This window comes from Pyrus communis, chromosome 15, assembly GCF_041283825.1.
Source record: "Pyrus communis isolate YQ-2024b chromosome 15, ASM4128382v1, whole genome shotgun sequence".
Classification (NCBI taxonomy): domain Eukaryota; kingdom Viridiplantae; phylum Streptophyta; class Magnoliopsida; order Rosales; family Rosaceae; genus Pyrus; species Pyrus communis.
In genome coordinates this window covers 15,491,542-15,622,344 of record NC_142579.1, presented here as the reverse complement: position 1 = coordinate 15,622,344, position 130,803 = coordinate 15,491,542, and the positions used below count along the sequence as shown (strand labels likewise).

The 130,803-nt window shown below is 40.1% G+C and overlaps 7 protein-coding genes and 4 pseudogenes across 17 annotated transcripts; 7 read left to right on the top strand and 4 right to left on the bottom strand.

The window, feature by feature from the left end:
* Positions 1–1,765: 1,765 nt before the first annotated feature.
* On the bottom strand, positions 1,766–2,520 carry LOC148690570 (uncharacterized; annotated as a pseudogene).
* Positions 2,521–12,400: 9,880 nt separating this feature from the next.
* LOC148690569 (uncharacterized) lies at positions 12,401–13,317 on the bottom strand (annotated as a pseudogene).
* An 8,773-nt stretch (positions 13,318–22,090) lies between these two features.
* LOC137741345 (smr (Small MutS Related) domain-containing protein) lies at positions 22,091–26,152 on the top strand. Of its 4 annotated transcripts, XM_088686302.1 has the most exons (6): positions 22,091–22,533; positions 22,905–23,648; positions 24,006–24,415; positions 25,456–25,525; positions 25,672–25,731; positions 26,050–26,152. In XM_088686302.1, exons 2-6 carry the CDS (start codon positions 22,909–22,911, stop codon positions 26,075–26,077), a joined length of 1,308 nt encoding a protein of 435 aa, XP_088542428.1. In that variant the 5' UTR covers positions 22,091–22,533; positions 22,905–22,908; the 3' UTR covers positions 26,078–26,152. The 4 variants fall into 4 exon arrangements, with proteins under 4 accessions (XP_088542428.1, XP_068337173.2, XP_088542430.1 ...); XM_068481072.2 differs by lacking the exon at positions 26,050–26,152 and having other exon boundaries at positions 25,672–25,971; XM_088686304.1 differs by lacking the exon at positions 25,456–25,525 and having other exon boundaries at positions 22,158–22,533.
* A 510-nt stretch (positions 26,153–26,662) lies between these two features.
* LOC137739604 (protein ACTIVITY OF BC1 COMPLEX KINASE 8, chloroplastic) lies at positions 26,663–38,284 on the top strand. Of its 2 annotated transcripts, XR_011069098.2 has the most exons (22): positions 26,751–27,394; positions 28,683–28,818; positions 30,106–30,272; positions 30,426–30,546; positions 30,704–30,804; positions 31,537–31,635; positions 32,591–32,701; positions 32,785–32,864; positions 32,965–33,034; positions 33,541–33,614; positions 33,714–33,783; positions 33,947–34,035; positions 34,518–34,642; positions 35,504–35,584; positions 35,747–35,807; positions 35,923–35,977; positions 36,067–36,165; positions 36,249–36,338; positions 36,963–37,022; positions 37,125–37,248; positions 37,780–37,913; positions 38,087–38,284. XR_011069098.2 is itself a non-coding variant. In XM_068479234.2 (21 exons), the coding sequence occupies exons 1-20, from the start codon at positions 26,927–26,929 to the stop codon at positions 37,239–37,241; spliced, it is 2,274 nt and encodes a 757-aa protein (XP_068335335.2). In that variant the 5' UTR covers positions 26,663–26,926; the 3' UTR covers positions 37,242–37,248; positions 37,780–38,284. The 2 variants fall into 2 exon arrangements, 1 of the variants encoding a protein (XP_068335335.2); XM_068479234.2 differs by having other exon boundaries at positions 26,663–27,394; positions 37,780–38,284.
* Positions 38,285–45,516: 7,232 nt separating this feature from the next.
* LOC148690568 (uncharacterized) lies at positions 45,517–61,566 on the top strand. Its single transcript, XM_088684954.1, has 3 exons — positions 45,517–45,644; positions 45,798–49,990; positions 61,468–61,566. The coding sequence occupies exons 2-3, from the start codon at positions 46,886–46,888 to the stop codon at positions 61,564–61,566; spliced, it is 3,204 nt and encodes a 1,067-aa protein (XP_088541080.1). The 5' UTR covers positions 45,517–45,644; positions 45,798–46,885.
* Positions 61,075–64,789, top strand: LOC137716079 (Tetratricopeptide repeat (TPR)-like superfamily protein). Of its 4 annotated transcripts, XM_088686299.1 has the most exons (4): positions 61,075–61,148; positions 61,244–61,382; positions 61,468–61,557; positions 62,729–64,789. In XM_088686299.1, the coding sequence occupies exon 4, from the start codon at positions 62,800–62,802 to the stop codon at positions 64,735–64,737; it is 1,938 nt and encodes a 645-aa protein (XP_088542425.1). In that variant the 5' UTR covers positions 61,075–61,148; positions 61,244–61,382; positions 61,468–61,557; positions 62,729–62,799; the 3' UTR covers positions 64,738–64,789. The 4 variants fall into 4 exon arrangements, with proteins under 4 accessions (XP_088542425.1, XP_088542427.1, XP_068311585.1 ...); XM_088686301.1 differs by lacking the exons at positions 61,075–61,148; positions 61,244–61,382; positions 61,468–61,557 and adding an exon at positions 62,361–62,504 and having other exon boundaries at positions 62,773–64,789; XM_068455484.2 differs by lacking the exons at positions 61,075–61,148; positions 61,244–61,382; positions 61,468–61,557 and adding an exon at positions 62,427–62,553 and having other exon boundaries at positions 62,725–64,789.
* A 4,021-nt stretch (positions 64,790–68,810) lies between these two features.
* Positions 68,811–69,971, top strand: LOC148690567 (uncharacterized; annotated as a pseudogene).
* A 4,593-nt stretch (positions 69,972–74,564) lies between these two features.
* Positions 74,565–76,950, top strand: LOC148690566 (uncharacterized). Of its 2 annotated transcripts, XM_088685350.1 has the most exons (3): positions 74,565–74,952; positions 75,025–75,735; positions 76,085–76,950. In XM_088685350.1, exons 2-3 carry the CDS (start codon positions 75,646–75,648, stop codon positions 76,724–76,726), a joined length of 732 nt encoding a protein of 243 aa, XP_088541476.1. In that variant the 5' UTR covers positions 74,565–74,952; positions 75,025–75,645; the 3' UTR covers positions 76,727–76,950. The 2 variants fall into 2 exon arrangements, with proteins under 2 accessions (XP_088541476.1, XP_088541475.1); XM_088685349.1 differs by having other exon boundaries at positions 74,565–75,735.
* A 34,719-nt stretch (positions 76,951–111,669) lies between these two features.
* On the top strand, positions 111,670–115,006 carry LOC137725383 (transcription factor MYB90-like). Its single transcript, XM_068464048.1, has 3 exons — positions 111,670–111,796; positions 111,965–112,094; positions 114,421–115,006. Exons 1-3 carry the CDS (start codon positions 111,670–111,672, stop codon positions 115,004–115,006), a joined length of 843 nt encoding a protein of 280 aa, XP_068320149.1.
* A 3,841-nt stretch (positions 115,007–118,847) lies between these two features.
* LOC137725392 (cytochrome P450 71AU50 pseudogene) lies at positions 118,848–120,207 on the bottom strand (annotated as a pseudogene).
* A 676-nt stretch (positions 120,208–120,883) lies between these two features.
* Positions 120,884–123,415, bottom strand: LOC137730056 (uncharacterized). 3 transcript variants are annotated; one of them, XM_088686496.1, is made up of 8 exons: positions 123,283–123,415; positions 122,937–123,120; positions 122,629–122,795; positions 122,463–122,598; positions 122,301–122,347; positions 122,037–122,099; positions 121,388–121,520; positions 120,884–121,178 (listed from the first exon to the last, which is right to left on the bottom strand). In XM_088686496.1, the coding sequence occupies exons 2-8, from the start codon at positions 123,061–123,063 to the stop codon at positions 121,162–121,164; spliced, it is 690 nt and encodes a 229-aa protein (XP_088542622.1). In that variant the 5' UTR covers positions 123,064–123,120; positions 123,283–123,415; the 3' UTR covers positions 120,884–121,161. The 3 variants fall into 3 exon arrangements, with proteins under 3 accessions (XP_088542622.1, XP_068325226.2, XP_088542621.1); XM_068469125.2 differs by having other exon boundaries at positions 122,463–122,795; XM_088686495.1 differs by having other exon boundaries at positions 122,463–122,795; positions 122,937–123,095.
* Positions 123,416–130,803: the final 7,388 nt, after the last annotated feature.

Below are 130,803 nucleotides of genomic sequence, written 5' to 3'. Positions count from 1 at the left end.
AAAAAACTCTTTAACCAGATCGGCATATTGTTGTACTATAAAATATATCATTGTTGTATAAAATATGTCATTGTACAAAAAACACTCTTAACGATCTCCAACAGTAGAGAATTTATTAAATGATACAATACAACCACGTGTCATTGACAGCTGATAGTACTCACCAATAAATAAATGACACGTGACATAATAATTATTAAATAAAAAATAGTAGCTGGACTTTCAAACGTTAGAACATGAATCTGCGAGTTGAACGATGCCATTGGAACCCAGGCTTCCCATCTCAACCAAGACTTCGACTCCTGAGACAACTAATTGTTGTTAGCGCATGTGGTGGAGAAACATCATATTTCATACATATGATGTTTCTCCAATGGAAATAATACTACCTTTGACACATCAAGGTTTGGGAGTGGTTTTTAAAGTGGGCTACGACATTTTATTTCTAGCAATTTACAACGTATAATTTTAGAATTGCGTCAATTTAACCTTTAGTCTGATTGGCCATTACATTACCTGTTATATTGATGATGTGGCACTTGTGGTATCCATTTTTGTGTTAATGCGTGGAAGAAAAAAAATAATAAAAGAACATAAATAGGTAAAAACTAATAAGATTAAATAATTAGAAAAATAAAGCAAGCTGGAATCTGGAATTCAAGGTTGGAAACTGGAGCTTTTATAAAGCAAGCTGGGGGAATGTTGATGTGGTTAAGGAGTGCTGGGCCCAACTTAATTGTGCCTTTTGTTTTTCTTAACAAGGATCTAAGCTTAAGAGCTAAGAAATTGAAGAGATTCAAAGAAAATTTGATGAGAATCGAAGAAAATTAGTAGAAGAAAGATGTTTGAAAGATGAGAAAGTGTTAAGAAAATGCAAGAAAAGGAGAGAGAAGAATGGTCGTTAAACTTCCTAGAGAGATAGCATATTCAGTTTAAGAAATAGTTAGTGCATGCCAATTTGTATTCAGTTTTAGAAATAGTGATTACGTTTAGTTTTAGAAATAATGTAATATCGTGTTCTGTTCCAAAATAGTGTAGTTCTCGGGTGTAATTTAAAAAAAAAAAATTAGTGTTTACTTTTTAGAAATTGTGTTTAGTTTTTAGAAATAATGTTCAGTTTCAGAAATAGTATAGTATCGTTCAGTTTTAAAAATAGTGTAGTAACGTTCAGTTTCAGAAGTAGTGTAGTATCCTTCAGTTTCAGAAATAGTGTGTGCAAATGACGTGCACGTGTGTCAGGTTTTTACTACTTTTCATGTTTTATTTTTTATTATATTAAGTTTTTTTTTTCTTTTTCATTAGAATTTAAGTCATTTTCATTAAAATTTAAGTCATTTTCATTAAAATTTAAGTCTTTTTCACTAAATAAAGTTATAGAATGGTTTTTAGTTAACATAAACTTAGTCTAAGTCATTTTCATTAAAGCTCCCTTAAATATAACATGACTAAACAAATTCTTAAATTCTGAAGATTTAACAAGCTATATAGAAAAACCCTAAAATTGTAGCTTTAAAAGATGGGTTTTTATTGCAAATGATCCCTGCAATTCACACAACTACTCATTTTGGCCATTGAGTTTCAAAATCAATTGATTTTGGGGTCAGATTAACTGCAGCACATCAATGTGATCATTCCGTTAGAAGTCTGTCAGTAATTATGTTAGTGTGTTGGTGTGACACGTATATAAGACCCACAACAATATAATGTCACATGGAGTATACAAAAGAATTAATACTTTTAAAATCAAAATTATAAAATTCATCTTTCATCTCGTTCTTTTCCCTTTTCCACCATCACTGTCATTGGAGTCTGAATCGCTATTGTCATACCTGGACGAATCATCATCTATCGCTGGTGGAACTGACACGGTCAATCCATGTCTGTGATAGCGCAAATTCCACAACTTCGATACAGTCAACAGGACATAGTGGCTACAGCAGAGGTTTCTGTTCCTACTAATCTTGAACAATTGCAATCCACTTATGAACAACTCATTGAATGGCAGAACACCATAGAACTCGATTGCGAGATTCAAGTCCTTCAAGCTCTTTATTTCTATAAGGAACCTTAGGATTGTTCCATTCAGATTGATTCAAGCTGAGATCGAGATGAACTAAATCTGAGATTGATTGCTGCCAGATAAAGAATTCGAGGACAAAGATATATTATTTAGTGAATTAGGTCCTCGAATGAATAGGCCATTTAGCCATTGATGGAATTGGAAGAAAGATTTAAGATTTCGAGGCTTTTCGAGGAGTGATAGGAAAATGGATAATCTTCCCTTGAAGCTTATTGCTAGAAAAATCGAAGTGGGTAAGAGTCAAATCAAGTGTTTTGGAATGACGCTTATTAAATTGGCGTGAGTTCGGAGGCATTGACTTGGACATAGGAGATGGTGAGGTTTTGGAGCCAAGCGAGCCAAACACCGGCGAGCCTATGTAGGTTGTTGATGCAGGTGAAGGAGTGGAAGAAGGCGATGGGGCAAGGGCAATGAAATTGCCTATGTACAAGTCCATCCATTTGTGAAGGGCAAGGGTAAGGGCACTATACACAAATATATATTTTTAATTTTATATGCCTTGTAAGTTTGCTCCAAGGAAATGAAAAGATTGTCTAATTTCAATAATTTATTTCAAATACAAGGAAAAAGCATAGCATTACAACACACCAAAGATATTAAAATAAATATTGAGTTATGTGTGGAGAATGAAGGAGGTGGTTGGTATTTATAGAAGAAAATTTTTTGAGTATTTTTAAAATTGTTTTTGGTATTTTTTTATTTTTTACTGCTAAAATAATCATGATTGTTGATTTTAAAAAAGTATTTCTGTTGGATGCCTCAGATTTCACCACATGGTAGCTGCAAAAAAGTTACAATTTGTTTTACCATTGCATTTCCCAAGGTCCAGATCAACTGACTGTTGGAAATCCAAAAGCTCAAAACGAGCCCTTTGGCATTAGGTTGCGCACATGAGGGGGCCCCACTGAGTCGATTCCAATTGCCAATGTGTGCAAGCTTAGGTGCCAATTGCAAGGGCAGTCCAATGGGCACAAGCCCTTGGTCCAATTGCTTTCCCCTTTTAGGACCACTGAAGCCAGATTTTTTGGTCCAAAGACAGTTTAACCCAATTGCAAGGGGAACTTTGGGATTGCTGGACTTGCTCTAATTGTACTTGCCTTTGTGCAACTCCACGCCTTTAGAAAAGGCAAGTAATTTGCAATTTTTTTTTATTCTTTGAAAATTTGTTCTATGAAAATAAAATGATTATCTAATTTCAATAATTTACTTCAAATACAAGGCAAAAACATAGCATTACAACCTAGTACGATAGTAAACAATATTATTCTCACGCGTGTGTTACACGTGCCTAACAAAAAAAAAAAAAAAAAGAAAGTTGACTGGTGTCAACTTGCCTGTTGGCTATTGCTGCTCTGCAACGGCGATGCCTCGTTTCTATTATTTTTAAACACCCATGCCAAAATGATGTTGTTTTGGACTTGGAAAAAAAAATCATACACATGTAAACGAAGGAATACATCTAGATAGACAGACTACAGTAGACAAAAACATTAAGGAGACACTACCATTAGAACTTGGAAGCAGCAGTCAACCACACCCATTGCAGCCCACCGCCGCCCCAACCACATGTCGTCGCCCTCCATGGCTTTATGCCATCATTAGCCACCAGGCCTACCATCGGCCACCATCATTTTGAGGTAAATCTCTAATTTTTCAAATTTAAATCCCTAATTGATAATTCAACATAAAATTTTGGTTAATTGCTATATTTTAATATGGTTATTGATTGATTAATTGTTGTTTAATATATATATATATATATATATATATATATATATATATATATATGATTATTGATTAATTGAATTATTGTTTAATATATATGATAATTGATTATTGGTTAATTGAATTGATTATTGATTAATTGAATTGTTGTTTGATTAATTAATAGTTATTAGTCATAGAAGACCCATTTTTCTTTCTCATTTTACAATTACGTAATGGAATGATCCTATAAGAAACAATGCTTAGATCCTCCTTCAAATGAGGAAGGTGTTGGAAGTCTTCATAGTAAAACTTCACAACAAATTAGAGATTTGATGACATAAAAGCAACATATTGAAACCTTTGTGATCAAGCAAACCGATGAAGTTCGCATTATTTATCATATTTTTTGAGTGTCACACTTGATTGAACTAGATGGTTGTTGTGACAGGGTCTTTTTGTTCGTGGTCACGATTAATCATTGAAATCAAACAATAGGGGTAGTTATGTGGAGCTTATGCAATTTTTTGCCGATCATGATGAGAAAGTTAGGATTGTTATATTTGACAACGCTCCAAAAAATCTCAAGTATATTTCTTCTGATATTCAAAGAGATCTTGTCCATGCTTGTGTTGTTGAAACTAAAGATACGGAAGCTGTACTTTTTTCTCTTTTGGTTAATGAATCACGAGATGTTTCAAGTGCAAATGGTGGTGATACTGCGTTAAAGAGGAGAAGTGATTCAAAGGTTTTTGGGTGTTCAACATGTCTCCTCTACAAATAGTAGCAAATTTGAAGAGGTAATTGAGAGATTGTTTATTACCACAAATTTGAGTATGTCCAAGTTACAAGGACAAGGCCATGATGGAGCTAGTATTACGAGATGTGAGCTAAGTGGTCTTTTGAGAAAAAAAAAAAAGATTTTGAACAAACATCCTCAAACATTTAATGTTTCATTATTTTGCACACCAACTTTAACTAGCTCTTGTAGCCATAACAAAGCATATGAGGATGTTGCCATTCTTGATGAATGCTAGTAGTTTGGTTAATATTGTTGGATCATCATATAAGTGTCGTGATGCATTTAGAGAGAAACAACATGAACAAATTAACAAAGCTCTTGATATGGTGCTCTTAAAATATGGAAAAGTTAAATCAAAAGAATAGTCTCATACATCCTTGTGATACACATTGGAACTCACATTATATGGCAATATAATTAGTTTATTGTTATATTTCAACCCGTAATGGATGTGCTTGAATGGATTAAAGGTGATTGCAATCAAGATAATCTAGGTGAACCAAAGAGGTTATTCAAAGAAATACAAACTTTTAACTGTGTTTCACCTTTTTTTTATGAGACTTAAATTGGTAATTACAAATGAGTTATCACGAGTATTACAAAAGAACGATCAAGATATTGTGAATGTGATGACATTAGTGGAAGTATGCAAGCAAAGACTACAATACTTGAGAGATGATGACTTTGAGGATTTGTTTCATGGTGTACAAAAGTTTTGTGAGGAAAATGATATTATTGTTCTTTACATGGAGGATTTTGCATTTCGTACTCGGAAAATCAAAGCATAAAGCTCCAAGACTCACAAACTTCCACTACTATCGTGTAAACCTCTATTTTCAAGTCCTTGATATGCAACTAAAAAAATTGAATGATCACTTCAATAAGGAAAAACACCATTGCGTAACAAAATGGATGATCAATGCATATGGTTGAGTGATAACATGGTTGTTTACATTGAGGGAGATGTAATTCCTTTTATTGATAATGAGCCTATTATGTGACGTTTTGAAGACATGAAACCTCATCGGCAACAATTGTAACTTGTTTGTAATGATGAATTATGAACGTAATTAATACTGTCAACTATCTAAAAGGATTTAGTTGTCTAAGTTTTTTTGAACCTTGCACCCTTTTTAAATTCATTTCCTCGACAATTTATGGTTTGGATCAAGGTTGTTCATCCGTTGGATAGGCCTTCGAGTTGTTTTCCTCATTCATTTTTTTATTATAAAGCTTTTGAGAATTCTATAGGATATCTAGGAGTAGATATTGCATCCTCTCAAGTGTTGGATTACTTGCGGCACACGTTGTGGAGCCAAAAATAATCAAGAAAAATATGGAGGCGACACATGCAAGCAACGGAAAATAATGGGTCAATCAAGGTCAGATGTGATTAAATAGGTATTTATTCAAAACCTATTTCATCAATCCTTATCAAATTCTCCCCACAACGTAACCCTCAATAATTCTTTCAAATTAGGATTGATTACCTAAATTAATTGATTAATTTTCTAATTAATTTCCTAATTGATTGCAAGATATTATTTTGACATAATATCTTGCTATTAGAGCCAAAAAACACCATAAGTGGTCGGATCCCTTTTCTCCAAAAGGGGGCCCGCCACACCCCTATAAATACCACCTTATTTCTCCGAAAACCTAATTCCAACTTTCTTGCAAAATTCTCCAAAATTCTCTAAACACTTTTCCCTCAAATTCTAACTTTGGCATTGGAGGTTCTTCGGCCAAAGCCCCCTCCCCTATTGATCGTGGGCGCGTGAGGCTATTGGCCTTGACCTAAGGTACTAATTGTTTTGTAGGTGCAATTTTGTCCAAGAAGAAGAAGGCAGAAATTTGCATCCACAAATTGGTGCTTTCATTGAGAGCTTGAGTCACATAGGGTTGGGCAAATGGGTCCTGGACCCGCGTGTTGAGGCAGATCTTTGTGGTTTGGGGTAGGGTACAGGGCGAGTAAATTACAAATACAAAACGGGACGGGGCGGGCCTGTTCCTGATAAATAATAGGGCGGGCCGGTTCTAAAGATTGGGAAAAACGGGTTCTCAGTCTGGATCATTTATTGCCTACAATGATTACCCTTTATTGTCTATTAGATTATTACCCTCTCTCCCTTAATTCTCAAACCTAATTCGACCCTCACCATCTATCGTCTCCTCCCTTGGTCTCTCCACTCTCTTGATCTTTCTCGATCTCCTCCCTCTCGATCTCTCTCTCTCTCTCCCTCTCCCACATTCTATCTTTCTCTTTCTCTTTCTCTCTCTCTCCCATGTCACCTGCCCTAAACCTTCACAAAGCATAACCAGCTTACCCGCCGTAAACCATCTGTGCCACAAGTCGCAGTCCACAAAGCATCACCAATTGCACCATAAGCGGTCGTCCACTTCCTTCTCTCTTTCCTCCAATCTCGCGTTTGAGCTACAGTGACTCTCACTCTCTCTGGACACCTCTGTCTTCGATTTGTGCAGCACCGAGGGGAATCGATCGAGAGGTTTCAGACGCGGTGGAATGAGCAAAAGATCTGGGTCGGGTCGAGCTTGGTCGAGACGATGTCTTGGAGCGATTTGAGTCTGTGTGGGGGACGAGGCTCGACGAGCAAGTTGAATCGCTTAGAAACGGGCAGCGGATGAGGGTCTTGATGTCAGACAATCGGAGACCGAGTAGAAGATACGGAGGATGAGCGAGTCTAAGAGGCGACCATAATCGGAAAAAAAGAAAAAAGAAAAAAAAGACCCATGGACCCGTCCTGAATCGGCCTGTTTCAAACGGGCTGGGTTAGGTCCGGTTCCAGTGATCAAATTTGCAATGCCCCGCCCGGCCAGTCTTATTTCCTTTTTAAGCGGGTCCTGTCCGGTCCCTTCAAATTTGGGCCCGGCCCCATCCGTGCCCACCCCTAGAGTCACACGCTCATAGAAAACTCTTAGATTCAAGGTTTTTCGTTTTCTTGTTCATTTGTAGATTTTTTGTACATTCTTACTCTTGGAATTTTTATTTATAAAAATTCTTAGATAAAACGTAAAAAAGAAGTACAATGACAAGAGATTTGGAAATCTCGACTAACGAAAATTCCAACGTTTAATAAATAGGACCACGACGATCCATGAGGCTAAATGCGACAACAAGTGGAGCGGTACCACCACCACGAGGCCCTACCGTGGCAGCCACCACGGAAGCAATCGTAGCAACCACCTTTAGCAAGGCTCATGGCGCCAAAGCCTTGGTCAAAGCCATGTCATTCAAGCCTATACAGGCCCAAGCCCAAGGCGAGCCGGCCCAAGCCATCCAAGCCTAACGCGAGCCTAACGAGTTATCGAGCCGAACCCTAGCCTGACACCCGTGTGCGCCGCATGCAATCCAACCTACTCCTGTGGTGTCCCAATTTGCCAACTCAAATTTCGCGCCCGGAGTCTATCACACTTCCACTACCTAAAGAGATACACTCCGTCCAAGCTCTTCCAACCCAAATGGAGAACAATACTTATCTTGACAAGTCATAGAGTTGACGAACGCCGTCGCACAATAAACAACCTTGGTGAATCAGCTCTTGCAGTTCACCGAGATTCATTGTGCCTTAGACGAGATGTCCCGAAGTAGGACAAGGGCATACAAAGAACTTTTCCAATAGCGTCCCGGTAAGCAGCCACTCGACCAACCACGAACTGAGCGTTTTGGTAGTGTACACTCTCGACTGGGCCCTCGAGATAGCGTATACTCTCGTCCTAGCCTGCGGAGGAGCGTGCACTCTCGATTAGGCCCACGGAAAATCATACACTCATGGTTGGGACCACACTCCGATAATCTACATGAGCAACCTTTCAAGCAAAATGTTCATTCACTGCTAGGCCCGCAAGGAGCATCATCCACCTTACATCGGAATAGGCAGCACGACGGACGGAGAGAAGCAGTCACTCAATCCGGCAGCCTGCGAAGAACTCGAGCCTACTAGGAACATACCATATGCATCGCAGTCGTGACACAGATGAGCTGAACACATGGAAGAACAGCCTAGACCAGTAGGTCACTACTAGGGGTAGCTGAGAGCTCCGCTATAACGATCTTTTATCGGAACAACGACGCTCTCATGTGCAAGATAGTCACCACCACTTTACAAGGCGAGACACAAGATTGGTTCCACATCCTGCTGCCACTGTAACAACCCAAAATTTCTAATTCAGAAGCTAATTACTAAGATAGGCCCCAAATTCATTTTCTTAGCAAATTTCACTAAAAGATTAATCTCAGGTATTTTATTATGGTTGCATCTAACCTTCTCGTTAGACTGCCTACGTACCCTACTAAGGGATCAAGCCATTTGTAGTTCACATTATGCTTCCAGAACAATATACTAAATTTTCATCATGATCCAATGGTTGGATCTCTACCAATCAAGAATTCAAGTGGCGGTCGACGTTTTATTTTTCGAATTTACAAATCCAATTTGGGAAGATCCGTATATCGGATTCCTGATTCATAAGTTCTGAAGGTCCTCAAATATTATGTATTATAATGTCTCAAAGTTTGATGACAATCCAATGATCGGATCGTCGATTCCTAAATTGACCAAGTAATGTATAGTAATGAACTTAGGTTCAAATGATCAACCATACGAATATTGAAACTGAATTCAAGACATCTAATTTAGCCTAAAAATAGCATCGACGACCCTCTGGCCATAAGCTGCCGCACTGGTCGCCTTGGATGGTGGTCGGCCGCCCCGACTTACTGGAAAATTTCAACTATTCTTAAAAATTCTCAAAAATTATAGAAATAAAGATCTCAAAGAGTAGAACAAACTTTATACCTGCGACCAAGTCTAATTTGACTTGGAAAAGCTCAAAATCGACTCGAACCTGCCGGAAACCCTAAGATGGGTGTTCTTCGATTCGACCTCCTCGGTGTTCCAACGCCCCAACAACCAGTTGGGTCTTGTTCCTGGATCTAAGCGGAGTTGATTAAGGGTGGTGGTGGGTGGTGAAACTCGTTGGATTGGAGGAATCACAGTCAAACCCCCATGACGCTGTGCGTCTTCCTTCACAAATTTGGGCCCTAAACCCCTCAATCTAAGGTTGAAATGATAAAGGAGAGGTTAAGGAAGAGATTGCAGGTGAAAGTGGGGTGAGAATCATCTGAAAAACGGCTGAGAATCCCCCGAAATTTCACCGGTTCAAAACCAGGTTGTTGTGGGTGCACAGGTCGACGGCATGGGGGTTTTTTCCCTCCTCCCCCATTATTTTTGATTTTTTTGTCCCCTTTCCCATTAACTGATTGGGACAAAAACCAAGCCCTTCCTTTGTTTGCCTTTCCACCTCGTTGGAGTTTAATTTATTTGATGACTTTAGTTTAGTAATACGACTTCAAATGTCTGTAACTATACTGTTATAATCTGGACTCGTAAACGGTTTTCGCCTATGAGCTCGTAGGGTTGAGCTCTATCCAAATATGCCAAGAAATACGATAACACATATGAGGATAAAATACGTCCTCATAAACTTACGTTTCATCAATGAGGGACATTTTCGTCATTTTACTTCCCAAAAAAAATTCCACATAATCATATATTTTAAAGTTTCAAGGTATTACAACCATAATCCATTTAGAGTTTTGACGAACTTTCTTTGGTTTTCACCAAAGAATATTCATCCTATCACTCGATCAAGAAGAAGTTCGACCACTTGTTCAACGTTAAGAAGAACCCAAAGGAATCGCTTCACGACTATATGAAGAAGTTCAAAGCTGAGAGGGCAAAGATAGTTGGATACAACAACCCAATAGCTAGTGCAGCCTTCTCAAAAGGACTCTCAGCAGACCACCCCCTGTTTGGAGAATTGATCATGAAAGAATATTTAACTCTGGCAGACTTTTTCGCTCTGCAGAGAAGCATGCACTTTGGGATGAGCCCCACCGATGCACATTTAAGGCAAATTCTAGCGATCTTGAATATGAAGTCCCCAATTACTTTAAAGGAGATTCAAGGTCTGACTAGGCGAGCAGCTGTATTTGAAGCAGTAATAAGCTATATCCTCATACGAGAAAAGCTGGGGGCCCAATTACCTATATTCCATAGTTCAAAAGCTATCTTCTATGCGGAAACCAGCTACCAGAAATTCAAAAGCTAACTTTGGCGACATTTGTTGCAACCCAGAAGCTCAAGTTATACCTTCAGATGCACGTAATCATCCTCATGATGCACTATTCCACCCAATCCAGACGTGCAATGGTAAAGGCACAGACATCGCCATTGCAAAGTTTTTTGACGAACGTAACAACTTAGCCCAAAAGGCACGCCAAAGGCAGACAAACACTAGAAAGATGCTTGGAAGCAAGTATCCTCGTCGCCCCAGAAGATTCTACGTAGGAACAACATGTATCGGCAGTTAAGCACCACCTCCTGCTGCATGTCACATGGCCCCAGCCGACCCTTGCTCCATAATCAAAGCTTAAAGACTCAAGCAGCTCGACGGGTACCACCTCGCTAGCCGAGGATTATCAGTTGTTATGTAGTTCCTACTTTACAGCTAAGTTCTCGTTCGTTTCACTTGTTTTTCAATGAAGAATTCAAAAGTAATATACAACTTGCCTCGATTGCATGGTTACAACAATTAATCACTCATGCACTTCAAAAGAAGATCGCGTCATACTTAGGGACTCATCACAGATTGCTCCCCCCCGAGGAACCAACCATGCTCTCCAGTGCAAAATGGTAAACCAATTCCCCGACACCCATTTGGATTTGCTTTCTAGTGCGAGAAGATAAACTAATTGCTCTCCAGTGCGATAGGGTAAACCAATTCCCCAACACCCACATGGGTCTGTTCTCCAAGGTGGGAGGATAAACTTACACTCTGAATATCCAGACGTGGATGAGCCGGGCTGCCCTGGTCTTTTTCAAGGCTTAGCTAACTGAAGGATTCTGGGTTTCTTGGCCTAATTCATGGAGAACCAGGCCTCAGAGATGGAAGAGGCATATTATGCAGTACGCTCCATGGATGGCTACCCTGGAACCCTAAAGCTGCTACTGAGTGCATTAAGGTAGCCTACGATTTTTGGAAGACTACTTACGGCTTGCTCTTTGAGCAGTAAAGCCACGGTAGACTTATACAAACGCACATTCTTGTGAAAGGTTAAACAAACTAGCGTGCATATACGAAGCTTTATCCACTACTGACATGTTACGCAGTTAATAAGCTTCACCTCTGCCAAGCGCGGAATGATCAATTAGATCTACACTAATTCCTAAAGTTTTGTGATACTTACTACGCAACCCACGAAATTGGTTGCATAAAGAACAAAGAGTTCTCTTGAACCTTTACTTACGAAATTTCATACAACCACGTACTTTTGATACGAAAGGTTAGCGAATTTAATGATCCAAAAATCTTCAGTATGTTGTGATGCATGCCACACAGCTCAAAGGATTGAAGAAAGCCGAGGTTAAAAACCAAGTGGTCACGCAGACTCGTCTGCTTCTGTAAGTGAGGCGTTTAGCTGCCGACCCTATGGTTAACAACCTTGCAAAAGTTCTACACCAATATATATAGCTACATAGGCTACGCGAGCCTATTTGCTTATAGAAAAGCAGCACGCCTGTCACTGGTCTAAAAGTTAAAGGTTTGGCATAAACAAAAGAAGCGAAGATGAAGAAAAGCGAAGAAAGCAAGTTTATTGAATTTTCTAGCAAAATTGATAAACAACTAGCAAAGGTTGAAGAAGTTCAAGAAAAACAAGAGCAATAAGGAAAACAAAGAAAATCCTAAAGGTTACCTAGAAGACTATCTTCAGCAGCTTGGATATCCCACGACTACTCAGCCACCACACCTTCAGCAGCCGTAACGTTCCCAGCAGCGGCATTATCCGGCACTTCACCCTCGGCTGTTCCAGCTGGGACATCAACCTCTCCTACTACTTCACCAATGGAGGCCTCAAAAGTAAAGGCAATCAAGTCTTCGGGAGAAATAGAGAATGTTTCAAAGTTTCTCCCAGCAAACTCGAAGTCAGACGACCTACCAAAGAGATGATTTACATAACCCAGCTTGACGAAATCGGCCTAACTCTGAACAAACAAAGCCTCAAACCCAGCCTTCTTACCTTTTAGCTACTCGTTCTCCTCGAGCAAACCAACATGGAGGCGCTGCAGCTCATCCACTTCTTTCTTCAAACTTTCGTTGATCTTCAGCGCACCTTGGAGTTCCAATACTTAGGGTTCAAGCCTATCAATAGCCTTCTTGAAGTGGATCACTTGGTTATAAGCAGCAATCAACTCTTCATCATTTGCATAAGCAGTAGAACGAAGCTCAGAAACGGCACGCTCAAGATCTTGAATATGAGGTATGTGACATTCGATCTCATTTTCTGCACTTTCATACTTAACTTGGATCGCGTCAAGCCTAGTCTTCAAGTCAACAATCTCTTGGAAAACGGTCTCAAGCTACAGAAAATGGGGGTAGAGATATTATACCCCTTCAAAGCGATGAGCTCAGATTCCAACCTCTTATTATTCTTGGCAAAAAAATAAGCTTTGGCTGCCACACCTTTTGCCACCTCCTTGGCAGCCTTGGTATCTTCTTGGTTAAGGAGCATATACTCAGCTAATAGAATAGTCGTTTTCTGCATCATTGCAAGTAGAACAGTTTTCCTATACTCGGCCATATGATTCACAAAGGAACTTGGGCAAACAACCTTTCTAAAGCCATCGACAAACTTGGCACAAACGTTCATATCTACAAGCAGATTTGGTTTCAAAAGTGCACAGATCTTAGCAACTTCCCCAGAAGCAGGCTTAATGAATTTCTCACAGCTGCCCATGTGAGCAATCTTCTTCTTCCCAATAGGCGAATTAGTCTCAGCAGTAGAAGGAGTAGGCCTTGGTGCCACTTTAGCAGCAGAGTCCACGTTATCACTCTTCATAGTAGCAAGTTTCTTCAAAGGTGAACCAGACTTAGCCCCCGATGGACATTTAGGCATAAATTTCGGCATTGGGGGCATGCCATAACTTCTACATTGAGTAATCCTATTAATAAATGTACTAGCCACCTTTGGCACTGCAGGGGTCACTGGCTCAGATCTAGCAGCCTCATCTTCTTCCTTTTGGAAGAAGTCAAGTCATCACAAGCTTATTAGCAGTAGGCAGATCCTCACGAGCAGCGGAGTAAGTCTTCGGCTTTTCTTGACCAGGTGAGGAGGATTTTTTTTTTCCACCTTCATTCGTCCACGACGATGATCAAATAAGCTAATGCATCCGCCTTAATCATCTTCATCTCTTCTCTCGAGAACAACCCACATTTCTCTTAGCAAAAAGGACTAAGCAGCCAATGCCATTCATGATACTTGGTAGGGAAGCTCAACCCATGATGGCTTTTTTTTTTTTTTTTCCTTTTTCTCTCAGACCAGCAGGCAGAAGGCCTACAAGCCTAACATTCCAGTAGCCCATGAAGCCTGCGACCTCTTCATTGATCTCAATCGTCGGCCTGGCCACCGTTAGGTCCAAAACCCCAAAAGACATGAGCCATGCGGCTCACCTAGCACTGCACCCTAGCACCTTAATCCGCGGTCCCAGCCGCACAACTACCCTTGGCTTTAGCCAAGGCGAGCAACCTAAGTAGTGATCCCTGCCACAACACTTATTCGGCCCATGTCGAGCCAGTTCCTGGCTCCTGCCAGCCAACATGCCGTACCACCTCGACGGCTGCCCCGTGACAGCACTATCCAAGAAGAAGACACGGAAAATTAATTTTTTTTCTTATCTTGGTGTGGCGCAGAGAAGACAAAGAAAGCAACGAAAGACGATCATTTACACGAGCAAGTATAGAAGATTGTTAGGGGAGGGGGAACAAATATCCTCTAGCTTTCTCTCTCTTGTAGGGTAGAATAAATTGCTCTCTGAAGTTGATTTAATCATCTACTTAAGGTAGACTTAACTAGACTTTGGAAGTGATTTATTTCTCTTTCCTAGAAGGATCTAATTTCCAATTAAAGAGGGAATCTATGTCAAAACAGGAAATAAACCTATGTTTCCTAAAGTAAGCAGATCTTTATACATGCTGCCCTTTTCTGTGAGCAACCTAACAGGTGTGGGGGCATTTGTGGGGCCAAAAATAATCAAGAAAAATATGGAGACGACATATGGATTCTTGGGTGAAAAAGACAAAATTACCCTTGAGGTACACCGGGACTCCCACGCGTAAGCAGTGGACAATAATGGCTCAATCAAGGTCAAATGTGATTAAATAGGTATTTATTCAAAACCTATTTCATCAATCCTCATCAAATCCTCCTCACAAGGTAACCCTCAATAATTTTTTCAAATTAGGATTGATTACCTAAATTAATTGATTAATTTCCTAATTAATTGATTAATTTTCTAATTAATTTCCTAATTGATTGCAAGGTATTATTTTGACATAATATCTTGCAATTAGAGCCAAAAAACACCATAAGTGGCCGAATCCCTTTTCTCCAAAAGGGGCCGGCCACACCCCTATAAATACCACCTTATTTCTCCAAAAACCTAATGCCAATTCTCTTGCAAAATTCTCCAAAATTCTCTAAACACTTTTCCCTCAAATTCTAACTTTGGCATCAGAGGTTCTTCGGCCAAAGCCTCCTCCCCCATTCATCATGGGCGCGTGAGGTTATCAGCATTGACCTAAGGTGTTAATTGTTTTGTAAGTGCGATTTCATCCAAGAAGAAGAAGGCAAAAATTTGCATCCACACACGCCAATCCCTAAATTGTTGGAACTCCAAGAATATAGGAAACTTGGCTGATTCCATACAGGATCGAGGTTCCTTTTCTTGCAGAGTAAGCATGGTCAATCTCAATGATGCCTCGGAATAGGATGATGGATGCATCAATGATTAGTTTGCGTTCCGAGTTGGAAGCTGTTTAGTTCATGATCGAACTACAAAGGCATGCATACTCCGATCTTCCTTACTCTGAATAGCTTCAGAGTAATCCAGAGTAATATGCTGTTCAGACTTCTTCATGTATGGCAATCCAGATCCATAACCGCCATAAGGTGTACGAGTCATTGAAATTCGTTAAGTTTTTCTTCTTACACCATACAGTATGACCTTGTCTTTTTTCCATTACAAGCTAATAGTGAATGAGGAAAAATGTTAAGTTGTCATGTAGTGCTTTGCGAGTGACTTTAGTTTTTAGTTGGTTGAAGGGGACTTGCATTCATTAGATAGTTTAATAGTTAACTTGATCATGACTGTGTGTGTCCTAAACTCATAGGTCATTACAGTACATTGTATGCCGTTTGATATAAGTTCGGAGGAAGAACTTGAGGAATTCCGTAGAGAATTCGAATCTCCATTGTGAAGGATTATTTTGGAAGATGACATGTTCATTTAAGCAACATCATTAGCATGCAATTAACAAATTAAAGGCGGAATCATGCTAGCATGCACTTAAAAACAAAACATTACCCATGAATGTTCAAAGCCTAGTATATGGTGAACCAATAATCAACTCAAAACAAAGTGAGTTGAAATATATACCTTTGTAGATTCCTCTTTGTATTTAAACAAAGGCTAATCACCCAAAGAGAGGGCCTTCATTCCTTGCATCTTAGATCTATGGATTTGGATGGATGAAAAAGGTTTCTCCAAAGTTCCCAAAATTGAGAACCTCTAATGATTCATCACCAAGGAATAATGAAGAAGAAATGAGTGACCTTGGAGGAGTTTGATTGCTAGATGATCCCTCCAAGGTGGCCGAAATTTTAGAGAGAAAGGAGAGCTTGTGTTCTCATCCTTTCCCCAAAAACAACCCTTAATGAATTTTAGGCTATAAAGTCCTTTATATAGTCCCTTCAAATAAGTGACCTAATGGACCAAAAGCCCTATTCTTCTAACATGGCCGGCCTATAGGGTTTATTGGGCTTTCAAGCCCTTTGTTTATTCAAGTTGTCATACAACTTGAGTTAATGGGCTTGACATTCAAATCCCATTGGGCCTTGTGGCCCAAAACTAACCCGAGGTCTTTAACGAACTTATTCGTTTGATTAATTAACATATTAATTAATCCTAGCCTTAGATAAATAATTAAACCATTTAATTATTCTTACTCATCTCCGTTGTTTCTTCAAACTCTACCTTACTCGGTGAACGATCCATTAGGTTCCTTTTAGCGAGGCAGTGGGCGATTAAAACTCTTTCTAATCGATTGTGAATTGAAACTTACTTTCAATTCTCCCGTTAGTGATAATACACTTTTAGGGCTTCCACAAACCATGGTTGACGCCTAGCAGCATGTCATGGTTACCCAAGCTAATCAGAAGAGGTGGAGAACCTATTTAGTTTTAGGATTACAAATGCAATACGGTCTTTCTCTAATACAATACTCTTGACCACATTGTTTGGTTTGATAGTTTATTCATGTCTACTATCCAATGTGAGTCTTGTGCTTATATGATTACCTTGAATGTGATTTGGAACACATTCCTAAATCTCATTCATACTTTGGCCAAAGATTCTTAATCATATCATAGAGTATTCTCCCTCAAACAGTTTGAAGGTTAGAGATCCCTTGTTGCGCATTCACTTGCCTCCATGGCTAAGTGGCTTAACCCCAACGATGCCGTGGACACCCTCCTGATGGAGTGACTTTGACATAATCAAAGATTAAGGACCTAACCACAAGACAACTGTGATGCCTCAGGTCAAAAGACTAATTTGCATTATCCCAACCATGAGTTTTCATGTGACATGAATATGAGAACTCTTCGTTGATCGTGTTCAGTGAACTCATTCTTTATTGAGCACCTACGTACTTGTCTTGATGTCACACACACCAATGACTCGAGACTAGTCACTCTCCCTGAGAGAAGACATAGCACGTACTGATCTTAACGGACTGTCAATGCCCAATTGACAATCCTATGATCAGGAACATTTAGGATGTGTCAACGAAAGAATGGTCTCATGAATCTAACTTCTTTAGATCGCATTCTTTCAATCACATATTCCTTGGACTTATCGTTTAAGCATATAACATTTATATGAGACGGCTCAAACAATAATCTTTGCCCTTTACATTTAAACTACATTAGTTTAACTTTGTGAAATGTCCGTAAAGTATCATCATATGATTGGTTTTAGGGCACATTTCCAACACATTGTGAGTGGTAAAACCGAAGTAACGTTTTTCACGTTGCTCCGAATTAAGTTCTGCAAAATTCTATAGAAATTTGACATCCGAGTAGAATTATTTTTCATCTAATCTACACATTATTCAACCAAAACACTATGAAATTACTATTACAACCCTTTAAACAAAATTTTACTATTTTTCACATAAGACTCACAAATTTACCCTTACCTTTTTCATTGCCGACGTCACAGATTTTGGGCAATGTTAGGTGGGGATGAGGCATATGGTTCAACACAAGACAAAGAGATCGGATTTTGTGGCTGGGCAAATTTTTCATGAGAATGAGAAAGATCGGAAGAGAGATGTGATGGTGGTTGATGGTGGTGATGAGTTGAGGACGTTGTACAGTTTTCGTCGATTACGATGGATGCTGAGTTGTATTTTTCAATCATTGGAGGAGTTTGTGATGTTTTGGTCCACCAATGTTGAGTTTTGTTTATTATAAAGTTGGTACATACAACCTGTCTCTCTCTTATCAACTCTCATACCATTGCAACCCCATTCTTGGTTTCCCCCAGTGCGAAGCTACATAGGAGCAAGGAAGGGCAGTTGCCCCTCCCCTTGCTGGAAGTTAAGCTCAAGAGCGACGGTCTACCCTACCGGTCCCGTCGAAAAACTTGCAGCACCATAGGGGACAAAGTTCCAAAAATCTTAGAAGAGGAGGAAGAAGAATTTCAGCCATCAGAATCCAAACTCGCGACCCATTCTCCCCTCCTTATTTGAACCCCTGCACCTCGCAGATCTCATACGCAGATGAGGTTTGAAGCTTGAAGGAAAATTGGCGGCGTTGGTGTGTGAGGGCATGAGCAAATGGGAGAGGCATTGGACTATCGTAATTTTGGGCTAGAAGCTTTTAGGCTTTTTAGCCAAAATGGTCCCTAAGATTTGCATAACACATCACTTTAGTCCCTGAGATTGAAAATCAATAGAAATGGTCCCTAAAATTGTCCACCATCCATTATTTTGGTCCTTCCATTAGAAACTCTATTACGTGGTTCTGCAGCTCATACCGAAAACTGAGATTTTTGGCTGGAAGTTTGGGCAATGTTCAAAGCTTCGTAACTCAATCGTTTCTCAACCAAATTCGACTTATAATATATCAAAATGAAGATATGAAAGTGTTGAACAAGATTATACCTATTTGGAAGCCCAATGGTTGCCAAAGATGGCCGGAAAATAGCCTGAAAGGTGACTGGTCCGTGGGAAAATTGGAAAACTCACCGAAAATTAGGTAAACTTTAAATGTTCATAACTTCTTCAATACTCAATGAAAATTGAGTGATTCAAAAACGAAACTCATACTTCTCGACGAGACAAAGAGAATGGTACCTTTTCGATGGCTAACACATCGTGGTTTGGCCGGAAAACATCCTGAAAGGTGATTGGTCTGTGGAAAAGCTGGAAAACTTGCAAAAACTGGGTAAATTTTAACCGCTCATAGCGTCTTCAATAATCAACAAAATTATGTGATTCAAAATTGAAAATTATACTTCTCGACGAGACAAGGAGAATGGTATCTTTCTCGATGGCTAACTTGCTGTGGTTTGGTCGGAAAACCGTTCAAAAGTGCTTGTCTTAGTCTCATCGAGTTAGCCATTTTCGAGCCATTTTCTGGCCAAACCACGACAAGTTAGTCATCGAAAAAGGTACCATTCTCTTTGTCTCGTCAAGGAGTATGTTTTTTGTTTTTGAATCACTTGATTTTGTTGAGTATTGAAGAAGTTATGAACGTTTAAAGTTTACCCAGTTTCTAGCCTGTTTTCAGTTTTCCCGCGGACCAGTCACCTTTCAGGCTATTTTCCGGCCATCTCTGGCAACCATTGGGCTTCCAAATAGGTATAATCTTGTTCAACACTTTCCTATTTTCATTTAAACTTTCCTATTTTCATTTTGATATATTATGGGCCGAATTTGATTAAGAAACGATTGAATTACGAAGCTTTGAACTTCCGGCCAAAAATCTCATTTTCTGGTATGAGCTTCGGGACCACTTAACGAAGTTTGTAACGGAATGACCAAAATAATGGATGGTGGACAATCTTAGGGACCACTTCTATTGATTTTCGATCTCAGAAATCAAAGTGATGTGTTATGCAAATCTCATGGATCATTTTGGTTAAAAAGCCAAGCTTTAAAAAAAAAAAAAAAAAAAAAAGAGGTCCTGAGCTGCTGCAGTCGTGGCGTTGTTTTCAACAAAGAGAGAATATTGTGTAGGATTTCTATTTCAGCACATTTACTCAGTGTTCAGTCCCTAATTTTTGGGATTTTTTTTTTTTTTTTTTTCTCTGTGAGGTTGAAGTGTTGGATGGGTGTGAATTTTCGTGTGAGAATCGTGGGTCGTTATTCATTGTTACCATAATGAACGAATACCCAATTGTAGGGGTGGGCACGGGCCGAGCTGGGCCCAATTTTGAAAGGATTGGACCGGACCTGGGTTTAAAGAAAACGGGCCGGGAATTACAATTTCTAATATAGGAACCGGACCTTACCCAACCCGGTTGAAACGGGCTGGTTCCGGCGGGGTCCACTGGTCCCTTTTTTTTTTTTTTTTTTTGGGAAAATAAAATAAAATTTGCATTGCAAACTGCACAGATTGCAAATTGATTGCAAACTGCACAGATTTGCACAGATTGCAACGACAAACTTCTGTGCCTTCTTGTTCTAGAACCAACATTCTAGGTACTCAATTTAAGGTAGTATTACAGTGGGATTTCCTTTTACAATCTGCAAAAGCGACTTTAACATTGGGTACAAGTAGACATTTTCATTTAATTATAGAAATAAAAATTGCATTAACTCTCTCCTATATACTTCTCTCTAGTGAACTCCTAAATCTCACTTGTGTATTTATATACAGATAATCAAAACAATATTTCAAAGCAAAGTGAGATTTGGCAGGCATTCATGTAAATACTAAATACATGCATATATGAGATTCCTATGTGTTGAGAATAATCAATTGTATGTTGAACCAGTCCAACCAATATGAACTTCAATGACAATTGGTAATTAGCCAAATACATAAGTAATTTCTTAAACTATTAGGCAACGCTTAATATGCAAAGCTAAAAAAGAACCCAAACTTTGTTATCAGTATTACAGTGGAAAAAAATTGGTAGATGCGAAGAGAAGAACCGTAAATGGTGGCAACATATCAATCATCACTCTACAAATTTTAAGAAAACTGTAAATGGTGGCAACAGGATTCAATCATCAATCTACAAATTCTAACCTAAAACCCCTAAAATCCCTACCCCAAAATCCCAGATATTCACAATATCACATTAATAATAAACCCTAATGCAAAATTACCTAAATTTTAGAGGGATGATGGTTGGTAGTGGTATTGGACCACTGGTGGTAGCAGTGTCCTCAACGGTGGTGATGGGTTGATGGTGGTCACGACGGCAGAGGTGGTGTCGTTGTGTTGTTCGCGACGGCGCTATGAGAGTCTGAGAGTTGGAGCTCGATGGGGTGATGGTGGTCATGATGGCGGAGGTGGTGTTGTCTTGTGTTGGTCCCGATGGCGATGAGCACTGTGAGTGAGAGTCTGAGTTAGAGTTAAGGGGAGGGATAAAGAGGGACGAGGGAGGGAGAGTTTGAGAGTCTGAGAGACACTGAGGGTGAATTCTGGAACTCGGGAGGTGGGAATTGGCTAAGGTTGAAACTAATGGTTGAGATTGGATGGAGAAATGACATCTTAAATCTCGTCCGTCCATTGTAATAATAAACGGGCCGGTCCGGGTACCCGCGGTTCCTATACTTTTGGAACCGGCCCGAACTGCAAACTTCAAAGGCCCGCCTCGCCCCGCCCCACCCCGTTTTGTTTTTACAAAATTAGGAATCGACCCTTACTCACCCCGAACCAAAATTTACAATAATTTATGATCGCACGATATACGATGAACGGATGTGATTAGAAAATTCTTGAGATCCTCACAAAGAGGGTCTAAAGAAAATCCTCATTCCTTACTCATTAAGTAAGAGTAAAATAAAAAACAAATTTAGTTGAACACGTAGATCGTGTGTGCTGATTGCTAGTTTTTTTCTTAACAAAACTCGCATAAAAACACATTAAACTCAACAATTTTTAATATAAATCATCACGGAGTGGCTCAATGGTTGGAGATGAACTTTAAACTCGTATTTTACATCATACGTCCTGGGTTTGATTCTTGCAGTTGATGAATCGCACATGGTGGTTAGAAGAGGTTAAAATACCTTTGAGTCTTTTCGGTTTCTGAAAGAGTCCTCTTATTTTATTTATTTATTTTTTTAATTTTAAAAAAACAATTTTTAATATAAAATCATGACTAAATATTAGGTAAAAAAATACAAAATATACGTGAAGTATCAACCAAACAATACTCTTTAACCAAAAGGCTTTCAAGTTCAATTTTTACAGCAATATGTTCTCTTTTTGATGACCTCCTCCCATCCTCTGAAGCATATACCACAGTTGCTGGCATTCCTGGTAAACAAAAAAAGAAACTTTCTTTGTGCCTTTCGTAGTTCTTCGGCCGCTTTCTGCTCTCTCTCTCTGATAGCTTTGAGAGAAGAAGAATTAGAAAGCTTTTTCAGCTTGAAGAATCTCTCTCTGTCCTTGTGGGATTGTATTTCTGCAAATCTCAGGTGGATTTATGGATACGTGATACGAAATTGGACCGCGGGAATCCGCCAAGAAAGTCGTCGTATTTCCTGCAATCCCTTCCAAGTATCAGTCGTCGGATCGATTATCGCCTCAATTCTCGGATTTCGTATTTATATATAAAGGAAGGTACTTTTTAGATGCTCTGTTCATTCCAATCCATGGGTTTCATCTCTCTGTTCATTTTTTTTAGCTTTCTTTTGCGCATGAAATTCTTATTTTCTATATATAACTTTTGGAAACCTTTCGTATTATATATATATATATATATATATATAAGACAACCATTCGCGGCTTTTTCATACAAGTATTCAGAATTTTGATTGTGTAGCGAGATGAACATGAATTTGAGTTGTTAAATTTCGAGCTGCATAATCACTTTCATGCTAGTTTTTCGATATAATACTCTCCAGTTTCTTTGTATGTTGGGTGCAAGTTACGGACTGGTGTTGGTAGCAAAGTAACCTGTAGTCTTAAATTCTATATATATGTTCATGTAGGCGGATGTCAAGGGCTCGCGATGAGTCTGGTGGTTGGGCTGCCTTTGACCTCAAGCAGCGCCAGAAACAAGGCCTCGAGCCTCAAGTTTACAAGGATCCTTTCCTAACTATACCGAACACTATAACTTCTCTACATCCTCGTGTAAACGTACCGAGGAATAATGACCTTCCGGGCAGGCCTTTTTCAACTCTACTCCTCCCATCTGTAGATTGTTCAACTTCGGCAGAGAATAGGGTTGGGAAAAGACCTTTATTAGATGGCGATTCCAGTGGGAAACGGTACGCTTCCGTGGAAGATAATACATCTTCCATGAAGAACATCATGGATCTTTACCCTTGGGCTGACGATTTCTTGATTGAGGATATTATGGTTGCAATGGATAATGATATGGATAAGGCCTCGATTTTATTGAAACAATGGTTTCCTCCGGCAGCTGTGGAGAGAATAACCAAACTAGCATTTCAAAAAAACAACTCCAGCTCAAATGTCTCTTTAAGTGATAGAGAATCTGTTCCTCAATCTCCTTCTGGCATTTCTAACTGTAACTCTACGATTCAAAACTGTCTCAAAGAGAATAAGATAGAATTGTTAACTGGTGATGATTGCGGTGTGCAAAAGCTTGCTATTGATGCAGCAAATAGGAAGCTAGTTCTGGGGAGTTTGGAGTCTGTACCCATCGAACCTGAGTGGGAAGAGGATGATGTTTACTTGAAGCATCGAAAAGATGCATTAAGGATGATGAGGTATGCTTTCTGTTCATGAACTTGCAGGATATGACTATTAAGCACTGGCAACTGTGTTTTTCTCTCCGTGTTTGGCATAATTTTTTGTTCTTATGCTGCCTTCTTTTTGTGTTGCCATTCTCGTTGTTTAGTCATCCACCCAAAGTAAAGGTATACAGCTTGTGCTTGTTGCCACTTCTCATATGAACATTTCTTAGGTTTCACAACAGAATTTTGTACTTTATCTTGCTGTTTTCGTCAGCTTTTTTAAACTATGTCATAGCATAGGTTCTGCAGGATATGTCGTGCTTCTTGAAAAACCTATGTTTTTGCATACTATGTCCTAGCATTGAAATTTTTCTTATCTTAAATAAACAGGTCAGCATCACAGCACTCTAAGGCAGCCACTCATGCCTTTGCAAGAGGTGACCATTTTTCCGCCCAACAACACTCAAAGAAGGCTCGAGAGGAACGGTTGGCTGCTGAAAGCCTCAATAAGAAGGCAGCCAAAGAAATTTTAAGGATCAAGAATAGCAAAAATGATTTATGGAAATTGGATTTACATGGCCTTCATGCATCTGAAGCAATTCAAGCCTTGCACGAACACCTGCAGCAAATTGAAACAAAGGAGCTATCTAATCGCTCTGTGTCACCAAACAGAGTTAAGATGGAAAAGATGATTATACGTTCTTCATCACATGAGTCGTTTAGTTGTACTGACAGAAAGAAATTGGATCAACAGAAGGCATCATCAACACAAAGATCGGCATCCTTAGAGATCATCACAGGTATAATGTTTCATTCATTGAATTTATAATTTCAGATGACATAAGTAAATAATGTCGGAATTTAATTTTATCTTCATGCATCAAAATTCTAGAATCTCTACTTTATGTTGACATAGGATAATTTGGGACATACTTATTTGTTTGCCTTATTTTTTTCTGCTAGGGAAAATATTATCATTAAATTGAAGCAAACCAGTTAAACTTAATATCATTTAGGACAATCTTTATAAACATATGCTGTATGTTGGGGGTTAGGGATTTGGAAAATCATGGATGTACAATGATAGGTTTTAAACTTAAAGGGCAAAAATAGGGGCTGACAGAAAAGATGGTTGGAATATAACTAGGCATCAGCTTTTCAACGGTTTCAGGTTGATTTGAAGGGCCAAGATAAATGCTTCAGGTTATTTGAATTTTGGGTTAAGGACTGTAGAGAATAAGTGCGATTTTAAAGTCATTTCAAATCCCTCTATCTAATGTTTGTAGTTCATTTCGAACTAATTATTCTAAATCCCTTTGGTACCTGCAAATTTCCTTATCCAAACACCGTGTGTGTGAAAGTTCCTTGTGCAGGGCGAAAAAGCTAGTGAATAACCAAAACCACTTTAAGTAATGTTTGACTAGAAATATAAGTTACAGAAAACATAAGTTAGAGAATCATTTTCAGTTCTTTCGTCAGGAAGCACTCTGTGACGATGCTGGATTGGGTTGTGTTTTATTCAAAATTTATGTGCTTTTAACAAAAGTGTAACCAACAAAAACCGCTTCCTACCAAAACAATCCCAAAGAGGACTGAACGTTGCTTGCCCTAAATTCATCTACTCATGAATGATATGTTTGCTGGAACTTGGTCATTACTTGGCAAGATGGGAAAACAGTCTTTCTGGAATCAATACAATGCTTGTTAGAGGACTAAATGAAAAAATGTGGCACTACATTGTTTTTTTTTTCCTTCTCGGTGCGTGTGTGTCTTGTGGGGGGTGGGGTGGGGGAAGGATAGTTACAGGATGCAACCCTGATTTCTGTGTTTATACGTGTAGGTAGAGGTAATCATAGCCGAGGACAGGCTGCACTTCCAACAGCTGTGAGAAGTTTCCTTAATGAGAATGGGTGATGCCTCTTTCCTTTGTGCAAGTGCTTATAAATTCACAGAATTGATACCTACTTTTCTTTAGTTTCTTGATCTTTTCAGGTCTAATAAGCTGGCATTGGTACTGTTTAGTTTGTTGTGTAAACGATGAAATGTTATATTGCAGGTATCGTTTCGAGGAGTTGAGGCCAGGTGTAATCACAGTGCGGCCCAAGTTCCGTCACAGGTGATTGCTTCATCAAGTAACCAAATCAGTGATGATGCATGATATGTTGTTGCAAAACGCTCTTCTGCACTTGCTTTCTATGCCCAGAATATAAATCAGGCAGTTTCCTTCTTGATATCGGAGTCTCATATTTGTATGATTAGGAGTAAGGATTTAGTTTTGGACGATTAATAAGCGAGAGATTTGTATTAGTAGCCTAACTCGTGTGCTAATTTAAAATAAATGTATCTCATTTCTAGACGTGTAAGACTTATTTAATTGCCGAGAACCAACTGTGAACTTGATTGATTTGCAACTAATGTGAATCGGTGTCTTTAGGGTTTTCCGGAAGAGAAATGCTGGATGAACAGTTACGTGAGGTTGCACCAAGTCCATGGACTCATTTTGGCAAATATATTTGAAAGTTCTTTTGCTTCTTAAGTAACGGAGAAGACTGTCATCGCATTAATTATCGCTAGATGAGCGTGGTTTAATCTGTTTTCCTCCAGAAATGTCGTAACTCATCCAACGCGACGATGGTAAAGCCTTTGCCTTGTGGGTTGAAATTCGACGGAAAAAAAATAACCTTGAACTTGAACTGCAGAACGAAATCTTTAGCATAATAGCATCTTCAAATAAATTGTCATGCTACATGCACTGCCAAGACCAAAGTAACCATATATTCATCTAAACTACAGAGAAAAGAATTTGAACTTGAATGCAAAGTAGAACACTACAACGATCTAAATTATGAAAAAAAGAAATTGAACTTGAATGCAAAAGTAAAGCAGTACTATGAAACTAGCTAAACCCACGTCCGCACAAACTCCATCAAATCCAATATTGTTGTTTTAAGGCCCGAACCTTTGCAGTCACAAATTTCTCGGACAGATACGTCAGCCACAAACCGTCCATGACAATAATCTCTCGGTCCCGCGAGAGCCTTTCAACCAATGAGAAGCCTCCTTCTTGAAAACACTCATCCGAGTACTTGCCACGTGTCCTCCCCACCTCCACCCTTTCCCTCCCTTTTCTTCTTCGTTCGTTTCTCTCACTTTCATCTCCTTCCTCGCTCCAAAACAGACTGTCTGTCTGTGTCTGTCTGTCTGTCTGTCTGTCTTCTTCTTCTGCTGCTTCACTCTCTCTCCCTCTCTCTCTTGCGGGCATGAAAATTGGGGATTAGGGTTTTGATCAAATTCTCGATTCTTTCACCCCAATGGCTGCTTGTTCTCTACCTGTACTGGAACTGACCTTTCTCTCACCACAAACCACTCCTAAACGCCGCCTTTCTACCTCTGGAGTTTCTCTCTCTAGATTCTCTCTTATTGGATACCCTAGAGGAGGTGTTCGATCCCGAATCAGAGCGACTAAAGAGGATGGCCTTGTAGTTGAAGAGACGATCAACAAAGTCAATGGTGTCGAGTTGGGTGGTAATGGCGCTGCCGCTAGTACTAGTGGTAGCAATTATGGGTCCAATGGCTCGGTCAACAGCTACTCCAATGGCAGTGCTAATGGGGCGAGTAACGGGAGCTTGGTGAAGTTCGTGAATGGCAATGGAGTGGCAGCGGAAGTGGTGGAAGGAGTTCAAGTGTTGGAGACGAAGGAGGAAGGAAGGAGGAAGAATATTGAGGAAATTGGAAAGGAAGATGCGTGGTTTAAGCAAAGCGGGCTACCAAAAGTCGAGGTATGATTGCGTGATGTTGATTTGTTATTCAATTGTCTTTAAAGGAGTGGTGTGTGTTTATGCTAAGTTATGTTGAGAGTATGAATTCCAAATTGAGGAATTAAAGTCTTATGTAATAGTTTAAATAATCTTGGGCGGACCTCTCCACACATTTCCAATTGGTTTAGGGTTGGATGCTCACACTATAACAGGTAACAAGTTGGTATTGTTGAGAATGAATCCCACTTTGATGAGAGGAGGGACCTTGCATGGGCGTATAAGTAAGTTGGGCTACTCTCTATATTGCCAATTGGTTTTATGGTGGAACCTCAACTTTTGAATTCGAGTATGCATATCGGTGCAGTTTGTCACAAGACATTGATTTGGAATGTAGATGGTAGAGGTAGGTTTTCTGGAATTTTAGTTGAAATCTTAATTGGTTTGCATGCACAAACAGAAATTTTTTTGATCTTCATTTCGACTTGAGGACTAGAATTCTAATTCACAGAGAGGTTTTGAACATGCTGTTACCTCAGGAAAATTGAGGCGGTTTTGTCATAGTGAAGAAAGTACTATTAGCAGTCTAATGGATCATGTTATTGATGTGGTTGGTAGGCTACGCTAAGTGGTCAAAAGTTGTTTTTTTCCTCGTCTACTACAACACCAGAAAAAGTATACATGAAATACAGATGTGTGGCTTGGTTGTAGTATTAAGAGATGCAGCAAGTATAATGTGCAGATTGTTGGAGAAAAATAAAACTGAGCAACCTATTGTGGTAGTGGGGCCAATGACAGAGATATATTTTCTTTTTAATAATGTTGGAGATTGTATTTTTTACATGATGTATGTGTGTGTGTTCACTAGGTTTACCAATATTACCATTTTCTATAGCAACTGTTTTGCGGTTATTTCAAGCCTTAGTTTTTATGGTTTAATAGCTTTTATGGTTTAGGTAACTCTGAAGCTGGCCTAGTTTTATGGGACGAGGATAGGATGAAAGATGTTTAACAAGTGAATATAGAAAGAAAATAAAAAATGGTTCATGCAAATCTTAAAAGGGGATCATTTATCTCTTTTAGTGTTCTAATTCACGCATTAGTGACAAATAGATTCATCTAGTACTTTATTGCTAACATTGTCTTGTATGTGGAGCCAGAATCTACTCTATATAGCTGTGTTTCTTTGAGTTGGCTGTATAATATTGAAATCGCTTCTTTTTATAAATTTGTTGGTTGCTTCATTTGTATTTTGAGTTTGAATATGTGCACACATGTGCCAAAGTAATATGGTACTTTTTGGTTTTTGCAGGTCTCTGTTGCACCTGGTGGTCGTTGGAGTAGATTTAAAACTTACTCGACAATCCAGAGGACCTTGGAAATATGGGGATTTGTTCTAAAATTCATTATAAAGGCTTGGTTAGACAATCAAAAATTTACTTATCAAGGTTAGTCACTTCCTGTATAATGAAATTTCCAAAGTCAAGTACATGAGTTTTTCATTTTGGCTTTCCATGTGAGTAAACCAAAAAATGGAAGAAATATTAGGAAGCCCTTGCAAAGCCCATGTAATAATAGTGTAGAGCTTGATTCCCACTTCCCATGGAAATTCCTTCTAATTTTACAATCTATTAGGAACAAGCATTCTTCTTCAGAACTTCTTCCTCTGTTGTCAGGTTTAAAGATACTCAGCACAATTTTAAAAACTTAATCATGACGTGCCTTGTAATGTACCAATCTAATCAAGTGGTGGAAGCCAATCCTTTCTCCTTGAATTTTGAAAACAGATAGAGATTGTTTGGTTTTGGTACCAGGTCCCAATATACAGTATATTGGTACCTGGTACCAGACATTCTATATCCCTTTTCAATAGTTAAGAACAAATGCTTGGCTTCCATCATCATCTCACTTGATTTTGAAGGCTAGAGTACTGTACAAGGTACAAGTTTATGATCTGGATTATAGCTCCAGTAAATCCTTGTAGCATTATAATTAAAGTAGGGGGGCTAAAAATGTTATTCAATGGTACTAGTAATAGTCATGTTTATGTGCAAAATGGGAGGTTGAAATTGCTCTCTTTCTTAAGCTTTGCGACAAGTTGTTATTGGAAGCTAATTTTGATAGCGTTACTTCGAAGTGAGTGTGATGGCTCTGTTGTTGGTTATATGTATGAACAAAAATATGAGGTACATATTTTATATCTTATTTTCAGCAGTGAGGAAACAGGAGGGGTTGCGGGATATAGTTTACATTTGGTAATCTGTGATTTCCTCTTTCTCTGAATTTTGGGATGTACCTTCCTTTTTTACAAAGGCAGATTGACGGTGTCCACCCCAACTCTCTTAGATATAATTTTGTGAAAGTATGTAAAAGACATTTATAAAAACTGAGGGTGGCGGTGCCACAGTAGCATCCATGTCATCTGGGAATTTCCATAGGAAAACTCTTAAGCAAAAGAATATAAAAAAATTGGATGCAATGCTGCCCCCATGGCAGTGCCTTGAATCAACCATACAATACTAAGTGAGAGAAAAATGGTGGATGAGCTTGAGCAGTTCGGGCATTGTATGCACACTGCCTAATATTTATTGGCCTTTCTCATAAATAAATGGTTCAAAGGAATTAATTCTTCGCGGAATATTTTGAATTTTATTTAGAATCTAGAATTCTCTTCGTAAGGCAGGCGGACTGTGTATTTTTAAGTGCTTGTATCTAATTTAAAAGGATATGTGCAGGGGGAATGACAGAGGAGAAGAAAACCTTGAGGCGTAAGGCACTTGCCAAGTGGCTTAAGGAGAATATTTTGAGATTAGGTCCAACATTCATTAAAATTGGCCAGCAGTTCTCCACAAGGGTGGACATTCTTGCTCAAGAATATGTTGATCAATTGTCAGAACTTCAGGTTGGAAATTCTTTAATTTAAGGTCAACAAGATTGCACATTCATACTGTATACTGTTTTATACAATCAGCTACTGAAAGTAGAGCCAATTTTGTCTTTCGTATCCGTTTCTCAATCACTTGCAGTTGCTTATCTTTTCTTAATCTAATTTCAGGATCAAGTTCCTCCTTTCCCTTCAGATACAGCTATTTCTATTGTTGAAGAAGAGCTTGGTGCTCCTGTGGGAGATATCTTTGATCGGTTTGATTATGAACCAATAGCTGCTGCTAGTCTTGGTACTCCTGATTGCATTTGTCAAGTTTCTGATAGCAAAATTTGTGCAAAAAGAATGAGAAATCAGAAAATGAATCTAGCATAATTGTGTTTTTTTTGGGTTATAGTACAGTTTGATAAGAGATGAAATGTGAGAATATGGTATCTTCCTTTATGCAGGTCAGGTTCACCGTGCAAGATTGAAAGGACAGGAAGTTGTTGTTAAAGTACAGAGGCCTGGACTTAAGGATCTTTTCAATATTGATCTTAAGAACCTGAGGGTCAGTTTCTCATATTGGCTTACAGTTCTTGATTAGTATTCAAATTGGCTTACAGTTCTTGATTAATACTATCAATTTTGGGATCTTTGGTATTATTGTAAAATGTATATTATAAATATTTTTAACGAATTAAGAACGAATCGAACTAAATATCGTACTATCTATGTGTACTCTCTAACGAATGATACTTTAGGTTACCATTGAATTCCGTACCTGAACCGAATCACGAACTCAAACCGTATCCGTATCTGGCAACTATGATTTGAACGTCCATTTACCCTCACCCTATGAATCCATGCCACTTGAGCTGAGGTCATGGATAATGTTTGGGCTAGTTTAGGATATCATGGTTTTGTCTGATCATGGTTGAATTCTTTTTTGGTGTTTCTTCTTTTCTTTTCTTTTTTCTTGCTTCCCTTGGCCTGCCAAAGTTGTGAATTTCCGCTCGATGTTCTCCGCTTTTGGTCAAATCATTCAAAAGGGACTCAAGAAAAGCGATATTGTCACTGAGATTGAATTTAAGTGGGATCTTCAAAAGTGGTACTGAATGTTAATTCACTTAATATGCTAACTGTGTCATTAGATCTCATAATATTCTTTCTATTCAGTTTGGTTGTTTCTTGTGTATTATTACTTTGTTATAGATGAAAATACATGTGAAAGGTTCCTCTTGGTCTTGTGAGGGCAGTGGAAATTCTGATGAGCATCGTCGTATTGTCATTTTCTTTTCAGGTAATTGCAGAATATCTTCAAAAAATTGACCCGAAGTCAGATGGTGCGAAGAGGGATTGGGTTGCTATCTATGATGAGTGTGCAAATGTCTTATATGAGGTATTGAGATCCCCCTTCATTATTTTAACCGTTTTGGCACCAAATAGTGAGCCAAAAGGCACATAACTCGTGCTTTTTTTGTTTAGTGTAGGTAAAGGTCTCATTCTCCACAGTGGCTTATGTTTTCTTACTACGTAATAAGTTGAACCATGCTTCAAGGAATAAGATGTCATCCATGTCGAGTCAAAGGATATTGACATGGATGAGTAACGATGTAGGAAGTCATGGAGTAATAATGATGAAGTCATGTGAGGGAACTTAGGTGATACATATGCAGGAAAAGAGGTCAATAATATAGATGGTTCAGTCCAACAAAGACAAAGAAAGGCAGTTGAATGCTGACTTTTTTTTCTTGAAAAGAAAGCAATTTTATTGTTCACAGCTTGACAGTATTCTTAGACTTTTTAAACATAGATTTTTGTTTTCTATTAAATGGTAAAGATAATAATAATAATAACAGATAGTTTTTTGGAACATTTGGTTGGAGCGTAACAAAAGAATTTTTGAGGATTATACTGGTGTGGGGGTCGCAGATCTATGGGGAAGAGTCAGATATTGGGCAGCCCTCTGGGCTTCAGTTTCGAATGATTTTAAGAATTACTCTCTTTCTTACATACTGTGGGATATGTTAGCAGCTGTAAAGTGATTTTGGTTGAGGTTTTGCTACTTGTAATCAGATCCTCTTGAGAGATTTTCTTGTTTTGTTCTTGGTGGATTTCTTATCCACTTCTGTGTAATTCCACTTTTCTATTTTAATAAAATGTTATAGTTTCTTCTCAAAAAAATAATAATAACAGATAGTTTATGCTCATCTTTCACGTGCAGCATTCTGTGCTTAGTAAATTGTTGATAACTTATTTTCAAAACATTTTAATCTTAAAAACTGCCTTCTTTTATACATTTTTTTTTTTGTACTATTCTGTAAATCATAGCTAATTATTATAAAGTTTTCCAGGAGATTGATTATACCAAGGAAGCTGCTAATGCTGAACTATTTGCAAGTAACTTCAAAAACATGGATTACGTCAAAGTCCCAATGATAATATGGGAATACACTACACCACAGGTTTTGAGCTTTCACAACTAATGACTTTTGATCTCCTAGATGTTATTGTTCATTAAATCCAACTTCCGTTATATTATTATTAGGTTCTGACAATGGAGTATGTCCCGGGGATCAAGATTAACAAGATACAAGCTATAGATCAATTGGGCCTTGATCGGCAAAGGTCAGTACAGTTTCTGTCTCTTAGCCTGGGTAAATACTTGTTAACTTTTGACCTCTTCTTATCACTCCTGATGCTTCGACTATCCATTCGACTTCCTCAGGCTGGGCCGGTATGCTGTTGAATCGTACTTGGAACAAATTCTGTCTCATGGATTTTTTCATGCTGATCCTGTGAGTTTTTGTTGTTTAATTCAATTTGTGGTTCTAAAGCATGATTTGGGTGTCAAAACTTAGAAAACTGGGAAAATCTCAGAACTGTGGGTGTACATGAGAAAATACCTACTCCTCATTCATGGTCATCACATTTGACAGTATGGCCTCCTTGTTTAGTTCTTTTACATGTCCTGGAGTAAAATACTAAACATCGCTGCGTCTGTAGTCCAAAGGCAATTTCGGAAACCATAATTGAAAAAAGAAACATGTCCTGCGCAGATTCATAAGCAATCCCTCATTGCTATCAGATTGGGACTTCTACTTATATATGTGCTGTAATCAAATAGCTATAAGATGGCCCATCGTGAGCTTTTCGATGCCCCCCTTCCCAAGGTTATAGGGATCAGTATTCCTGTTGCACATAAGAAAGCTGTAGTCCTCGTGTTTTTTTATTACATATTTCTGGATTCCTGGCATTTAATATCCCCTGCCAATTTGTATCCACAATTTTCCTCTTAATGCAGCATCCCGGAAATATTGCTGTGGATGATGTCAATGGTGGAAGGTTGATTTTTTATGATTTTGGAATGATGGGGAGGTATTTCCTTGATTCTGTTTGCTAATCTACAATCTACCAATCACTGCTCTCCAAGTTTTTCTGTATTTTTAAATGTGTCTTCATATTTATACTTTGCAGTATCAGCCCAAATATTAGAGAAGGTTTGCTGGAAACATTTTATGGAGTTTATGAAAAGGATCCAGATAAGGTTTTTTCATCTTTTTTTTCCTTTCTTTTTAGTTTTCTAAGTACAGTTCATTTTAATATGTTGATCAGGCAATTGGAATTACAGTTAGCTTACATTAATTATACCATGGCTCAAATGCCTGGTTGTGATCTTTAAATGATGGAAATTAATTATACCGGTGCAGGTCCTTCAGGCAATGATTCAGATGGGTGTTCTTGTGCCTACTGGAGATATGACAGCTGTCAGACGAACAGCACTATTTTTTCTTAACAGGTGCTTCTGAATCTTCTGATACTGAAAATTTAAATAGAATTTTCCAGAATTTTCCATTGTTCGTTTCTTAATTAATTTGTTCGGTCTTTCTTTCTTTTTTTGTACAAAATTTAAATTCCCTGGTATTGAGGAATTTCCGAGCTACTTGGGGAATAATGCCTCTGTGGCAAATCAGAATTATATACACTTCTACTAGTAATATGTAACTTGCAAGGTGCTAGATAAGGCACTGTATCAGCTATGGTTCCAATGGAGTTTTTTGTTCTAGTTGGAATGATGGAAACTATTTATGGTTGGAATGGAGCTATTCGTATAGTTGTCAATTGTATTACGGGCTGGGGTGTAATTTAGAATGACTGACAGCCTGCTCTTCTTGGTTTTGTAAGCAAGGTCTTATGTTAAGCATATCATGTTAACTTTGATTAGTAGTTCCAAAATTTTTATTCTGCCTTGGGTTCTTTTCTAATGCTCAAATTTTGCAGTTTTGAAGAGCGACTTGCTGCACAGAGAAAGGAGAAAGAATTGGCGACAGCAGAGCTTGGGTTTAAAAAGCCATTGAGCAAGGAGGAAAGGATAATGAAAAAGAAAGAAAGGCTGGCTGCTATTGGTAATTCACCTTGTTCAAATCCTCTATCTATGTTAAGGTTCTTACCTTACATAGTTTTAGATTCTTACAACTCAGTATTTAATGGAAGAGTTGGAGGCTGACCTTTTTCAGTTTGCCAGACCTATGTCAGGCATTAGAGCTTAAGTCAAGTCCTGCACAAATTTTGATGCTAAATGAGTAAATTGAAAGCCATTTTTGTGGGATAGAAATGATTTGTACTCCTTTACAGTCTCCAGCTTCTTGTTTAATTTAGAGAATAAGAACTGGTGAGCTTTCTCTTGGCTGCATTTATACTGGGACCAATTTATGCCATGTCAAGCTTAGACAGGATCAACTCAAAATTTAAATTCTCAGTCCATAGGGATGTATAAGTTAGTATGTGGTGTTACCCTCATGCTTTATTTGGTTTACACTTGAACAAGTAAATCATCGACACCAGGTCCACTATTCATATCTGATGTATTTTCTAATCTGGTTAAACATGTTTCTTATTATCATTTATTCAATAATGGCCAAATAATATTTTGGGTTTTTCTTGTGGCTACCTTACACATGAAATTGTTTTTAAGTCTTTGGTGTAAGCTCAGCCACCTGAGCTATTTAAATTTGATGTCTGATTAAGGGTATCTTAAATTAAACATGTTTATGCACCAAGTTTGATTATGCTAAAATTTCCATTTTTAAACGATGTAAAATTTGAGTCTGGGCTCCAACTGTAATCAAGGGTTAACTGGTTTCTGTCCAGTGGCTGGATTTCCCGGATTGTTGTCAATACTAAATTGATGCAACCCATAGGCTATTTTTGCATTTTTCCACTGCGCATTGATGTTTGATACTCCGTACCTTGCATTCTTTTAACAGGGGAAGATTTATTAGCCATTGCAGCAGATCAACCCTTCAGATTTCCTGCGACATTCACATTTGTTGTTAGAGCATTTTCAGGTAACGTAATAGAAACATGGTGGACATGTTTTTGTTGGAAATATGTTTGCATTTTACATTGCTTATGTAATGTGTTTATTTGTAGTTAAACAAAGAGACATATATTTATACGTGTATATCGGTATCCTTCTAAATGGACTTCTTTATTTTCTCTTTTTTCAGTATTAGATGGCATTGGGAAGGGTCTTGATCCTCGATTTGACATTACTGAGATAGCCAAACCGTGAGTGTAATTTAGCTTTAAAACCATCCCAAAGTTGTAAAATAAATACCTTCTAAGATTTGGTAACTGTTACTTCCCCTTGTTTTTGACAAGTCATGGACACTCTGCCCTGTAGCTATGCACTGGAATTGCTAAAATTTCGTGAAGCTGGAGTTGAAGTCATTATAAAGGTAAACTCTTAGCATCCATATTAAATTTCATATTGTACAATCTTTCTAGTACAAACCCCATTCTTACACTAAACTTATAAATGTTCCAGGACCTCAGAAATAGATGGGAGAGGCAGTCTCGTGCGTTCTATAACTTATTTAGACAGGCTGACAGAGTTGAAAAGCTTGCTGAAATTATACAAAGATTGGTACCAACTGTTTTTTATTTGTGAATACTTTGAATAGCTTCCTATAATTTTCTCAGTTGTGGATGCCACTTTTTTATTTATAGGAGCAAGGTGATCTGAAGCTTAGAGTTCGGGCTTTGGAATCTGAGAGGGCATTCCAGCGGGTTGCAACTGTCCAGAAGACTGTTGGAAATGTGAGTTGAACTTACTCATGACCTAATGGCATACACACATGATACTTATCTTTGTTGGAATTTGTTTCAGTATATAATAATCTGACAAGAAAGTTCTGATTTGAATTTTCTTTTCTTTATGAGGTTCCATTAGTTATAATACAAATTATGTTAAAGCCATACTGAGGTTTGGTTCTGTCCTACTCACATCCGCAAGCATGGAAGGGGTCTATTTTAATGATTTATATGCATATTCTCATAAGTGTGTGACACTGACATTAACTCTTCTTCGCCAACAACGGGGTACCATATCTAGATATCAAATAAATCAGTTTTAACTGTAGCATTATTGAATGGCATTCAATAAAGTTCTTACCGAACAAAAGAATAAAAAAGCAGAAGACACACATTGACAGTTTGGGAAGTAGAGTAGAGGTTTTGATTACTTTTCTGAGTCATCTTCAGTTCTGAACTAGGTGTACATGCATGGTTCTGTATCTCTCGTCTGCTAAAGCTTATATGAAAATCCTACTTTACTGATATGTACTATTTACAGGTCAACTAGTTGAACGTCTCTCTTGTCTGCTAAATCTTATAATGGCATGATGTCTGCTTGGCTTGATCTTTTGTTTGACTAATTTGCAGGCAGTTGCTGCTGGAAGCCTAATAAATCTCGCAACAATCTTGTATATTAATTCCATTCGAGTAAGCTATCAAATTACTTTTGGTACCTATGGCATTGTGTTTGAATCCCTGTTGTCTGATTTTCTTCAAAGCTCAATTCTGATGCTACCTATTTATTCTCAGGTTCCTGCCATTGTAGCATATGTCTTTTGTGCATTTTTTGGTCTTCAGGTTCTCATTGGCCTCATAAAGGTGAAAAAGTTCGATGAGCGGGAGAGATTAATAACAGGAACTGCTTAAACAATTGGTGAGTGAAGCTTATTCTATTTATACAATCTATTATGTTAGTTCTTCATCCATGAGAGTTGAGATAGAGAAACAAGGTTTCAAATGAAAAGAGGGCTGAGTGTTGAGCGTCCTTAAAGGGTCATAGCTCCAAAATGCCTTTTCTGCTCAAGTAAATAAGTAGTTTTATGTCTTCGTGTTTTGTAATGGATGGGAATTTTGGCAACAAGTTGAATGACTTTAACAGGGAGAACTTAAATCAAAGCTTGTCCAGGATGATTACTTGGTCAAACCCACCAACCTTGTCTCTGAAATTGTTAACGGATCTTACCACATCATTAACAGGAAAAAGATATGATCCATATGATATAGTTGGGTCTTAGAGAAACTAAATGGGTGAGTACAGCTGCCTGTTAACTGTTTGAAATTTTTTGTAGTCGCTCGATTAATGTACAAGAATAGAATAGAATACCATTTGTGATTGCTGTTTGCAACTACAAATACACTTGCACTCCGCTTTTTCTTATAAACATATTATGTTGCATTTTTCAAGTGGAGGAAAATCCAGCTCATGGTTTTACAAGTCAACTTTCTGATCCTTGAAGAGAATTAGGGTCGATCTGGGGAATGCAGACTATATCACGGTTCTTATAGCAACAAATATGATCCTGAACTTCCATTTCACAGGTTTGTGATGGTTTTTTTAGAAGCTGAGCACTGGGTCTTATTCAACCAAAGTTTAATAAGAGTTAGATTTGTAACTCTATTCGGTTAGGTTGGCTATTGCGACTTTGTTTCAAGCAGTCCTAAAATTACATTCCCGAATGTAGTTATATTGAAGATGTGTCGTCATTTTTCAGGACGATGACTGTATAAGGCAGCTTGCAGTCATAACATTGTAATTTGTTTTGTAACTATCTTATAGCTAAGAGCCTGACATGGCATTCTGTGGTCTCCCATCAAAATTTGGGCTGATGGGATGTGCATAATTGTTGTATAATGTTGTATCAGACAGATTTTCGAATTTTCGAGCTGATATGTAACTATATATTTAACTAGTTTTGCACTTTAAAGGTGGCCAAATTGGGATATAAATAATAGCTGGTAGATTATTTAACAAGTTTTGCACTTTAGATATCAGTTGCTTTTGTAAAGCTTAGAACAACTTTGCTATGCTTGCCTTTCCCTTCAGGAACAAAATAGTGTCTCTGTACTCTTTTTCTTCTCATACATTTTCAGTTGGGCATTTTAATTTGATTGAAGAGAAATGGGTAAGAAGTTACCTTTTGAAAGGGTGACGCCATGGATAATGGACTGTCTGCACACATGGCAATCATCTACTGCACCGGTGATACCACTTGGACAATATTTGTTACAATAGTGTCATGAACAATTTACATGGCAAAAGTACATCTATGCTGACACACATCTTCATTTCATAGGCACATGACACTAGTGTACCAGTGTATCCGTGCTAGTAGTAATTGTTGGCGTGAGTTGAATATTCTGTTACAAAAGTGGCTTGAGCCATCTTTCACAAAAAGTTGTTGAAGCGACTGTGGTATGTTAATCAGGTTTATTGAACAATTGGGTTCATTGAATCTTATACATAGGTTTATTAACTCTTGTACTTTTTGTTCAGTGTGAGGAGTAACTAAGGTGTATTTGTATTTTCTATAGATTTTACACATTTGAGGTTGAATACTATTAGAAAATTAAACTCCAAAATTAGCCCAAATTAGTATGGTATCAGAGCAGAGATCTTAAGCTCCTACCATGAACCCGACAAGTTGTCACACAAATCGTCCATCACGATTCATCTACGGCAACAATTGGCATCGAGCTTAACGGTGCCAATTATGGAGTTTGGTCTCAAATTGTTGAGGTGTTTGTTGCTGGCGAAGATAAGTTGGGATACTTGTTTTGAAAATAATCCTCAACCTCTTATCGATAATCCGGTTTTCACCATATGGTGCACAGAGAATGCCATCATGAAAGGTTGGTTGATTAATTCTATGGAACCCAATTTAATTGGGTATCTTCTTTGACTACCTATAGTGAAGGAAGTTTGGGATGCAGTTGCCAATCTCGCAACTTCGATGTTTGAATTATCTTTAATTTCTCAAGATGATCCTCTTGTTGTCTTTAGTTCAACTAACCTATCTTTAAAGTCTTCAGGTAACTGTGGTTATGCTTTACATGTGAACAGTGATAATACTCGATCATAGACTCCAGTGTTACGGACCATATGAATTATGACCCCTCTGATCTAGCATGTGACACCAACTCAGTACGATGTAATATCACCAATGTTGTTTGTACCATACTTGACCAATCCTGAAACTACAAAGTACAGATCAACGTCATACCTTCAAGGACCTATTGAGGGGTTCATGCTGAGGCACCCTTGCCGAAACACAAGAGTTTTCATCCAACCAGGAGGCCAATTACAGTATGACACATGTCAACGTCAGAATAAAACTCACAGAGTCCCACATCGACCGTGGACAAAAACTGGAAACTCTCCTCAATTGTAAAAGAAGACCATTCTCTTACAATTAATCCCTAATGTCATTATTGTACTTAAACTAGTTATTAGAACTCACTAATGATGATTATGCTTGAACCTATGTATTTGTGTGAACCTTCACTAGTAATGAGAACTCCTTTACTTAGTGGACGTAGCCAAACTTAGGGTGAACCACATACATCTTGCGTTTGTTTCTCTATCTCTATCTCTTTACATATTATCCTCGCTAGGTGACCAGAGCAATCGAGCGAAGGTCACAAACTTGACACTTTATGTTGTTCCAAAGTCTTCATTGATTTTGTGCATCAACATTTGGCGTCGTCTGTGGGAGGAGACACTTATTCCTACTCTCTCCAGCTTTTTCAAGTTGGCTTCCATTATTCGTACACTTTCATTCAATTAGGCATCCCTCTCCAACATAGGGAGCGAAGGAAGCCACAACACACAAAACGACACTCCCATTATGCTTAGTGTGAGGCAGCGAAAGAATGAACGAAATAAGTTTTCTCTCTAAGCTAAAGTCGAAGAGCTGGAGGCTCATAATAACAAGATAGCAACGAAGAATGAAATGCTCTAGGAGCAGTATGATAAGATCTTCAAAATGCTCCATGCGGCTAGGCATACTCAGTCACACAAGCCCATTGCGTCTATAGACGTCAACCATCACCTAGGTACCCCCAACATGGGGGATCATCGGTATTCAACATGGATATTCCTAATGAGGAGCGAGCTACTCATCAATGTGTTGATCAACATGAGACTTCTCCTCAACTTGCTGTTTTGACCAGAAGCAGGAGAAGTGGAGGGAGACGCCTTATTGCAGAAGGAGTGGAAATATCAAAAGCTGTTTATTGCGATTGTCGAGACTTCTTGAGGCAGCGTCGAGAAAACCCCATCCACATAAGATCAATGATCAAATACCTAAAGGTCATCAAAGGACTCAGTCCCCTACCACAACGTAGGCCAGCTCCCAATCCAAGAAAGGAACGACAAGCCTTTGAAGGACAAGAAGGTGTAGGAGACTCGAGGGACTTTCAACAAACACGTCCCGGAAACGAGTACGGTGAATCTAGGGAAAGGCCAAATGCCTTTGACCAAACTTCTATACTTCCAAAGAATGAGAGAAACTAACGAAAAAAAGTTCTAATGGTGCCTAACTCCACTCAGGAGCCCCTTATCTTGCAGCTCTTCGAAGAAGTGAACATGCTGAAGGTTGAGCGTTAGACCAAAATACTTAATTGGAATCAACTAAGGCCAGACTCTCTAACAAGAAGGATAATTTGCACCCTTCTACAAGGAAAAACTAAACAAAAGCTTGGCTTACAATCATATGCTGGGAGGGAAAATCCAATTGAGCATATCTATGTCTTCGAATTTACCATGGCATACCAAAGACACAATGATGAGGAATGGTGTCTCATATTTCCCTCAACTCTCTCTGGTGGAGCTCTCAATTGGTATTGTCGTCTTCAAACTAATACTGTGGATTCGCTAAGCTAAGAAGACTTTTCGTGGCTCAACACATCTTCCAAGCTGATCGCTTACACTTCGCTGATGAGTTATACACCATTCATCAGAAATCGGACGAGTCATTGATTGAATAAGCATGTCACTTCAGCCACGAGTACTCTTATTGTGGTGAGGCAGATGATAAAACAGCACTCAGGGTCTTCACAATAGGTATGTGTGAATGCTTCTTCAAGTACATGATCAATGTTAACACTTGGAAAACTTACTCTGAGGTGATGATGCAAGCTTACAATCATGCCTTTGCCGAGGCAAGGACATACCAACGGAACCCTCATATGGTTAACCCCTATCAACACGTGCGGAGTGGAAGTCAAGTTCTACCAAGTAAAGAGGTTTTGGCTATTTAGACACCCATTGCACCTCTCCTGCCTCACTTAGCTACTCGCTAAGTCACCAAACGTATTCTTTTCTTGGTAAGAGGAAATATCTTTACTCTCAGCAAGCTTATTACAACAAGAGGGTTAAAGATTCATATCAAGACAACTAGGGGTGAACGTACCTTCAACTATTATAACCATGGGGTAAAGCCTCATTCTTTCAAAGTGGGGGTACTAGGTGCTGAAGGAAATGCTATTATAAAAAGGCGTACACATTACAAATGTTTTGACCCTCAACCGTTTGAGATCTTTTGTAACACAAGCCATTTGGTAAATATTTAATGAAGAGGGAATCAGATAACTTCGCCTGAGTCTTTTACATTCCTATCACTGGAACACTTAGTCTATGCTGACCTGCCTTTATACTCTAACTTAGAGCTTCAACATGCATACTTTGACACAAAGTAAGTGAAACTAAGTGTTACAACCAACATAGTTCACATATCCAAAGCATGGAACTTTATGCATAGCAAAACTTTCATAAGCATCACTTATATCAATCAACATAAACATCATACATTTCAACACATTCATACATAAGCCAACTGAACTTTGAAGGGTGTGTCAACATACCTTTTATCATTTGGCACTTTCTATAATGTGCCTCGGTACCACCCTTATTCTCACCAACCAGGTAATGAAGGAACTCACCTTTGTATCACCAACCAGGTGATGAAAGGTACAACCCGTACTCTAATATCATTCAACAACTTGCCACTCTGATCATTTACTACGTAATGAGGGAACTCACCTTCGTATCACCAATCAGGCGATGAAGAGTACAACTAGTACTATTAATAAATAGTTTTGCCTCGGCAACTCATCATTCTTTCCACCAACTAGGTGAGGAGTGGTACAACTTGTACATGTGAACTCTTAGCATTCACAAATAATAAAACCCTCAAGCCTTACAACTCAAAAGGGGGATAAACAAGCTTAACTTAACCCAACTGGGGGAGCACTATGCCCAACAAGGGTTATAGTCACCAACAAAGTCTTCTTACAAGCCAACAAGGGCTTCAGTGCATGGTATACAAAGATCAAGCTCTTCAAGCCTCTTGCATTTGCTCCAGACATTTCCTTTTTGTAACAATGCAAACAATACAACTCATAGAAAGCTTCGCACACTCTTGATCAAGACTGTGCGAAGCAAAATCAATTTATATGGTTCCTCCGAACCTTCATCTACTACAATATGTGGTTTGCCTCACACACTCTTGCACAAAATCTATATATGTGGTCTCTCCCACATTTTCTTGTCCCCTAAAAAAAATCCGAAATTAACTAATTCATAATTATCAAAATAATTAATAATTATTTAATTAATTATTAATTAAGCAATTATTATTAATTATGACATGTGGAGAAGGCCCACAAAACTTCAACACATAGAATGCAACTACAACATGTAAAAGCTTCACACACTCTTGATCAAGATAGTGTGAAGCAAAATCAATTTATGGTGTGCAACAAAAGCTTCAACAAATAAGATGCAAACACAGCAAGTAAAAGCTTCACACACTCTTGATCAAGATAATGTGAAGCAAAATCAATTTATGGTGCCCAACAAAAGCTTCAACCTAAAAGCTTCACCTACAGAGGTTCAACATATAAGTTTCACCTACAAAACTTCAACCTAAAAGCTTCACCTACAAAGCTTCAACATATAAGCTTCACCTACTAAGCTTTAACCAAAAAGCTTCACCGATAAAGCTAAGTTTCAACATAAAAGCTTCACCTACAAAGTTTTAACATATAAGCTTCACCTACAAAGCTTCAACAAAAAAACTTCACCTATAAAGCTTCAACATATCAGCTTCACCTACAAAGCTTCACCAATAAAGCTTCAACCAAAAACCTTCACTTGCAACCTAAAAAGCTTCACCCATAAAGCTTCAACCTAAAAGCTTCACCTAGAAAACTTCAACCTAAAGGCTTCACCTAGAAAACTTCAACCAAAAGGCTTCAATCTAAAGGCTTCACCCACAAAGTTTCACCTATAAAGCTTTAACAAAAAAGCTTCACATACCCTTGATCAAGATAGTATGAAGTAAAATTAATTTATAGTCTCCTAGAAATAGCTTCAACTACACAAACTTTGTGCCCAAACAAAAAACTACAACCAAAAACCTACAATCAATAAACTCACCCACCCATTAGTAAAAATAAAAATTAAAAATTAAAAAATTAAAAAATTAAAAAAATTAAAAAAAATAAAAAAATAAAAAGAGATATTTAATGAGGTAGCGAGCCACCCCTCCCTTGGGCCTCACAATTTTTTCTTTAGAAATCATAATAATTTGGACTGAAGCAAGGGAAAAGTGTTTTGGGCTTTCTAAACTTGGGCCTTATTTTTATTTTATTCTTTCCCTACTTCTCAACATGAAGCAAGAAATAATTGGGCTTCTAAAATATAAAAATGTTGGGCCTTTGTGAAGTTCAAACTAGTTTGAAATATTTTCAGGTTGAGACATATATGAAGATATGTGATATCACAAAGAAAGCTTCGTTATTTTGACAAATTGACAAAAAGTAAGGCACCTATTTCCGCAACTCTCCTCACCTGGAGACTTGGGGGACTCCCACTATATGCTACTATACTCCGATACTTAGAAGTTTCGTGATTACTCAGTGACTTGGATTTTTTCAGTCCCCAACGAAGAAGCTTTCCTCACTCGGGAACTCAGGGGAGCACTGTTTGTACTATACTTGACCAATCTCGAAACTATCAAGCACCGGTCGACGTCATACCTTCAAGGACCCACTAAGGGGTTCATGCTGAGGTACCCCTGCTGAAGCATAAGAGTTTCCCTCCATCCAGGAGGCCAATCATAGCACGACACATGTCAACGTCAGAATAAAGCTCACAGAGTCCCACATCGACCGCGGACAAAAGCTGGAGACTCTCCTCAACTATAAAAGAACAACATTCTCCTACAAGTAATCCCTAATGTCATTATTGTACATAAACTAGTCATTAGAACTCACTAATGATGATAGGAGCATATTTATGCGACTTAATTGGCTTGTTCTCGTGCATTTATGTTGTGTTTCCTTAGTTATTTTAGTGTTTAAAGTCACTTTTGTGTGTTTTCAGATTATAAAGCCAAAGTGTGCAAGAATATGCAAATTGGAGTCTTTTGGAGCAAAAGAGGAATGAATGAGTTGAAGACTTGAAGAAATATGAATTCCTAATTGAAGAAGGATTCCTACTCCAACAAGGATTCCTACTTGAAGTAGGAAAGTTAAGCCAAGGTTTCCCATTTTGGTAACCTTTCCTAATCTTAAAAGTCCTTATTTTCCAGCCACTTTGAAGGCCTCGTATGCACTTTAGGACACAAAACAAAGGCCCTGGACCCCTTAGGGACCTTTGCCGCACCATTCCCTTTCTCCCCATCCCTTGCCGTGCAAGGGATCCCTTTTCCCTTCAGTTTTAGGACACTTCACCTTTCCTAAAGCATTAAGCCGCACCTCTTAACCTTTCCTTTTCCCTTGCCGTGCAAAGGGGGTCCTTATTTCCTATTTTTTGCACTTAAACACATTCCCCTTTCAAATAAAACCCTAGCCGCATATTTTAGCCAATTTCCTTTTAGTTTCTGATTTGATTTTCTAATTCTAGAAGCCTTTGACTTAATTTTAGTTAACCAAAATAAGTTAGGGTTTTAATTTCTGAAAAACCTTTTTAATACTTGGACTTAAGCCGCACCCTAGGATCATTCTTTCATCATTCCATACATTGCCGCAGCCACCATCATTCTTCCACCTTCAATCCGCAACCTTCCATCCATTCCAGCCACCATTCTACACCTCCATACACTTACACACCATTGCAGCCACCTTCCACCTCTCTGCCGCAACCCTTTACCATCCTAAATCCCTTCCTAAACCAAAATCACATCCAAAATCACCCTAAGACCTTTGTGCTGCAGCAAGGAGAAGAAGAAAGAGGAGCTTGAACGTGCAGAAATTCAAAGTGGAATCGTTGGGCGTTCTAGGTGTAATCAATCTTTTGTTCTCTATGTTTAATTTCAATTTTGTTTCTCTTTCTGTGAACATGAGAGGCTAAACCCCTAGTTAGCTAGGGGGTGATTCAAAACCATGTATATGCTTGCAATATAAATTGATTACCTTCAGTTGGAATTTCATGAGTTGTGGATTCAATTTGTTTAACTGCTTGATTGATAACTTATTCGTGTATGTTTATTGAGAGTGCACGCTTAGTTTTCATGCATGAATATGATGCTAGAATATAAAGGAGGTTCACCTAATAGTTACAAACTTATATTCACAAGTAGTGGAGGTCGCTTATAAACGATCGCGTTAAATGAATTCTTGGCACTAGTTTCATGCTCATCATAGTAACGAATGCCTCGTCAACACTTATAGTTTTCATGTTGCTTAATGATCTTTGATTGTATCTTTATTGTGCTTTTCACGTAAAGGACTTTTGGAGAATGTTTTGAATTGTTGTATGCGCTTTCCCATCCAATTCATTAACTTAAGGAGAACTTGAAGGTTAATTTAAGCGAACCTAATTAACCCGGGGTGTTGAGTTTCATGATTCATCGAAAGACCAACTGAAAATCATCTTGTATGCAAGTGTGACATGTGTGGAGAAGAACCTTCTAGCTAGCATTCCATCCATATTTTCATCAAATTCGTTTTTACAATCTGTTTTCATTACAATCTGTTTTTTTTGTTTCAAGTTCGTCAAAACTAAATCCCCCTTTACTTTAGTGTTTCAATTTAGTTAGAAAGTGTCTTAGTTTGTGTTTCTAAGTGTTTTGATTCAAGTTATAACCCAAATTCGTCCAAATTAGTGTTAGGTGTTCAAAACTGCCCAAATTGTGTTTTTAAGGCAGTTTTGAGTGTTTTGTTGCTGTTTTGAGTCTTTTGGTTTGTTTTAGTGTTTTAGTGTTTAGTTTTGCATTCTTTGAGTCTAGTTTAGTGTTTTAACCTTTGTTTTACGTTTTTGAGTCAGTTTTCAAGTGATTTAGCAATCCCTCCTAATCCCCGGTTTAGAACGATCCCTACTTATACATATACTACAATTGTCAAAAGAGGGTTTTAATTTGTGTGCTTATATATTTCGCATCAAATTTTTGGCGCCGTTGCCGGGGATTAGCAACTTTGCTAATCCCTTGGATTGTTTACTTTCTGTTTATTTTATTTTGTTAAAGTTTCTGACCTTGTTTTGTTTTTCTTGTTTTAGGTACTAGTTTATGACTCGGAGTTCTCAACCGATTCGTGAGCATATCTTGGACTTTGACGGCGATTTCGAGAGGACTTTGAGACGAAAGAGGAATCAACACGAATCAAATCCACCAAGCCCAGAACCTGACCTTGAAGAACAAGTCCTAGAAGAGGAAGAAGAGGCTACGGATCAGATTTTTGAAGAAACACAAGGCATGGCCGTGGACAACCGGACACTCAAGGAGCTTTCTGCTTCGGGATTGGATAATGCCGCACCTTTGTGTATCCAATATCCCACGCCTGCCCAAGGTAAGACCGAAGAGTTCGAGTTGAAGTCGAGTTTGCTCCACCACATTCCAAAATACCATGGGTTGTCCATGGAGGATCCGAACAAGCATCTGAAAGAATTCGAAGTGGTGTGTTCAAGCATGACTCCTGTCAACGTCGATGGAAGTATTTTGAAGATGAAGGCTTTTCCATTCTCTTTAATGGACAAAGCCAAAGATTGGTTGTATGAATTGGCTCCCGGAACCGTCACATCATGGGAGAGTATGAAGAGGGCATTTCTGGAGAAGTTTTTCCCAACTTCTCGAATCATCCTTCTACGTAAAAGGATAAGTGGAATTCAACAAGATGAAGGTGAGTCTTTCCCTACATATTATGAACGTTTTAAATCACTTGTTGCTTCTTGTCCACAGCATCAGATGAAGGAGGAGTTACTTCTACAATACTTCTATGAGGGGCTCCTACCAATTGAACGTCAAATGCTCGATGCCTCGGCGGGTGGAGCATTGGTGGACAAGACATCCATGGCTGCCCAGATCTTAATTGCTAATCGAGCGTTGAACGCTCAACAATACGAAGGAGTAGGCCAAAGAGGACCCCCACGGCAGCAAGTTCATGAGGTAAGTTCCACACCCGACATTCATTCACAATTAGCTAATCTTACTTCCATTGTGTCTCAGATGGCCGAAGGAATGAGGATGCAAAGACCAATTGTATGCGGAGTGTGTTCTATCCAAGGACATGCTTCTGAGAAATGCCCACAACTAATTGAAAATGGTGGATGGGAAAGCGCAAATGCAATTGGATTTCAAGGCCAAAACCAACCAAGGAACGATCCATATTCTAACACATATAATCCAGGTTGGAGAGACCACCCAAACTTCAAGTGGAGGGAGCCCCAACAACCACCACAACAAGGAGGCTTTAGACAACAACCCCCGAGTTTCTTCACTAAGCCATACGCACCCACACATGCTCCACAACAATCTGCCCCAAATGCTTCAGGTACATCCCTAGACAATGATACATTTCTTAAGTTACTAACTAATTTGTCTCAGGGGCAAGAGAATCAAGCCAAAACCATGCAAAACCAAGACAAGAGGGTGGATCAATTGGAGAAACAAATTGGGCAGATTGCAGATTTTGTAGGGAAGTTTCGTGACCAAGGCCAACTTCCTAGTTCTACCATTCCAAACCCAAAGGGAGGCTTCGAAAGTGCAAAGGCCATACTCTTGAGAAGTGGAAAAGAAGTTGGGGCAGGTCATACACCATCACCATCAGGTCCCAAAGAGGATGAAAAACTGAAAATTGAAGAGGAGGAAGCAAGCCAACCCACGGAAAAGGTGGAAACACCTTTGCCGCAAGTTTCTAGTGATCCCAAACTGTCCAATTTGTCCAAAAAGCGTAAGAATGTGTCAAATTCGGTTCCTACTAATGTTTTTCCTTCGAATGTGCCTTTTCTTAGTAGGTTCATGCAAACAAAGAAAGAAGAAGCCGAGAAGGACATCCTTGAGACATTTAGGAAAGTTCAAGTTAACATACCCCTCTTAGATGCAATCAAGCAAGTCCCGAGATACGCCAAGTTTTTAAAGGAGCTTTGCACCACTAAGAAGAGGATTTCGACCAAAGAGGTGGTAAATGTAGGTGAAAATGTCTCCACCATCTTGCAATGCAAACTACCCCCCAAATGCAAAGATCCGGGTAGTTTTACCATTCCTTGTGTCATAGGTAACACTCGTTTTGAATCTGCCATGCTAGACCTAGGTGCCTCTATAAATGTCATGCCATATTCAATTTATGCATCTATGAACCTAGGAGTATTGAAAAATGATGGTGTGATCATACAATTGGCCGATAGATCTAATGCCTATCCAAAGGGAGTTTTGGAAGATGTGTTAGTGCAGGTCAATCATTTAATCTTTCCGGCGGATTTCTATGTGCTCGAGATGGATGAATCTGACCATGCCCCTTCGTTGCCAATCCTCCTTGGACGGCCATTTATGAAGACGGCTCAGACGAAGATTGATGTGTTTAATGGAACTTTGTCCATGGAATTTGATGGGGAAGTTGTTAATTTTAATCTCTCTGATTCTATTAAGTATCCTAGTGAGGATCATTCATGTTTCTCCATTGATATAGTTGACTCTTTGGCGCATGGATACCTTGAAGAGTTGAACGCCGATGCACTTGAAAATGTCATTACAAGAAGCATGGAACTCAAAACCAAGGGAGGGGAACTTTTGCTAACCCACGGCACACATGCTCTATCCCATGCCGCGCCTCCTAGTGAGGAATTCATTGAGTTGGTTGCTGCCCTTGAGTCATTGCCTAAGCACGATGGTAAGTCTTCTAACTTTGATTCAATTCCCATTTCGACTAACAAGTTGCTTCCATCCATAATTCAGGCACCTATCCTTGATCTCAAACCACTACCTAGCCATTTGAAGTACATTTTCTTGGGGGAAAAGGAGACCTTACCTGCCATTATTTCTTCATCACTCACGGCACAAGAAGAAGAGAAACTAGTGCGTGTTTTGAAGGAGTTCAAATCTGCCCTAGGTTGGACCTTGGCCGATATCAAAGGTATTAGTCCCACAACATGTATGCATCACATATTTCTTGAGGAAGGGGCCAAACCAACTAGAGAGGCTCAACGCCGTCTCAACCCTCCGATGATGGAAGTGGTGAAAAAGGAGATAATCAAACTCCTTGATTGTGGAGTGATTTACCCCATCTCCGATAGCCGTTGGGTTTCACCTATCCAATGTGTTCCCAAGAAATCTGGAGTGACAGTTGTGGAGAATGTGGAGAATAAGCTTGTGCCCACCCGAATCCAAACCGGTTGGCGTGTATGCATTGATTATAGGAAGATAAACGCCACCACAAGGAAGGACCACTTCCCATTGCCGTTCCTAGATCAAATGCTTGAGAGGTTAGCGGGTCATTCCTTTTATTGTTTTCTTGACGGATATTCTGGTTATAATCAAATTGTTATTGCCCCGGATGATCAAGAAAAGACCACTTTTACTTGTCCCTTTGGAACGTTTGCATATCGACGCATGCCATTCGGTTTGTGCAATGCTCCTGCCACGTTTCAAAGGTGTATGGTTAGCATATTTTCTGATTATGTTGAGAGGATTATTGAGATATTCATGGATGACTTTAGTGTGTTTGGTGATTCCTTTGATAATTGTTTGGCTAATCTCACTTTAATCTTGAAACGTTGTGTTGAAACAAACCTTGTGTTAAATTGGGAGAAATGCCACTTTATGGTTAAACAAGGTATTGTTTTGGGTCATATAATTTCTGAAAAAGGAATTGAAGTTGATAAGTCTAAAATAGATCTTGTACGCTACTTACCCTCTCCTACTTCGGTGAGAGAGGTTCGTTCTTTTCTTGGTCATGTAGGATTCTATCGACGATTTATCAAGGACTTTTCCAAGATTGCACAACCCCTATGTCGTCTCCTACAAAAGGAAGTATCTTTCAAGTTCAACGAGGCGTGTGAGAAAGCATTCAGCCATCTCAAGGACCTCCTCACCACAGCACCAATCATCACTCTACCAGATTGGTCCATTCCCTTTGAATTGATGTGTGATGCATCGGATTATGCCCTTGGAGCTGTTTTGGGCCAAAGGAAAAACAAACAGCCACATGTTATTTATTATGCTTCACGCACCTTAAATGATGCTCAATTGAATTATTCTACAACTGAAAAAGAACTTTTGGCGGTTGTATTTGCATTAGATAAGTTTAGATCATATCTAATTGGTACTAAAGTAATTGTTTTCACTGACCATGCAGCCTTGAAGTATCTTCTCACCAAAAAGGAGGCCAAACCAAGGCCCATTCGTTGGATGCTCCTACTTCAAGAATTCGACATTGAAATTAGGGACAAGAAGGGATGTGAAAACATGGTGGCTGACCACCTAAGTCGAATGGTGCGTGAAGAAGAGGCCCTTCCCATTTCAGAAACGTTTCCAGATGAACAACTTCTGTCCGTTGAGGTAAGTACCCCTTGGTATGCCGATTTGGTCAATTTTTTGGTGTCTAAGCAAGTTCCTAACACCTTAAGCAAGGCTCAACGTGATAAACTAAAAAAGGATGCACGTTTTTATGTTTGGGACGACCCTTATTTGTGGAAAATCTGCCCGGATCAGATTGTGCGTCGTTGTGTTCATGAATCTGAGTTTAATTCCATTTTGAGTTTTTGCCATACATATGCATGTGGTGGACACTTTGGCACACAACGCACAGCGTTTAAGGTTCTTGAAAGTGGTTTTTATTGGCCTACATTGTTTAGAAATGCTAGGGCTTTTTGCTTAACATGTGATCGTTGTCAAAGGACAAGAAGTTTAGGCCAAAGAGACCAAATGCCGCAAACCCCAATCCTTGTTGTTGAAATCTTTGATGTTTGGGGTATTGATTTTATGGGTCCTTTCCCTATCTCTTTTGGTTTTACTTACATTTTACTTGCGGTTGATTATGTGTCAAAGTGGGTGGAAGCTAAAGCCACCCGAACTAACGATTCTAGAGTTGTTGCAAATTTTGTCAAATCTAACATTTTCTCTAGATTTGGGATGCCTAGAGTGCTCATAAGCGATGGTGGGTCTCATTTTTGCAACCGCACCATTGAGGCGATGCTCAAGAAGTACAACGTGATGCATAAGGTTTCCACACCTTATCACCCCCAAACCAGTGGCCAAGCCGAAGTTTCAAATCGAGAAATAAAGCAAATCTTGGAAAAGACCGTTGGGCCAAATAGAAAAGATTGGAGCTTGCGTTTGGAGGATGCATTATGGGCGTATCGAACGGCTTACAAAATGCCCATTGGTATGTCCCCATTTCGGCTAGTCTATGGCAAGCCATGCCATCTACCCGTGGACCTTGAACACAAGGCACATTGGGCGGTCAAGACCTTCAATATGGATATGGACACGGCTGGAAACCATAGGAAGCTACAATTGAACGAGCTTGAAGAGATTAGGCATGAGGCTTATGAGAATGCCCGGATTTACAAAGAGAAGACCAAGGCATTCCATGACAAGATGATTAGAGGCAAAACCTTCTCAATCGGGCAAAAAGTGTTGTTATTTAATTCCCGTCTTCGGTTATTCCCCGGTAAGTTACGTTCTAAGTGGGTTGGTCCATTTGTTATCACTAATGTTTTTGTGCATGGTGCAGTCCAAATACAAAGTTTGAAAACTGGACAAGAATTCAAGGTGAATGGCCATAGGTTGAAACCCTACTATGAGAACTTTGTTGAGCATGTTGTGGAGGAGATCCCATTGCATGCCGTGGGCTCCAATGGGGAATGAGCATACCATCGTCCGGCTGCAAGACGTTAAAGCAAGCGCTTCGTGGGAGGCAACCCATGCAATCACCAAGGAGAGGATGGCATTTACACTCCATAACCAGATTTGCGTCCATAGCCTCTTCTCTTTGTTATTTACATTCTGCCATGCTTAGTGTGTTTAGTTGCTGTTTGTGTGTTTACTTTTGTTTGGTGTGATTTTAGGCTTGAAACATTGAGGACAATGTTTGATTTAAGTGTGGGGGGGTAATAAGTGTTGTTGATGCAAATTCGTGGGATTTTATCACCCATAACTCTAATGTTGTTCCTTGCTGTTTTTAAGTGTTTTTAAGCTATTTTAAAGTGTTTTAGTGTGTGTTGACTTAAAAATCCGAAAATCCCATAAAAATTTGAAAAATTGTTTTGAAAAACCCAAAAAGAGTTGTTTTTGTGTGTTTGTTTGTGTCGTAGGTTACCTTCCAACACAATGATGAGGATTTGGTTTTTAATTGCATGATGGTTAAAGAAAGTTACAAACATGGATGGATGTTTGATATACTCTTTGGTTTATGCTTGGTTGTAGTTATAGTTTACGAATTCACATGTAATCACAAAGGAAAATTAGTTTTTGTAACATGCTTAAAGGAATGAACTCAAACTAACGCTACATCCCTGTGAGACTTGAGCCTAAACGTTTATTTGGAGAGTAATAATCTGTGCATCATTGTTTTCTAAAGTCGTTGCATGATCTCATTATTCTTTGCTTGGTTACTACTTAGAAGGCGTTTCATCACTTAGTTCCAAATGCTAGAACTCATGCCCATTTCATTCAAAGCATGTTATTGATTTGCATAACACATATTCAAGATGAAGTTGTGTAGTGACCACCATCAAAGCCAAATAGCCCTGTGCCCTTAATTCATTATGTGTTTAAGTTTAACCCCATTGAGCCGTGTTAGCCCATGTTCTTTGTTAACCCATATTATCCTCACCTAGCCTAGATTAGGACCATCCATACCCTTGTTCTTGAAGCATAGTAAGCATGACTAAAAATGAATTCCTTTTGATTAATGTGTTGCAGAAAATAAGTGTGGGGGAAGGATTATTGATGTGAGTTTATGTGCCATAGGCATGGCTAGCAAAAAAAGTTGTGAAAAAAAAAAAAAAAGTGAAAAAGAGTTGAAAAGAAGTGAAAAGAGTTCCAAAGTATTGTTTGTTGAAGTAAGGGTCCAAAACAATGAATTAGGCCCTAAGAGTTGTTTGAATCTTCCCTGTATGTCTAAAAGTTGATTTATGCATTCTAAGTGAATTCTAAGTCTTAATTTCATTACTGTGCTTGCTATTGCTTAAAGAACTTTTGTTTATCCCTATCTTTCCTTGTTAGCCAATACCCCAAGCCCCGTTACAACCCTTGACTTCTATCTTGAGTGTTGTGTATTTCAATTTGTGGAGTTTGAATTTGGTATGAGCATATGGTGTCACTGGTTCTCGCATCTAAGTAGTAGCATTCCATTCATGAGATCATATCTAAACATGTTTAATTACTCCAGAAATTGCTTTCTTTGTTATAACATATGTGAGTACTAGTCTTTCATGTTTACATCAATCTTCTCACATATAACTATTGTAGGGTGTGTAGTCAGAAAATCTGAGTGAAAATTGAGTGCATAACTAGTGAGGAATTGAGGGAATTCTCTAAGGCATGTTACTACATTCAAAATGTTGTTTTAATTGATTAAATGCGAGCTAGTGAATGGTGACTATGATTAAGTATGTGCTCGAGGGGAAGGAAGACTAAAAGCTATGTGAGTAATGATCTTTGACATGTCATGTTTCATTGGAAATCCCTGAGGCAAACGTTGGAAGGTTTAGGTTATGTTTTGTTTGTTTTGTTTCGTCTTGTTTTCTTTAGTTGTTTTGTTTTGCTCGAGGACTAGCAAAAGCTAAGTGTGGGGGAATTTGATAGGAGCATATTTATGCGACTTAATTGGCTTGTTCTCGTGCATTTATGTTGTGTTTCCTTAGTTATTTTAGTGTTTAAAGTCACTTTTGTGTGTTTTCAGATTATAAAGCCAAAGTGTGCAAGAAGATGCAAATTGGAGTCTTTTGGAGCAAAAGATGAATGAATGAGTTGAAGACTTGAAGAAATATGAATTCCTAATTGAAGAAGGATTCCTACTCCAACAAGGATTCCTACTTGAAGTAGGAAAGTTAAGCCAAGGTTTCCCATTTTGGTAACCTTTCCTAATCTTAAAAGTCCTTATTTTCCAACCACTTGGAAGGCCTCGTATGCACTTTAGGACACAAAACAAAGGCCCTAGACCCCTTAGGATGCCGCACCTTTCCCTTTCTCCCCATCCCTTGCCGTGCAAGGGACCCCTTTTCCCTTTAGTTTTAGGACACTTCACCTTTCCTAAAGCATTAAGCCGCACCTCTTAACCTTTCCTTTTCCCTTGCCGTGCAAAGGGGGTCCTTATTTCCTATTTTCTGCACTTAAACACATTCCCCTTTCAAATAAAACCCTAGCCGCATATTTTAGCCAATTTCCTTTTAGTTTCTGATTTGATTTTCTAATTCTAGAAGCCTTTGACTTAATTTTAGTTAACCAAAATAAGTTAGGGTTTTAATTTTTGAAAAACCCTTTTAATACTTGGACTTAAGCCGCACCCTAGGATCATTCTTTCATCATTCCATACATTGCCGCAGCCACCATCATTCTTCCACCTTCAATCCGCAACCTTCCATCCATTCCAGCCACCATTCTACACCTCCATACACTTACACACCATTGCAGCCACCTTCCACCTCTCTGCCGCAACCCTTTACCATCCTAAATCCCTTCCTAAACCAAAATCACATCCAAAATCACCCTAAGACCTCTGTGCCGCAGCAAGGAGAAGAAGAAAGAGGAGCTTGAACGTGCAGAAATTCAAAGTGGAATCGTTGGGCGTTCTAGGTGTAATCAATCTTTTGTTCTCTATGTTTAATTTCAATTTTGTTTCTCTTTCTGTGAACATGAGAGGCTAAACCCCTAGTTAGCTAGGGGGTGATTCAAAACCATGTATATGCTTGCAATATAAATTGATTACCTTCAGTTGGAATTTCATGAGTTGTGGATTCAATTTGTTTAACTGCTTGATTGATAACTTATTCGTGTATGTTTATTGAGAGTGCACGCTTAGTTTTCATGCATGAATATGATGCTAGAATATAAAGGAGGTTCACCTAATAGTTACAAACTTATATTCACAAGTAGTGGAGGTCGCTTATAAACGATCGCGTTAAATGAATTCTTGGCACTAGTTTCATGCTCATCATAGTAACGAATGCCTCGTCAACACTTATAGTTTTCATGTTGCTTAATGATCTTTGATTGTATCTTTATTGTGCTTTTCACGTAAAGGACTTTTGGAGAATGTTTTGAATTGTTGTATGCGCTTTCCCATCCAATTCATTAACTTAAGGAGAACTTGAAGGTTAATTTAAGCGAACCTAATTAACCCGGGGTGTTGAGTTTCATGATTCATCGAAAGACCAACTGAAAATCATCTTGTATGCAAGTGTGACATGTGTGGAGAAGAACCTTCTAGCTAGCATTCCATCCATATTTTCATCAAATTCGTTTTTACAATCTGTTTTCATTACAATCTGTTTTTTTTTTGTTTTAAGTTCGTCAAAACTAAATCCCCCTTTACTTTAGTGTTTCAATTTAGTTAGAAAGTGTCTTAGTTTGTGTTTCTAAGTGTTTTGATTCAAGTTATAACCCAAATTCGTCCAAATTAGTGTTAGGTGTTCAAAACTGCCCAAATTGTGTTTTTAAGGCAGTTTTGAGTGTTTTGTTGCTGTTTTGAGTCTTTTGGTTTGTTTTAGTGTTTTAGTGTTTAGTTTTGCATTCTTTGAGTCTAGTTTAGTGTTTTAACCTTTGTTTTACGTTTTTGAGTCAGTTTTCAAGTGATTTAGCAATCCCTCCTAATCCCCGGTTTAGAACGATCCCTACTTATACATATACTACAATTGTCAAAAGAGGGTTTTAATTTGTGTGCTTATATATTTCGCATCACCAGATCTGTTCTTGGCTCAATTCGTTAAGATTTCATCCATCACCCCGTCAATTCACTTGTGTTCCCACAACTTGCCACAGTCACCACCCCCAACGCTTCCCCCTCACCCCCAGCAAAACCACCACTTGTCTCTACTTTTACTCCAAAACCCTTCTCCGTTTCTCCAAAACCTTCCGCCACCACAGCCTTCACCAAGTCTTCTACCCACTCCACTGGCACCCAACCCACTCCAGGAGCCCGTCATCGCCCACATTAAGCATATCAAGAACTTCTACATTATTTCCCATATCGGGTCCCCATTGTAGAGGAGATGCAGGTTCTTGATTGGTTGCAAACAAAATGCAGGTACGACGGAAGATGGTTGGGGTGGGATGAATTGGAGCAAGAAGATGAGTAAAGTTGGTGGCAGTGGGAGGGGATGAGGGAGATGAGATTCTGGGAATAGGAGGGAGATGGGATTTTGGAGATAGATGAAGGGGGTGAAAGGGGCCAATGAGGTTTTTTTTTTATTTTAATTTTATTTTTTTAATAATTTTAATTGTTAAATAAAATTTTTTATTTAATTAATTTTTATTCAAGTTGGTGAATGAGTGGGCCTTATTCTTGTCACATCATCATTTAACAGTCAATTTGACAGAAAAGTTAACAGATGTCTGACATTGCAACAAATTTATAAGTTGAGGTATGACATTGCAATGTTTAAAACATGAGGTATGAGATTGTGAATCAACGCATAGTTGAGGTAGTTTTTTGTAATTTACCGTAAAATTAACATTAAATTCAAACAAAAATTAAAATCATGACTCAGTACTATTATTATGAGATTTTTCTTCAACATAAATTAACATTGTTTTGTATCAACCAACCAACCAAAAATTGTTGATAAAGAGGGTAGTTCTTATTAAACACATAAAGGAGATTAACCAGCAAGTTTTGAACCTCTGGCGTGTAGGAACACTAAAACCCCAATAACCAACAAGCTGCATATTCTTTAGTTATAAAACCAACATATAGGTTATGTAACTAAGAAACATTTCAGGATGGGCTCGTGCCCCTCCTAGTCTCCATGTGGCTCCGTCATTGTCCGGTAGCAAAGATTAATATGGTAAGAGTGTTGCTTTTCTTGGCAGCCAATTTAAATTGGCTATTCAACAATTTGATGTGAAGAATGCTTTCTTACATGGCAATTTCAAGGGAGAAGTATACATGGATATTCCATCGGGGTATATATCGGTTAACCAAGAGTGGTGTGCAAATTGAACAAGGCGTTGTATGGATTGAAACAATCACCTCAGGCATGGTTTGGGATGTTTCAAACGACCATGAAAAAGTATAGGCTCAGGTAGAGCAATTCCAATCATACACCCTTCCTAAAAGGTGGAATGGGTAAGTTAACAACACTCATCATTTATGTGGACGATATGACTGTTACAAGGGATGACAAGGAGCAAATCTCAAGATTAAAAGATTACTTGGCCACCAAATTCAAGATGAAGGATCTTGGTGGACTTAAGTATTTTTTGGCCATAGAAGTGGCTCGATCGAAACATGGCATGTTTCTATCTCAAAGGAAATATATTATGAATTTGTTGGTAGAAACCAGAATGCTTGATTGTAAACCAGCTAACACTCCTATAGCTCAAAACCATCATCTTGCCATGCACCCTGACCAAATCCTAACTAATAAGGATCGTCATCAGAGGTTGGTTGGGCGGTTAATCTACTTATCTCACACTAGACCTGACATTGCCTATGCTGTAAGTATTGTAAGCTAGTTTGTGCATTCTCCGAGTAAAGCTCACATCGGTGTGGTTGAATGAATCCTTCACTACCTGAAATCTGCATAAGGTAGAGGTATCATGTTTTCAAAGAATGGTCATTTTTAGGTGGATGGTTATACTGATGTGGATTGGGTAGGGAACATTACTATCGATGGTATACTTCAAGATATTTCACTTTCGTGGGAGGAAATTTAGTAACTTGGCATAGCAATAAGCAAAAAGTGGTTTTGTTGTCTAGTGCGGAAGCGAAATACAAGAGTATGGAAAAGAGTGTATGTGAATTATTGTGGCTTCGGAGGTTACTATTGGAACTTGGGTATCCACCAGTGTTTGCATCAAATTTGTTTTGTGATAACCAAACTACCATTGAAATTTCTATCCAATTCAACATGATCGGACCAAACATGTTGAAGTGGATAGACATTTCATCAAGGAGAAGTTAGATGCGAATATTATCCAATTTCCATTCATGAAGTCCGAGGATCAACTGGCATACATTCTGATAAAAGTAGTTGCAAGTCAAGCGTTCTACAACTCACTCCATGACTTGGCATCAACTACATTTATGCACCAACTTGAGGGAGAGTGTTGGCGTGAGTTGAATATTCTCTTACAAAAGTGGGTTGAGGCATCTTTCACGACTTGGGGTGTGTGTTAATTAGGTTCATTGAACAATTGGGTTCATTGAATCTTATACTTAGGTTCATTAGCTATTCTACTTTTTGTTCAGTGTATGAAGAGTAAATGGTGTGTATTTATATTTAATTCATGTATTTGTATTTCCTATATATTTTGAGAGTGAAAAATATTAGAAACTTAAACTCCCAAAATTAACCCAAATTAGCAGTAACATTGTACTTGAGCTAGATAAGTCATGCTAGTAGTGTTTAATTTTTTTTTTTTTTTTTTGTTGCTAATTGTATTCACAAGATGACAGAGCTGTTGACAAGGATCTTTGTCATTGTGATCCATCCGCCACAATTGGGTTGCTTTGCTTCTTTCTTGTTTTTATTTATTATAAGTGTAGGGTTTTTCTTTTGTGATTCAGAATCCCATCCAAAGCCAATTGGCATGATTATTCTTTGCTGGAATATACTTTTGGTATTTTACCTGAGATCACAAATATTCTCTCATTCTGCTGCCAACGAGCCTTGCCCTCCATAGATTTATGAAAGAAAATACCACTTTTGTCCAACACTCTTTCATTTCTTTAACTTTTCGTTATAACTTTATTGGAGTGCTAATAATACCTGCGCTTTTTTACCGTCCAAATTATGATTTTAGTCCCTATAGTTTGAGTGAAGCTTCACTTTGAATACAAAATTCTAGAAAATACTTCTTCATTCTTGAACTACAACTTACAGGCTGCTTGATAACCATTTAGTTTTGTTTTCACCCTTTTTTTTAAAAAAAAAAACTAAAAATTTATTTGGTAATTATGGCTGCGTCATCGTCCAGATGTCGGTCATCACGCCTTGATTTTAGTGTCCACTTGGATATTTGGGATGAAATGTGTTAATTGTAGTGATAAACCCATGGAATGTAAGTCATTGTCCTACTATAGGGAGTGTTAATGAACTGAGTTGAGCACAATAGAATAACACAATGTTCAAGTTGGGCTAAAATAAATTAAAAAGTGTGTAATCAACCAGAGGAGGATTTTGGATTATTACACCAAGGGGTCATAGTCTAAACTCTAAACTCTAAAGTGTTGAAATTTTTTAGACGAAAGTGAAATAATAGTATTTTCATTTATAAAGCATGGTAATAAACAAGAAGTAACAATTGTCCATCTTGTTCAGTCAAGTATGCGGAATACTTACACTGATTGCATTATTACTTGAACTTGAACGAACTAAACCAGAATGCTTGAACAATGTGATTTAGTTCAACTTGAATTAGCAATGTTTGCCTTTGGAATGTGGGATTTTTGTATATGTGTTTAGTTTGGTATTTTTGTTTTTGAACAAACAATATTATCTACACAGAGGAAGGAGTGAGCTAAGTCTCATAAAGGTTTAGCAACAATTGTTTAAATTTGTCTTTGTTGAGAATCGAACTTAAAACCTCTCACTTACAAACGAAGAGGAATACCAATAGGTCGTAGTACAAAGTTCTGGGTGTAAAGGGTCACGATTCAGACGACCAAGGGGCGAAGGGGCAAGGGCAATGATTTAATGGTCCTCCTTTCAAAACCATCAAAGAATATTGGTGGTGTGTTTGAGTGGAACTCCGCCATAAGAGAATGTGTGAAGCAAGATCGTTCCCAAAAAGCCCTCATCCTCTTTCACCAAATGAAACAAAATGGTTTGGAAGTTGACAACTTCAACTTCCCCTTGCTTACCAAAGCGTCTGCCAATCTCTGCAGCCTCAGATCCTCCCAAATCATTCACTCCAATATCCTCAAGTCGTCATTCTGGTCCAACCTCTATGTGCAAACATCAATGCTTGAAATGTACGTCAAGTACCAACAACTCATTGATGCCTGCCTTCGGTTCGACAGAATTCCCGTGAGAGACGTGGCTTCCTGGAATGTGATGGTCCTCAGTTTTGCGTAATTTGAGTTTCTTGATAAAGTGTTGGATTTGTTCCGTGACATGAGGTTTGATGGAATTCTGCCAGATACTGCCACAGTTGTAAGGTTGACTCGCGCAAGTTTGGATATGAAAAATTTGGCATTGGTGAAGTTCGTGCACGCACTTAGGATTCGAATTGGGATGAATGTATATGTTTCAGTGGCCAAGACACGTATATTTATATGTGTATATCCTCCTAAATGGACTTCTTTATTTTCTCTCTTTTCAGTATTAGATGGCATTGGGAAGGGTCTTGATCCTCGATTTGACATTACTGAGATAGCCAAACCATGAGGGTAATTTAGCTTTAAAACCATCTCAAAGTTGTAAAATAAATAGTAACTGTTACTTCCCCTTGTTTTTGACAAGTCTTGGACTCTCTGCCCTGTAGCTATGCACTGGAATTGCTAAAATTTCGTGAAGCTGGAGTTGAAGTCATTATAAGGGCAAATTCTTAGCATCTGTGCGTTCTATAGCTTATTTAGACAGGCTGACAAAGTTGAAAAGCTTGCTGAAATTATACAAAATTGGTACCAACTGATTTTTATCTGTGTGAATACTTTGAATAGCTTGTTATAATTTTCTCAGTTGTGGATGCCACTTGTTTATTTGTAGGAGCAAGATGATCTGAAGCTTAGAGTTCGGGCTTTGGAATCTGAGAGGGCATTCCAGCGGGTTGCAACTGGCCAGAAGACTGTTGGAAATGTGAGTTGAACTTACTCATGACCTAATGGCATACATATGATACTTATCTTTGTTGGAATTTGTTTTAGTATATAATAATCTGACAAGAAAGTTCTGATTTGAATTTTCTTTCTTTATGAGGTTCCATTAGTTATTGATGCAGGGTGCAGCAGCTAGAAACAAAATAAAACGAAATGGAAAACTGATATATAGGGTCCACTATCTCCTAGTGCGAGGAGAGACCTGAAAACCCCAAAACCCCATCTCTAGTACCAGCCTACAACGTAGACAACTAGAAGAACAAAGCAGAACAATCTCACAAAGAGAAAGGCACAAAACTGAAACAGAGAAACACTCTGAGAGTTTTCATTAATCAAAAAAGTCCAACTTCCATCTTACAGAAAGAAATGGTTTTTAATACCATTTTGTAACTTACATTCAGAAATTGAAAGACAATATGATTAAATTGATATAAAACTGAATTAAAGTCACATAAAACTGAAAATTACATAACTAAAGTAATGATATCACATATCAGCCATAAAACGTCCTGGAAGTAAACTGATCAGCCAATATGAATTAAACCACCCTCTTTTTTCCAGCCCATAATTTATCTTCCAATAATTTATGTGCTCCACTCGAAATGCATCTGCTCTTTTGAGTTATAATACTTTTATTTCATGTCCTGCATCGGTTATAATACAAATTATATTAAAGCCATACTGAGCTGTCGTTCTGTCCTACTTACATCCGCAAGCATGGAAGGGGTCTATTTTAATGATTTATACGCATTTTCTCATAAATGTATGACACTGACATTAACGCGTCCTCGTCAACAACGGGGTACCATATCTAGATATCAAATAAATCAGTTTGAACTGTAGCATTATTGAATGGCATTCAAAAACGTTCTTATTGAACAGAAAAATAAAAAGCAGACGACGCACAGTGACAGTTTGGGAAATAGAGTAAAGAGGTTTTGATTGCTTTTCTGAGTCATCTTCAGTTCTGAACTAGGTGCACATGCATGGTTCTGTATCTCTCGTCTGCTAAAGCTTATAAGAAAATTCCTACTTTACTGATATGTACTATTTACAGCTCAACTAGTCGTTGAACATCTCTCGTCTACTAAATCTTATAATGGCATGATGTCTACTTGGCTTGATCTTTTGTTTGACTAATTTGCAGGCAGTTGCTTGATCTGGGCGTCAAAGGGTCGCGATTCAGACGACGAAGGGACGAAGGGGCGAGGGCAATGATTTAATGGTCCTCCTTTCAAAACCGTCAAAGAATATTGGTGGTGTGTTTGAGTGGAACTCCGCCATAAGAGAATGTGTGAAGCAAAATCGTTCCCAGAAAGCCCTCCTCGTCTTTCGCCAAATGAAACAAAATGGTCTGGAAGCTGACAACTTCACCTTCCCCTTGCTTGCCCAAGCGTCTGCCAATCTGTGCAGCCTCAGATCCTCCCAAATCATTCACTCCAATGTCCTCAAGTCGCCGTTCCGGTCCGATCTCTATGTGCAAACAGCAATGCTTGACATGTACGTCAAGTGCCAACAACTCACTGATGCCTGCCTTCTGTTCGACAGAATTCCTGTGAGAGACGTAGCTTCCTGGAACGTGATGGTTCTCGGTTTTGCGCAATCCGGGTTTCTTGATAAAGTGTTGGGTTTGTTCCGTGACATGAGGTTTGACGGAATTCTGCCGGATACTGTCACGGTTGTGGGGTTGACTCGAGCAAGTTTGGATACGAAAAATTTGGCATTGGTGAAGTCCGTGCACGCGTTTGGGATTCGAATTGGGATAGATGGAGATGTGTCAATGGCCAACACTTGGATTTCTGCCTATGCCAAGTGCGAGGACTTGAGTTCCGCCATGGCTGTATTTAATGGGGTTGAGATTGGTGTGAGGACTGTTGTGTCTTGGAACTCATTGATAGCAGGATATGGAAGCTTAGAAAAGCTTGTCAATGCTCTAAGTTTTTACAAATGGATGTTGTGTGATGGATATAGGCCCGATACAAGCACTATCGTAAGCCTCCTTTCTTCGTGCATTCAGCCTGATAAACTGTTCCAAGGCGCACTCATTCATTGTCATGGAATTAAACTGGGCTGTGATTCTGATATATTTGTTGTCAATGCCCTTATATCTATGTATTCCAGATGCGGTGATATTTTATCTTCTCGATTTTTATTTGATGGCATGACTGATAGGACTTGTGTTTCATGGACTGCTATTATCAGTGGGTATGCTGAGAGTAGGGACTTGGACGAGGCGCTAAGGTTGTTTCATGCTATGGAGGTTGCTGGCGTGAAACCCGATTTGGTTACCGTCCTTTCACTGGTTTCAGGCTGCGGCCTAACAGGAGCACTTGAGCTTGGAAAATGGATTCATCAATATGCCTTTTCTAATGGGTTAAGAGACAATATAGTGGTCTGCAATGCATTAATAGACATGTATGCAAAATGTGGAAATATTATTAGTGCTCGAGAGCTCTTCAATGTCTTGCCAGTGAGAACTGTTGTTTCCTGGACAACAATGATCACAGGGTGTGCTTTGAATGGCGAATACAAAGAAGCTCTGGACCTTTTCAGTCTGATGGTGGAGTTTGGATTGAAACCAAACCACATGACGTTTCTTGCCATTCTTCAAGCTTGCACTCATGCAGGGTTGCTTGAGAAAGGATTGGAGTTCTTTCACATGATGAGAGAAGTTTACAACATATATCCCGGGGTAGATCATTATTCCTGTATCGCCGACCTTCTTGGACGTAAAGGGAGGTTAAAAGAAGCAGTGGAGCTTGTTGAAAGTATGCCAGTGAAACCAGATGCTGGCATATGGAGTGCATTGCTTAGTGCTTGCAAGATTCATCACAACGTAGAGATGGGTGAATACGCTTGTGGTCGTCTATTTGAGTTGGAGCCCGACCTCAAGGGGGCAGTTCCATTCGTGGAGATGGCTAACATATATGCATCGAAGAGAAGGTGGGTTGAAGTGGCTGCAGTAAGAAGAGCGATGAAGATTAACAAAGTGAAAAAATTTCCGGGACAAAGTCTTGTTCATGTAAATGGGAAGCCTCACGTGTTTACAGTCGAAGATCGGGGTCATCTTGACAGCTTACTTTTATATGCAACGTTAGATAGTTTGAGTTTGCAGTCGAAAGAAGAATACTGGCCGTATTTGGAGGATTTTGTGACATGATCAATATTTGGATTGGTAATTTCTTGAATTATAATTGGTTACAAACTCGTCATACTTGAGATTCGAACTTCTCTCTTACTAGTTAAGAAAAATGCTACTAGACCGTAGTACTAAATGACTAATTCCTCTTCCTTACAAAGCTAAAATGTGTAGATATTTATGCTCTTGCCCCACAATTCTCTCAAATTAAAGCCCAATTTTGATTCACAATTCAGCAATTAAAGACTTACCAAAGCACTTCAAATGGGCGAAATCTAGACGAAAGAGTTAAAAAAAGAACCTTATGTTTGACAAAGAATTTTTTATTTTTAACATACGATATTATTTACAATGAGAGCATCTCCTATCACCACCACCTTAGAGTATTCATTCAAGGACTTAGGTGCCCATCTCCAAACTCTAGACCTATCCAGAATTATAGCCCGTCAAAATATTATTTTCAAATGAACAATATCATGCTATATTTATATATAATCTCCAACCCACAGGGGTTAAACATAGTCCCTTAATAGTTTATTATTGTTAAGTTTGTTCTTTAACTTATTGGTTACATATTGTTTAAGTTTCATGTTGGTGGTGTTACATATTTTATTAAATATTTAATACCATTAAGAGAGGGGTGTGTATGAAAAAAGTGCTTAAGGTGAAAAGAATGTGAAAAATTAGAATAAAATAAGGTAAGATAGTATGTAAGGGTGCCATAGGTATTTGTAGGAAAAAATAGAATTTTTAAATTTTGTTTGAAAAAAAAAAAAAATTCCAACGGCTAGTTGACGTTAGCAAGTTGTTGCTGCTGATGGTAGTGAGCTGGAGGTGGTAGGTTGGATCCCAACAAGCAGCTTGATTTTTTTAGGGGTTGGGGGGGGGGGTGTGTGGTGGAAGCAGTGTTCTAAAAATCAGCCTAGGCGCTGGGCGGTGGGCTTTCGTGGCGATTTTGGGCAAAACGGTCAATAAAACGGAGAGGGTTTAAGCGGTCAACTAGGCGGCGCTAAGCGGCATGGTAGGCGATTCCTCGTCTCTCTACTATGTGATTGTGCAAACTGCAACCCATAATCACTAGATGTCTCTCGTCATACTGCAAACCCATGACTTTTGTGCATGAAAACAGAGAAGTGCGGTGGTGGATAGAGGGAGATGTGTGGTGGAGAGATGAAGGGATTGAGGGAGATGTGTGGTGGAAAGATGAAGGGATTGAGGGAGTTGTTTTAATTTGGAGGGATAGAGGGAGATATTTTCGATGTTTGATTTCTGGTTTTTCAGGAGAGAAGAAGATGGAGAGATAGAAGCGGAGGACTTCAATGTTTGATTTGTGGTTTTTCAGGAGAAAAGAAGATGAGGGATAGAAACGGTGAAGACCACAAATCAAAGATGCTTAGTTTGGCCTGAAAGAGAGAGTATGGGTAGTAGGGGAACTTCGAAAGTGTGGAAAAGTGCATAGTTTGGTGTGAAATCCACCAGCCTTATCATAAAATAAACGGATAAACAATAATTACCCACTATCCCTTAATAAATAAATTATATAAATTATTTAGATAATATTTTATTATTTGTTCTTTTTAAAACAAAATTACATTATACTATTGCATTATATTATTTTATTAATTTTTTTTTAAGATAAGCCTATATTATACTCTTATGTTAGATATGTGTGTGTGTGTGTGTGTGTGTATATATATATATTTTTTTTAATAACGTATTCCTCAATGTTTAATCATCTACTATAAAATAAATTTAACTAATTTATATGGTATATAATATATTTATTCCAAATCCGCCTAGTCTACCTAGGCATTAGACTCCTGCTCACTGCCCTACTAGTGCTTAGTGTTTTTTAAAACCAAATGTGTTTTTAAATTTTGGATTTATTGGATACCCTTTTTTTTTGTGCATTTCATCATTATTTTATTATTTTATCCATGAATTTCATACAAGTATAATTTTTTGTAAGTGTCAGTATGCACTTATTTACAAGTTATACAAGAAATTTACCTAAATCCGCCTAGTCGCCTAGGTGCTAGACGCCAACCCACCGCCTAACTAGCGCTTAACGTTTTTTAGAATCTTGAGTGGAAGTAGCCAGCCCGATAGCTAAAAGACTATCATTTGGCCTGGTGGGTTCCACTTGTTTTGACCTAGCCCTCAATTGAAGTTGAGTTTTTTTAACAAATCGGGCTAAGGAATGGCCTATGGCCTTTTTAGCCATCTCCATTAGAGATGACTTTAAAGAGAATTTTTGTCTCTAAATGAACATTGTCTTCAATAGGAGAATCCTTATATTAGAGTCCCTAAATTTAAAATTTTCATGATTTTATGTGATAATTTGATTAGGTGCACTTTTTTTATATTTTATTTTTTTAACTTTTTTTTTAATTAATTAAAAACTTCAATCAAGATTGTGGGTTCTGTTTTCCACTCAAGGTTGTGTCCCTGTATAGTCTTCATATATGGGTAAATACATTATGTATGCGGTGAGTTCCTATACTTTAGATACTCACTTTCCAATCCATTGAAAATTCATTTTGTCTTTGTATTTGTTTTATAGTCATTTTATACGGTGGATGTTCCTATTAAGGGACTCTACTCCAGATGCTCAAAGAGGGTGAGGAGTGGGCTAAGCCTCAATAGACTAGTAATAATATAGTTCAAATTTACTTTTGGTGAAAATTAAACTTAAAATCTCTCGCTTACAAATAAGAATGAATATCACTAAATCGGTACTAAGTGACGTTTGGCAAAGAATTTAAAGCTTGGTTTTTTTACGCCTTTTTAACTGGGATTGGTTTAGGCAGGACTATGTCCGATGTTTGGTGGAGTAAGGACTACCAATCGACGACAATCCCGCCAATCGCGCCTTGTCCTAGGAAATCGTTTAGGTTTACGAGTTGTCCTTGTTGGAGCTCGTATTCAATTCGAAGCCCAAATTCATCTGGTGCGTTTAGGTAATTTCACTCTGTGTCTTTACAAACAGTGCATATACTCGTTTATTTGGGAATGAATTGTGGGTCTTTATTCATTATAATCCATAAATCAGGATATCTAAACGCAACAGTACCTCCTAATTGAAGTTTTCGATTTTGGATATCATGCCTCTAGTTTTTGTTTTTTACTCTCTTCTGATTCGTCTTATTTCGGTTCTTTTTTGTTCTTGGTCTCTACAAATACCTTCAAAATCGTAAGGAAGAATTAGTGTTCGATGTTGGGATTTTTCATTTTGTGGTTGCTTATTGTTTGACATTGATATTTGATTTGCTCAATGAAGTGACAAGCCTATTTTGCACAAGGTATAATTTGTGTGTCGAGCTGGGGTATACTGTTACTTAATTGACATGATAGATTTTGACAGGATCATACTGACTGCAAATTTGTGGATCAACTTTTAGCTAGGGCGTCCTAGTCATATGTTTGATGTACAGCTTATTTGACATCATAGATTCTTGTTCCTAATATGGGATCATCTTGATAGCAAGACCTCGCGTTTAATTTTTCTACTTCAATATTTTTACTACGTTCTAATGTTGTGTTCTCGATTAATTTGATTTGTTCCTGTTCTTTTTAGTCTTCTCTTTTATAAACCCAAAAAAGTGCATATATATGTATGTATGTATATATACATATAACTACACTATCGCTCGTTATTGTCAAAAAAATATTGCATATAAAGTATAAACACACACACACACACACATATATATCTGATACTTTAATCCTAGTCTTACAGTGTAATTGAATTGATTTGTTATTTCAGTACGTTATGTGTTCTTACGAGAATCAGCAATCATGTTGTACTTGTAATGTTTTGGAGGGACGGTCCTGATTGTTATTGGAAAATATGGAGTGACTGGAATGTGGGTATTGGAATTGGATTGAATTTAGTTGTTATTTCAGCTTAGTTGCATGTTTGAACATTACAAAAATTATGCATTTTCCATGTTTAAGAGGAAGCATACGCGATCATGCTCTTGGATTGGCTCTTCACCATCTCCCCAAACTTTAGCAGTTCCTTTAGATCTTTCGTATACCTTAGATTTCACCTCAATCACTTTTTTGTTCTTTCATAGTTGCACGCAACACACACAATGTATGTATAGATGTACTTGCATATGGCTGTAGATGCAAACGCAAGCTTTGAAACCGCTTGTGTTCTCGCGCTCACCTCTATATTTCCAGTACCTTCCCTCTAATGCAGCCAAACTTTCCATCTCTCTTTTCTCATCTCTATCTTCACCCACCCAAATTCTAAAACCAAATGGAAACTCCCACCTCGCCGATTACCTTGTCAATACCTTCAAATTCACCAAACCCCAAGCCTTCTCAATCTCAAGTCGATTCTCATGGGTCACATCCCCTGAAAAGCCTCAATCTGTGTATAGCTTTCTTCGAGAACTTGGATTCTCTGATAACCATATCCGATCTGCTGTGCGTGTCTCACCCCAAATTTTGTTTTCTAATATTAACAAAACCCTGAGGCCTAAACTTGAGTTCTTTCAACAATTGGGTCTGTTCGGTTCTGATCTTGCTAGGTTCATTTCCAAAAATTCCACACTGTTGACTGCTAGTTTGGACAGAAAATTAGTACCCTGTATTGAAATTCTGAAGAAAATTTTGGGGAATGATGAGAATGCTAAAGATTTGATTCGGGTTTTACGTAGATGTAATTGGGCCCAAAATCTAGGTTGTTAGGAAATATTGCCTTTATGGAGAGTTGCGGAATTGTTGATTCTCAGCTTTCCACGCCATTGAAGAGGCAGCCATGGCTTTTCATTGTTCAGGAATCTCTACTTAGAAGCCTTGTTGCATGGGTTGTGGAAATGGGTTTCTCATTGAATTCTGGGATGTTGGTTCATGGTTTATGTACAGTTAGCTGTTTACGGAATGGGACAATTAGTAGAAAATTGGACTTGCTTTGTGGTTTTGGTTTCTTAGAGGATGAATGTATGGGTATGTTTAGAAGAACGCCAGGGTTGCTTAGGACCTCAGAGGAGAAGTTAAAGTTTGGAATCGATTTTTTCTTTAATACGGTCAAGTTCAAAAAGTCGGTATTAATTCGTACATCTTGGATTTTGATGTGTAGCATGGAGAACTGAGTGAGTGCTCGATACAGGGTCTTAGAGCTTATAAAGTCAAAACGGTTATTGAAGAGAGACCTGAGTTTTTATGATGCACTTATTTTGCCGGAGAATGAATTTTTGGACAAGTTCATATCAAGATGTAGAGGTGACGAAGAGGATTCTTAGTACAATCCAAATTTCGTCTTCCCAGGTGGTGGTTTTGTGCCCGCTGCCCAGACAGATCTGAAAAACTCGTTTGCGCCTTGTCTGGAGAATGGGGTGTGAGCTCAGCTTGAAGTTGAGTGAAAAGGCGACAGTGTAAGACTAACTTTCCATGTTCTGAAACTGGATCACCATGTCGTAGTTAAGTTTTGGATATTCTATTTCTGTGCCGTTTACTCTTTTATGCTGCATTGCAAAAACAAGAAAGATATCATATCCAAAGGTATATTTTTCCTTTACCGGTATGCTGATTGTGTACCGGAGGTCTCTGAATATTATGTTGTTTCAGCTTGAGCTGCATTGCATTGCATGTATACCAGAGCGGATTTTATCATCTTTGATGCTTGTTGGCATTATCTAGTCTCCATTGTTTTGCTAGTACTGTGATGAGGAGGAAATAAATACCAAAAATACCGAAAGGTTGAGGAGGAAAGAAGTTAAAACTTGCTTATTGCAACGTTTAGCACGAGAAGACTTATTGACACAGGAACCTATTGCTGCTTCTTTTCGTTTCTTTTGGAGCTACATTACACGAGTTTAATTAAATAGTAAGTGATGCTACGGCGTAATAGTTTTAGAAGAAAGAAAAGGCAGGCTGGGAAGTTGATCTGCCTCTGCATCTCTGGGAGGTTGGCGGTCTCTGTGGCAGGAATGCATACACAGGCAAAATTCAGCAATGCAGAACCCAAAGCCTCCAGCTCCGGGATGCGACTTTGCACACGACTGGCTGCAGTCTGGTAGCTTGCACAAACTGGGAGGGTTGGTAATTTCCTTGTTCTTGCAAAGCTGCCATGGCTTAACTCTGTGGCTTTTACCTGTGGAAAATTGGATTATTGTACAAAAAATTAATTGAAAAATAAAACATTTTTATGTCGCTTGCAAAGAGTCTAGTAATGAATAACGACTTATCTAATTTAAAAATGTAGATTATGACATTAATTTGGATTTTTTATGGTGTTTCGAAGTATGAGATACTTCAAATTTTTAACTGTTAAATCTTTATATAAAATAAAAAAATCAGCATCTAATCATTAAAAAAACACAGAGCATATTATACTTTTGAGCATAATAGAATTTTTGCTTCTTTAAGAGCAACTCCACCCCTAAAGACTTTGCGCCAGCACCCTGCCCATTTATCCACTTAATTGAACAGTAATAGGCCAAAGCATCTCCACCCCAAAAAAAATGTGCTGGCACCCAGTCTAAAAATGCGCTGGCACAAACGATCTTCACCCCTACAAAATGCGCTGGCACCCAGTCCATTTAAAATATTAAATAAATTTTTTATAAAATAATAAATAAAAAAAAATAGTTTTAATTTCGGATAGGATTTTTAACCAATCTCATCACGCCACGTGTCATTATCCGAACGTACTATTTTTTAAATAGATTTCCACTAAGATTTTCAACCAATCCCGACAACCCACGTGTCACTTCCTGTTTACAATAATTTAGGCAAGATTTCGATAAGATTTTTAACCAATCTCGTCACGCCACGTGTCATTATCCGAACGTACTATTTTTTGAATAGATTTCTGCTAAGATTTTCAACCAATCCCGACACGCCACGTGTCACTTCCTATTTACAATAATTTAGCCAAGATTTCGATAAGATTTTCAACCAATCACGTAGTGCCACGTGGCATTGTCCAGAACCTCATCTTTTTTTTTTTTTTGTCCATATAAACCTGTTGATCCTAAAAATTACAAAACCTACGTGGCGCGCAGGCCGAGTAACTAATAAGCTAACTACGTCCTTCGGTCGAATGCGGGGCGTGCCAACTCGTCGGCCGAGCCTGGCCGAGGAGTAAAATCTGTTGATGTAGCTTTGAGCGCGGTGCTGACTTCTTTAACTTGCGATTGCGACCGAGGAAGGAACACTCTCGGTCTCTGGGTTCTACAGCCTGAAGACAAGGCTGCTAATTCTGCGGAGTTCACAAATCGTCCGAGCCCGATTCGGTCACTGTGATTATATTCGTGAGAGTATAAGCACGTCGAATCGAGACCAAGGTGTATGGGCACAGGTACTCGAACGTGATATATGTCTTGATGGTAAACGTAGTTCGGCCGTCGGAATGCCGAACCCTGAAACTCACCTGTGAGTATCCAATCATAAAACCACTCGGCGATCAATACGCCGAGCAATGTAATTCGTAACACCTAACTATGCCGGGAAAGCTTAGTACGGTGACCTCTGCCAACAAAGGTTCGAAAACCTTCCTCGACCGAGACTTGGATAGATAATCGGTCGACCTCGACGCAGTGCTGTTTATCCAAACTGAAGATGCTTCTTGGTCGGCTGATTCTGCGGCAGCAGTGCTGTTTATCCAAACTGAAGGTGCTCGCCGGTTGCTTCCACAGTGCTGTTTATCCAAACTGAAGGTGTGTCGGCAGGAAAAAGAAAAGGAAAAATCTCAAGGTGATTGAGAGGTTTTGCGCAGGGCAATTGTATGCTGAGTTGAAGGTCCCTTGAATGTTGCATGATCTCGTGTATTTATAGTACCCCATTCCTTGAAATCTCCTCTGATTTGGATTGGGAGTCCTTGTCCCATTTCGATTCTGGTTCGAACAAACCTACTCCCACTGGGACTCTGAATCTTCCTCCCTTTGAGGCTTTATTTCTTGCTGGTCGAGAATCCTGGTCGCACCAGGATTTCCTCAATCCTTCCTATTTATCTGGACCTCTTGAGATAGGATTCGGCTGACCCTGCCAGCTGGCCCGGGTTTTATTATCCGGCCCACAGCATCTGTTATTACCTTGGGCCGAGCACATATGACTACTCGGCCTGCCCAAGATATTTTGGGCCCAAACATTGCCCCCTCGCTTCTGAGGTCGCCGACTGTCACCTCTTGGTCGGGCCTCGACCTTGAAGAAGCGAAGACATTTATTGCTTCTTTGAATTTTACTCCCTTAATGATCATTAATCCTGCATATTTATGAGACATGATTGCACTTTCCTCGTCGCCCCCAACGCGTGGCCATGTGTCGATTCTCCGCCGTTCTTAAAAGCTTCACTCATGGGCCTCGAAACCGTGAACTAATTGAACCGTCTCATCCTTATTAAATGCATTGAACCTGTCGCCACACGCCATCGTGCGTCCTGGATTTTCGACTCCTCGATCCCATTTTCGCAGGTTCCCAAAATATCCGAAATGATTGCAGACTTTCCCGGTTACATTTCCCCCCAATCTGAACCAGCGCTTTTGAATTCCAGACGTTTGATATTCATTCTGAAAAGCCTATAAATACCCACATTTCTGCCATTCGCCTCTTACGCCCTCAGAAACTCCAGAATCTCTAATTTCTCATCTTTGTTTGCTCAAATCAAACCTTCCAGACCTTCTGCAATTTTTTAGTTCTTTCTTCTGCAAATGGCCTCCTTTATTTCGAAGCTTTCCGATGAGATCAATAAGTGCAAGTCATTCATCGATCGCAGTGCCGTCAAGACGCTGCGATTTCAAGAGGATATGGCCACCACCCACCAGATTCTGGGTCCCCTCTTCAAAGACGCAGTGCCGTCGTCTGTCACCAACTTGCTCAAGGAGCAATGTTTAACCCCCCTTCTTCAAGGGTTTGACTGGTCGAAATGGTGCTTGGCTCGTCCTCAAGGAGCTTGGCCCTCGACCACCACGGCCTGGGCCGCCTGGGTCGACCGAATGAGCTCCTTCTTCTCCAAGGAGTGGAAGGCTCTCGGCATCTACGATGCCATTATTCTGTCAACCATGGAGATTGCCATGGATAAGGAGCTGCTCATGGCGGCCCTGAGTTTATGGTGTTCGGCCACCAACACCATGGTCCTGCCTTTCGGCCCTCTCGGCCCCACCATCCTCGACGTCTCGGCCATCCTTGGGACTTCCTCGATCGGCCTTCCTATTGACGCCGCCCTTTCCGGATACCCTTCTCCTCTCGACCTGAAGGCACTATTCGACGAAAGGGCTGTCGAGACGCTAAGCCGGGGTGATCGGGAGCCCTCAAGGGAAGAAGTTCAAAAGCTCCACAAGAACTTCTTCAACTATAACACTCTCATTCTTCATTTCGCCGGCCGAGGCGAGGAAAGCCTTAGGAAGGGAGAGCACGAGGCCTTCCTCTTCTACTGGTACAACAAATTCATTTGTTGTACTCGGTCGAACAAATGCCTGGTGGAGAACATGCCGGTGGCCCAGGCACTGGCTAATGGTCGCTTGCTGGCGCTCAGTCCAGCCATACTCGCCAATCTCTACCGTTGCCTGGCCGAGGCGACCATTGGCAAGATCGACCCGCATCAGAACGGACCCCTCTGGGTGTTCCAACTCTGGTTGCAGGTTTACTTCTCTACTCTTCGACCGGAGGTCCCTGCCTTCCAGCGAACGGCCGCCCTCGGTCTTCAACTGGCATCTCGACCGGCTCCACCTCATCGGGCCGACGAGGTTTTCAAACACTTCCTCGGCCTAGATGTCCTCTCGGATGACGAGTTCCTGGTGTGCCGGCGCCAGGAGTACCCTTCCTCGCTCAAGCTTCCTACGGCCGCGTGGGCCGCGTCTGAGGATGCGGACATTCGTCAGCGCTGTGGGTCGTTTGTTTTGGCTCGCGACCTTCCACTGGGTTGCGATGCCCGCCGAGCTGGCTGGGAGGTCTACCACCCCCATTTTGTCGCCCGGCAGCTCGGCTATATTCAAGGCAGCCCCGTCCCCCTGCTCGCTTCTCGGTCACTCCTAAGTCGGGGGCGTCTTACCGGTTCCTCTGAGAGGGAGTGCAAGACGTCCGACCAGGAGTTCCAAGAGAAGTGCAGGAAATTCAGGATTCGGCCGGCGGTCCCTGAATCTCTGGGAACTGATACCTTCGGGGACTGGTGGGAGGAGTACACCGGCAACTTCTTCGGCGCCCCGGCCGAAGAGCTGGCGATGAAGATCTTCGGCGACCGCCCTAGGTCAACATCCTCGACACAGCCTAAGGAGTCGACCCAAGGTAGTCTTTTCGTTCTTCTTTCCTCCTTTGTTTTACAACTTGATCCTCGTTGCTAATTACTTCGCTTTTCAGGGGTTCGCGTGCCGAGGACGGTGGAGGTGGTCGCCGCGGTGGCAAAGGCGAAGAAAGCGCCTATGAAGAGGACCCTTGTCACCGAGCGGTCGATCCCTACCAAACGCCCCCACCAAGGGGCCGAGCCGGCGGAAGAGGCCCTTCGTCCTTCTAAGCGCGTCAAGAAATTGGCGAAGAAAGGCGACCGGGAGATTCATGTCGTCCCCAGTGACACTACTGGGACGCCCGCTCCTGCCGGCTCTCCATCTGTGCCGGCTGCCCAGGCACCTCCAACCTCGAATCCTCCAGCCGTCTCTCAGGCCGACCCAATCGTCGCACCCGCGTCTGCTCATACTTCAGAGCCGGTCGTGGCGCCCAAAATGGGGAAATCGGCTGCTCCTGCCGAAACACCCCCGACTCCAACGGTCGTTTTGGAGGTATAATTCTGCTTCTACTCTTGTTCCTTCAGGTTTCTTGGTCGTAAAATAATCTCTTTTTGTCCAGGATGTCGAGAGCGAGAGCGAAGAGGTCCCCCTGGAACGCCTCCGCCGACCAGTCAGTTCTCCTCCCGTCTGTCATTCTCCGGTTGTGGAGGCGGCCACTCGACCGACTCCTCCAGTGGCGGATCGTGGCAAGAGACCCATGGTCGACCCTGAGGCCACGGCCGAGTCGCCGATTCATCCGCAGGATGCAGATCTCCCCATTCCTCCGCAGGAAGTCTCTTCGGCCTTTGTAAGTCTTTCTTCTTTTGTGTTGATTCTCTTTTGATACATGTTTTTAAGACCATTACATGTCAGGTGCCCGAACATTCATTTCACCGGCAATTTTATGCGCCGAGGGGCGTTGTTTATATTTCCTGGCCGCCATTGTGGCCATCAAATGTAGATGACCTCCATCGGCCGCGTGAATTGCGTAGCGGTCTGAGGCACTGGGCTCGGCCATTAAGTTCCCTGGGTTCGAGCAATGACCCAGAGGGCATGGCCGAAGTCTCTTCTCGGCAGGTCTCAAACATTCTCCTTTTTCCTTTATGCACTACATCACGTCTTTACTGTTCTTCACCAAATTTTCCTCTTATGTGCAGCCGTCCTGGGAAATGGAGCTTGACGCTCTACTCCAGAGCACGACCGGTGAGGCCGGCTCTTCTGCTGCTCCGGCCGAATCGGTGGGAGCCACGCCCGCCGAAGTCTTCGTGAAGCTGCACGAAGTCTTGTCTCTGACTGCTTCTCAAGCTCTCCGGTGCAAAGGCCTCGACTCTGTTGGAGAGTGTCTCAATGACCTCGCCAGCGGTGGTCATCTGAGCCCGGAGGGTATCTCTTTCCTTACCGACCTCTTGGAGCGAACTCGGCAACACTTTCTTGTCTTCGAGCGAGCCTTGCAGGCCGAGGACGACTTGAAGGTGGCCAAGGTCGCGCATGAGGCCGGCCGAATGGAGATGGAGGCACTCAAGGCGAAGAAAGCCAAGCTGTCCGAGTTCGATCGCCAGATTTCTGACCTCCAACGTCAGATTTCTGACCTTCAACGGCAAAGGTCGGCCGCTGCCTCTGAGCTTGAGAAGGACTTTGAGGCCAACAAGACTCGGCTAACGGCCTTCGCTGCCGGTGCACGGCGTATCCAGCAACTGCAATGCAACAAGAAGACCCGGCAGGCTGAGATAATTTTGAGCGAAGCCAAGTGGCTGGAGCTAAAAGCTGCCCTCGAGACCTTCCTCCCTTCGACCCCTTAGGAATTTAATCATTGTATTTGTTCTCTTGTAATGAATCTTTTGTTATCAATACAATGGTTATTTTGCCATTAATACAATGGTCGTTTTGCTGTCAGTATAATGGACTTACTCTTGCATTTCCCATGTAATTGGGTAGTACTTCTTTAAAAACTTTCCATTAATCGGCAATTTGTGAACTGAACCCGTCCGATCTCGTAAATGATATGCCCCCTTGCCGAGGACTTTGTGAACGATGAATGGCCCTTCCCAATTTGGCAACCACTTACCAAACCTGGGGTCTTTGATTCCAATAGGCAACACAGTTTGCCAAACCAATTCTCCTTCGCCGAACGTTTTTTGTCTTACACGCTGGTTATATGCTCGTTCGGCAATTTTCTTTTGCGCAATCAACAAGTTACCTGCGTCGATTCGACTTTCTTCTAAGTCTTCCAACTCTTGTCGCATCGCTTGACTGTATTCAATACTGCACAAATCATTCTGCTTGATTACTCGCAACGAGCTTATACTCAACTCGACCGGTAACATAGCATCGTGTCCATAAGTTAACGCATAAGGAGTGGTTCCAGTGGCCGACCGGGGTGAAGTTCGGTATGCCCATAATGCTTCATATAACTTTAAATGCCACAAACCAGGTTTCTCTTTTACCATTTTTTCAAGGATGCCGATCAACACTTTGTTGCTTGCCTCGGCCTGTCCGTTTGCCTGTGGGTAGTACGGCGTAGATTGCTCGAGTCGGATATTCAAACTTGCCGCGTATTCCCTAAATCTATCGGCCGTGAATATAGTGCCATTATCAGTTATGATTGTTTCTGGCACGCCGAATCTGGTCACAATATTCTCCTCTACGAAGTTGCATACCTCTTTAGCAGTTAATTCGGCGTATGACCTTGCCTCGACCCACTTAGTGAAATAGTCGGTTGCTACAATTATCCATGCGTGCTTCGCTGCCCCTGATGACGGCGTGATTTTGCCAATTACATCCATTGCCCAACCCCTGAACGGCCATGGTTTAGTAACCGAGTGTAGCAATACGGCCGGGGCTCTTTGCACGGGTCCATGAATTTGGCATGATACGCATCTCCGTGCATATTCGATGCAATCCTTTAATATATTGGGCCAAAAATAACCGTGTCGTCGGAGCAACCAGCGCATCTTTCGTCCAGATTGGTGTGCTCCGCAAATTCCTTCATGTACCTCGGCCATTACTTGGGCAGCCTCGTGTGGGCCGAGGCACAATAGTAGTAAACCATCCTCGCCCTTGCGATATAATTCATTTTGATACGACACATAATTCGTGGCGAGCACCTTCGTTCTTCGGTCGTGTTTCCCATTGGGGTTATCGAGGTACCGTAACATCGTCTTTCTCCAATCATCTGGTTCTACTTCGACGGCACATACTTCCATGGGATCTCCTCGTTCTAGTAGGGAAGGGAGCGACATTACCCTTGTACGTATTACGTGCGCGCGTTGGAGAGTTTGCTGATTGATTAAGGCGGGGTACGATCGTTGACCCGTGGTCGCAATTCCCACAATTCGACCTAGTTTGCCCCCCATGAGTTGTGCTCCGGAGGCGATCTGGGCGAGTTCGTCGGCGTCAGTATTGTGAATACGTGAAATGTGTTCAAATGTGATTCGTTCGAATGACTCGGCCAGGTAGGTGGCGACCATGTGATAGGGAGCTAAAGTACAACTCATGCAGCGAAACACGCCGTTCAGCTGGTTAATCACAAGTTCAGAATCACCAAGGACGAGAATGCGGGGGGCCCGCAGATCGTGTAAAACATGGAGGCCGATAATGAGGGCTTCATACTCGGCCTGATTATTGGTGCAGCTGAAATCTAACTTGAGAGAAAAATACCATCGGCAGTGGTCCGGCGACTGAATTGCGATACCGACCCCGGCCGAGGTCGAAGTACTGGAACCATCAAAATGCATAGTCCAATGGTTATCGCGTGTGGTGACGAAACCGATGTCGACGTCGCCCCCCTCAAAACCATAAGGGGATGGGTGTTGTGCCAGGAAGTCGGCGAGGGCTTGTCCCTTGACGGCCTTTTGTGGTACATACTGAAGGCTGAACTCGGATAAGGCGAGTGTCCATTTCCCGATTCGGCCTTTGACCATAGGCCGAGTCAGCATGTAACGAATTACGTCGGTTTGGGCGATGACCTGCGTAACTGTGGGGAGCATGTAATGCCGAAGTTTGGATGCAGCAAAAAACAGCGCTAAGCAAAGTTTTTCGACAGGTGCATAATTAATCTCTGGGGAATTCAGGTTTCGGCTAAGGTAAAAGATAGCTTGTTCACGCCCGACATTATTATCTTGCGCGAGGAGGCAACCAATGGATTCGTCGGCTGCCGAAATGTATAACTTAAGGGGTTTATTGCGACAAGGTGGAACGAGCACTGGTGGAGTGGAAAGGGCCACCTTGATCTGCGTAAACGCAGTTTGATGCTCTTCGCGCCATTCAAATCGGTCGGTCTCCTTCAGTTTAAGGAGCGTAGAGAATGCCTTCATTTTACCGGCCGAATTGGCGATGAAACGCCGGAGGAAATTTATCTGCCCGAGTAACGACTGGAGCTGTTTCTTTGTCGTCGGAGGTGGGGCGCTGATGATGGCGCGGGCTTTATTTTCATCGACCTCGATGCCACGATGGTGTACCAAAAATCCTAGGAAATTACCGGCCGAAACACCGAAAGCACACTTGGCCGGGTTCATCTTGAGGTTGTTTTTGCGCATGCGAAGGAACGCTTGCCTTAGGTCGTCCAGGTGTGTTTGACGACGTTTGGATTTTACGACCACATCATCGATATAAACTTCGACGATTGTACCGATTAAGTCGTGGAAGATCATATTCATGGCTCGTTGGTATGTGGCGCCGGCATTCTTGAGGCCGAAAGGCATGACTACCCATTCGTAAGTACCAAGTGCCCCCGGGCAACGGAAAGCCGTCTTGTGGACGTCAGCTTCGGCGATGAAAATCTGGTTGTAACCCGCATGACCGTCCATAAAAGATAGCAGTTCATGATTAGCTGCGGCATCAATTAATAAATCTGAAATCGGCATCGTATATTCATCCTTGGGAGTAGCCAGATTTAGATTACGGAAATCGATGCAAATGCGAAGGGCACCGTTTTTCTTTAAAACGGGGACGATATTGGCCAACCATTCGACATACCGAGCGGTCCTAATAAACCCGGCTTTCAGAAGCCGAACTAATTCTTCCTTAATGCCGAGTTGTACTTCGTTTGAAAATCGGCGAGGAGATTGTCGAAAAGGCTTACACCCCTCCTTGATGCGTAGCTCATGTTCTACAAGGTTTCGGTCGAGGCCAGGCATTTCATGATAACTCCACGCAAAGCAATCTTTAAACTCATGGAGTAGCTTACGGAGTTCGACCTTCATGGACGGTGGGAGTAACGCACTAATAAATAATGTTCGAGGATCCTCGGCCGTGCCTACGTTAACTTCCTCTAACGGGTCCTTGACTTGAGGTCGATGGTCTTCGAGTTCGGCCGGCGCAGCCTGAACTTTATCGAACGATAGAACGGGGCCGTTATCTGCTTCGGCCAGAAATTCGATCAAATTGATGCCAGAATGTGGTTGCTTGGTAATGGCGTACCAATGGGCCAGCAGACGTTCCATTGTAGAAGAAACCGCGGCCTGACGCCGTTCTTGCGTGGTGTGCTCAATCATCGGCACTGATGACCAAGTTCGCCAAGCCAAGTCTCGCCGAATCCTGTTGGACAGTCTCGGCGCCGACCTCAATCACTTTTTGTACCGAAATTCTCGTCGGCCGCCCATCCTCGTTAAGGCCTTGGAGGGTGATGTAGCCGACGTGATCATCATAATAGCGAGCCTGAATCATGTTGGTTTCAAATGGTTGGTTATCGGCTGGGTGGACTACGACCGATTTGCCATCCCAAAAGATGAGGACTTGGTATAGTGAGGAAGGAATGCAACTGGTTTGGTGGATCCAGTCGCGGCCAAGTAATGCGTTATAATCGGTCTTGGAATCAATGATAAAGAATGCCGTCATGTGTTGACGGCCGGCAATGCTAACTTCCAACGGGAGCACCCCTTTGGTCTGAGATTTGTCACCAACAAAGCTGCTCATAGTGATTCCTGATGGAATGAGTTCATTATCAGAACGACGCAAGGCCTTCATGACGGATATCGGCATAATGTTGACTGTGGCTCCACAGTCGACAAACACTTTAGAAATGGGAAATCCTTCGATGTGAGCCGTGACGTACAACGGCTTCAGGTGTTGGAGATTAACCGAGGGGGAGCGGGGAAATAGCTCGGCCAAAACGGCTTTAAGGTTGTCCCCGCTCTGGTTTTCTCTATCGTCGTCGTTTGCGACGAAGTCTACTTGTGTTGCTTCCTCGGCAACTACGTCCCCGTCCAAGAAACTTGACTGGTGGGTACTCGGTTGGAATTCAGCCGGTAGGACGTGGACCATACTGATCTCCATATGTTCGAGGACCGAGGGGCCCATGGGGTCATGGTCGTCGTCTTCCGGAGAACTATCCTCTGTAGCAGTCGGCGGAAAATCTTCGATCAAACTTTTGAGTTCCTCGGTAAAAGCCGGTATCCGAGACGTGGGAACCAAATCGAGTGCGGGTGAGCCATTTCCTTCGGCGATGTGTACTGCCGAAGATTTTCGTTGGTCCTTTGTTACACGGGCTCGTTCTTCATATGCAATACGGGCGTTTCTTGTGTCTAAATAGGTATCCAATCGTGCTATCCGTTTTTCCTCGTCGGCCGTGAGGCCGAAGAGCGATACAGCCGAGAAGACTTCAAAATGATATCGTAAGTGCTGAAGGTCTTCGAGCGAAAAGGGTAATTCGGCGGCGTCGATATCTGTATAAGGATCGACCTCAAAACCAAGGACCCGAGCCTCCCGGATATGTTGAAACCTAGCTTTAATGGCTGGATCAGAAGTTTTCTGGATAATTTGCTCGGTATCAGGGCAAGTTAGCGCCAAGTCGAGGGCTTCCTGACATGCCTTGGGGAGTCCGTACAAGTCATTTGCGGAGTACTTCTTATGAAATTCTCGCATGTATTCCATGGATGCACCGAGGAACGGAGGGTGTAAGTTGCGCCGTATTTTGATAAGCGGCTCGCGCGGTGGTAACGGAGAAAGTTTCCTTTCGGCCTCTTTTGTAAAGTACTCTAGACGAGCTCTCGTTTCCCCAGGCCGGAGAAGGATCTTAATTCGTTTCTCAGCCTCCTCAATGGTGGTTTCGAAATCAGCCTCCGCTACTTTCTTCCCTTCTGCTAACTCGGTCATGATAGTCGGGGTTGGCCGTTCGCTACTATCTTCCACGGCCTGTTTTGGTTGCCATTGATTGGCCGGGCTGGCCTGCGCTCCTCGTCGCCGAGCCATGCAATCTATCCGTTGACGACGACGTTTTTGGGATTTGGACAGTGCCGTATACAAACCAGTCGGAGAATTGTAACTGTACCAGCGTTGATCCGATGTCCTTGGTGGTTTGAAAGTTTTGCGATTGGCCGGTGAGGCCGAACTATTAGCATTGCGCGAGTAATAATCCTCATTGTAGAAAGGTGCGTCGAAATCCAGACGCCGCCTGACCGAGGTCTGGTCTTTCGGCCGTACTTGTGGGCCGAGTCGATCAAACACTTGATGTCGTGGACTTAACCCTGTCGACGATGTTGTAGGGGCCGCAGGTGGTGTTGAAGATATCTTCCTTCCAGGCTCCACTGGTGTTTTACAATGGTCACATAACACCTTCGATCCACAAGTTCCGTCGGATTTTGACCTTGTCATCGGCTCATCGGCGGGTTGCGCCGATTGTTCCGTTGGTGGTGCATTTGAAAAGATATCAAGCTTTAGTCTTGTTTGACCATTTGGTCGACGGATATGCTGCACCGGGACATATTCGGCCTTCCCTTTGTTTTTGGGAAGGTGAGCATCCACCATACCAATCGTTGTTGAAGGGAAAGGATTAACGTCGACCGCCATCTTTTCCGGAAATTTCAACTTTCCTTTTTCAATCCAGCTTTGAATTGTGTCCCGGAACACAACGCAATTATTGGTTGCATGCTTATTAGAATTATGATATTTGCAGTATATCTTTCCTTTTAATTCATCGGCCTTAGGGATAGTATGCCCCGGCCGAAGCTTGATGATTTTTGCTGCCAATAATTGATCGAAAATTGCGTCAGCTTTGGTGATATCAAAAGTGTATACTTTTGATGACTTAGCCGTTTCCTCGGCGGTCAAACGTGTTTTGGCGTCTTTGGTATTTACTTGTGCCAAAGCCTTGCAAACATAGGGTTTGTCTATTATTATCTCGGCTGCATCCACGCTAGCGTACTGAGGGTCTTCACTTTCGGCCGATGCATAGCTCACCGTGGGGTTCTTATACAACGTCCCCCGGGATGGTGACTTTGATATCTTCTCTTCTCGGAGCAGATACTCATATTGTTCGACGTGTTGAGCAAGTTCGTACATATCTCGAATATTTGCCCCCAGAAACTTCTTTTTGTATTCCACGTCTAATCCGTTGAGGGCGATCCTGACGAATTCTACTTCGGGGAGTGGCACTCGGCACCAATTCCTGGCCGATTTAAACCTTGTTAGGTATTCCATTGGAGATTCATCAGATGCTTGAGCCATCCTGGCCAAGGAGGATACGGACATCTCCATCCCTGGCCGATAAAATTGTTCATGGAACTTTTCGACCAACTCTTCCCAACTCTGCACGGAGTTGGGTGGAAGATTAATGTACCAGGCGAAAGCTGAGCCTGTCAGTGAAAAGTTAAACAGTCGTAGTTTGTAAAAATCACTATTGACGTCCCCACACTGCGCTGTGAACCGAGCCACATGTTCTAGTGAGGATAATGATGATTCCCCGGCGAAGAGGCTGAAATCGGGGATCTTAAATCCTCGTGGGTATTCAAACCTTTCCACATAAGCCGGGTACGGGTGAATGAATTTTGGAAACTTCGGCCCTTTTTTTAGGGCCGAATCAATCATTCTCTGGACTTCGGTCACGTTTATGGAGGCGACTTCTTCTCCCTGGCTTGGTCCCTCGGCTCTATTCCCTGGTCCTCTTCTTTCTAAGGGGACTGGTTGTGGCCGAGCGGACCCTCTCTCGGCTGGTATGGGCACATTCGTCGGGAGCTGCCGCGGTTGGCCGACCTGGCCATCTTCGAAAGCTTTACTGACTAGTAGTTCAAGCATTCTGGTCTGTGTATCGCTATTACTACGTATTGCGTCTAGCAAATCATTCATCTTCTGACCAATCGACTGCTCGACCTGACGATATTGTTCATCCAGTCGTCTCCGAAGGAATGTCCTAGTTGGTGGATCGGAACCTTCTCCACCATCGTCATCACAATCTTCTACAATCCCTTCCATGAACATTCCAGCTGTTTGATTCGGGACTGTGGGGTTGTAAGGTTGTCCGCCGAGACAGACTTCACTCTCCCGGCGTGTTATACTAGTGGCCTCGGGCGGCGCAATTATGATCGGATTTTTTGTAGAATGCAAATCCTGCCCAAGGCCTTGCACTGGCAAGTCAGTTGTTGACTTTCCCATGGTTGTTTTCTGCTTCGTAGACCGTGTCTCAATGGTCATGAACTCCGAAGGTTTAGCACAATGGTCCCACCGGGCGTGCCAAAATGTTGATCCTAAAAATTACAAAACCTACGTGGCGCGCAGGCCGAGTAACTAATAAGCTAACTACGTCCTTCGGTCGAATGCGGGGCGTGCCAACTCGTCGGCCGAGCCTGGCCGAGGAGTAAAATCTGTTGATGTAGCTTTGAGCGCGGTGCTGACTTCTTTAACTTGCGATTGCGACCGAGGAAGGAACACTCTCGGTCTCTGGGTTCTACAGCCTGAAGACAAGGCTGCTAATTCTGCGGAGTTCACAAATCGTCCGAGCCCGATTCGGTCACTGTGATTATATTCGTGAGAGTATAAGCACGTCGAATCGAGACCAAGGTGTATGGGCACAGGTACTCGAACGTGATATATGTCTTGATGGTAAACGTAGTTCGGCCGTCGGAATGCCGAACCCTGAAACTCACCTGTGAGTATCCAATCATAAAACCACTCGGCGATCAGTACGCCGAGCAATGTAATTCGTAACACCTAACTATGCCGGGAAAGCTTAGTACGGTGACCTCTGCCAACAAAGGTTCGAAAACCTTCCTCGACCGAGACTTGGATAGATAATCGGTCGACCTCGACGCAGTGCTGTTTATCCAAACTGAAGATGCTTCTTGGTCGGCTGATTCTGCGGCAGCAGTGCTGTTTATCCAAACTGAAGGTGCTCGCCGGTTGCTTCCACAGTGCTGTTTATCCAAACTGAAGGTGTGTCGGCAGGAAAAAGAAAAGGAAAAATCTCAAGGTGATTGAGAGGTTTTGCGCAGGGCAATTGTATGCTGAGTTGAAGGTCCCTTGAATGTTGCATGATCTCGTGTATTTATAGTACCCCATTCCTTGAAATCTCCTCTGATTTGGATTGGGAGTCCTTGTCCCATTTCGATTCTGGTTCGAACAAACCTACTCCCACTGGGACTCTGAATCTTCCTCCCTTTGAGGCTTTATTTCTTGCTGGTCGAGAATCCTGGTCGCACCAGGATTTCCTCAATCCTTCCTATTTATCTGGACCTCTTGAGATAGGATTCGGCTGACCCTGCCAGCTGGCCCGGGTTTTATTATCCGGCCCACAGCATCTGTTATTACCTTGGGCCGAGCACATATGACTACTCGGCCTGCCCAAGATATTTTGGGCCCAAACAAAACCCTACATCCCTACATCCATCCTCACACTAAACTCAATCCTTTTTTTTTAGCTCAGAATTGTTCTTTATCGTTTTCAAATCTTGAGTTCTTACAGTGTCTTCTTCAAGGAGAGCGTATAAACAGTTGCAAGAGCAGCAGAAAAGGTTGTTGGCACAACATGAAGAATTGGTCAATCTTGACCAAGGTGGAGGTGGAGATGAGGCCTTCGCAATGGAGGAGGATGAGGATGATCACCATAGAAGGCGGAGGGCCTCACATTCCAGCCGTATCATGGAAGCTATGGGTCAGATAGCCAAACCCAGACGTGCGGCAAACATCGATAGAAGAAGGGAAAGACGAGGTAAAGATCTCTTGGAAGATTATTTTATTCCCAACAGCGTTTTCCCTGATCATGTTTTTAGACGTCGTTTTAGAATGCAACGAAGTTTGTTCGATAAAATCATGAGTGATGTTTGCAACCATGATCCATATTTTGTGCAAAAAGAGGATGCTTTTCATGTTCTAGGTCTTCTTCCTGAGCAAAAAATTACGCCTGCCTTGCGAATGCTTGCATATGGAGCATCTGCAGATCAAGTGGATGAGATCGCAAGGATGGGAAAAACAACAGTTCTGGAGTCCCTGATGCGGTTTTGCTCTGCAATTGAAGCCCTTTACACCAATGAGTACATTCGGCAACCCACGCCAAGGGACATGCGAAGGCTTCTGAGGAAGGGTGAGATGCGAGGCTTCCCTGGCATGATTGGAAGCATCGACTGCATGCACTGGACATGGAAAAACTGTCCAAGTGCGTGGCAAGGAGCTTATGGCGACAGAAAAGGAGCCAAAAGCATCATTCTGGAAGCGGTGGCTTCTTTTGATACATGGATTTGGCATGCTTTTTTTGGTGTTCTAGGAGCTCAGAATGACCTAAATGTCCTTGTCCAATCTCCAGTGTTTGACGAACTGCTACAAGGAAATGGGCCGAGATGCACATATTGGGTTAATGGTAATAAATACGAGGGACCATACTACCTTGCAGATGGTATTTACCCAAGGTGGTCAACATTTGTCAAAACAGTGCCACATTCGCAGAGTGAAAAAGAGAAACACTTCGCAAAGTGTCAAGAAGGGTGTAGGAAGGATGTTGAGCGTTGTTTTGATATCCTGCAAGCTCGTTGGGCCATTGTCAGGGCTGCAGCTAGAATGTTTGATGTCGAGGCTCTTCGATCCATCATGATGACGTGTATTATTCTCCACAACATGATTGTTGAAGACGAGTATGATTATGAAGCCGTCGATGAATACGAGCCGGATCCGATGAACAACTCAAGAACACAAATCTACTATGCTCATGACCGGACCGAAGATCCAGTGCAACACGAGCCGTTGGAACGGGATGGACGTTACAATGAATTGATCGTTCAACGGTACACTTCATTGCAAGAGCCATACTGGCACATAACCCGCCAGAATGACTTGATTGACCATCAGTGGAGATTGCACGAAGGCGAAGATAATTAAAATAAGGCTTGTGGTTGAAGAATAAAGTGTATTGTTTTTTAAGTAATCTTATTTAGTGTGTTTGTTTTTTTTTTAAGTTTAAATGGTGAGGTTATGTAATTTTATTTGGTGTTTTTTTTTAAATGTTTATTTGGTGAGTTTATGTAATCTTATTCAAATATTTAAATAAAGTACAAAAATTACATAAGAAATTAAATAAAGTTCAAAAAGTAAATAAGAAATTACATAAAAAATTAAATAAAGTTCTAAAAGTAAATAAGAAATTACATAAGAAATTAAATAAAGTTCTAAAAGTAAATAAGAAATTACATAAGAAATTAAATAAAGTTCTAAAAATAAATAAGAAATTACATAAGAAATTAAATAAAGTTCTAAAAGGAAATAAGAAATTACATAAGAAATTAAATAAAGTAGTACAAATAAATGCGAAATTATACAAAGTCTGTGGAGTTAGGATATGTGGTGCTAGGATCTTGGTTGCTAGGATTTCTGTAGCTGGAACCCCCTTGACTTGTTTCGGCATCTCTTGCACGCCTCCTTCGCACGACATCTCTTTTATAGAAAAAATAATAATTTTTAAAAATTTTTCTGTATTTTTTAAAAAAATTTCACAATTTTTAATTATTTTTTAATAAAATTTAATGTTGTAATTAATCTGGACCGTTGGATTTGAAAAATAATCAAATCCAACAGCCAATAAGCTGCCACGTGGGCAACGGTCAAAATTTTGACCGTTGGGCCTTTTTTTTTTTTTTTTTTTTTTTTGGTGAAAAAAACGTGGACCGTTGATCTGTGATCGGACGGTCCATTTTAAAAGTCAAATTTAAATTTTTTTTACCGTTGGAAATCCAACGGCTTACAAAAATTAGCCGTTGGAAATCCAACGACTCTGACCATGGCCACGTGGCTTTCACCGGATCGAACCCACTTGCACTGACATGCGGGGCCCGCGCGCTGCAGCGTTGTAGGCTACTCGCGCCCAGGAGCGCGTGTTGTGCATGCGCCAGGGAAATGGACCGGCTTCTGGGTCTGTCCGAAATGGGCTGGGCTGCTACCTGGCTTGGGCTAGGTGCCAGGCTGTTTCACGGGCTGGAGGGTGTGGACTGGGTGCCAGGCTATTTTTTTCACTTGGTGCCGGTCCATTCGGCGTGGGCTGGAACTGCTCTAATATAAAGGAATAGTGTACTTGGCAAACATAGAAGCTATTTCCCTGCCCGACTACTTTGTTGAAGAAAAAAAAAAAAACACTACTTGGCGAGTCAGTTGTCCCATGCAAATTGGTGCACTTGCTAAAGAAATTACCCAAAAAGAAAATAATTTCTTTGACAAATTATGAGATTTTAGGGACTGATTGATATTATTTTGCGAGAGGCCTAAAGATATCTACACTATTGCTATAATCAATTTGGCTAACTCTATATCTATATCTATGTTGTTATAAAGCCAGGGCCGGGTTGGGTGAAATAGGTTTCGACAAAAGTATTTGAACAAAAATGTCCGTAAAACAAAAAAAATTTACGAATGACAAGAAAAAATAGATAATAAATTATAAAGAGTACTGATATTCCCATTCCCGTGTCTTATTTTCCCACCCACCATTTAGTAAAAATGTTGATGAGATTTATACTTCTAAAAGAAGACTTTTAAACCCCTATTTAATTAATAAAATTTTGAAAAAAACAAAACATAATTTAAAATAATAGATAAATAATGGTGGATGGGGTGTGATCTGCGACGGAGAGAGGCTGGGAAATATTTGGGTTACAATCGGGAGAAAAGTTGAAGGAAGGAATGGGTGTGTGCTAGACGGAGGCGAGAAACTTCAATGGAGGAGAAAGTGACTTAACGGTGAGATTTGAGGCTTTGATAGAAAAAAAGGAAGAAGGGTGGTTTGGAATCCCGGGTCTCTATGGGGCGGTGATAAGTGTGAGTATTAGGATTTCCCCCCGCCGGGGGTGGATATTGGACCATAGATATGGAATTCGGTGAAAATAGAGGGTAGGGATCTAGAAAGAGATTGGGGTGGCAAATTCAAGGTTAGTAGGAAGAGAGATTATGAAAGGGATGCATTTTCTTTTACTTTTCCGTTTTTTTATTTGTTTTAATATTATTTAAAGATATATTAGAGTTATTTAAAACCAAAATATATTAGGGTTATTTAGGAAATAATGGTGGGAGGGGAAATAATATTTTTTTTTAAAATTTTTTATGGTGGGTGGATTATCATGTGGATGGGAAAATAGGACACTGGGGTGAGTCTAGTAGCACTTATTATAAATTACATATAAATAAATAAAATATAGAAGAAAAGATAAAAAAAAATATAAAAAATAAAAATGCGACGTTCGTGAAAGTCATTCTTCCATCACTTGGGAATTCTTCCTATAGAAATATTATTCTTTGATCAAATCACTAGGTACAGATTATTTATGTAGTACAATAGATACTGTATCTATGCTACAAATGAAAATTAATAATTACATTTAAAGGACTTGGCCCTTGCTATGTTTCATCTGAGTTCATCGTATTTGACCTATATTATAATGAAACATAAACTAAGGGGAAAATCTAAAGAAGAATGTGATATTTTCCAGAAGCTCGTCCAAGGAATTGGTATGCATAAATTTTCTTACCTGAATAGCTTGTATTTCTCATCTTTGGAAGTTTTGTTAAACTTAAGGGGAGTATCCATAAGTATACTTATTTGATCTTAATGTACTATTTTTTCTTACGATTAAGAGCATTTTTCCCACTGGGTTCTTACGATTAATGAGGCAGCCATCCAGGGCTGGTCATACCATTATGAGGCTTCCTACTTTTGTCCCGTATGACGTTTAGTTTTGACATTATGCAAACTTCTCACGTTTCTCCTTAGTTTATGGGTTTTTCTCCTGTGGAATCATGATTTTCCAAAGCGGGAGTAAGGTTGATCCGAATATCAATAACTTAGAAGTTAGACCATAGACTCAATAGTTTCGAGCAGAGGTGGATTAGACAGAGCAACGGTGCTACCATCATCCTGTTCCGGGGCAATAGGCAAAGTCCAAGTGATTTTATTAGTATGACCATGCTTGTTCCGCAGGACACAAGATCTAATCCGAATGAGGACACAATTAGATTCCTCATAAGTCTTGGAGTTCCAACAATTGAAGAATTGGCATGCGCCGCATGTAATCACAACTCATAAAAGGATACAATATCTACTTTTAGATATCCTCTAGGATTCTCCTGACTTAGAACAAAGATTGTATCATAAAAAGGTCTCTCCCAATGGTGTAAATACACTCATCTAGGGTTCGTCTCTGGTAACGCAATCTCAGTACTCTAATTCTCTTAACCACTGCTTGAATCTAAAAATTGCTTATTAACTTGACCGTCGAAGAGCCTTTGGTTGCCTCCCAACCATCCTTAGGCTTGTTTAAGGTTGTTTTCTGTTTTACATTTTGCTCAAGTTTGTGCCTCCACCATCCGCGATGGTGCACAAATTTGGTTCCAACAATCTGTGCTTTCATTGAGAGTGAACTCGTATTCCTTTCGGCCAGATCACTCTACTATAAGCATGTCTACTAAAGAGAGGTCGGTTAACCCTATTGGTGGATACAACCCACCTTCTGATGCATCTGTCATTCCAAGAACGGATAAACCCCTGCCAAGTGCCTCCACCACTCCTGGAGCGAGTAGTGAACCGCAAACTGTGTGGTCAGTGTAGCCCTAATTCAAGAAGACTCGAAGGAGCAGAATGAAGGGGATTTTTTATTTTTTTTATTTTTATAAACTAAGTTCATTGAGCAACATATTATATGCATTTAACTATTAAATGACAGAAGCATGCTTGTATGCACTATAAGACAAAACTTAAACCATGAAATTCAAAGCCTAATAGTGGTGGTGAACCAAGACTCAACTCTAAATTACAAAGAGAGTTGATTCCTTTATACCTTTAAAGTTCCTTTTTGCATAAGTGTCATCTTTATCTTGCACCATGCCTTTCATCTTCCTCTTGTTGAGTTGAACTCCTTGATTCCTCTAAACCCTTCATTCCTCTCTTTGAGTTGAACTCCATGCCCTTCATCTTCATCTTGTTGCCTCTTTGGATTCTTAGATTTGGTTGCTTGAATGATTCTCCAAAGCCTCCAAAGTTGGAGGCATCTATGTTCCTACACCAAGAATGATGGAAGAAAGAAGATGAGTGACATGGGAGGAAGAGATTACTAACTAGTTCCTCCCATGGTGGCCGGCTTCTTTAGGGGTCGAGAGAGCTTTGTGTTTTCTCTCTTTGCCTCTTAGAAACCCTAATGAAGCGTGAGGTTATAAAGTCACTTATATAGCCTCTTACTTTGAGTGGCATAACTTGTAATAAAGACTAAACCTCACTTTTCCTCTTAATGCCCAACCTCTCTAGCTAGAGAGTTGTCATAAAACTTAAGCTAATGGATTTGACTATTCAATGCCCATTTGGGCTCCGACACCCAAAACTAACCCAAGGTCTAAAAAGAATTGTTCATTTGATTAATTAGCATATTAATTAATCCTAACCATGAACAATTAAACTATTAATTTTCTTTAATCAACTCTATTATATCTTTCAATCATTACCTTACACGGTATGTGATCCACTAGGTTAGGTAATGGGCATTTAGAACAGTTACTAATCGATTGTGAATTGAAACTTACTTTCAATTCTCCCTTTAGTGATTATTCATCTTCAGGGTTTCCACAAACCATGAGTGACACCTAGTGATATGTCATGGCTACCCAAGCTAATAAGAAGAGGTTGGAGAACCTATTTAGTTTGGGGTTACAATGCAACATAGCCCTTCGCTAATTCAATATTCTTGATCACATTGTTTGGTTGATAGTTAATTCATGTCTACCATCTAATATGATTCTCTTATCTATATGATTAATTTGAATATGATTTAGAATAACTTCCTAAATCTCATTCATATTCTAGTCAGAGATTCTTAATAATATCATACAGTATATTCCTCAACAGGGTGAAGGTTAGACATCCCTTGTTGTACATTCACATGCCCGAATGATTAAGTAGCCCCAATTATGTCGTGGACATCCTCAAATGGAATGCCTTTAACATACTTAAAGAGTAAGGACCTCACCACAAGATAATTATATTGTCTCAGGTCACATGACTACTTTATATTATCCCAATCATATCATGTGATATGAGTACGAGAACTCCTCGTTGATCGCATTTAGTAGACTCACTCTCTATTGAGCACTTACACACTTGTCTTGGTGTCATCACACCAATAACTCGAGACCAGTCACTCTTCTAGGAGATAAGACATAGTATGTACTGGCTCGAGCTAACTTATCGAGATGAGGAAATATCTCGTGTATATAGGGTACATCAGACACGCGATTGATGTGTCCGTTTCAGCCAAGTAGCAAATGTAGTAACCATGGAACCACCACTTTTTTGGTTGTCCGTCCGACATTGCCTTCTCAGCTTCGCACACCGATCTCGAGTCCTGACAGAGCAGATGGCGAATAAACTCGTCGTGGTGTTTACTGTTTTCTCTACTTGGATTGTTCATGACAAGTAACAACCGTGGGTTCCACGCTTTCCATATAAATGCATAGATGATGCATACAGTGAATGATACAAACGGAGAAACACCTAGAAACAAATTGATTTCTCGAAACGTTTTCGTACGACGGTTTGTATCGACCTTAGTGCCCATGCTCAAAATAGGTCCTTCCATCAACCTAATATTAATTATTAACTGGAAGCCCCCACCTCATGGATTTGTAAATCTCAACTTTGATGGGTCAGTTTGTGGTAACAGTGCCGCTGCAGGTTTCATCATTTGAGATTCCAACGGTCTCCCTCTTGTTGCCGGTGCTGCTCCCGTGCGGTGTGATGACGGCCGAGGCTATGGCCCTTCGGATGGGTCTTGTGCATGCTAAGAGAGCTGGATTTTTAAAAGTTCCGAGAAACTAATTTCTTTGCTCATACCCTTGTCAATTTTGGTTTGTTCCATCTCTTCTCATCATGTTTGGATGACTGTAGTTACTGAGTATAGTAAAAATTAGATACTGTTTGTACCCAATGTCCTAGTGGCTTTGCTTTTTTAATTTAATTATTCCTTTTAACAGAATAATAATATACTACAACCCAAATAAGATCATTTGTATGGACAACAATAATTTTTTTTTTTAGAAAATAAAAACGAAAGTTTTTCTTCATGATAGTGGTAAATATTCTTAAAATATTTCAGTTTGAGGTTGTGATAGAGAAAATGGTTTCATTCAAAATTTGGCACTATGTTTTATCTGGTAATCCAGGTATATTTCCCATTTTCACTAAAATAATTAACCAGGGGAGCCAAGAATACTTTGAACTCTTAATATTTCTGCATTATACAATGAAAAGAAAAATGATTCTAGAATTTTGACAACATGGTAGAACTCAATCGCTATAATTGAGATTTTGAGAACTACAAGACTATAAAAAAGATGCTGAGGAAAGCCATAATGTGCTAATGAAAAGAAAGACTAATTAAATATTGATGATTGTATAAAAAGCAATTTGGTTCATAATTGCATTTGCATCAACTGTAAAAGAGTGGAATTAGTTCCGAATAATAGACGATGCTAAAATTTAGTAGATGTGCTCTTCAGGATTTGGGTTTAAAAGTTGTGGACAATGTTCTAAATGCTGTCTATGTGTTTTTTATAATTTAATTAAACTTATTGTATAACATATAAATAAGTGGCTACTTATAATTCAAACAAAAAACTATACTAGTATTGGAAAACATCAAATACAAAATAAAAGGATATATACTACTGTTTAGGCCCAAAATATGATTGTTGGGCTGAGCAGCAGGATGTGCTCGGCCCAAGGTAATGATAAATACTATGGGCCGAATAATAAATCCCGGGCCAGCTGGCAGGGTCGGCCAAATCCTATCCTAAGTAGTCCGGATGAATAGAAAAGGTCGAGGAAGTCCTGGTGCGACCAGGATTCTCGACCGGCAAGGAATGGAGTCCCGAAAAGAAGGAGAATTCAGAATCCCGGTAGGAGTAGGTTTGTTCGAGTTAGAGGCGAAATGGGACAAGGACTCCCAATCCAAATCAGAATTGGTTTCAAGGAATGGGGCACTATAAATACAAGAAATCATGCAACAGAAAGGACCTTCAAAAATCAGCATACAATTGCCCTGCGCAAAACCTCTCAAACACCTTGAGATTTTTCCTTTTCTTTTCCTGCCGACACACCTTCAGTTTGGATAAACAGCACTGTGGAAGCACCCGGCGAGCATCTTCAGTTTGGATAAACAGCACTGCTGCCGCAGAATCAGCCGACCGAGAAGCACCTTCAGTTTGGATAAACAGCACTGCGTCGAGGTCGACCGGTTATCTATCTAAGTCTTGGCCGAGAAGGGTTTTCGAACCTTTGTTGGCAGAGGTCACCTTATTAGCCTTCTCGGCATAGTTAGGTGTTACGAATTGCATTACTCGGCGTACTGGACGCCGAGTGGTTTTATGATTGGATACTCGCAAGTGAGTTTCAGGGTTCGGCATTCCGACGGCCGAACTACGTTCACCATCAAGACATACATCACGTTCGAGTACCTGTGCCTATATAGTTTGGTCTCGATTCGACGTGCTTATACTCTTACGAATATAATCACAGTGACCGAATCGGGTTCCGACGATTTGTGAACTCCGCAGAATTAGCAGCCTTGTCTTCAGGCTGTAGAACCCAAAGACCGAGAGTGTTCCTTCCTCGGTCGCAATCGCAAGATAGAGAAGTCAACGACGCGCTCAAAGCTACATCAACAAATTTTACTCCTCGGCCAAGCTCGGCCGACGAGTTGGCACGCCCCGCATTCGACCGAATGACGTAGTTAGCTTATTAGTTACTCGGCCTGCGCGCCACGTAGGTTTTGTAATTTTTAGAGTCAACATTTTGGCACGCCCGGTGGGACCTTTGTGCTAAACCTTCGGAGTTCATGACCGTTGAAACACGGTCTACAAAGAAGAAAACAACCATGGGAAAGTCAACAACTGACTTGCTAGTGCAAGGCCTTGGGCAGGATTTGCACCCTACAAAAAATCCGATCATTGTTGCGCCGCCCGAGGCCACAAGTGTGACACGCCGAGAAAATGAAATTTGTCTCGGCGGACAACCTCACAACTCAGCGATCCCGAATCAAACGGCGGGCATGTTTGTAGAAGGGATCGTAGAAGATTGCGACGACGATGGTGGGGAAGGTTCCGATCCACCAACTAGGACATTCCTTCGAAGATGACTGGATGAAAAATATCGTCAGGTCGAGCAGTCGATTGGTCAAAAGATGAATGATTTGCTAGAAGCAATACGAAGTAATAACGATACGCAGACCAGAATGCTTGAACTATTGGTTAGTAAAGCCTTCGAAGATGGCCAGGTCAGCCCACCTCGGCAGCTTTCGACGAATGTGCCAATACCAGCCGAGAGAGGGTCTGCCCGGCCGCAACCAATCACCTTAGAAAGAAGAGGTGGACCAGGAAATAGATCCGAGGGACCAAGCCAGGGAGAAGAAGCCGCTTCCGTGAACATGACCGAAGTCCAGAGAATGATTGATTCGGCCCTGAAAAAAGGGCCGAAGTTTCCAAAATTCATCCACCCATACCCAGCTTATGTAGAAAGGTTTGAATACCCACGAGGATTTAAGATCCCTGATTTCAGCCTCTTCGCCGGGGAGTCGTCTTTATCCTCGTTGGAACATGTGGCTCGGTTCACAGCGCAGTGTGGAGACGTCAATAGCGACTTCTACAAATTACGGCTGTTTAACTTTTCATTGACAGGCTCAGCTTTCGCCTGGTACATTAATCTTCCACCCAACTCTGTGCAGAGTTGGGAAGAGTTGGTCGAAAAGTTCCATGAACAATTCTATCGGCCAGGGATGAAGATGTCTGTATCATCGTTGGCCAGGATGGCTCAAGCATCCGACGAATCTCCAATGGAATACCTAACAAGGTTTAAGTCGGCCAGGAATTGGTGTCGAGTACCACTCCCCGAAGTGGAATTCATCAGGATTGCCCTCAACGGATTAGACGTGGAGTACAAAAAGAAGTTCTTGGGGGCAAATATCCGAGATATGTACGAACTTGCTCAACAGGTTGAACAATATGATTATCTGCTCCGAGAAGAAAAGATATCAAAGTCACCATCCCGAGGGACGTTGTATAAGAATCCCACGGTTAGCTATGCATCAGCCGAAAGTGAAGACCCTCAGTATGTTAGTGTGGATGCGGCCGAGATAGTAATAGACAAACCCTACGTTTGCAAGGCTTTGGCGCAAGTGAGTTCCAAAGACACCAAAACCCGTTCGGCCGCTGAGGAAATGAGTAAGTCATCGAAAGTATATACTTTTGATATCACCAAAGCTGATGCAATTTTCGATCAATTATTGGCAGCAAAAATCATCAAGCTTCGGCCGGGACATACTATCCCTAAGGCCGATGAATTAAAAGGAAAGATATACTGCAAGTATCATAATTCTAATAAGCATGCAACCAATAATTGTGTTGTGTTCCGAGACACAATTCAAAGTTGGATCGAGAAAGGTAAGTTGAAATTTCCGGAAAAGCAGATGGCGGTCGACGTCAATCCCTTCCCTTCAACAACAATTGGTATGGTGGATGCTCATATTCCTAAAAACAAAGGGAAGGCCGAATACGTCCTGGTGCAGCATATCCATCAACGGAATGGTCGAACAAGACTAAAGCTTGATTTGTTTTCAAATGCACCACCTGTGGAACAATCAGGGCCACCCGTCGATGATCCTATGATGAGATGAAGTCCCGACGGAACTCATGAATCAACAGTTTTATGTGATCATTGTAAAACACCAGTTGAACCTGGGAAGAAGACATCTTCAACACCCCCCACGGCCCCTGTAACATCACCGAAGGGACTTGGTAACGGTCCACGACGTCAAGTGTTTGATCGACTCGGCCCACAAGTACGGCCGAAAGACCAGACTTCGGTCAGGCGGCGTATGGATTTCGACGCACCTTTCTACAATGATCAACCCTGGTACAGTTACAAAACTTTCAAACCGATACCAACAGTTCGGGCTCACCAGCCGATCGCAAAACTTTCAAACCACCCAGGACATCGGATCAACCCTGGTACAGTTACAATTCTCCGACTGGCTTATATACGGCGCTGTCCAAATCCCAAAAACGTCGTCGTCAACGGATAGATTGCATGGCTCGGCGACGAGAAGCACAGGCCAGCCCGGCCAACCAGTGGCAAACAAAGAAGGCCGTGGAAGACATTAGCGAACGGCCAACCCCGACTATCATGACCGAGTTAGCCGAAGGGAAGAAAGTAGCAGCTACCGGTTTCGAAACCACCATTAAGGAATCTGAGAAACGTATTAAGATCCTTCTCCGGCCTGGGGAAACGAGAGCTCGTCTAGAGTACTTTAGACAAGAGGCCAAAAAGAGACTTTCTCCGTTACCACCGCGCGAGCCGTTTATTAAAATACGGCGCAACTTACACCCTCCATTCCTCGGTGAATCCCTGGAATACATGCGAGAGTTTCATAAGAAATACTCCGCCAATGACTTGTACGGATTACCCAAGGCGTGTCAGGAAGCCCTTGACTTAGCTTTAACTTGCCCTGATGCCGAGCAAATTATCCAGAAAACTTCCGACCCAGCAATTAAAGCTAGGTTCCAACATATACGGGAGGCTCGGGTCCTTGGTTTTGAGGTCGATCCCTATACAGACATCGACACCGCCGAATTACCCTTTTCGCTTGAAGACCTCCAGCATTTACGCTATCATTTCGAAGTTTTCTCGGCTGTATCGCTTTTCGACCTCACGGCAGACGAGGAACAACGGATAGCACGGTTGGATACATATCTAGACACGAGGAACGCCCGTATTGCCTATGAAGAACGAGCCTGCGTAGCCAATGACCAACGTAAATCTTCGGCAGTCAACATCGTCGAGGGAAATAGCCCACCCGCACTCGATTTGGTTCCCACGTCTCAGATACCGGTTCTTACCAAGGAACTCAAAAGTTTAATCGAGGATGTTCCGCCGACTACTACTGAGGTTAGTTCTGCAGAAGACGACGACCACGATCCAATGGGTCCCTCGGTCCTTGAACATATGGAGATCAGTATGGTCCACATCCTACCAGCTGAATTCCAGCCAGGTACCCACCAGTCGAATTTCTTGGACAGGGACGTAGTTGCCGAGGAAGCAACACAAGTAGACTTCGTCGCAAACGACGACGACAGAGAAAATCGAAGCGGGGACAACCTTAAGGCAGCTTTGGCCGAGCTATTTCCCCGCTCCCCCTCGGTTAATCTCCAACACCTAAAGCCGTTGTATGTCACGGCTCACATCGAAGGATTTCCCATTTCTAAAGTGTTTGTCAACTGTGGAGCCACAGTCAACATTATGCCAATATCCGTCATGAAGGCTTTACGCCGTTCTGATAATGAACTCATTCCGTCAGGGATCACAATGAGCAGCTTCGTTGGTGATAAGTCTCAGACCAAATGAGTGCTCCCGTTGGAAGTTAGCATTGCCGGTCGTCAACACATGACGGCATTCTTTATCATTGATTCCAAGACCGATTATAACGCATTACTTGGCCGCGACTGGATCCACCAAACCAGTTGCATTCCTTCATCACTCTACCAAGTCCTCATTTTTTGGGATGGCAAATCGGTCGTAGTCCACCCAGCCGATAACCAACCATTTGAAACCAACATGATTCAGGCTCGCTATTACGATGATCACGTCAGCTACATCACCCTCCAAGGCCTTAACGAGGATGGGCGGCCGACGAGAATTTCGGTACAGAAAGTGATTGAGGTCGGCGCCGAGACTGTCCAACAGGATTCGGCGAGACTTGGTTTGGCAGATTTAGTCATCAATGCCGATGATTGAGCACACCACGCAAGAACGGCGTCAGGCTGCGGTTTCATCCACAATGGAACGTCTGCTGGCCCATTGGTACGCCATTACCAAGCAACCACATTCTGGCATCAATTTAATCGAATTTTTGGCCGAAGCAGATAACGGCCCCGTTCTATCTTTCGATAAAGTTTAGGCTGCACCGGCCGAACTCGAAGACCATCGGCCTCAAGTCAAGGACCCGTTAGAAGAAGTTAACGTAGGCACGGCCGATGATCCTTGAACATTGTTTATTAGCGCGTTACTCCCACCGTCCATGAAAGTCGAACTCCGGAAGTTACTCCACGAATTTAAAGATTGCTTCGCGTGGAGCTATCATGAAATGCCAGGCCTCGACTGAAACCTTGTGGAACATGAGCTACGCATCAAGGAAGGATGTAAGCCTTTTCGACAACCCCCTCGCCAATTTTCGACCGAAGTACAGCTCGGCATTAAAGAAGAATTAGTTCGGCTTCTAAAAGCCGGGTTTATTAGGACTGCTCGGTATGTCGAATGGTTGGCCAATATCGTCCCAGTATTGAAGAAAAATGGTGCACTTCGCATTTGCATCGATTTCCGTAATCTAAATCTGGCTACTCCTAAGGACGAATATACAATGCCTATCTCAGATTTATTAATTGATGCCGCAGCTAATCATGAACTGCTATCTTTTATGGACGGCCATGCGGGTTACAACCAGATTTTCATCGCCGAAGCCGACATCCACAAGACGGCTTTCCGTTGCCCTGGGGCACTTGGTACTTACGAATGGGTAGTCATGCCATTCGGCCTCAAGAATGCCGGCGCCACATACCAACGAGCCATGAATATGATATTCCACGACTTAATCGGTACACTCGTCGAAGTTTATATCGATGATGTGGTCGTAAAATCTAAACGCCGTCAAACGCACCTGGACGATCTGCGGCAAGCGTTCCTTCGCATGCGCCAAAACAACCTCAAAATGAACCCGGCCAAGTGTGCTTTCGGTGTTTCGGCCGGTAATTTCCTAGGATTTTTGGTGCACCACCGCGGCATCGAGGTCGACAAAAATAAAGCCCGCGCCATCATTAGCGCCCCACCTCCGACGACAAAGAAACAGCTCCAGTCGTTACTCGGGCAGATAAATTTCCTCTGTCGTTTCATCGCCAATTCGGCCGGTAAGATGAAGGCATTCTCTACGCTCTTGAAACTTAAGGATACCGACAAATTTGAATGGCGCGAAGAGCATCAAACTGCATTTACGCAAATCAAGGTGGCCCTTTCCACTCCACCAGTGCTCGTTCCACCTCGTTGTAACAAACCTCTTAAATTATACATTTCGGCAGCCGCTGAATCCATTGGTTGTCTCCTCGCGCAAGATAACAATGTAGGACGTGAACAAGCGATCTTTTATCTTAGCCGAAATCTGAATTCACCAGAGCTCAATTAATCACCGGTCGAAAAACTTTGCTTAGCTTTGTTTTTCGGCTCATCCAAGCTTCGACATTACATGCTCCCTTCAGTCACACAGGTCATCGCCCAAACGGATGTAATTCGATACATGCTCACTCGGCCCATTGTCAAAGGCCGAATTGGGAAGTGGACGCTCGCGTTATCCGAGTTCAGCCTTCAGTATGTACCCCAAAAGGCCGTCAAGGGGCAAGCTCTCGCCGATTTCTTGGCCCAACATCCTTCCCCCTATGGTTCTGAGGAAGGCGACGTCGACATCGGTTTAGTCACCACACGCGATAGCCATTGGACTATGCATTTTGATGGTTCCAGTACTTCGACCTCGGCGGGTGTCGGTATCGCTATTCAGTCGCCTGACTACTGCCGATGGTATTTTTCTCTCAAGTTAGATTTCAGCTGCACCAATAATCAGGCCGAATATGAAGCCCTCATTATCGGCCTCCACGTTTTACACGATCTACGAGCCCCCCGCGTCCTCGTCCTTGGTGATTCCGAACTTGTGATTAACCAACTGAACGGCATGTTTCGTTGCATGAGTTGTACTTTAGCTCCCTATCACATGGTCGCCACCTACCTGGCCGAGTCGTTCGAACGGATCACATTTGAACACATTTCACGTGTCGACAACACAGACGCCGATGAACTCGCCTAGATCGCCTCGGGAGCACAACTCACGGGGGGCAAACTAGGTCGAATTGTGGGAATTGCAACCACGGGTCAACGCTCGTACCCCGCCTTGATCAATCAGCAAATTCTCCAGCGCACACAAGTAATACGCACAAGGGTAATGTCACTCCCATCCCTACTAGAACGAGGAGATCCCGTAGAAGTATGTGTCGTCGAAGTAGAACCAGATGATTGGAGAAAGACGATGTTACGGTACCTCGATAACCCCAATGGGAAACACGACCGGAGAACGAAGGTGCTCGCCACGAATTACGTGTCGTACCAAAATGAATTATACCGCAAGGGCGAGGACGGGTTACTACTATTGTGCCTCGGCCCACACGAGGCTGCCCAAGCAATGGTCGAAGTACATGAAGGAATTTGTGGGGCACACCAGTCTGGATGAAAGATGCGCTGGTTGCTCCGACGACACGGTTATTTTTGGCCCAATATTTTAAAGGATTGCATCGAATATGCACGGAGATGCGTATCATGCCAAATTCATGGACCCGTGCAGAGAGCCCCGACCGAATTACTACACTCGGTTACTAAACCATGGCCGTTCAGGGGTTGGGCAATGGACGTAATTGGCAAAATCACGCCATCATCGGGGGCAGCGAAACACGCGTGGATAATTGTAGCAACTGACTATTTCACTAAGTGGGTTGAGGCAAGGTCATACGCCGAATTAACTGCTAAAGAGGTATGCAACTTCGTAGAGGAGAATATTGTGACCAGATTCGGCGTGCCAGAAACGATCATAACTGATAATGACACTATATTTACAGCCGATAGGTTTAAGGAATACGCGGCAAGATTGAATATCCGACTTGAGCAATCTACGCCGTACTACCCACAGGCAAACGGGCAAGCCGAGGCAAGCAATAAAGTGTTGATCGGCATCCTTGAAAAAATGGTAAAAGAGAAACCTGGGTTGTGGCATTTGAAGTTAAATGAAGCATTATGGGCATACCGAACTTCACCCCGGTCGGCCACTGGAACCACTCCTTACGCGTTAACTTATGGACACGATGCTATGATACCGGTCGAGTTGAGTATAAGCTCGTTACGAGTAATCGAGCAGAGTAATCTGTTCAGTATTGAATATAGTCAAGCGATGCGACAAGAATTAGAAGACTTAGAAGAAAGTCGAATCGACGCGGGTAACTTATTGATTGCACAAAAGAAAATTGCCGAGCGAGCGTATAACCAGCGTGTAAGACAAAAAACGTTCGGTGAAGGAGAATTGGTTTGGCAAACTGTGTTGCCTATTGGGATTAAAGACCCAGATTGGTAAGTGGTCGCCGAATTGGGAAGGGCCATTCATCGTTCACAAAGTCCTCGGCAATGGAGCATATCATCTAAGAGATCGGACGGGTTCAGTTCACAAATTGCCGATTAATGGAAAGTTTTTAAAGAAGTACTATCCAATTACATGGGAAATGCAAGAGTAAGACCATTGTATTGATAGCAAGACGACCATTGTATTAATAGCAAAACGACCATTGTATTGATATCAAAAGAATCATTACAAGAAGAACAAATACAAATACAATGATGGATTCCTAAGGGGTCGAGGGGAGGAAAGTCTCGAGGGCAGCTTTTAGCTCTAGCCACTTCGCTTCGCTCAGAATAATCTCAGCCTGCCTTGTCTTCTTGTTGCACTGCAGTTGCTAGATACGCCGTGCGCCGGCAGCGAAGGCCGTCAGCCGAGCCTTGTTGGCCTCAAAGTCCTTCTCAAGCTCGGAAGCAGCAGCCGACATTTGCCGTTGAAGGTCAGAAATTTGACGTTGGAGGTCAGAGATCTGACGATCAAACTCGGTCAGCTTTTCTTTCTTCGCCTTGATTGCCTCCATCTCTACTCGACCAGCCTCATGCGCGACCTTAGCCACCTTCAAGTCGTCCTCGGCTTGTAAGGCTCGCTCGAAGATGAGGAAGTGTTGCCGAGTCCGCTCCAGGAGATCGGTGAGGAAAGAGATACCCTCCGGGCTCAGGTGACCACCGCTGGCGAGGTCATTGAGACACTCTCCAACAGAGTCAAGGCCCTTGCACCGGAGAGCTTGGGAGGCAGTCAGAGACAAGACTTCGTGCAGCTTCACGAAGACTTCGGCCTCGGGCATGGCTCCCGCCGGTTCGGCCGGAGCTGCAGAGGAGCCGGCCTCACCGGTCGTGCTTTGAAGAAGAGCGTCAAGCTCCACTTCCCACGATGGCTGCACATAAAAGGAAAACTTTGTGAAGGAAAGTAAAGACGTCGTGATATAGTGCATAAAGAAAAAAGGGGATTGTTTTAGACCTGCCGAGAGGAGACTTCGGCCATGCCCTCTAGGTCATTGCTCGAACCCAGGGAACTTAATGGCCGAGCCCAGTGCCTTAGACCGCTACGCAATTCACACGGCCGATAGAGGTCATCTACATTTGATGGCCACGACGGCGGCCAGGAAATATAGACAACGCCCCTCGGCGCATAAAATTGCCGGTGAAATGAATGTTCAGGCACCTGACATTTAATAGTTTTTTTTAAAAAAAACATGTGTCACGAAAAAATCAATACAAAAGAAACGAGACTTACAAAGGCCGAAGAGACTTCCTGTGGAGGAATTGGAGAGTCTTCATCCTGCGGATGGATCGGCGTTTCGGCCGTGGCCTCAGGATCGGCCATAGGTCTCTTGCCACGATCCGCCGCAGGAGAACGCGGTCGAGCGGTCGCTTCGACGACCGGAGGAGGATGGACGGGAGGAGAGTTGACTGGTCGACGACGGCGTTCCAGCGGGACTTCGTCACTCTCGCTCTCGACATCCTGAACACAAAGAGAAAACATTTAACATTACGATCAGAAACCTAAAGAAACAAGTGGAAGTAGAATTATACCTCCAAGACGACCGTTGGAGTCGAGGGTGCTTCGACAGGCGCAGCCGACTTCCCCATTGCAGGCGCCACGACCGGCTCCGAAGCTGGAGCGGGTGCGACGATTGGATCGGCCAGAGAGACGGCTGGAGGAATCGGGGATGGAGATGCCGAGGCAGCCGGCACAGATGGAGAGCCGGCAGGAGCAAGCGTCCCAGTAGTATCACTAGGGACGACATGAATTTCCCGGTCGCCCTTCTTCGCCAATTTCTTGACGCGTTTAGAAGGGCGAGGGGCCTCATCCGCCGGCTCGGCTCCTCGGTGGGGGCGTTTGGTAGGAACCGTCCGCTCGGTGACAAGGGTCCTCTTCGTGGGCACCTTCTTTGCCCTTGCCACCGCGGCGACCACTTAACCCGTCCTCGACCCGCGCCCCCTTGAAAAGCAAAGTAATTAATAACAAAAATAATAAATAAAAAAAGAGGAAAGGAAAGAAAAGCGGAAAGACTACCTTGGTCCGACTCCTTAGGTTGAGCCGAGGACGTTGACCTGGGACTGTCGCCGAAGATCTTCCTCACCAGATCTTCGGCCGGGGCGCCGAAGAAGTCGCCGGTGTACTCCTCCCACCAGTCCCCGAAGGTGTCGGTTCCCAAAGATTCAGGAACCGTCGGCCGAAGCCGAAATTTCCTGCACTTCTCTTGGAACTCCTGGTCCGACGTCTTACATTCCCTTTCGGAGGAAGCGGTAAGACGCCCCCGACTCAGGAGAGACCGAGAGGCGAGCAGGGGGACGGGGCAGCCTTGAAGATAGCCGAGCTGCCGGGCGACAAAATGGGGATGGTAGACCTCCCAGGTAGCTCGGCGGGCATCGCAACCAAGAGGAAGGTCGCGAGCCAGAATGAACGACCCCCAGCATTGCCTCTGCCCGCATCCTCGGACTCGGCCCATGCTGTCGTAGGGAGCTTGAGCGAGGAAGGGTACTCCTGGCGCCGGCATACCAGGAACTCGTCATCCGAGAGGACGTCGAGGCTGAGGAAGTGTTTGAAAACCTCGTCGGCTCGGTGAGGTGGCGCCGGTCGAGAGGCCAGTTGAAGGCCGAGGGCAGCCGTTCGCTGGAAGGCAGGAACCTCCGGTCGAAGGGTGGAGAAGTAAACCTGCAACCAGAGTTGGAACACCCAGAGGGGTCCGTTCTGGTGCGGGTCAATCTTGCCAATGGTCGCCTCGGCCAGGCAACGGTAGAGGTTGGCGAGTATGGCTGGACTGAGCGCCAGCGAGCGACCATTAGCCAGTGCCTGGGCCACCGGCATGTTCTCCACCAGGCATTTGTTTGACCTGGTACAACAGATGAATTTGTTGTACCAGTAGAAGAGGAAGGCCTTGTGCTCTCCCTTCCTAAGGCCTTCCTCGCCTCGGCCGGCGAAATGAAGGATGAGAGTGTTGTAGTTGAAGAAGTTCTTGTGGAGCTTCTGAACTTCTTCCCTTGAGGGCTCCCGGTCGCCCCGGCCTAGTGTTTCGACGGCCCTTTCGTCGAACAGTGCCTTCAGGTCGAGAGGAGAAGGATATCCGGAAAGGGCGGCGTCAATAGGTAAGCCGGTCGGGGAAGTCCCAAGGATGGCCGAGACGTCGAGGACTGTGGGGCCGAGAGGGCCGAAAGGCAGGACCATGGTGTTGGTGGCCGAACACCATAAACTCAGGGCCGCCATGAGCAGCTCCTTAATCATGGCAATCTCCATGGTTAACAGAATAATGGCATCGTAGATGCCGAGAGCCTTCCACTCCTTGCCAAATAATGTGCTCATTCGGTCGACCCAGGCAGCCCAAGCCGTGGTGGTCGAGGGCCAGGCTCCCTCAGGCCGCGCCAGAATCCACTTTGACCAGTCAAACCCCTGCAGCAGGGGTGTTAAACACTGCTCCTTGAGCAGGTTAGTGACAGACGACGGCACTGCGTCTCTGAAGAGGGGACCCAGAATCTGGTGGCTGGTGGCCATGTCATTTTCGAATCGCAGCGTCTTGACGGCGCTCCGAACGATGAAATCTTTACACTTGTTGACTTCATCAGAGAGTTTCGAGATAAAGGAGGCCATTAGTAGAGATGATAGGAGATAATTCGGAAGAAGAGAATATTGCAGAAGGAAGAACTGGAGAAAATATTGCAGAAGGAAGAACTAGAAGTTTTGGTTTGAACGAACAAGGATGATAAAATTGGGATTTTGGAGTTTCTGAAAGCGTAAGATGCGAATGGCAGAAATGTGGGTATTTATAGGGTTTTCAGAGTGAAGATCAAATGTCTGGAATTCGAAAAAGCAATGGAATTCGAAAAGCACTGGTTCAAATTGGGGGGAAATTTAACCGGGAAAGTCTCCAATCATTTCGGATATTTTGGGAACCTGCGAAGATGGAATCGAGGAGTCGAAAATCCAGGACGCACGATTGCGTGCGGTGTCAGTTTTAATGCATTAATGAGGATAAGGCGTTTCAGTTAGTGGACGGTTTCGAGGCCCATGATTGAAAGCTTTTAAGAGCGGCAGAGAATCGACAAGTGGCCACGCGTCGAGGGCAACGAGGAAAGTGCAATCATGTCTCATAAATGCGCAGGAATAATGGTCATTAAGGAAGTAAAGTCCAAAAAGGCAATAAATGTTTTCGCTTCTTCAAGGCCGAGGCCCGACCAAGAGTTAACAGTCGGCGACCTCAGAAGCGAGAGGGCAGTGTTTGGGCCCAAAATATGATTGTTGGGCCGAGCAGCAGGATGTGCTTGGCCCAAGGTAATGATAAATACTATGGGCCGAATAATAAATCCCGGGCCAGCTGGCAGGGTCGGCCAAATCCTATCCTAAGTAGTCCGGATGAATAGAAAAGGTCGAGGAAGTCCTGGTGCGACCAGGATTCTCGACCGGCAAGGAATGGAGTCCCGAAAAGAAGGAGAATTCAGAATCCCGGTAGGAGTAGGTTTGTTCGAGTTAGAGGCGAAATGGGACAAGGACTCCCAATCCAAATCAGAATTGGTTTCAAGGAATGGGGCACTATAAATACAAGAAATCATGCAACAGAAAGGACCTTCAAAAATCAGCATACAATTGCCCTGCGCAAAACCTCTCAAACACCTTGAGATTTTTCCTTTTCTTTTCCTGCCGACACACCTTCAGTTTGGATAAACAGCACTGTGGAAGCACCCGGTGAGCATCTTCAGTTTGGATAAACAGCACTGCTGCCGCAGAATCAGCCGACCGAGAAGCACCTTCAGTTTGGATAAACAGCACTGCGTCGAGGTCGACCGGTTATCTATCTAAGTCTCGGCCGAGAAGGGTTTTCGAACCTTTGTTGGCAGAGGTCACCTTATTAGCCTTCTCGGCATAGTTAGGTGTTACGAATTGCATTACTCGGCGTACTGGACGCCGAGTGGTTTTATGATTGGATACTCGCAAGTGAGTTTCAGGGTTCGGCATTCCGACGGCCGAACTACGTTCACCATCAAGATATACATCACGTTCGAGTACCTGTGCCCATATAGTTTGGTCTCGATTCGACGTGCTTATACTCTTACGAATATAATCACAGTGACCGAATCGGGTTCCGACGATTTGTGAACTCCGCAGAATTAGCAGCCTTGTCTTCAGGCTGTAGAACCCAGAGACCGAGAGTGTTCCTTCCTCGGTCGCAATCGCAAGATAGAGAAGTCAACGACGCGCTCAAAGCTACATCAACAAATTTTACTCCTCGGCCAAGCTCGGCCGACAAGTTGGCACACCCCGTATTCGACCGAAGGACGTAGTTAGCTTATTAGTTACTCGGCCTGCGCGCCACGTAGGTTTTGTAATTTTTAGAGTCAACAACTACATGTATATTAATTAATACAAAATTAAGTAAACTGATTATCTAAGAGAAAGAGGTCGACTCGTGAATGAGAGAAAAAGAAACCCCAAGAAACTAATTGTTTGCCACCTTTTTTTTTCTTTTCTTTTCTTTTTTTTTTCAATTGACTTTGTGACCTCCCCTCTTAGCTCGCAGAGGCACTTGCCAGCCACCTAGTGACTATACGGATTTTTAGAACAATGGTTGTGGATTAAGGATTTCACAAAGCAAATATTGAGAGTAGATCAGGAAAAATGAGCAACATTGCATGTGTTTATAAGTAATTAGATTACTCTCCATAATGCCAATTAATTTTAAAATAATTCTTACTTTATTATTCTGAAGTATCGTAGTTTTTCACCCTTCATGCATCAAGTTTTTTTGTTTCTCCACAATTTTACAAATATTTTTCTTTCCCTTCACTTTTGGGTGGTTAATATGTCCAACATGAATTTTAGGAGGAATTGCTTCACCTTTTTGGTTGGGCAGCTGTGATTTGACCAAAAGAGGCAGCAAGCCTTTGTTCTTTTCATTTGGCATCGTGGGGATGAACGACAAATTGTTTTATTTTTCTTTTCTTCTTTTATTTTTTTCTTAATTTTTATTTTTTTAAATTTACATGTGGGTTAGATTGATACATGGCGTGCAATTATTATCCACATGAGCGCTACATCACAGATTAACAAAGATTTTGAAAGAAAACTTAACAGATGTACGAAAGTGTTTCATAATTTTCACTTTAGGTATACGATAGAATGAAAAAAAAATTTAATGTATAAAAGTAAAAAAATCACAATACTTCAAAATAATAAAGTGAAAAATTGTCCTTAATTTATATTAAAACCTCAACATATTTCATGAAATATCATAAGTTGGTTTTCAAATTAGTGGATTCACAGGTACAGGAAGGGCCCTCTCATAAACATGTATAGTTCACGCACCAATAGAACGTGCCAGGGCCAAGACAATGTTTACAGATCACGAGTGGGACTGCGGACATACCATATATCCAACAGGATCCTCTTCCAGATCTTTTTGGTAAGGAGGATTTTTTTGTGAGGATCGTGGAGATTCGTAAATCATGTCCGTTTATCGTACATCGTGCGAACAGTTTTTATCAAATACTGTTGTATATCGTGCGATTAATTTTTGTTAAGTACTATTTGTATTTAAATTTAAATAAAAATATTTAAAATAATTTCTGATCGCATAATTTACAGTAAATATATATAATTTACGAAATCTTGAAATTCTCACAAAAAGAATTTGCCGGAGTCACCATATAGGGCCATGGAAATTGCATTGCCAGTACGCCTTGAAGGTTCTCGGCCTTCCTAATAATTGAGTGAGTGCCAATAAGATCACTCTGCTCCACTGATCTTTATGGATAATGATTAGACACTCGACCACACGACCACAGGTCTTGTTTTGTAACATTTTATGTAACTGCGTACTCTCAAGCAGGAAACTTAGAAGAGAATTTACATTTTATTGTCTTTCGGTTGACATTGCATTTCAAATGAGTATGGTTAATTAGATTAAATTTGTAAATTAAATTTATAAACTAAAAGATGATTATTAGTTAAAAATAAACATATCAATTAATATTTAAATAGTAATTTAATCATCAATTTTCATATTATTTAATTACAAAATTTAATCTCTTTAACACTACTGTTCTTAAATAAAGCATACTAATTTATTTATTTCTTACCGATTTAAGATTTAACAGTACCAGGGTGGTGTCTTTGCTCGGGAATTGCAGGTTATAAGTGTGAAAGATTACAATCTTTTTTTTGGTCGAAAGGAAGAACTTCTAATTAAAAAGGGAGACCCCGACGATTACAAACAGAGCAAAGGAGGGAAAAGCTCTCAATTCCCAAAGGGAATAAAACCAACATAGATCTTCTCCAGATTTTTTTGGTAAAGATTGTTGGAATTTGTAAATTGTGTTCATTCATCATACATCGTACGATTATTTTTGTCAAGTACTATTTATGTTTAATTTTAAATAAATAATTTTAAAATAATTTTTTATTACACGATATACGATAAATAGACACAATTTACAAATTTTCGAAATCCTCGCAACAAAGAATCTGAATTCAGAATAAAACGTAGAAAAACTTAATAAAGGGCCAAAAAGCAGGTCATAAGTGTGAAACATTGAAAGGAAAATGGATCTACAGTACCACTGTAGTCTGCATCAGCCAAAGCAAAGAAATCACCTTCTATTAACAATCAACATCCATCATTATTATTTAATAACGATAGTAAATTGCTATTATTATTTAATACCGATAGGTCATTGCCATTATTATTATTATAATTATTATTTAAATCTTTTTTTGAGCTGTTATTTAAAATTTTAATATTGTTGCATGATATTTATGTCTGTCAATGATGAATAAGTCATTGATATATCAATTAAGTCTTGGTGATGAATAAGCTATTGATACCTCAAATAGGTCATTTATTTCTCAATTAACTGTTGTAACTGTTTGGCCCTTAATTTCCTCAATTAATTAGGCAATTGATTTCCACTATTGAATTAAGGGTATTTGTGTAATTTGTCAAGATAGATGCACTACTATCTTAAGGTATCTTAAGGTGGTTATAGGCACACTACTATATAAAGGTGGTTATGCCTCACAGTGTAACACACCAAGAACTTCTCTATTCCCTATCAGCACTTTTGCTCTTAACAAAATCAAAACCTGCAATTTGGTTTTCTCACCTTTTTGGCAACAATCCTCTAAATTTCCTAAGTATGATCATCTTTGCATTTGGAAGTATTTTGTTTCATGTTTTCAAGTTTATGGCCCGTAATAATATGTTGAGACATCCCATGAAGCATAAACTCAATTATAATATTTTCCTCTTGGAAATGTAATAAAAATAATCTTATATATAAAGCCAACAAGCCTAATGAATAGTATTTTTTGGTGTCACAAGCTTCACCAAAAAAAATGAACAAAAATGCCTCTCAAACAAAAAAACTTCAAAAACAGCCCAAAATAATGTATCCATTTGGTAGGGGTATTTTCGTCATTTTAATAGTGGTTTCTAATAATTAATTTTTTTTAATTACTACCTCACAATAGGCTATTTATTCAATTAGCTGTTCATTAAATATTATTTTCTCAATTTTTAAACATGTTCAAAACATCTTAAGAAGTATGTAATGCCGATTATAAAAAAAAGTCTTTCACACACGAATAATAATGTGGTTAAATTAGTTGTCAAATGATTTTTTTTTTTTTAACAAATGATATTATCTATACTAAGGGGGAAAGGAGTGAACTTAGCTTCACAATGGGCTAACAATAATGTGATTCAATCAGTTATTTATTAAATATTATTTTCTCTATTCTTAATATAAATTCTATAAATACCAATTTTATTATGTGGATTCAGCTATTTTAATTTGTTTATGGGGGGTTTCTTCTAATATGATCTAAGATTATTCATTTACTTCAAATATTTGACTTTCCTTTTGTCAATTTACGCATATAAATACATTTAAAACGTGTAACTCGCGTGTAGCACGTTGTGATTCAAAAAATGCCTTATGTGAGCGTGTGTATAAAGACTAGTATTTCAATAAAGCCAAACTATCTTTTATATTCAAAATATAGAGAAATTTTATCAGTTATTTCCGTCCAAACGGCCAAAAAAAAAAAAACCCGATCAAAACATTTCCATAGCCCGTCTGGAAAGAGAACCAAAATAAGAGAAAAAAAAATTGTTTCCGAGTGAGGGTAAGTGTTAGTTTTATCTTCCCTTAATCTGTGTGGATGGTAAAAATGCACGTGCATACCTGGGTTTTAGATGCCCTTTATTAGACGGACAGGAAGTCGTGTTTGGAAGCAAGCAACCGCAGACGTAACAGTACCACCAAATTAAAAATTAAGGGATGGAGGAGGGTAATTCGTTTGGAATAGTGAGAAAAGGTGCATGGACTAAAGAGGAAGACGATCGTCTCAGGCACTTCGTTCAACAAAATGGAGAAGGAAAATGGCACCAGGCTCCCCTCAAAGTGGGTAATTATTAAACAACCATATACTTAAGTGTATAGAGTAATCGGTTGAGAGAGTCAGCTTGCTTATTTAGATTCATACTCCTACAACTTACGTATTTGTTTTATACAGAGAGAGAGGGCTTTAGGGTTTTAATTTGCAGTATAAACGTGTATGTATGTCTGTATGCAGATTTAAACAGATGCAGGAAAAGCTGCAGACAGAGGTGGTTAAACTACTTGAAGCCAAGTATCAAGAGAGGAAACTTTAGAGAGGATGAAATAGATCTAATGATCAGGCTTCGGATGCTCTTAGGAAACAGGCAAGCATGCAATATTACATATATATTCTAGTTTGATGATTATTTCTAGTAGTTAATTAATTTTCCCTTCCTATATATATAGGACAATACTTGCATTCTCCATCTGGAGATGAGCTCATTCTTCCTTTGTAAATAACGCATTTTGATTGTACAAATTTATAATCGGAACCATTCAATTTCTTAATCTTCATTTGAAGATCACCCCTACAGAACATTAATTCAATCGATGATCATTTAATTCAAATGTATAAAAAATATCGATGGTGTAGGTACCAAGTAACTTATTCATAATGATCGTCTATTTATTTGATACATTTGAATGATCTCCAATTTAAATGATTTTTTTTATAAGACTGATCTTTAAATGAAGATTAATAAAATAAACTTTTCCCATTGCTGATTTTATTCAATTAAAATAAATTAAATGCAAATAGGGATATGTGCAAAAGGAATGTATGTATTATCCATATAATAGGAATGAAAACCGGCCGGACCTCTGTTGTTTTTCTTGGACTTAAATTTGTCTAAGCTTGACAAGTAAACTTAATAGATTAATATCCACCATGCCAAAGACCGATAGATCTTCCAGTACATACATAAAGATTCTTATGGCACTTTCTTCTGTTACAATATATAGTTTCTTTTGCTTTAGAACATGTACATCCGTTAGTAACTTTTTAACATATATAATCATTGTCATATTATCTGGATGTTAATATTCGATTTTCTTTTGAAACGAGACTTGAACAAATAGAAGGTTTGGATTGAATATATAATGGTAAGATAATGGTCTTATGTTGGAAATATAACAAAATATGTACAATTTATATATGTGATATTCAACTTTTAATATTACCAAGGCCTACTAATAGGTGTTAAGTTGGGGGATACTGCTAGGGAATCAAATTTGTAAACCAAATGATATTTAACCAATAGGAAATAACTACCTTAATTAACACTCAAGTAATAATTCAATTACCAACTACCAAAAGGCATCGTGCTAGGTAGAGATGAGAATATACATATAAGGCTTACATGATCCACTCCCTTGGACGATGTGGGATGTTACATAATAATATCAATAAATACTGAAACGTTATTTTTCTTTAATTTACACCACCAATTTAATTATTGAAATTTTCTTATGGGTTTCCACAACAAAAACAAATTGCTTATGGGTGAATTTTAGATTTTTATAATGTGAGTACATTTATATAATAAAATTTTGGGTACATTTTACATATAAAAAATTGGTACGTTTATATAAAAATGTGGGTACATTGCACATACAAAAAAATGGTACATTTTATACAAAAAAATGGGCACATTTTATATTAAATGGGTACATTTTATTAAAAAAAACAATGGTATATCTTAGATTGAAAAAATAGATAGATTTTATATTAAAAATGGATACATTTTACATAAAACGAATGGTACTTACAAAAAAAAAAAAGGTACATTTTGCATATAGCAAAGGGATACATTTTTAAATAAAAATGGGTAGATTATAAATAAATTATGGGTACAAATAAAAGTTTAAAAATTCATGATTACAAATAAAAGTTTAAAAAATATGAGCACAAAAGAAAATTAATATATGGATACAAATTGAAACTGAAAAGAAAATTGGTATAATTTAAAAATAAAAAAAAAAGGTTGCAAATTAAAAATGGGTACAAACTAAAAATAGAAATATATTATACAAAGTTTAGCCATAAATATAAATATACCAAATGTAAAGTTTCTAACACTAAATGAATATATTTAGAAATACAATTTAATTATCTTGACATGTAAATATTTTATTATTGAAATAATTAATGAGGTTAATAAAACCTAAGGACCTTGATTAAAAATTGAAAATGAATAAGGTTTTAATCAATGGAGTAGAAAAAATATGGATAAGAGACTCCACTCCTAATATCACCTAGATTTTTTGTAAAAACATCGCACCTAGTAACAGAAGGTTAAGTTGAGTACAATATCGATGATGTTGGTGGTGGAACAATTGTATCAATAACAAGGCGGAGGGGTTCCACAACGATCCCAACTTTCGGCAAATTGAGATCCCTTTGTTGAAGGGCATATGTATGTATGTATGCATGCATTCGTGTATGCATGTGTGTGTGTGTACGTCCTTATTTTGATTCTGAATTCTTTAGGTTGTGAGACACATTAAAATTCAGTATGTGTGTATGTATGTATGTATGTATGTATGTATTAGAAGCAAATGCAATGTTCTTTTAATTGTGGAACAGCAATTTTTCGGATGGATATATAGAATGAATTTCTAATTTTTCTCCATATTATGTACGTAATTTAGTTGGTCGTTGATTGCTGGAAGACTTCCAGGAAGAACAGCAAATGATGTGAAAAATTACTGGAGTACTCGATTAAGGAAGAAGTTAGCTTCTGGTGACAGGGAAAAAGATCAGAAACCCTTACAACAAATACAAGTAGAAGCAATAAAGACCGTCATACTACGACCTCGACCACGAACCTTCTCCAAAAATTTGAATTGTTTGGGCCGTAAATTAGCTACAACTAATTTACAACAACATAATTTTCAAGTACTATTACAAGACCCGTCGCCAATGCCATCTTCATCAACGCCTACGGAAATTAATGGAAATACGGAAACCTCGTTAAGTGATAAAAATAAAGACAGAAGTAGTGTTGAAAGAGCACTATTATGTTATGGTTTGCAGTTAGAGAAGGAACATGATCTCTTCACAAACTTCTGGGATGAAGAATATGATGTTATGGCAGATACGACGACAACAGCAACAACAATAGGTGTCAATTGTAGTAGTACTCAACATGAAGAAGGAGGCTTGATGAGTAGGAATCACTACTTCTCCTCCTTTGATGATATGGATATTTGGAATAACTTAAAAGCATGTATTTGAATATTGAAACTATTTGTGTATGGCCTTTTTTTTTTCCTGCTTTTTATTATTTGGAAATTTTTACATTGTATCGTAGTGTGTTTTTCTTTTGTTTTTGTTTGTATTGTAGTGTGTTATGTACTATCATTTTTCAGTATGGTGGTTGAATAAATAATTTATTCTAATCATATGTTTTTTTTTTTCCTTATTGTATGTACTATCATTTTTTAGAATGATACTTACATCTTCTTTAGGGTTTGAGCTCATTCCTCCACTTGTAAATAACGTATTTTTAGCGTAAAAATTTCATAATCATAATAGTTTTTTATATTAATCGTTATTTGAAGATCATTCTTACAAAAAATCATTTAAAACAGAGACCGTTTAGTCATCCAAATATATCAAATAAATAGACGGTTCATTATTAATATGTTACTTGATATCTATATTGTTGATTTATTTGATACATTTGAATGAACAAATGATCTTCAGTTCGAATTATTTTTTGTAGGAATAATCTTCAAATGAAGATGAAGATGTTGAACGATTTTGATTGTAGATTTCTACGGTTAAAATGCGTTTTTGCAAATAGAAAAATGAGCTCATCTCCCAAAGAGGCCTCAAAGGGAGAAAGCAAGTATTTTTCCATTTCTTCTAGTTTAGGAAAATACTTGGGTTCTTTCATAAGAAATGCATATATCCCACTTCTTTCAAATAATGCACCATATAAATTTCATAATCCATAACGTTTAATTATTTAATCTTCATTTGAAAATCATCTTTACAAAAAAAATTATTCGAATCAGAAATTATTTAGTCATCCAAATTTTTAGTGGTACCGTTGGTCCGTTTGTATGGCTCAGCTCAATCATAATTGGTTAGTCCATGACCATACTTACGAGGTGTTTGTATTCCAATTTGCCTTATTCTAGCCCAGAAAATTTCATGCCCCACATTAACTCTATGATATTTCTCCCAATAAGTGTGGCATTCGGTAAATATTCCAGCATACATATCTCCAAACAAAGGTCTATCTTGAACCGAAAAACAAGTCATCAAACTTTTCTCTCCGCGTGAGAGACCTTCTCTCTATCTGAGGCCTAAAGAACTGACCACCATGCTTCAAGTGACCCAGTTACAACTTATAAGGAGCCAATTATAATCGGAGCATCTTCTCAAATTGTAAATATAAAATTTAATTTTAAAAGACTATGTGACATTTTGATATTTTTTAAATTTTGTTCTCTATCCGATGTATCAAATTAAATTATTATTTATTTTATTATTTACTTTTTATAATTGTAATAAATATTTGTTTGAACTAACAACAATAATAAAAATGATAAAAGCATTTATTAATGAATTAAAAACGAATTTAAAGTTGCTATTAAATTTAACAGCAACCAACTTTACTGCCAATCCACGTCATGACACATAAGAATTAACATTTCGGTTAGAAAACACTAAGGATATGTTTGTTGCACTGAACAATCTCGAACTGGACTAATTTTAGGGACTAAGCTTGAATGGCTTAGACTAGACTAAGCTGGACTAACTTAGTGAAACATTTGGTGCAGTGTCAGACTAAAATGCTGGATAATGAAAATAATACTATATTCAGTCTGGTGTTTGCTCGGACATGGACTAAATTTATGTTAAATTTTAATTTCTTCTATTAAAAATATTATCAAAATTAATATTATTGGATGAGCAAGACTCAATAAAAAGACAAACCAAATTTCTTGGCACAAAAGAAATACCATAATTCAAGAAAACAAGTAATAATCTGCAACATACTTACAATAACTACAATATACGCTAGTTACAATAATCTGCAACGTACTTGCAATAGCTAGCTACAATATTATCATTCAAAATTAGATTCCCATGATTCACAAAAAGCTAGTTAATTGGGGAAACATCATTTTCAGCTTTGATATCACTTTTGAATCAACCTCATGTTCAGCTCCAGATATTTGCATCCCCTTCCCAGCCACTTCTGGTAAACACCAAATGCCATGTCAGGCTCCTTAATTTAGCAGTACTCCTTGAAAAATATACGATATGGAACATGATCGATAGGTAAACCAGACTTATGTATCTTTGTAAAAAGCTCTCCTGCCTCCTTCATGTCACCTCTCACGCAGTGCCCTCTGATTAGTGCAGTGTAAGTAAATATATCTGGATCAAATCCTATTCTCAGAATTTCATCACATAACCGGAGCCCTAACTTAAAAGCAGCACCCAACAACAAATTATACGAGACCACGTCAGAACAGAGATCAGATAACCATCTCCTTTTTTAGAGCAAGAGCATGATCAATGTTTCCTCCATTTACTTCTTGTGCATGGATCAACGCACACCAGAAGCGAACATATTGATCCTTTACGGAGAGTGCAGTACTAAGATCCTCATATCTTCCATAACTATCAATAGTACAATTCCAAAGCAGGGGCTCAGGCACCACTGATTTCTCTAGCATACGAAAAAGAAACTTGTTAGCTCTAAAAATCTCCTTTAATACACAGGCCCTAAATAATTATTTTGTATGAAATTTGATTTGGAGTAACTTTCATTTTTGGCATACTTTCATGGACGTAGCAAGCCTCCTTTAATTTTCCTTCTTTGCAAAGACCACTTATAAGTGTATTAAAAGTAATAACATTAGGAAGTAATCCTCAACTGATCACTTCACAAAGTAGTAACATTAGGAAAAACACTTGATAGGAAATAGACGAGCATGCTGAGGCACACAATTCTGTCTTTCATACTACTTTTCTAATCAAAATTTGCACCTCAATTATCATTTTACTTTTCTCATAGGACACCGAATTATTATTGATAATAATATGAATAAAATGTGCAGCTCAGTACACCAGACTACTGCCATTGCAAAGTACATAAACAATTTCAACGGCGCTAATCACCTACCACCCGCTCGTACCGCTTAGCCACTACTGACCCAAGAAAACTAAAATTACACACAAAATTCACGATCTTCGTGGTAGAACACAATCGAAAAATCGAGATACAAAGCTAAATTTAAGCAATTCTTGGAGAAATTGGCGAACACAGTTCACTTTCGATTTCCCAACACTGGATTCATCAACTACCAAAAATCTGACAACCAAAATGCATAAAACACTGAAAAAACAGTAATCAAACACGAAAACAACTATTCAAAACATACCCATTTCACCAAAACAAAAAATAAACATACCCATGAAGTTATTTTCGAGGTCACCCAGTTCGACTTTAGATCCATCGATGACGGCTGTCCTTGCTTGCCCTAGATTCTGCAATTTCATATGGGTGTAAACAAACAGAGGATTAGAACTTTAGCGAAAAGGGTTGAATGATTTCTCAGAATCCAAAAATATTAATAAATTTCCCATAAATAAAAAAAAAAAACAAATTGGAAAATTGGAGAATCAGACCTCCATCTTCTTCTCACCAAGTAGCCCATAACAAAACCTTTTCCCCCTTGCCCTCTTTCTGCGGCTCTTCTTCTTCTCCTTCTACTCTTTCTCTCTCTTTGTCTGTATGCAAGCTGTGGGGAAGAAGAAGTAGATGGGAGGGGCGAAGCGGAAGGGACCAAGCGGAAAGAGCGAAGCAGAGATGGTCTTAGCGAGTCCCATGGTTGGGGCAGGGTCTCGCTAAGAACTGCTAGCGAGGCCGATAGTCCACGTGAATCCCGTTTAATCTCATTTAACTTAGTTCCGACACGGATCAAACATGAGACTACACTAGGAAGTAGTCCAGTTCAGTTTCCCTCAACAAGACCAAACAAACATACTCTAATATTATATTTTTTACCATTACTGCCCATATAAACTTTATAACATCTCGTTTAGAGTATCTCTAAAGATTATCCTTTCCAACATAGAGTTTCTTCACCTAGACAACAAAATAGAGTAATAGACTGACACATAACTATGTACGTACGTTACACTCATTCAACAGAGAAATATAGTTGTTAGGTTTTGGGCCTCTCTGAAACAAGTTGATCAGTGTACAATTATTCCCAAACTTGCGTATATTGTTCTGCCAACAGTTAATTAATTGAAAATTATATATATATATATATATATATATATATATATATATATATATCTGCTGAGCTGACGAAGGCGATAAGTAGAAATGTTGGATCGAACTCCTCCTTCATGTCCAACTCAGTTGGCAACATATTATTTGGAAGTTCCCAATCAAAACAATGCACAAGTTGTGCCGCCAATAGCTGTAGCATCGTTATGCCTAACTGCATTGCGGGGCAACCTCTTCGACCGGAGCCAAACGGAATAAAATGAAAGTCACGTCCGCAGAAATCTATACTTCTTCCATCAAACCTTTCCGGTACAAACTTTCCTTCATCAGTCCAGACATTAGGATCCCTCCCAATTGCCCATATGTTGATCATAACACGGGATTTTCCGGGTATGTGGAAGCCATTAGCGTTGCAGTCCTCGATGGCTGAGTGGAGAAGCAGCAATGGTGCCACTGGATGAAGCCTCACTGTTTCCTTCAATACCATGTCCAAATACTCCAACTTCTCCAGGTCTGATTCCTCCACCATTCTCTCCATGCCGACTACATTTTCTATCTCCTTCTGGACCCTCTTCATCACCTGCGGATGCTTGATGAGTTCAAAGAGTGTCCACTCAGTTGCTGTTGCTGTAGTGCCCATCCTGCGAGCAAGTCCTGCAACGAAATTGTTGTCCAGAATAAGCACCCTGGAGGTCAGTTGAGCAAGACCAGGGATGTAAACACCAAAATTAGGGGTGGCAACTAAATGCATGCCCTCTTGTACCACAGCCTTGAAAACCCTCTCATCCATTTCTTTGTCCTTGTACTCCTTCCCAAACACCATCAGGCAACTAATATCTGCTCTGAGAGACGAAAGCTTGGCACTGAGATCGACAGTAAGACGACCGCAAGCAGCCTCTTGAATAAAGTTAATCAAAAGGGCAAGCTCTTCTTTCCTCATCGATTTGAAAGAACTGATGGGCGCTAAGCAATTCGAGGGTATACATCTTACGTATTGTTCACCTATAAGAGCCATACTCGCCGAAGGACAAGTTCCTTTTCCACCAAGAAACTTCGGAGCTTCAAGTGTTCGCCTACTTGCAAAATTAAGGTCATGTGTTTTCAGAAACAGCTGATCAGCAGCCTGAGGGGATGTGACAACAATGACAGGTGGAAGCCCTAAGCGCTGGTACATGATGCCGCCGTGCTTTTGAGCTAGTCAATGCAGATCCCGATGAGGGAACTCCCCTAGCATATGCAGGTTCCCGAAGCAGCGGAAACCCTCTAGGACCGGGAGGCCGTATCTTCTTTTTGTTGTTGCTTTTGGTCCATGCTTGCAGCACATAAACAAGTGCTAGCAACCCAACAACTGCCCTAACCCAATACACGGCGGAGTACTCAAATGATACTCGCTAGTGTGCTGGTTCGATAGCAGTGCAAATATTTACAGCATCAATGACATGCTTTTCTTTTTCTTGTTCTTTTTTGTTCTTTTTCCTTCTTTTTCTTGGTTGTGTTTGTTTATAATATTTGACTTGAGTAGGAGCAAGTTCAAGCTCTTATGTAGGGAGCCAACCATTCCTTGACCATTTATCCGGCAATGAAAAAGAAATTAAAAACAGCCACTGTGGTTCGCCCAGTGGGGACGGTGGGCAGAGGGATGAATAGCAGTAGGCTAGGTACAGAGTTTGAAACCCTACTTTTGTTTGTAACAAACAAAATATAAGGAAATAAACACACGATCAACGTTCAATGGACATAAATAAGGGTCGGAATCTTTGTTTTCCTGTGATTAGTGAATAAGTAGTTAATTAGTTATATTCGAAGGGATGTAATTAACAAGGCAAAATTGAGATACGATGTCCTTATGATTGAAGTATATTAAGCCGGCAGGCAGGCATAGACATATTTGATTTATTCCACCAAACCTTTTTGCTAGGCTTGTCAGTCGAACAACTTCCAACTCACTCCACAAATTAAAATGATTCCCTAGTCAACACCTTTGATCAAAGACCAAAGCCTCACGCGCTCACGAGGTATTACAGTAGTGATTGTTAGCACACACTAGAAAGTAAACTAAAGAACCTTAGATTGACAAGTAATGCGGAGTCTTGAATAATGATTCACTACTTGAGCAATTTGAAGCCAGTCATCCCTCTTCCAACTCTGTGTATCAGACCAGACCATAAATTAGAACGACACCAGAAAAGATGAACGCATTAAGTTTAAGGGACAGATTATTCTCTCCCGTAAATATGATTAGTCCATCGAAAATGATTAAATGTGACATAGTGTACCAGAAGGAGAAAAGGTAAATCTGAAGATTCAAAGGCTTGGGGTTTAGGGTTTAAGGTTCATGAAAAAGGAATTCATACCATGTATTGCTTCCATGTTGTCTTCCTTGTAAACACCAAGAGGCGAGCCATGGACAGATATGAGCATCTCCCCAGGCTTTGGGAACCTTACCGTTTTGGGTGTCATCCCAATGGACAGCCTTTGGCTACTAACCTGTAGCATAAACCAGAGTTTTTAAGAGCACTCAGCAACCTTATTGGCTAAAAAACAGCTAACTACCAACTATCGTGTACTCTAGTCATAACTCAAAATCTTTACTAACAATTTATTATATTCTTCACACGATTAAAGTCACTAAAACATTATTACGATACTCTTCTCCAATTTTCCCCTTTACAAATCATTAGTGTTTATTTTTACAGGAACTTTTTAAGTCCAGATCTCTTCAGCACATCCACGTACATTCACCAAAGCAACAAGTTTCCCTTGTAGTTTGTTACCACAAACAGATAATCAGTTTAACGCTTCTTTTAGGTCCTGAAGATAGACACACCGATACTTTTGAAACTCATGCATTTCATAAGCTGTCTAGGGCTTCTAATAATCCCAGGTATGGAAGAATATGGAGTCAAACTAAAAGCTATCAACAGAACTACACATTTATTGTAATCAGACCAAGTGTGGCTCAATATAAGCCAAATATGAAAAATCAATCAATAAGGCACAAACCCCAAGAGTTTGGAGAGTATCTTGCTTCCCTAGCATCAGAGAATTATATGGCTCCTCTGAAACCTACAACAGATAGTTTAAAAAGGTTACGTACGTATGCCTATGTCTGAATGTATGGATGTCAGTATCAATTTATGTGCGTGTGTATGTGCCATACGAAAGTGAAATTTTACCAGCGTGTGAATGCAACATAAGCATATCACAACACATTAAAAAAATGATACCCTAAATTTTTAGAGGGACATCAGTTATAAGAGAACATACAAGGTCCCTGGTCTGAAGATTATCAGCTCCCAGAATGCTTGTTCTCGCTGCCACAAATCAACTGAGTCAGGCGAGATATAAACAAAGCAAGAACATTGAGGATACAAAAATAAGTCTTCTGATTCTTGTTCTTTATGTCGAAAGATTAGAATTTGCTAATACCTGCTTTACTAGAAAACTCAAGGCCACCTAAAGACAGGATTGCAGCTGAGCAACCAGAATAAGCCATGGACAATCTACGGAAAAGAGTCCCATATAAATCTATTCCATCATTGATGGACACATTTCCGTCTTTTTCAAGCCATTGGACTTCCATCATTCCATTTTCTCCATTTGTTACAATAGACAGGTTTTGATAGTTGTGTTTTAAAAAATGCAATAAAGGGGTTTGCAGCTGTTCCTTGGTGAAATAGGAGCGAAGCAAACGCAATTTAGTCAACAGATGTTCAATCTCCACATCACGCATAGCCCTAATGGTTGATATTTGTCGGTCAACTGCGAAAAAAGAAACGAACAATAGGAGCATTTGGTCACCACAGTTGGTAATCACCAGAGCTTATTAGTACAAACACAAATTCAATGAAATTTGAGATCTAAAACATAATTTTGCAACACAATCAAATGCACAAATTATACCATCTAGGTCTGTGAATTGAGCTTCTTGCTTCTCAATCTGGGGCTCCTTTTCATCAGCAAGGTTGAAATCGTTCCCCAGCGACGAGGCAACCTGCTTTACAGGTTTTCTACCTCTTTTCCTTGCCATATAAATGATGATGAAGTGGTAAATTTTGCCTGCTATTATATCCAACAACTCCAAAAACTTCATGCACGCGGTATAACAACGAGAGTAAAATAGGAAGAATGTGAGTTGAAAATGCAGAAAACAAAAGATTCTTACAAGTGAAAACGAAGGAGAAGTGGCAGAAGTTGCAATTTAGAAGATCGAAGTGCTGATGAAAGTAAGAAAAGTCAGGGTACTAACCACTGGCAGTCCGTCGGCGATTGGGTTGACCGAAGCTTGCACGGTTGCAGTTGCAGCGCTGCGCTGGGCGGGACCACTTTTCAAACGAATTTGAATGCTGGGATTGTGGTGGTAAAGAAATTTGTATGGGCGGATTGTGAATTTTGATATTGACGTCTTGTTCCAATACGACACGTAGTTTGTACAAAAAGAGGATAAATTTTTTTTCTTATTTATGAATACAAAATTATTAGGTACAAATACAATCATGGTGTGACCACCTGAATTAAGTTATACAATGAGTTTGTTATAATAATTTAGATGATATTTGTCATTTATAAGATCATCTCTAATTTTTGGGCTAAAAACCATTTTTAGCCTGAAAAATTTAGTTTTTAACTCAGAAACAACTTTTCTACTCCAACTTTTCTGGCATAAAATTTTAGCCTCAGATTATTAAATAATCAACTTAGACTAATTTTTTTTCCCTTAAATTTACTTTTTAAAAAAAAAATTATGTAGACTATCGTAAATTAATTTTATGAACATCTTAATTCAAAAATATTTAAATTCCGATAAATATTGAAAAATCACTAAATAAATACATGGAAGAATATGAAAATCATAATAGAGATGTATAATGACACATCCCGGCCCGGGCGGGACCACTTCCCGGGCCCGACTCCACCGTAGCACGATATTGTCCGCTTTAGGCCCCGACCATGCCCTCACGGTTTTGTTTCTGAGAACTCACACGAGAACTTCCCAGTGGGTCACCCATCATGGGAGTGCTCTCGCGCACTACTCGCGTAACTTCGGAGTTCCGATGGAACCCGAAGCCAGTGAGCTCCCAAAAGGCCTCGTACTAGGTAAGGATGGGAATATGCATATAAGGATCACTCCCCTGGACGATGTGGGATGTTACATATAAACAAAAAATACATAAAACACACATAACACATACATAGGTATTTATAGAGTTTTTGGGTGAATTTTGAGTTAAATAATTTTTTTAATTATTTTAGCCGATGGATTTAAATTTGGGTCGTTTGATCTTTTTTTTTTACTGTTATATTTGATTATACTCTATCTCAGCCGTTGGATTCAATCTATTTTAAAATTACATTTAAAAAAACAAAAAAAACAAAATTTGAATCTAGACCATTGGATCAACCAACAATCCAAAAATCTTAGCCATCGGATGATAAAAAGAGCCATTAGGCTCATGATGGTCGCCGACAGTGGCCCTGATAGTGGGTCCCATCCTGTTGGGCGCTGAAGGCCTCAGCCCACATAGGGCGAGTTGGGCGCGTGATCGGGCCAAAAGTGGGCTAGGTTTAGGCGAGTCCACGCATTTCAGGGCTAATTCTTAGGGGGTATTTGGCTTTAGTTTAGCATTTGGCTTGGGTTGGGTTGGGTTTGGGGTGGAATAAATGGAGAAATTTGGCAAATAGCCTAGGGTTGGGTTTGGTCTAATAGTCGAATTTAAGATCTTACTTAAAATATCACTAAACTATAGTATTAATTTATAACTATTTTCATTATTTCCTTTTTTTTATTAATAAAAAAATAATATTCTTACCATCTAGTTAAGCACAAATAATGGTACAACTTGATGATGAGTTTAGCATTACTCTTTTTAATAGGGAGACTTTGAATGCGGTCCTTAGCTATGAATATTCTTTGATTGAAACCTTGTTGGTTTTTAATTTTTTATCGAGGTCCTTGAAATCAATGTGATAATTTATTTCTATATATGTTACTATATTTTTTAAATTAAAAATTAGAAATTTTAGTTGTTTTTATAAATGAGATTTTAAATAAAAAACCATAATTTTTGGGATTAAAAATATTAAAATATAAATATACTACTGTGTGTTTATATATATATATAAACATGGGTACATTCATCAAAATTAACCAAAAAAATTTATTGTATCAAAACATGGGTACATTCTTCAAAATAAAAAAAATAAAAAAAATAAAAAATAAATAAAAAAGATATTAGGCTTAATAACATTAGTAAATTTCTTTGATTACACTTGACATACATTTTAAAATCAAAGAAAAAAGATTGTACCCATATAAGTTTAAAAATGGATTAAAAAAAATTGAATAGATTTTATATAAAACAAAATGGTACAATTTAATATAACAAAATAAAAAGTTTTACATGAATAGGTGTGACATCCCACATCGCCCAGGGGAGTGATCCTTAAATATATATTCTCATCCCTACCTAGCACGAGGCCTTTTGGGAGCTCATTGGCTTCGGGTTTCGTAGGAACTCCGAAGTTAAGCAAGAAGGGGGCTAGAGTAATCCCATGATGGGTGACCCATTGAGAAGTTGCTCGCGAGTTCCCAAAAACAAAACCGTGAGGGAATGGTAAGCTCAAAGCAGACAATATCGTGCTACGGTGGTGGAGCGGGCCCCGGAAATGGTCCGCCCCGGGCCGGGATGTGACAATTTGGTATCAGAGCCTAACCCTGGTCTCGTGTGTGCCGACAAGGACGTCGGGCCCCTAAGGGGGGTGGATTGTGACATCCCACATCACCCAGGGGAGTGATCCTTAAATATATATTCCCATCCCTACCTAGCACGAGGCCTTTTGGGAGCTCACTGGCTTCGGGTTTCGTAGGAACTCTGAACTTAAGCGAGAAGGGGGCTAGAGCAATCCCATAATGGGTGACCCACTGGGAAGTTGCTCGTGAGTTCCCAAAAACAAAACCGTGAGGGAATGGTAAGCCCAAAGAGGACAATATCGTGCTACGGTGGTGAAGCGGGCCCGGGAAGTGGTTCGCCCCGGGCTGGAATGTGACAATAGGTACATATAATTAGCATGGGTACATTTAGCAAAAATAAAAAGTACAAATAAAAAAAATATATGGGTACAAATACAAATAAACTTTAAAAAATATGGGCACAAAATGAAATTAATATATGGGTACAAATTAAAACTGAAAAAGAAAATTGGTACAAATTAAAAAAGAATTACAAATTAAAAATGGGTACAAACTAAAACTAAAAATATTTGATAAAAAAATTAGTCATAAATATAAATATACTAATTGTAACATTTTTAACATTAAATGAATATATTTAGAAATAAAAAAAATTATTGTTCAAATAATTAATGATGTTATTAATACCCAAGGACGTTGATCAAAAAATAAAAAGGAAAATGATTTTAATCAATGGAATAGCAAAAGGGAGGATGATAACTTAATTTCTCATTTTTAATATAACAATATGTTTACACTAGGGGTGGGAGAATTTTGTGTCAAACTCGTCATTTACGATATTCAAGCTAATACTGTTTGTTTACAAGTGAAGGTAAACATCACTAAACTACAATACGATGGAAAAACGTGAGGAAATATATAGTACTAACATTGACCTTACCAAAAATAGGCTTCATCAACAACTCATGCCGCCATCAGTTAAAGCTTGACCTCAAACCTAAAAATCTGGAAATTGCTTCTCAATGTCATTAGCATCTTCTCACCCCTCGTATCATCCTCCTGAGGAAGACCCCGCCATTGATTTAATCAGCGAACTACAGGAGCATTCTTTCGTTTGATCATTCCGCTGTCCAACACCTTCTCTGTTTACCGAATTTACAGCTTAAGCATCCACTTTCTTCTTGAGCAAAGAGACATGGAAGGAACGGTGAATTCGTGCGGAGGAGAGTAGGTTGACTGTGTATGCCACAACTCCAATGCACTTGATTATCTCAAAAGGGCATAGTACTTGGGTGAGAGTTTGTGGCATTGTCGGTTGTCCTCACTGTCAATAGTGGCAGAGCCAAGATTTCGGGTTAGGAGGGGTTTCTCACAAATATTAAAAAAATTAAATTGATAGTAGTTACAAAATTGTTAACCAAAACATCATAGTATGCATATGAAAAGTAACCAAAATTCAAAATAACATAGCATTGAAAATATTACATATTCCCCATAATTAAAATAATTATCCTCAATGAGTTTTCATATTTTGAAACCATTGCATGATAGCCTCGTCCTCTATACTATTAAAAATATCCTTTTCAATATAAGCAACCAAACAATCGTTCATCCACAGTAGCGCAATATAATAGGTACATGCTTAATACCTACAAAGCGCTTTATCACATGACTCTTATCCACATAGCACAATACAAAGGCCATTTGCTCTTTTGAAGACATGTCTCGTGATTCATCAACAAGAATGGAAAATAAAGAATCATTAATATCACTAGTGATTGCACTAATGATTTCATATGAAATAGCACTTGATATGTCCTTCTGAATATAATGTGATGTCAATTTCAAATTTTCAAGAGCATTTTCTAGCATGACAGCCTTTATACCTCATTATAGTGACATAGCCACTATACAATTTCAAGAAAATTTCCTTGGTTGAGTGAATTTCCGACTCCAACAAAAGTATCCCCACCAAATTGATCTCCAATATCGGGTTTGAAGAGATAACAACATAAACAATAGGTAGCATCCAGTGATGTGCTATACTCCAACCAATTAGGAAACTGAGTAAACCAAGCAGGATTGAACCTTCTAGGCTTTGTCCCAAAATTTGTGTAGAGAAATGTATGGGTTTGTCGTTGACAAGGTTTATTTTGGAGATAGGCTCTGCGAACTTGGTCTTAGACATTAGGATGATAACTCAAAATCGGTCTACGCAATCCAAGACCATATTGGAGAGTTTCCAAGTTAATTTCCATAGAATCCACACAAGTTTGTTTTGAACTACTTTCATTATTCTTTGGACTCTTTGAAGACGGCTCTAATATCTCAGGTTGTGTTTTTCTTTTGAAATATCTTTCCATAACTGAAAAGTAAAAAACATAGATTGACTAACTTTTAATTAAAAGAAATGTAAACATATATGCTAATTTTACAAACTAAAACAAATTAGGCAATAGTTAAAAGAAATTGCAAGACATCAATTTAATCATAATTTATAAACAAAAAATTGTAAGAGGAATTGAGAGTAAAATGCATACTTTGGGTTGTTGGCCAATTAACTAAACTTCAATGTCTTTTCTTTGATGGAATGATGGAATAATGGAATTCTTTAATTTGCAAAAGAATATTATTTGTTAAATTAATTTACAATTGTAGATGACAACATATATCAATTAGCAAATTGCAAAAAAGATTGAAGATGACAACTTTGGAGATTCGAAGTTCATCCTATTTGAGGATCATGGAAATTGAAGATTGACCAAAAAGCAATACACATATATCAACCCTAACCCAAACTGGCAGAGGCAAAATGCAGTCGGCAAAGCCTATAGAAACTTGAGGAATAATAAACTACTAATTTTTAGTATTGGGAAGAGGAATAGAAGTGTTGGAATTGGCAGGCTTTAGGGTTAGATTATATTGCATAAATCTCCTTATAATATTTAAAGAGGGCCTGATCTTTTGTCTTGGAAATTAGAATGGGTTAAGTGAAATAGTCATGGACAAGTGATACAAATAATAAAAAAAAAATAAGTAGTACTATTTTTTTTTTTAAATAAACAAAAGCAAGGTAGGCTTAGGACTACAGTGGTCCTATGGTCCCTTCGTCCCTAATTGTTAATATGGTTAAAGGTGCAAAAAGACCCAATCTCTTACTGTAAATTCTCGTTCACTACGTTGTTGTGACAAGCTCAACTAATATAATGATAAGTACAATGTTGCTCTAACAAGAATTGGATTAATTTTAATTTATTGTTGCAACAATTTCAACTTTAAAAATAAACTAAATGAGAATTAATGATTAAATTAAATGTGCAATTTTAATATAACAATTGAATGAAAGAAAAATTAAAAGTGAATAAATTATGAAAGATTAATGTATGAAAGCACTAGGACATCAGTTCCTCATTCTCAATCTTATCTAACCCTTTTTTTATGTTGATATCAAATTATTCTCATGTTGTTCGCAATTATCCCTTAGTTTACCAATAATTTCTGTAAGAATATACTAATTATGTTCCTAACCATCAACCCACATTAAGTCTAGCCAAAGATTTAGATAATCGAAACTCCTTACGCTTAATGAATAATTAAGAAATTGCACAAATTGAATCATTATAAGAAACTACACAAATCATACTCAACATTCTACTCGACTATGTAATTCATGGTAATTGTTATGAGAAGCCATTTACTAAACTCAACCTGTCAGTCATAATTTTGTTCATCACACAAATAATGGCTAGTTATTTGACAATAATAAACCACAATAACAATTGCTCAACTAGGAAAATAAATGAGATTAATGTAAAATAAAGAGTAGTAGATGTTCATGATAAGAGTAAACCTAGCCCAAGCAAAAGAATTTAGTTCATGATAAAATTAAGAGAACTTTCATGAAAAAGGCTTGGGTTAAGTTTATTTTAACCAAAAACCATGCTATAACTTTATTTAATGAAAAAGAATTAAATATTAATGAAAAACCCTTAAATTTTAATAAAAAGGACAAAAGAACTTAAAATTTAAATAAAATGACACAATTTTAATATAAATTTTTTTTTAAAAAAAAAATAACGGTCGGGGCCCATCATAGACACTATTTATGAGACTTATCACTATTTATAAAATTGAACGGTACTACACTATTTATTGGTCCAGTTTCATAAACCGTGCCTAGTTTTTGGTCCATTTTCATAAATAGTGTCTAGTTATTGGGTCTAGTTTCATAAAAGTGTATAGTAATTGGTACAGTTTCATAAATAGTGTCTCTTTTTTGGTCTGGTTTCATAAATAATGCCTAGTTATTGGTTCACTTTCATAAATAGTGTCTAGTTCTTCATCATGTTTCATAAATAATGTTTAACTCTTAGTCCAATTTCATAAATAGTGTATAGTCCAGTTTCATAAATAGTTTCAACCTATTGGTTTATTTTTAGAAATAGTGCCTAATTCTTGGTTTCGTTTCATAAATAATGTCTACTTATTGGTCCAGTTTCATAAATAGTGTCTACTTATTGGTCAAGTTTTATAAATAGTGTCTAATTCTTGGTTCAGTTTTATAAGGTTTGAAACTTAGACCCTTTTTGGTCCTAAAAAAGCACCTATTACACCGAAAACGATGAACCCAGAAGTGATCCTTTAGATCAAAATCTTGAGAAGATTATGTTCTTAGTAATTATATTTAAAAAGCTGCTTTCAATTACCAAATTAAAATTCCCTCACATTTTTTACATACCTACAATAATAAATGTAGCTCTCCATCTAATTTCTTGATCTTAGGTGTCATCCTGGAGAAATTTTTCCTTGTGGACGTAACATAAGTGGTACACCACATGTTATTATGTACTTGTGTTATGGGCACATTGAAAAATCTCTCGTCCCTGACTACTATTGGGACACAACACCACAAAAAAAATAAAAATGGGGAATGTAATTTAATTTAAAGTTTTTTTTTCTTATTCTAAGCAAAAAAAGAAAAATGTTAATGCAACTGACAATGGGAGAAAAGAGGGAAGCGTGGAAAGGGGGAGTTGGGGTGGGTTTGATTTCATTCGGTTCAATTTTCTTTCAGTTTTT

Coding starts and splice junctions, on each gene's coding strand:
- LOC137716079 (XM_088686301.1), top strand. CDS start 62,430: ATGGCATTCAAAAACGTTCTTATTGAACAGAAAAATAAAAAGCAGACG. Junction 62,505..62,772: donor GTGACAGTTTGGGAAATAGA/GTAAAGAGGTTT, acceptor CAGACGACGAAG/GGACGAAGGGGCGAGGGCAA.
- LOC137741345 (XM_088686302.1), top strand. CDS start 22,909: ATGTCAAGGGCTCGCGATGAGTCTGGTGGTTGGGCTGCCTTTGACCTC. Junction 24,416..25,455: donor ATCCTTAGAGATCATCACAG/GTATAATGTTTC, acceptor TTATACGTGTAG/GTAGAGGTAATCATAGCCGA. Junction 25,732..26,049: donor CGGCCCAAGTTCCGTCACAG/GTGATTGCTTCA, acceptor CGGTGTCTTTAG/GGTTTTCCGGAAGAGAAATG.
- LOC137739604 (XM_068479234.2), top strand. CDS start 26,927: ATGGCTGCTTGTTCTCTACCTGTACTGGAACTGACCTTTCTCTCACCA. Junction 36,166..36,248: donor CTGAAATTATACAAAGATTG/GTACCAACTGTT, acceptor TTTTATTTATAG/GAGCAAGGTGATCTGAAGCT. Junction 36,339..36,962: donor TCCAGAAGACTGTTGGAAAT/GTGAGTTGAACT, acceptor ACTAATTTGCAG/GCAGTTGCTGCTGGAAGCCT.
- LOC137730056 (XM_068469125.2), bottom strand. CDS start 123,063: ATGGCAAGGAAAAGAGGTAGAAAACCTGTAAAGCAGGTTGCCTCGTCG. Junction 122,796..122,936: donor TCAATTCACAGACCTAGATG/GTATAATTTGTG, acceptor CTTTTTTCGCAG/TTGACCGACAAATATCAACC. Junction 122,348..122,462: donor TGAGTTTTCTAGTAAAGCAG/GTATTAGCAAAT, acceptor GATTTGTGGCAG/CGAGAACAAGCATTCTGGGA.
- LOC148690566 (XM_088685350.1), top strand. CDS start 75,646: ATGGTCGACCCTGAGGCCACGGCCGAGTCGCCGATTCATCCGCAGGAT. Junction 75,736..76,084: donor AGGAAGTCTCTTCGGCCTTT/GTAAGTCTTTCT, acceptor TCTTATGTGCAG/CCGTCCTGGGAAATGGAGCT.
- LOC137725383 (XM_068464048.1), top strand. CDS start 111,670: ATGGAGGAGGGTAATTCGTTTGGAATAGTGAGAAAAGGTGCATGGACT. Junction 111,797..111,964: donor CCAGGCTCCCCTCAAAGTGG/GTAATTATTAAA, acceptor GTCTGTATGCAG/ATTTAAACAGATGCAGGAAA. Junction 112,095..114,420: donor CGGATGCTCTTAGGAAACAG/GCAAGCATGCAA, acceptor TACGTAATTTAG/TTGGTCGTTGATTGCTGGAA.
- LOC148690568 (XM_088684954.1), top strand. CDS start 46,886: ATGACTCGGAGTTCTCAACCGATTCGTGAGCATATCTTGGACTTTGAC. Junction 49,991..61,467: donor GAATCCAAACCGGTTGGCGT/GTATGCATTGAT, acceptor GTTTATTTGTAG/GAGCAAGATGATCTGAAGCT.